Consider the following 144,179-nt stretch of genomic DNA (forward strand, 5'->3'; position numbering starts at 1 on the left):
GTGTGCCTCGACCAGGAGACGAACACTGGATCTCCTGCTAACATGGCAGACCCACAGAGCCACCGAAGGCACAGAGGATAGTGCGAATGCAAGGACTTATCCCTTGCACGCGTCCCGTGAGACCCACATTCCACACTGTCTACAAGTTACATTCGGAGTGTTCCTAATATATATTTCTCCATTCACTCATTACCCGCGCCTGACGAGTCCCTTAGGAGTTCGGGCAAAGCGTGCGCATTCGCAGAAAAGAAGACCAATGGTCGGGTAGCCTTTAATTATATGAAGATGGTATCTCTTCATGTTATAATACTATAACGAATCTATTTCACTCGTACATCAATCGTCTTTTCTCATAACCTGTTGATATTTTACTTCACTAAGTTACCGATGTTTCTTCAGTAGTGGCACCCAAGATGGGGCGATCACATTGGTAATTCACATACTATGTGGTAGCACCGAGTTTTCGAAGGACTCTCTACGTTTTGACGCCCAGCATAGGGCAACATAATCACTAATCCGCAATTCATTTTATTCAAGGGATCAAAGAATTCTCAATTCTCTATATTTGTGGCTCCCAGCGTTAGGCGATCTCATTAAAATCTGCGTAGCGTTTTACGCAAAGGATCAAACAACTTTCAGTTCACAACATTGTCCATTTTTAAAACTAGCAGTGGTTCAAATGTGAGTTCAATTTGCACGAATAAATTTTTTTCATCATTTGGCCAATAACTGTCGGAGAGACAAGAAAGCTAGTTTTAAATCTAACTTAAAATCATTTTTTCTGGACAGCACCTTCTTTTCCGCGGACGAATGTTTATTAAACAACTAGTAGCCTGTAAAATAACTTGGTTGTTAAGTGTAGTTGTATGAATGAGGTAAAAGAATAGGCTTTTCATTAATATCAGCACCTATCACATACACATTATTTGTAAGCTGACTCGTCTCCCATCTAGTCGATAAATGGACCGTTCAGATTGTTTATAGAACACAAGAAACTAACCGATATCATGGGCCCGGTAGCTGGATAAGGCTAGAACAACTTAAGTATATAAAACGGTAGTAACTCTTTAGGGCAATGATATTTCTTTAATAATATCGGTCAGAGGCTTCATTTTTATGTCTACGGCTTCTACTGTGCAAATACTTTATGAACATTGACACTGTAAAACAACCAGAGCAATTCGTTTTTCTTTTTCTTCACGGTACTCGTTTTCTTTTATTGAACAAAAACATCGCAAGTGGTGCACTTTTCTCGTAAGTTTGATGCTTCCAGTGAGGTTCTGACATTTGTGCACCCGTTTCACAGGAATTTCCTCTGTGGAACCGGTCCAATATATATAAAAATAATACAGGAAGACAGACTGTGCGTGATGGACAGATAAGATAACATAGTTGACAATGAAGTCTTATTGTGTGGCAACACGATATTAATGGCCAGTAATACAGACACTGAGCCCAGGTGGCATTCCGAGAAGTGAAATGATATTCTGTTTCTTCAACATTCTCCTTACTCTTTGCAGGCATTCTTCTGAGTTGCTCACTATACAAAAAGTAAACCACGAGAAACTGAACTTCTTCAGTGTACTGTCTGCATGTTGACACTATGAAAACATCTTATCCAGATGACTCACAACGAATTTGAAAAGTTGTATATTATCGACTGTTTCACCATTGCTGTCTGCTTCAGGTTGTATTAGACCACTTCCAACTGTGGTTTCAAATCTTTCACATCGGCTGCCACTATGACCCATTCCTTTCTGTTGTTATGCCAGGAACAGAAAACACGCAAGATGGATGCCGTTAATGCAACAAAATATAAGTATTCGATTTGAGTTCTGCTGTCTATACAAACAAAGGCTCTGTAGAAGGATCGTGATATAAATGATTTGAGATGGTACTATCATATTCGAGTAACGAGCATTTTTACTTCTTTGTAGGGGCCGGCTGGAGTGGCCGAGCGGTTCTAGGCGCTACAGTCTGTAACCGCGCGACCGTTGCGGACGCAGGTTCGATTCCTGACTCGGACATGGATGTGTGTGATGTCCTTACGTTAGTTAGGGTTAAGTAGTTCTAAGTTCTAGGGGACTGATGACCTCAGAAGTTAAGTCCCATGGTGCTCAGAGCCATTTGAACCATTTTTTTCTTTGTAGGCTAAATTAATTTGGAAATATGACGCAGAATTAGTTTATTTGAGAAAACCGTTTCACTGTGGAAGGTCCGCTGTAGTGCCCTCCTTAAATAGTAGCACGAGTGACAAAATGGCTGCCATCTAAATTTGTTACCATGGAATCCAAAAGCAACTGAAATCGTTCAAAGAAGGGAACGTCACAGAACTTAACAACATACCAGTACGATTGTACACAGAGAATGCCAAAGAAACTGCCACTCTTTTAGGAACAGCTTACCGTAGGTACCTGGAAGAGGGAAGTGTTCTTGATGATAGCAAAAATGCGCAGGTCAGTCCCGTCTTGAGGAGGAGTCACTGAACAGACGAAAAAAGCGATAGGCCTACAACATGACGTTAGTCTGTTGGAGAATTTTCGAACGTGTTTTATGCTGGCATGTTATAACATTTCTGGAGGACGAAATTCTCTGGTGTAAGAATCAACATGAGTTCTGAAGACTAAGAAACCCAGCTCATTCCGCACGTCCACGAGGTACAGAAGGCTGTAGATACTGGACTTTAGCTGCCGTCTTGATTGAATTTCGGAAGGGGTTCGATACATTTCTACACTGCCTCCTTGCGAACAAAATACGTTTATGTGAATATCAGGCCAGCTGTGTGAATGGACGGAACTGTTTCTAGCAACCAGAACACAGTACGTCGTTTCCAGCGAAGAGAGGTCTTCAGACGTATAATTAACTGCGGCCGTATTTCAAGGGAGTGTCATAAGTCCTTTGCTTTACATAATACATAATAATTACACAGTAGACAACGTCGGGAATTCAGTGGAGTTTTTCGCAAATGATGCTGTTGTATACAAAGAAGTTACAACGTTACCAAATTGAAGCGTAATTCAGGAAGAGCTGGAGAGTATCGATGCTTTTCGCAGAGAGTGGAAGTTGACCCTAATTACAGACAAGTGCAACTTACTTCGAATACATTGGTAGAAAGGCCATTGTCAAGGAATATTTGTACGGAGACATTTAAAGTGGAAAAAATCCATAAAATTAATCACTAGTAAGCCAGATGCCAGACTGAGATTCGGTGGAAGAATCCCTAGGATAGCAACCCCTCAAAGAAGAATGTAATTTAGAAATCCCTCGTTCGAACAATACTTGAATATTGCTCGTTAGTGTGGGATCCGTACCAGACAGAATTTTAGAAAGATGAGAGAAGATCGGAACAAGAGCAGCCCATTTTGCTACATTTTTATTTAGTAAGCAGGAAAACGTTACGTGGATGATCAACCAGCTCCGGTGGAAGACGCTCCAAAAGAGGTGTTGTGCATTGCCGTGTAGTTTATTGTTGAGGTTCCAAGAGTATGCTTTTCTAGAAAAGTGAATCAGTATATTGCTTCCTTCTACATATATCTCACGAGAGGAGAAAATTAGGGACATTCGAGCCACACCAAGGCTTAACGGTGTCGTTCTTCCCACGAACCATTCGTGACTGGAAGAAGAAATAGGTGAAGTTTCAGTAGTACACCAAGTAACCCCCGCCACCCATCGCAAGGTGACTTGCAGAGAGCAGTTTCTGCATTTACATTTATACTCTACAAGTCACGTGGTGATTTGTACCGCTGCACTGTCACTTAATACACATCCACCCATCCTGTTGCGGTCGCGAATGATGGATAGGAAAAACCATTGTTGGTAAGATTCCGTGTGAGCTTCTGATCTCTAAAACACTACTTTCATGGTCTTTTCGATAGATACACGCGTATGGAACAAATATGTCGGTTAATTCCCCTAGGAACGTAACCTCTCGGACTTTTAAGTGTAAACCACTGGGTGATGCGAAACGTATGTATTGTAGCCTCGATCATTGGAGCTGGCTGCGCATCTTCTTGACGGTTACTACACGAACCTATGACGAAACGCACTGCTCTTTGGATCTTCTATATTTGCTCAACCAATTGTATATATTAACGTTTCAAATAGATAAGTAATAAATATCGGTCTATCGATAGTTTCACAAGCCACATCCTTCGGTAGCAAATGCGTTTCGTTAGAATTATTCCATTGAATCTCACTCAGATATATCTACTACAATTAGTTGTACCTTGCCGCTCCATTTGAAATCATACCGTTGGTGTACACCCAGATATTTAATATATGTGACTGCTTACACTGCGATTGTACGCCAATCGTGTAATCGTATAACAATTAATGGTCTTTCTCTTCGCCTATCGGGAATACGTTACACTCACACTCACACACACACACGCACACACACACACACACACACACACACACACACACACACACACACGCACACTTCCCTTGTTACGTGTCACCTGCCAATCCCTAAACGGAGTGTCGCTCACCTGCATGTATTCCTGAATTTCGCTATAATTCTTTTACCGCGCGCCGCGGAATTTGAATCCGCGCCAGACGGAATGGAAGTCGAAGACCCCTAGAGCTCTCAGCACCACCGCGCCGTAAGTCGTGGCGACGCACGCCTCCTGACCCACATTTAGTGTGAGGGCGCCACAGTGGAACACCTGGTCCCGGAGGCCAATAGCGGCGCCCCCGATGATGTAATTAAGCGCCTGCCTCTCACTCAGCCAGCTTCTGTTTTAACTTACCGCATTTTTCCGCCATTTTACACTTTACGTCACCGTTTCATCGCCTGTTTTTCTTGTTTCTTTTCTTCTTCTGTTTTTAAAATAAAAGTCTGTAGGCTGTAGGGCAGCGTAGTAGGCTGCTGCTAGCGCGCCCCCTTCGGGGCGAATTGAAAATCAATAAAGGAAAAAAAAAAACCTCAGCCAGCCAGTCTAATCTTGCGTGCGTCTCTGGACATATCGCCTTCCCTCAGACAGCGTATTTACTTTCCTGTTCGGTATACGAGTGGACGTGGTTTTCTTGTGATTCTGTTGCTACGGTCTTCTTGTTGTTCGTCAGGCCCTTCGTTGGTCGTGTCCGTCCTTTTCCGTTTATATTTTTGTTCGCTGGCCGCTCCGTGGCTCCTGACGCACTTTCCGTCACGTCAACCCCGCGACCGTTCCGGTACAGTTACGACAGTAATCATTTAGCGTTGCGACTTCTCTATATACAACAGCATCATATATAATCAACTTCATGGAATTTCCAATCCTCTACACAAATTCTGCTGCCTTGTTTGTTTCACATAAGACTTTTTACATAAAAAATACCTCGATAATCAAGACATCCCTAACAGCCTTACGTGTCCCGGTAGAGAGTGTGAAATGGGTGACGTCACAAAATTCGAGTACGAGCTATGTAAGTCTCGAATTTATAGTTTTCGCTGTTAGAGGAACAATCACGAGTACCTGTAACAACAGAAATGTGATTGCCAGTAGGAAGCGTAGACATGGAATTTGTAACTTAGAAGCGTTGGGAGAAGTTTCTACTAAACTTGGTATACATATGTCAACACTTCATAAAAGAAGGTGAAAAGCCCAGAAGACATGGACGGATGTCAAGGTAACTTCATCCAAGTACTAAAAAATTCTAATGGCCAACGTGTGAATGATTAGAGTTGCAATTCCCGTGACAAGTAGAACGGTCACAAGAGTGCTGTATCGTTGTTCGTTTTTAGTGTTGTTAACAGGCCTGATAGGGTATATAAGGGGCGTGAATAGTGTCAAATATTGACTGATCACCGTGAGTAATATGGAGATCTCGTGGACTCGCGTGATCCAGTATTATCCTTATCTAACGGAGTGACTCTCCAAAAGTCCGTGGGAGGAACCTCTCACGACTCGTTTTTGTGGAGTTACAGAATACACATTGCTATTCTATACCTGTAAAAATACTAGTTATGGGTATTGAATTTGTGTGCATCAGTGGAAATGTATGTTAACTTTTAAAATGAAGGCTATGGTTCAACAACGGACGATGTAGTCCGAAACTTGTCACTACAAATAAAAAATATTTGAACCCAACTGTCATGGAAATGAAAAAAAATACGTACACTTTTATCACAGTGTGTTCAGTCTGTTCTGTCAGGGTACAGTACAGCACAAATGCATACCTGTTTAACTGCTGTTAGCGTTAAAAGTTTCGACCACCATTATCACGACGGTCAGTAAAACGATGCAGCATCGACTGTCCTACGTTTTCTCTTATTCCAGGAGTTCGGAGTACTACTTCCACAGCTGCGACAGTCCAAGCAACCAGATCCCTGCTAGTATCTATCAGGGTCTCATATACTAGGCAGTGCATCTGCCCCCAAAACAAAAAATCCATTGGTGTCATCTTTGGTGACGGAGATAGCCGTGGAACAACATCCCCGCGACCAGTCGGTTGTCGTCCGCACCGTGCCTCAGTGTGGATCCCTAACATCGAATGTGCGGGGGTCCCAATCGTGTTGAAACATCATAAGATAACTAATTATCGGCAACACATCTTTTAGAACGTATGGGAGCACATCTTGAAATACTTTTGTGCACGACTCCGAACAGTGTAACAGGAAGAAGTAAAGGTCCAGTCACAAACTCGTTGACATAATCAGTCTATTCATTCGCAGAAGTTCTGTTGATAGGCTCCACACACCAGTGTGTGTGGATTTTAGTCATCCCATTCATGGTTATTCCAACAATTGTGCCTGCTCCTCTTGTGCATCATCTATATCTCTGTCTACATGGATACTCTGAAAATCCAATTTAAGTGCCTAGTAAGAGGGTTCATCGAACCACCTTCACAATAATTCTCCATTATTCCAAACTCGTACCTTTCCGTGCGAGCTCTGATTTCCCTTATTAGATTATGACGATCGTTTCTTCCTATGTAGGTCGGCGTCAACAAAATATTTTTCCATTCGGAGGACAGGATTAGTGACTGAAATTTCGTGAGAAGATTCTGCTGCAACGAAAAACGCATTTCTTTTAATGATGTCCAACCCAAATATTGTATCATATCAGTGACATTCCCGCCCCTATTTCGCTATAATACTAAACGTGCTGCCCTTCTTTGAACTATTTCTATCTAATCCGTCAGTCCTATTTGGTAAGGATCCCACACCGCGCAGCAGTATTCTGAAAGAGGACGGACAAGCGTAGTGTAGGCAGGCTCTTTAGTAGAATTGTTACATTTTCTAAGTGTCCTGTCAATAAAACGCAGTCTTTGGTTAGCCTTACCCACAACATTTACTATGTGTTCCTTCTAGTTTAAGTTGTTCATGATTGTAATTCCTAGATATTTAGTAGATTTACGGCCTTTAGATTTGACTGATTTATTGTGTAACCAAAGTTTAACGGATTGGTTTTGGCACTCATACGGATGACCCCAGACTTTTATTTATTTATTGTCAACTACCAATTTTTCCACTATATAGATATCATATCTGAGTCGTTCTGTAATTTGTTTTGATCTTATGTTGGCTTTAATAGTCGATAAACGACAGCATCATCAGCAAATATCGTAAGACAGCTGCTAAGATTACATTTTATAGATAAGGAACAGCGAAGGGCCTATAACATCACCTTGGCGAACGCCAGAAATAAAATCCGTTTTACTCGATGACTTTCCATCAGTTACTACAGACTGTGACCTCTCTGGCAGGAAATCACGAATCCAGTCACATAACTGAGACGATATTCCATAAGCACGCCATTTTACTACAAACCGCTTGTGTGGTACAGTGTCAAAAGCCTTCTGGATATCTAGAAATGCTGAATCAATTTGAAATCCTTTGTCAATAGCTCTCGACACCTCATGTGAGTAAGGAGCTAGTTGTGTATCGCAAGAACGATGTTTTCTAAATCCGTGTTGACTGTGCGTCAATAGACAGTTCTCTTCGAGGTAATTCATAATGTTCGAACATTTGTACATCTACATCTACATCTACATCTACATCTACATCTACATTGATACTCCGCAAGCCACCCAACGGTGTGTGGTGGAGGGCACTTTACGTGCCACTGTCATTACCTTCCTTTCCTGTTCCAGTCGCGTATGGTTCGCGGGAAGAACGACTGTCTGAAAGCCTCCGTGCGCGCTCTAATCTCTCTAATTTTACATTCGTGATCTCCTCGAGAGGTATAAGTAGGGGGAAGCAATATATTCGATACCTCATCCAGAAACGCACCCTCTCGAAACCTGGCGAGCAAGCTACACCGCGATGCAGAGCGCCTCTCTTGCAGAGTCTGCCACTTGAGTTTATTAAACATCTCCGTAACGCTATCACGGTTACCAAATAACCCTGTGACGAAACGCGCCGCTCTTCTTTGGATCTTCTCTATCTCCTCCGTCAGACCGATCTGGCACGGATCCCACACTGATGAGCAATACTCAAGTATAGGTCGAACGAGTGTTTTGTAAGCCACCTCCTTTGTTGATGGACTACATTTTCTAAGCACTCTCGCAATGAATCTCAACCTGGTACCCGCCTTACCAACAATTAATTTTATATGATCATTCCACTTCAAGTCGTTCCGCACGCATACTCCCAGATATATTACAGAAGTAACTGCTACCAGTGTTTGTTCCGCTATCATATAATCATACAATAAAGGATCCTTCTTTCTATGTATTCGCAATACATTACATTTGTCGATGTTAAGGGTCAGTTGCCACTCCCTGCACCAAGTGCCTATCCGCTGCAGATCTTCCTGCATTTCGATACAATTTTCTAAAGCTGCAACTTCTCTGTATACTACAGCATCATCCGCGAAAAGCCGCATGGAACTTCCGACACTATCTACTAAGTCATTTATATATATTGTGAAAAGCAATGGTCCCATAACACTCCCCTGTGGCACGCCAGAGGTTACTTTAACGTCTGTAGACGTCTCTCCATTGATAACAACATGCTGTGTTCTGTTTGCTAAAAACTCTTCAATCCAGCCACACAGCTGGTCTGATATTCCGTAGGCTCTTACTTTGTTTATCAGGCGACAGTGCGGAACTGTATCGAACGCCTTCCGGAAGTCAAGAAAAATAGCATCTACCTTGGAGCCTGTATCTAATATTTTCTGGGTCTCATGAACAAATAAGGCGAGTTGGGTCTCACACGATCGCTGTTTCCGGAATCCATGTTGATTCCTACATAGTAGATTCTGGGTTTCCAGAAATGACATGATACGCGAGCAAAAAACATGTTCTAAAATTCTACAAGAGATCGACGTAAGAGATATAGGTCTATAGTTTTGCGCATCTGCTCGACGACCCTTCTTGAAGACTGGGACTATCTGTGCTCTTTTCCAATCATTTGGAACCCTCCGTTCCTCTAGAGACTTGCGGTACACGGCTGTTACAAGTGGGGCAAGTTCTTTCGCGTACTCTGTGTAGAATCGAATTGGTATCCCGTCAGGTCCAGTGGACTTTCCTCTATGGAGTACCCCACAAGCCACCGTAATCTACACCTAATAGGCATGAGAAACGAAGCGAGAACGAGTATATCATTCGGGGTGCATGCTTGACAAACGAAGGCACCGCTGTTACATTGTTACATCTGTGCTCCCCCCCCCCCCCCCCCCCCCGCTTCCTTCGTAACTAGTCCTTTCTTACCATTGATACCGAAGATGAGTACACGATCTTGCTGTTGTAAAGTGGCACTGACCAGGTTCAATGACCTATTGCCGGGATCAAATGGCTTTTAACGAGGCTGTGTTTTGTGAGATTGTAGACGGTGTGAGACGAAAATCAATTGATGCAAAACACACAATTGAAAATGTGTTCCATTAGAGGAGGAGTGATATCTCGAATAAGTTTCACGATCCAGTTCACACTTCAGACAAATAAGAAATTGCGTCCAGTATAAATAAAATGGTTGCATTCTTGTCTGTTCCTGTTCCTCCTCCACCATGGGCAGACGTATGTGCTGCCTCAAACGAGACCTGGGCACAGAGCAAAGTCTCTGTCGTATCCCTGTGACGAAAACGCGCAATATTTCTGTACTCATTTGGTTATGTCAGCTTGCGTTTATGAGCTAACAGCGAGTTGTGTAACCTATTATTCGTTCCTATAATTCATTTTAATAGTTAATCACCATTTAGAGATGTATTTCATCCTCATGTCAAGTTGTCTGTCGTTGCAGACTCGGTAACGCCTCGGGAATGTCTGTATGTCAACGTAGTTCTTAGACATTCACTAAACAGATATTAAGCATTAAAATAAATTTAAAGCTGTCTTCGAAACAGATTGAGCTATATAAATGTATGTGTAAACATAACAATATTCACTGCTAACCTATCAATCGGTGAATTGGTACACAACCTGCTTCTTTCGTTTAGGCAAGCCGGACGTTTTGTGACTTGCACTTGAGGACGGTTATAAAGCCGAAATCTTGACTATGTGAAACAAATTATAGTAGTTTACACGTTAATGGCTCACATTTCTTCCAGAGTGTATGTAGCGGGAATGCCGCTGAACGAATGGAGACCAAGTGTACCCACCGACAGACTTCGGTGGCGAGTGGGTTGCGGTGAAGACTCACGAGAAGAGTAGTCTACGGACACACGGAAGCGGCGAGTTCTCAGATAACACCACAAGTCTCACTAGCGAGTTTAAAGTGAGTAGAAGAAGTTCGTTTCTGATCCCTACATTTGTATCGTAAAATAAAAGATGAAGAGACAGAGAAAGCGTATGAGGCTATTGAAAGGGTAATACGATATGTGAAGGGCGATGAAAATCTAATAGTCCTGGGAGACTGGAATGCAATTGTAGGGGAAGGAGTGGAAGAAAAGGTTACAGGAGAATATGGGCTTGGGACAAGGAGTGAGAAAGGAGAAAGACTGAGTTCTGTACCTAGTTTCAGCTAGTAATAGCGAATACTCTGTCCCAGGCTGACAAGAGGTGGAGGTATACTTGGAAAAGGCCGGGTGAATACGGGAAAATTTCAGTTAGATTACATCGTGGTCAGAGATTCCGGATTCACATACTAGATTGTAAGGCGTACCCAGGAGCAGATATAGACTCAGATGACAATATAGTAGTGATGAAGAGCAGACTGAAGTTTAATACATTAATCAGGAAGAATCAATACGCAAAGACATGGAGTAAGGAAGTACTATGGAATGTCAAGATGCGGTTGAAGTTCTGTAAGGTTAGCGATACAGCAATAACGAATAGCTCAGTAGGCAGTACAGTTGAAGAGAAATGGGCATCTTTGAAAAGGGCCATCACAGAAGTTGGGAAAGAAAACATAGGTACAAAGAGGGTAACTGCAAAGAAACCATGGGTAACAGAAGACATACTTCAATTGATTGATGACAGAAGGAAGTAGAGAAATGTTTCGGGAAACTGAGGAATACAGAAATACAAGTCACTCAGGAATGAAATAAATTGGAAGTGTGGGGAAGCTAAGACGAAATGGCTGCAGGAAAAGTATGAAGACATCGAAAAGGAATGATTGTCTGAAGGACATACTCAGCATACAGGAAAGTCAAAACAACCTTCGGTGATATTAAAAGTACTGTGCGATTGTCAAACGACGAGATGTTTGTACGATTCTCTTATGTGAAGGATATCTTAAATGAGGGATTTATAACTTTTGCGTTCGTATTGATGTCTTTAACTGCCACACCAGACTCGCCGATGGAGGCCTCAGACCTGCTTAGTGATTTTTCATAGGACCAGAATTTTCTCAGGTTCTTGGCCAGACGGTGGTAGTGGTTGTATGCTTCGCGCATACATATGTTCACAGACGAGCGAATATCTACTATCATTTCCTGTCGTCATTCGCAATTTCTCTTTTGGACCGGAAGTGCGACAGCTTTGATTCCTGAGCACATTCCGAATTTCGTTGCTAAACCACCGTGGGTCCTTTCCGTTCTTAAACCACTTACTAGGCACGAAACTGTCAGGAGCACGATTAGCTTTGTTCATAACTCCTCTTTTTTTTATCATACTGGAACTAGGTGACTACAATTCATTGTCTAAGTGAGACGCTAACAGCTACGTATCAGCTCTTTGCAACAGATATACTCTCCAAGCCTTTATGACTGATTTAATAAATTCCGTAACGATAATCGCTATGGTGACCTCATGATCATTGATCCCGGTTTTTATACTGACATCAGCGGTAAGGTCCGGACATTGTAGCTACAATATCTGAGATATTCCCATTGTGTGTGGGCTGCTGAACTAGCTGCTCAAAACAGTTTTCGGAAAACGTGTTCAAAAATATTTCGCAAGACACACCTGCAGTGAATCAGCAGACGTCCTAGTCTATACTCGGTAGTTTAAAAGTCGTCTCCAACCAGCACAGTGTGATGTGGCTATTTACGCGCTACTTACTGTGGACTTTCTTTGAATAACTTTAGAACTGTCACAGCGGAGTCTGGTGACCGCTAAAGACATACAACTGATTTTGTTTCACCTATACCTGTTATACGCGACCAGATAACCTCATTGTCACTCTCAGTATCAGTCTAAATAGATACATTATTTTTGTCAACTGTAATGAATACTTCTCCCCCTATGGCGTCTAATCTGTCCTTCCGCTAAAGGTTCGATGACTCGCTCAATATCTGTGACTTTTCCGTTTCGGGTTTTAGACACCTCTCGGTCCCAAGAATGATATGATCGTGAGAAATTTCCTGGAGGGCAGTATAATGGGGAACTTAGTTACGAACAAGTCAACAATTTACTGATAACATTTTTACAGTCGAATTAACTTTACTCTGAACGCGATCTGACTTCCCTTTCTGCAGTCGCTCGTGGCAACCTATTTGTACGTTCACTATGCTCTGTTCGTCCTATTTGGTACGTTTCCCCCACACTTGAGCGATTTGGCAGGCTGTGTTGCATGAGTGGTTTGTAACTCTCTCATCTGCATTCTGACTGGTTTATCCTGATGTCCTGTCTACGAGCTGCTATCTCCCCCATACGATACGATATTTCTTCGGTGCTTCTAGTGCAGAATTTACATTATTGAACATTTAAGGAAGTTGCCAATCTTAACGCCACTTCTGAATCTTCTCAATGCCTGACTGAAGATTGGCGCAGATTGTTTCAGTCTCTTATTCATTACAGATAAAGTCTGGCGTAACAATTGATGTTGTCTACCAGGTCATTAATCGCCCCCCCCCCCCCCCCCCACACACACACACACATCAAAATATTCACTTATAAGCTAGAGGCGAAAAGCATGGTGGAAGACGACTGTTTTTGCTGACATGGTCAATTCGTGAGGCTTACGGGGTGATTCGCTTAAGACGCAATACACCTTTACTCTCCAGAAGAGTCCATAACCCCTAAATCAGATTTCAGACAGTTACAGAACCAGAACGTCCTGTTATCGTGATGCACTCTCGTATCACCCAAGATATTGAAGCAATTATCGTATTCTAAAATTTAACGGAGTTATTTTGAATGGAATCCGGAAGCTCATGAAATGATGCGTACAGTGATTGAACGCTTGTTAAAGGATGCTTCGAAACTTTTTGAAAAAGCGTAAAAATTGGGAGATCTGAAGGGCGAAGCTCTCTACTGCAGTGCGAACACCGCTAAGCGGATGTCGCAGGTAACCGTCTATCGTACTACAGCGGAATTTTGAAACGTGAGTCCTCTACAAGATTGTTGACCGTAGTAACGTAAACTGACATAACAAGTCCTTCTGGGTAATAACCACCCCTTTTGATTTCCGTGAGTTCACCTGCTGTGGAATGTAAACGTATAGTCTTGCATACCAAAAAATTTCAGAATTAGAGCGTGCTCCATCTTCATCTCGAAAAAGCGTAATTACGAAGTTCCAAGAAGCGACATTGCCTCCCACGTTGAAACACAAAACACTGAATAAAAAATTTCTCTGACGATTCGATAGCACGTAGTGCTCCAGTAGAATGTATTGCTGGGTGTCCGCCCGCTTTGACTCCTTTTCCGCTAACATTCGCTGTGTTTGGAACACTTAAAGACAAACGCACCACACAATACATACCAGCTGTAACGAAACGTGCCCTGCTATGTTTCACACAATCTCATTTTTTCATCTATCTCTGCTGTATGAAGTCGTGTTCAGAGCAAAACGCCATATTCTAGTAATCTCGACTTTTTCTCGTGATTCCCCTTCTTAGCAGTTTCTGAAATTCAATTAAGAATTCTAGCAGTCTTATCTCTTAATTTTAGCCCACTTCGTAGATACTTTTGATGGAAGCTGCAGTGCCAAGTTCCAAACAATCGCCGTATTACTGCACTAGACTTAATATGAGCTTTCGAATTCTGTCAAAAAAGACTATTAAATGAAATACTTCCTGTAGCATACCAGCTGATACAAGAGATAAGAATATTTGCTTTTAACGTAGACGTAGTTCTTAATATTTTCGGTTGGCAGTGAGTTCAGTGATTAATCGCTGTTGGTGTAATGAAACGTAATTAGTGTTTCACCAGCATCTGCTCTTTCTGTGTATTGCTATTTCCTTTGTGTTGCGCTGGAGATAGAGTCACTGTGCATGAAAAGATTCATGGATTTACCTATATTTTATATAGTAGCCGAGGCCCCAGTGTTGCCGTGGTATTTATATATTTCAACCTTGTATCTTCTATTAGTCCATCTCCTCCTTCCTCTCTCTCTAGCCACCTCTCCCTCTCCCCTGTCTTTCTCTCTCTCTCTCTCTCTCTCTCTCTCTCTCTCTCTCTCTATTGCTCTCCGCTGTTTCTATCTCTCTTCTCCTCCCTTCCCTCTCATTATCCATATCCTCATCCTTCCTTCTTGTCCATTAGCTCCTCATAATTCCTCTGTCCATCACTCCATCATTCGTATCCCTATTCTAGGAGGCTAGTGGTTCATACTAAACTCCATCCGAACGGGTCTCGGAAGGCCCAACGGTACCGACCGGCCGCCGTGTCATCCTCAGCCCATAGGCGTCTCTGAATGCTGACATGGAGGAGCATGAGGTCAGCACATCGCTCTTCCGACCTATCAGTTTACGAGACCGGGGCCGCCACTACTCAATCAAATAGCTCCTCAGTTTGCCTCACAAGGGCTGAGTGCAACCCTCTTGCCAACAGCGTTCGACAGACTGGATGGTCTCCCATCCAAGTGGTAGCCCAGCCTGACAGCGCTTAACTTCGGTGATCTGACGGGAACCGGTGTTACCAGTGCGGCAAGACCGTTGGCGGTTCATACGACCACTGTATTTCTCTCCAGACTGTAAGCAATATGTATACCAAGTTTGCTTGGAATCGATCCAGAGGGAGATGTGAAACACTCATACAGACACACACACACACACACATTTTATATATATATATATATATAGCGTGTGTGGGTGGGTGTGGGTGTATGTGACGCATGCCTCTCAAATTAGGAACGGATCTGTACAAATAATATAATTGTAAGAATGTGAGGAATAGTAGTCAGTCAGTTCTCCATAAAACGTCTCAAAAGTCAAAAAGAACATTTGTTTCAAGCGTTAAACAAAATATCAAGCTACATAAGAAGTAGGGCCAAGAGTTGGGCAGGTGTTTTAGCTTTTGCAGCAATGAATTATCTAGATTATTAATAAGTAAAACGAGTTCTTGTAACCAAATAACAAACGAGTAGCATGCATGTCTGTTGAAATTACGTTTTTAAATATTAAGTTTGATTCTTCTGGGCGAAAAGAAGTCTAGTATCTCTCCAAAAAACAAAATATTCAGATATAGGTTTTAATATATTATGATATTATCATTTGCATTTAGGAAGATACAGGTCTTACTTTGGCTTTTATTTACACTTACTATAATCTAAACTACAAAAAACATTTTCCAAATAATTACACACACAAAAAAGAAACAGGATTTTAATTACACATATCATTTACTGAATATTAAAGTCACTTATATTTATAAGGTAACGTCTTTGGTTTTCTCCTGTGCGAAACTTTAGCAGTATTTGAGCGACCAGTTCTTCACTGGATGAATTTCTTTTGTGTACATTTTCGTTTATGTAATTGTATAAAAACTCTATTACCTCTATTTCAGTAGTGGTTTCTTAGTGATCTTAATCTTCTTTGCGTTTTATTTCAGTTATTAACGAATGATTGTGACATAATTTTTTCTGTACTTACTGCGGTTGTTCAAACATTATGAAATGCGAACCGAATAACTCTCAGTTGCTTTAGGTAAGAAGTTGCTGGCGAAGGTCAGAAATGTAAATGAAACGTTGCATTGCTTGAAAGAGTACAGAAACATTGCTGAAGCCTAGCATTATGCTGTATTTTCTTAAGTTCATAGTCACGGTGCTTAGTGAACTAAATACATTATGAGAGAGTTTTGAGGGTATCATAGAACAGCAATAACTGGGAAGTATGTATGCGGAACATCCAGGTCAATCAGGAAAGTCTCTCCCGTGTCAAGAGACTTGACTTGTTTAATCAAACGTTATCTTTTAAGTGCTTCTTTTATGAAAATTTGCATAATGCATTTTATCCATAAAAATTTAGGTATATATTTGATCAAAGAAACACACAAAAATCTGTATTTTTACATGCTTCAGATGTACATTTTTGATTGGAGAGCTAGGAACATTTTTATGGTTACGCTCAAAACTTGGTGATTGTAATAGAAATAAATGCCACATTAGATCAGTCAAGCCATTCATCTGTCGACTTACAAAAGTAATTATACTCTGTGTCATGAACAAAAAATTACAAGTACGCAACAACATTTTCTTACAAAAAACAACTGTGTTATTTGTAACAACTGCAAAGAAGTAACATTCATGTTGAAGACATTTGTACAAAAACACAAAGGAAACATTTTATTGAAGTCTTTCACTGCTACAATTATTAAATATACATGGACGCAGGGCATTTAAAACTTGGGTGACTTTGGGTATGGCGCTCATTTACAAGTGCAAACCTTTAACGAAACCCGCATCCCGACTTCTCTTCTCTCAACAGTCTGCAAATCGTACGTTCTCTTTCGTAGAAAATATATTCTGTTTACAGTCAAAATTTTATTTACACTTACAAAACATTCAATACATTTCATTATAAATGTACTGGCAAACACAGTTTGTACAAAAGGTACCTTTATTGCACTGTGCTACACGCATTATAAAATAAGGACTGTCATGTATGGGATCCTGACTTCGTACCACTATGTAAAAAAAGATTTCCCTTTCCTCGTTAGTGTCAGAAAATTGTACCCTGTGTGACACTGCTACGTCCTTTTTTGCAAATTTATTTCGAGAACAAAACGGTCTGTTCCGATGAGAGTCAAAGTTGCTCATCGTTGTCCCACAGTGCAGATCCTTGCTTATTTTAACACTTTTCCTATGTTTACATTCACATCAAGTCTGTTATCGTTTATGTCAGATTCAACACTTCAAAGACTCTAGTACATTTAGCTTGTTCTACACATGAACAAGCATCTTACCAAAGATTCGTGTTAATGTCAATATTTACAGGGTAAAAAACACAGTTCAGTATTTAGATGTTAATACGTACACAGGCTATCACAGATGTGATTAACACCTAGGTACCATTTCTATATTAGACACTCATTTACACACAGGTGAGAGTAACGATTTCCTTCGTATTTTACATTTGTGATTAATAGAAAAGTCTACAGTGACAGAAAAGTTCGTCCTATATAGGGGAATGACATAATCTTACGCACAACACTATTTTCATAGCAAGAAATTTATCTTTGGCGTCAGTGTATGACATGAGTTGAAAGCATAGTAGCTTAAATGTTTGCCATTGAGAAGAAAAAATCAGTCACCGTCATCTTGAGACTGGTTACTCGCAATAAATTTTCAAAAACTCAAGTAAGACAAATAATACAATCTCCAGTTATAGAACAGATATTATTTCTCCATTGCTATCGCTGGTTGACGACTGCTGATAAAAACTTTTTCCTGGACACCGCGTTCACTAAAAACGCTATCTCCAAAATCTCGATGCTTGTTGCATACGTAAAATTGTACCCCACACTATATTAAAGCAGTTACACACTGTGCCAAGTTTTGTTGGTGATGAATGAAAGTAAGAGCAAAATAAGTCGACGGGGTTGTCATGTGATTGAACAAACAAAATTATGGAAAGATGATTCCAGTGTTAGCTCCTAATATTAGACTGCATTTAACGAAGATACAGGGAACGCAGACGTTTCATTACACATCTCACTACAGAGAACTGGGCACTAGTTTGTCTTAAGAAGCGAGTGGAATGCTACATTTGCACTTTAACGGGTTAGTAATAGCAAAATTATTTCAGCAAAACAAAAACAAAACTATAATATTGCCTATTAATTTAGTTGGTAGCGGTCTGGAGTAACGACTGAAAACTATGGAAACTGATGCTATAGCTATAACGAAAACGCAAGTTCTTAACAACCTTCCACATGTAATAATTTTCCTGAAATTAGGTGAGGAAAAATAACCTTCTTCGTAATGTTAATTGGTAAGTGTTTCATCCAAATAACGAACGCGAAAGAATTAATGTGGTATTGCGGTGCGACGCAACCAGTTTCTTATAAGCAATTCCTGACAAATACGCCATTTACACAGCAAAAGGAGACAGCATTGGTGGAGACTCTACATCATTAATCCGCCGCATATGTGGTGAGATAATGTTGTGGAATGAGTTGGTGCGAATGAATGCTATTTACAGCTATTGCCCTCTCATTCAAATAGAAAATAAAATTTCAATGCTGCACTTAAGACCCTCTCAAACGAAAGAATGATAGTTAAGCAATATTTCGGATATGTCATGTAGATACTAATGAGGTTCTTGGTAACAGTCAGCGATAATGAATCAGGGTTTTACCAACGACTGTAGGAATCCGAAAAGTTGTCTTGACATGGTAGTTGTCCAGCGATGGAAATAATGAAGCTAATATTATTTGGCAATACTTACATATTTCACAGCTCCATTTCAGACAGAACAAAAGAGCAATCTCCAGTTCACATCCACACCTTCCTGTTGTCTGTTACTGAAATCAGCAACCACGTGTCAGCACAGAGATGGAACAATGTTACGTATTTTACCACTACTGAGTAACAGATGAAACTCATGAACACAGTCAACAAAAACACTTTAAGTTTCAAAGAGTTTCTTCTCTGTTTTTTTTCAGATTTTTCTTATTATTGCCTCTCCGAGGATCGTAATGTTTCCTGTTGATTGAAAACTGTTTCAGATTGGAATCTATTACTGACGTTATAGAGATGAGGAGGTTTATGTTCGCAGGTAGGTGAAGGGTAGTGCAACAATGACAGTCACAATGGAACGAATAGAAGCCGGTGGTTCTCATTATTTTTGCAACGAAATATAGGTGTTAGGGCCTCTTTCTAGATTTATCCATTACAGAAAAGTACATAAAAAGCAACATTTTCGATATTCATAAATGTGAGTGGAACAACAGCATACTGTGAGAATAACAGGAGATATAATAAACTGTATCAAATTATCTGATCCACAATATATAAATGGTGAGGAAAGTATGCTCTTCATGTGCGCATTACTGCTGACAAATTTAAGTAGAACAGAAATGAGGTGGAATATCGGATAATTCGTGAGATAACTTGATGACGTGGTTCTCAGGATACGAAGAATGTTTGATATTATGACAGTGTAGACCCCACTGGAAGAGTCAGCGGAAGAAATTACTAGCCCTGAATTTAGTAAGAAATGTTAAGTTCAAGTTATCTGTTGTGCTTCGAATGTACCACATGTCAGTAGCAAGTAATCTCAAATGTACGGCTAGAGAGTACTGTACAATACATAAACTCTTTTGCCATATTGCAATTTGAATTTAACGTATAATATCATAAAATACGCTCTTGCTGGTCGTCAGTCTTTTCCACCGACCGCCTCAGATTTCTCATCACTCTCACTAATACAGCGTATTCGAAGGGAGAGGAAACGTAACACCATGCCTAGATATAAGACGACTGTGCAACGACAATCGACCAGTCGAAGGCGGTGCATAAAAGGAAGCGAGATGTATCATCAGGACACGACTCTTGCGGCTGTTGATGGTGAATTTCGATAACTGAATTATGTGGAACGACCTCCGTGGTGATAACCGAGGGCAAATAAAAGTTAACGCCATGGCAGCCATTCGGGCGTACTGAACGACTAGGGAGGAGAAAGACGCTTGAGAGACACTGTGTGATTACTTTATGTCGCCTCCAGCTGCTCCCCTGTCAGTGTCAGAGACGGTCATCAGGGCTATGTTGCGTCGGAGGGGATGCCTCTGCGGTAAGTGATCACAGGGCGACGTTGTCCCCCTTGCAGAAGTCGACGGCGTCGTCGAAGCGCCAGCGTAATTCGCCGGCCACGGGCACGCTGGAGCGACGCCTCGCCGCCGCTGCCGCCGCCGACGCCGCCCTCGGCTGCTGACGTCACATGTCGGACCCGTCAGCGCCGTCGCCCACGTAGCCCTCGTCAGGGGACTCTGTGAGACAGTGGGCGGCGGTCACTGCCCTCTGCATGGGCGGCTTGGCCCCGGCGCCGCCCCCGGTGTTGTTGGAAGCGTCGCCCACGGCGGCGGACGACGAAGTAGCCGCGTCGGGGACGGAAGGAGACACCGTCGGAGACAGAGTCGCGCCGTTGGGCAGCTCGCCGTTTGTCTGCGAGCCGACGCAGTGCGTCGTTTCGCCTTTGTAGGGCGCCGGCGGCGAGGGCAGGTACGGAGCATCCTGGTACGATCTGCGAGCACCAGGAACAAGTGTGTTACATGACTGCGCCGAACAATAAAAAACTATGCTACAGTGCAGTTATGGTGGCCAAGCTTCTTCCGTAGCATGCTGCTATTGACAATTCGCGTACCTAGCCGGACATAAGATCAACATCAACAAAAGCAAAACGAGGATAATGGAATGTAGTCGAATTAAGTCGGGTGATGCTCAGGGATTTTATATTAGGAAATGAGACACTTAAAGTAGTAAAGGAGTTTTGCTATTTGGGGAGCAAAGTAACTGATGATAATCGAAGTAGAGAGGATATAAAATGTAGACTGGCAATGGCAAGGAAAGCGTATCTGAAGAAGAGAAATTTGTTAACTTGGAGTATAGATTTAAGTGTCAGGAAGTTGTTTCTGAACGTTGTTGTATGGAGTGTAGCCATGTATGGAAGTGAAACAAGGACGATAAATAGGTTGGACAAGATGAGAATAGAAGCTTTCGAAATGTTTTGTTACAGAAGAATGCTGAAGATTAGATGGATAGATCACATAACTAATGAGGAGGTACTGCATAGGATTGGGGAGAAGAGAAGTTTGTGGCACAACTTGACTAGAAGAAGGGATCGGTTGGTAGGACATGTTCTGAGGCATCAAGGGATCACCAATTTAGTATTGGAGGGCAGCGTGGAGGATAATAATCGTAGAGGGAGACTACAAGATGAATACACTAAGCAGATTCTGAAGGATGTAGGTTGCAGTAGGTACTGGGAGATGAAGCTTGTACAGGATAGAATAGCATGGAGAGCTGCATCAAACCAGTCTCAGGACTGAAGACCACAGCAACAACCAGTACATTCAGAACCTCGGCTTTAAAGTCTAGTGTGTCAAGTGTCCTTTCCTTCCCCCCTCTCTTTCCCTCCATCACCTCCTCCTCCCATCTCCTTAATTTTAAATAGGTTCCTTAAGACGTATCTATTCCGGGGGCCCTTAATTTGGTTGGTACGCTTTATACTACGCAAGGCATAAGAAATTTAAGTGATGTGTTTTGGCTCGATGCTCACTATGCTATAAGAAATTAGTTATTCAACATTTGACGCCATACTTTCACACCCACAACGCCGGTTCTTAATGGTGAAGCACTATTTTAAAGTTTTGCCTGAAATGTACTGTTACATTATTATCTTAATATTTAATACTGAAATTTCCTTTAAATTAATTTTTTGAGAAGTAAAACAATCGAGTCCCACAATGTGATAAAAACCGTATGTGTATGTACGATAATGTACAAACGGTGTCAATGTATGGTCTCTCTGTGAATATGGAGCTTTGTTACCAATTATTCAAAAACAGATGTACTTCTAATATGTATTCTTTACCTCTAATTTATGTCCGATTACGTATAATGGTTATATACCTGACTGTGTCCTTTATCTGATTTTCATATACGTGTTTTAAACCTGCCTGTGTGATTTTGTTCATGATGAACTTTCGTGTCTTGCATATTGTATTTTGTTTTCTTTTATTTGCGACTTTATGTTATGGTTTACACATGACTATTTAGTTTACTACTATTTAGTGTCTGACTTCATGTAATTGTTTCAAACCTGTATGTCTGGTTTTAATAAAGTTGAAGTTAATCATCTATCTCTTTGGCTCAAATGGCACTATGGGACTTAACATCTGTGGTCATCAGTCCCCTAGAACTTAGAACTACTTAAACCTAACCAACCTAAGGACATCATACACATCCATGCCCGAGGCAGGATTCGAACCTGCGACCGTAGCAGTCGCGCGGTTCCGGACTGAGCGCCTAGAACCGATAGACCACCGCGGCCGGCATCTATCTCTTTAATAATGTATTAAGTTGTTTGTAAAAATATTTATCCATGGATCTATTTGTTGGTGTTTCGAAACTTTTTTATGTATTAATAGCGTCGTAGAGGCGTTCAAGGTTTATTTCATGATTTGGTAATGAGCTTAGGCTCAAAACAAGTCATGAATAAATCTTCGATGGTTTTTTGCAATTTGTTGTATAATTTGGAAAATTCGTTACCATAGGTCGTAGCCAATCGGATTATATGCGCTAGCCATTGACAATCGCTCAATTATATAATCTTGGTTGTCGCAGATATTTGGTGTTCTTACGAACATGTCGTTATTTCCGTGGTGGTGGTTAGGGTGGGACCTTAGATCACAACTAGCTACAAAAGAGTTTACGGTCACTTTTAACACAAACTTTCACAATTTTTCCGTAATATATCACGATTTCCGAGATGGAGGTTTGGTTGGAACCTAACCGCTTCGGTTGTACAAAATGTGATTTATCTTCATTTACAAAGCATAGGAAACTACGAATGAGGGAAGTGATTGGGCATCCACATCCGAATCACGATTCCGCGTGTTCACCTCCTATCATTCATCATGCAAACCGTTACTAACGCAATGGAAGAGTCACAGACGCCGCAAGTGGACATTTAACGAAAAGTCATATTTGTCGCAAACAGCTACAAAGCACTACTTTCTTCATTTGTTACTTTAACTTTGTTCATCATCAGAACGCTGCATTATATTTAAAGTTCGAACGTGAATCAGCAGTTGAATGCTGGGAATACCATAATGCTCAGCGGTGAAAACATTAAAACTGAAGAGTTTATTAAAGGAAATCAAAATCGAGCATAAATTCAAATTGCAGCTGTGTAATAAAGTTACTTCCTTATGTACTTTTGCACATATGTACTATATTCTTACAGTAAATGTGATTAAGCTGCTTTGAAGGCTTCCGTTACATTTATGTGTAGCATGAAGTACTGAATATACACACCTGTCCCACTATTTTGGATGGTTTTTAACCATAGTCGCAGCTGCACAGAGTTAAAAGTGAATCACCATTTGCACTAACGAACTGAACAGCCAGACTTCACGCTAATGCCACATGTTCCACCTGCACTAAAGGCAATCAAACAAGCTGAAAGACGTGTTGTTTGCATTTTCTATCAGAGATGAGTTGAAGAGGGAGAAAATCATATCGATATGTTACCGGAAATAAGAAATGTGTGATGCAATGAACGGGCGAAATTTGTTAATATTTAAGTATAGCGTAATACTGACAGCATTTTAATCCATACCTGTTACATATCAGCAAGAAGTCACTTTGTATCTTCATACTATAAGTGCGAAATTTATGTCTCTTTTGGTGTTTTTGTCTTGTATTTGGTAATACATATTGTTAAAAATAGTGAGTATTTAAAAATAAGGTAGAGCAGTAAGATGTTACTAGGGTTCCGCTATTGTATGACAGGGTATGTCATAAGTCCCATTGCATTATTAAATACCCACATATTTAAGTACTTACACGGTAGTGTGCCATGCCATTCGAGGAATTCAAAAGCTAATAAACGATAGGTACTGTAAATACTATTCAGATGTGTGACGATGAACAATACGTTAGAAACCTGTAACGGACAGGAACGGAAAATCTATGAAAGACAAATGTCATGAAGTTACTTGTAGGTACTGACTCTGTAACGTATAATACAACCATGAAATCCTGATAATCTCATCTACCTCCAAGACTGATAACATAGCTAGTAATATGCACTGTTACGTATCTTTCGCGTGCGTGTGAGTGAGTGTGAGTGTGTGAGTGTGCGTGTGAGTGTGCGTGGGCGCGCGCGCCCGCGCGTTTGTTGTGGTCTAAACTATGTGTGCACCTGTGCTTGCAAAGTCCTAAAAAGTTAAAATACTGTCTGGCGAAATACGCAATTTTTCAAAAGCAGCGTACAGTGCAAAAATATATTTCAGATGTAAGTAACACAAAACTAATTCAATTCTTATCTTAGGAAATTGTTTACGGTATTGCAAATCCATGTTTGGCATATTTACAAAAAAAAAAAAACAGTAATTTTTCTTACATCGTTTTCTGTTATAGAACTTTCGCCACAGCCTGTGAACAACTATATGCGAATTTACCTGTTGGCTGGAACTAGTAGTGGCACTGTTCATCGACGATAGATAGCATTTTAATAGTATCTGGTCGATGTCTAACCTTTATTGTGAGAATCAACGAGCATTTTCAAACAGCCACGGTTTCACCATGTTAATCATGGACAACTTGCAAAAGTATGATTTGAAGAGCCAAACAAGCGATAAACTGGAAAACCATAATGCTGAATTTCTTGCGCTGCACTACACACTGAAGTGACAAAAGTCATGGGATACGTCTTAAAATAGTGTCGGAACTCGTTTGGCCAGCCGTTGTGCAGCAACTCGATGTAGCAAAGACTCAGGTTGTTAGAAGTCCCTTGCAGAAATACTGAGCAATGCTGCGTTTATAGCCGTTCATAATCGCGGAAGTCTTGCCAGTGTAGGATTTTGAGCACGAACTTAACGCTCGATTGTGTCCCATAAAGGTTCAATAGCATTCATGTCAGACGTCTGGGTGGTCAAATTATTCGCCCGAACTGTTCAGTTGCGAACAACTATGGCCTGGTGAGATGTTTGGAAACATGAAGTCCATAAATTGCTTCAAAGGTCTCCAACTAGCAGAACATAACCATTTTCATTCGGTTCAGTTGAACCAGAGGAACCAGTCCATCCTATGTAAGCACAGCCCACACCGTTATGGAGCCATCACCAGCTTGCCGAGTGCCTTATTGACTACATGGGGCCATGACTTTGTGGGGTCTGAGCTACACTCAAACAATACCATCAGCTCTTACCATTAGACCAGGGCACCGTTTTCCAGTCGTCTAGGGGGCAACCGATATGGTCACAAGCCCAGGGAGACGCTGCAGGCGATGTCGTGCTGTTAGCTAAGGCACTCACGTCGGCCGTCAGCTGCCACAATCGATTGACGCCAATATTCACGGCACTGTCCAAACGGATGCGTTCCGCGGTTATTTCAAATCCTGTTGCTTGTCTTTCGCACTGACAACTCTACGAAGACGCATCTGTTCTTGGACGTTAAGTGAAGGCCGTCGGCCAGTGTGCTGTGCACGGTAAGAGGTAATGCCTAAAATTCGTGTATGGCAGAAGTATTGCCACTGCAGGATTTTGTGCGATAACTGACCTCTCGATTATTTCCCCTAGCTGTTCGATGGGATCCATAACAGGCGGTCTGGGTGGTCAAATTATTCGCTCCGCTCTGGCGGAGTTCCCAAACGATTCTCGAATGGCGTATCCCAAGCGTCTACCTTCAGTTACCACTCCGCGTACAAAGTCTGTTAATTCCTAAAGCTTTGAACATGGCTGCGTGATCAGTCACCATTTACTAAGCAAAAGTAAAGCAAGTAGCAGCCCTCGGTCGCAAAAAAGGAGTCTTTTGACCTAGGTTTTGGCAGTGCTATAAGTGCCTTCATCAGAAGTATAACAAACTCGCATGTCAAGTATAAAACTACATATCAAGCGATAAAGTTTTAGTCACAAAACTTTTAAAGCAGAATACACGCAAGGAAAGCGACTATGGGCTGCTCATACGCGTCGAGCTACGGTAGTGTCAGACACTGATGGCAGTTTGAGTGTTTTGCTTCTGATGAAGGCACTGATAGCGGTGCCGAAACTTAGATCAAAAGACCCTTTTTTTGCAACCGAGGGCTGCTATTACTTTAATTTTATTCTCTTAATTCCCATTATGCGGCCATAATCACATCAGATACTTTTCGCAAGCATAACCTCCGTACAAATGACAGTTCCGCCAGTGCATTGTCCGTTTACACACTACTGGCCATTAAAATTGCTACACCAAAAAGAAATGCAGATGATAAACGGGTATTCATTGTATAAATATATTATACTAGAACTGTCATGATATTACATTTTCACACAATTTGGGTGCATAGATCCTGAGAAATTAGTACCCAGAAAAACCACTTCCCGCCGTAATAACGGCCTTGATACGCCTGGGCATTGAGTCAAACACAGCTTGGATGGCGTGTACAGGTACAGCTGCCCATGCAGCTGCAACACGATACCAGAGTTCATCAAGAGTAGTGGCTGGCGTATTGTGACGAGCCAGTTGCTCGGCCACTATTGACCAGATGTTTTCAGTTGGTGAGAGATCTGGAGAATGTGCTGGCCAGGGCAGCAGTCGAACATTTTCTGCATCCAGAGAGGCCCGTACAGGGCCTCCAACATGCGGTCGTGCTTTATCCCGCTGAAATGTAGGGTTTCGCAGGGATCGAATGAAGGGTAGAGCCATGGGTCGTAAGACATCTGAAATGTAACGTCCACTGTTCAAAGTGCCGTCAATGTGAACAAGAGGTGACCGAGACGTGTAACCAATGACACCCCATACAATCACGCCGGGTGATACGCCAGTATGGCGATGACGAATACACACTTCCAATGTCCGTTCACCGCGATGTCGCCAAACAAGGATGCGACCATCATCATGCTGTAAACACAACCTGGATTCATCTGAAAAAATGACGTTTTTCCATTCGTGCACCCAGGTTCGTCGTTGAGTACACCATCGTGGGCGCTCCTGTCTGTGATGCAGCGGCAAGGGTATCTGTCGACTCAGGGATCGAGACGTGGCTGCACGATCCGTAACAGCCATGCGGATAAGATGCCGGTCACCTCGACTACTAGTGATACGAGGCCGCTGGGATCCAGCACGGCGTTCCGTATTACCCTCCTGAACCCACCGATTCCATATTCTGCCAACAGTCATTGGATATCGACCAACGCAAGCATCAATGTCGCGAGACGATAAACCGCAATCGCGATAGGCTACAATCCGTCCTTCATCAAAGTCGGAATCGAGATGGTACGCATTTCTCCTCCTTACACAAGGTATCACAACAACGTTTCACCAGGCTAAGTCGGTCAACTGGTGTTTGTGTATGAGAAATCGGTTGGAAACTTTCTTCATGTCAGCGCGTTGTAGGTGTAGCCACCGGTGCGAAGCTTGTGTGAATGCTCTTAAAAGCTAACCATTTGCATAACACAGCATCTTCTTCCTGTAGGTTCAATTTCGCGTCTGTAGCACGTCATCTTCGTGGTGCAGCAATTTTAATGGCCTGTAGTGTACCTTATGCACGCCAAACTACCGCCATCTGAATATGTGCATATTGTTAATCCATGACTTTAGTCACCTCGCTGTAATGAGCACGGTTATCTGTGCGGGTTGTAAGAGGATTAAACTATTGATTCGGAACCTGTAGCGGTGCTAATTATCCCTCATAAGTAGCACTATAAACAGTGGCAGATTGGTATTTCCACTTTGTTTTAAGAAATAATCGGCATTTTCTCACAGCCACGGTCTCACCATGTTCATTTCCGACAAAGTTGTTGTTGTGGTCTTCAGTCCTGAAATTGGTTTGATGCAGCTCTCCATGCTACTCTATCCTGTGAAAGCTTCTTCATCTCCCAGTACCTACTGCAACCTACATGCTTCTGAAACTGCTTGGTGTATTCATCTCTTGGTCTCCCTCTACAATTTTTATCCTCCACGCTGCCCTCCAATACTAAATTGGTGATCCCTTGATGCCTCATAACATGTCCTACCAACCGATCCGACAAAGTATCACTTGTAAAAGTATTGATCCAAGAACCAAACAATCAGAAAAGAGGGGAACTCTTGGGTTGAAGTTGCAGCACTGGACTGCAGGTGGCAGGCAGAGGAGCGGCTGTGAGTGTGTGGTGAGCAGTAATCAGACCTACCCTGCGGAGTCCTGCGCGGGGCCTGGGAAGGGCGGCAATGCGGGTGCCGGCGCCGGGTACCCCTCCAGCGTGTAGCGCACGTCGGGCGGGCTGTAGTGCAGGTCGTAGGCGGTGCGCGCCAGGAACTCCGCCTCGCGAGAGAAGCGCGCCGACGGCGTCGCAGCCCCCACCGACCTGTGCACACAGAGGAAAAACGCCGACACTGGTCAAGCACTGTCTACCTCAAGCTGCTCCACAGGCCTTGGTTCATGCACGGTGGAGTGTGACCAACTCCTCGATAAATTTCGTTGTTGGAAAGCTGAATGGCGTATGCTGAGTTTGTGTTATATTGAGGTACTGGTAATGCCTTAAACAAGCTTATTCATAGTAGTGAATGAAACTACGTAACTGTGATGGTTGTGTGTGTTTCGTGTCACCGAGTGAGAGCTGAGGTGACCAGCGTTTTATACACTATCTTATCAAAAGTATGCGGACACCTGTAGGTGAAACAAGCGCTGTGTCGCTTGCGAGATACAGAGGCGAGCGAGCGTTCCGGGACTTCCCCCGTTCACTGCTAGTAGCGCCGCGTAACCTTAACGCGTCTGCGCATAGCGCACAAGTATTGCACCGTAATTAAGTAGAAAATTAATGTAATAACGTTTTAATGCCATGTCTTAAAGTAATTAAATCTATAGTTTCCACAATAACGCCGTTTCAATAAAATGACGCAAATTAATTAAATCAATAGTTCTCATAATAACACCGTTTTAGGAAAATATCGCTAAATCATAAAGCTAGAAAGCCAGAATTTGGTCATAATGAGAAAATGCATATCAAAAACAGATGGTGCAAGTTTCAACAAGATAGAATAAAAATTATAGTCGAAATCGACGTTTTTAAGAAAAATTGAAGGAGCTAAATATTAGACTTAGAAATGTAAAAGTTTGTATGATGCTTCAGTTCAACCTAAAAATAATAACCTATAGACCTCCTAAAGCTGCCTGTAGCAGTTTTCGAGTAATTTAATGTAAACCAAATTTTTAACTAAAACATACAAATTCCTAGTAGATTAAGTAACTGTAATTTTAATGCTAGAAAATTTTGGCTACAGCACACGAGAAAACTTATTAACAAATGAAGCTATAACAAACTTCAGGACAGATATATTTATAATAACCAACACATGTTCTTCTGAAGTTATAGTTCAGAGGTAACAGCCTACCATTAGTTCCACTCTAAAAATTCTAGAAGGCAAAGTTTTTATGCAAGAGAAGTGAAACTTATTCTGTAATTTCAACCAACTTACCATAAACCATCTACAAATTAAGAAAAATTTAAATTAATTCTATAACTTTGTTATTAAAGATTATGTGTCCGAGAAAGCGGCCGTTTAGGGGCTGCTGCCGTGTGCATAAGGCAGATGACAGCTTGTGTTCTCTTGGAAGTCCGCGAAAAAGGTTCACTTCACATTCAGCCCCTTTACGTTCCACGTCTGTTAAACGCAGGATTGCGCTCTGCCTCGGATGACGTCAGAGACGGACTACGAAAAAAAGCGTATTTTCTGTATTAACTGATACAGAACTCGCTAGGACAGTACACTGTCCTGGATCGCTTAGATTTTCGATAATGTAACTGTTAGTGTGCCGTCCGTGATATTTACAAATTCGCGTTGCAAGTGGTGACTATTATTTTCACTTTTGGTGGCCGATCGTTTAATTTCGAACATTTATTTGTGTATAAGTAGTCACGGCGAAACACAATTTGGTAGGAACGTGCCGTAGAGCTGACCACAAAAATAGTTGACAGGCTCGTTTGAGAAAGACGGCGAACTACCTAAACAACTAACAACAAATAAAGAACAAAAATATATATTAACCCGCCGCCCCACAACCTGATAATGGGCATTACTATAGGGGTGTGTCCATCCTTCACCATTATGACGGCTTCGAACTCCACAGGGGATACTTTCAGTGAGGTGTCTGAATGTCCGTGGAGCAATGGCAGTCCAGTCTTCCTCAAGAGCCGACACCAGATATGGTAGTGATATTGGACAATGGCGTCTTGAGTGAAGTCAACGTCCTAACTCGTTCCAGAGGTGTTTCATTGGTTTCAGAGCGAGATCCTACGCAGGAACGACCATTCTAGAAATGTTAATGCGCACAAAACAGTAGCTGAGAGATGATGCTTCATGACTTGTTGCATTCTCATGCTGACACATTTATTTATTTATTTATTTCATTAACAGTACAGAGTAACCCACCGACTTGAAGTGTAAGATGGGTCGAATGCTTCTGAATCTAATAGCAAAGACTTCTCATTGTTACAATCTTATTGGTATACAGTTGCAACGAAATGGGAACGCACAATCAAGTGCTCTAAGCCTCGCCACCGTCAAACAGTTAAATATCAGCATGTGAATGCGCTAGAATGCAGCAGAACAAGTGGGCTACGGAAAAAGAATTTGACGTAAAGTGAAACTGCGGTTCGTACAGGGCACGCTGCTACGACAGTGATGCGCTTGTGGAACCGGTGCATAAAAGAGGGTCGTACACAGTGACGACAAAGTGACCACACAATGTGACCACACAGCGAGATGTTGTTCACTTGGCAGTAAGAGACACTACAGCTTCACCTACAGCCTTAGATCGATATTGGAGCATTGCAACGGGTGTGAAAACGATTGCGTCGACGATATAACGCCTTCTCCTGAGGGCTGGAGTGGTGCGACGTATGCCATTGCGTCGGCTTCAGCTGGCCAGAGATAATCAACACTTCAAACTACCGTGGCACTGACATGTCGACTGGCAAAATGTAGTCTGTATTCGGACGAGCCCCGCTTCACCTTGTTTTTCACTGTGCGCCGCCTACGCGTTAGACGCTACCGTAGTGAATTCAATATGGCACATTGTATTATTGAGCTGGTTAGCGCGAAAACCTCACGTATGATGATTTCGGATGATGATGATGGTCATAGGTCAGAGCGATCAACATCACGATCATCAGCGCCCTGACGAAAAGGCAGCATGCCAATCTCATGGATGGGAATGATGGCTGCCTCCACATGAGGAGCAGTTTAATATGCATTAAGGTCTGCCTCCCTTCACCACCTATTTAGGGATGAAGCCTGATAGCTTACTAAATGTCGCAACTTTTGCAGCACTAGAATCAGTTCGGCGAGGATGGTGGCCAGATATCCATCGGAAGTGAGGGCTGCTCTGATATCAGTATACAAGACACGCGTTGCCAAAATATGCTGGACTGATAGTGGCATACCAAAAGCCTCACAGAGTTGTCGATCCTCCCGACAGAGGAGGAAGCCTCGTGTTAAAGTGATATCAGATGCGCAGCCTGGTAAGCAGAACCTCCTTCCAGCGGTGAAGCTGACATTAAGTCCGCCATGGCTGTGTGGTTGATTTGGACAACCGCAGTTTGTTTTCTGTCATCTTCAACCATTCAGTCTCCCATGCGTGATGCTCCTGTCAGAAAATAAGATGACGGTGTTCAACGGGCTGGGACAATGACGGCAACACCATCCCTACATCCTTCCTTGTCCGCTTTGTGCCCATGTCGTTTTCCTGTATCCCGCTGTGGCCAGGTAGATAGCAAAAGCTCACATCCTTGCCATGGAGTTGGAGCAGCTGTAGGGAGTAATGGGTGAGCTGAATCAGCTTGTCTACTGGATACATTTGGTGAAGTGCCTATAGTACACTGAGCGAGTATGAACAGACAAGAAAACTCGTATTGTGATGTCTGTGAATCATCTCCATTGCCATCATAATGCCATAGAGTTCTGCATCATAATTTAAAAACGGTGGCTGAAGACGTACTTTGAAAACCCTAGCAGGGAAAACGGTGGAACAACTGATGACATTCTCTTGCTGGGATCCATCTGCAGAAACAACGATAAAACTGTGGTAAGTACTTAAAATGGAATAAAATAAAGTTGTAGAAACGTAATCTGGAGTATATGTTTTCCTGTACCGCGTCAAGCTTAAAATCACTTTGCACTTCTGAATACAACAAAGTGTCAACGCCTTGCATCCATGGCTGTGTGTTCAGACGTCTGATAAAATCCAGCTGATGTGGGACATCTCTGCCTATAATATGCTACTCGTATCTTGCCAGCTCTGTACTGAGAGCAATGTGAATAGCAATCGCTATCAGTGAGGTTTTGGAACCGAGACATCGTCTCCTGCGCAGGCAGCTCTACATGCCATATTTCAGCAAGTGATGAAAAATGTGTAAAACTTCTTCGATGAACGACACGTACCACTTCTTCCCTGGCCTGCACGTTCGCATGATATGTCGGCCACCGAACGTGCCTGAGACATGTAGTATGTAATAAGGCCAGGACAATCAGTTACGCTGCTGCTGTCGCACACGCAACTGCATTGAACGCTGCCAAGATGCCGTATAGAAGGCGGTGGAGGCGTCGCGCAAGACAGACAGTAAATAAGACCATAGAAGACGTCGAAATGTCAACAGCCGCCGCTGACAAGAAGAAAAATGCAATCAAATCTGTAGCCGCACACGCATTGCTAGATGGACCATCTGTGTTTTGTGGTTGCAGACTGAATTTCAGCATTGATTTGAATGACACATTTTCACATGGGAATGGCTGGTTAACAGTAGCAATTGTACGTGGTGGTACAGGTGTGTCAAACGTGTCTGGACTGGAAAGCTTTGTCGACAGAGACATCATAGCCTACAAAACATATCATCTTACTGAAAATGCTAATAAAGACTTCGGCAAATCAGCTTATATGTCCCCATCTTAGATAATTTCTTGTTCAAATCGTACAAAATTGTGTCGGAAAATAAACGAGTATTAAGAAATCATTTCAGCGGTAACTGACGTCTTCATTATATTTTCCTGAACTACTGTATATGTTTGACGTATTCCAATAATGAGCAATATGCTACCTATTTCAGAGTGTTATCGCTCCATCTTCACACATCCATTTAGTTATCTAGTCAATTAGCTACGGAATTCAGGTAGCAAAAAAGGAACTTTCTCAGAGAATGTATACCGTGCAACCTCACAACAGATGTACTAACTGGAAAGAATAATACTGACTGGAAAGAACGTCATTTATGTCTAGGTAGAGACAGTTTATTTCCGATAATAGTTTAATTAGGCGTGACAATCATATTTATATCTAACAGATTTCGTCGGAAACAAATGTGTTTGTATTTAACAATAACACTGTATTCATATATATTGCCGATCACCTGTCTTATAAAATGTCTGTTGACTTACATGCCTCTCAACACCGTTTGTTTGTCGGACATTCATAACTATCCTGACATCAGTGTATCTGTTGTCGTCTAGCACAATATAACTTCCTTGTGTATGGTGTATGATTTGATCGCTGAATTCCATAGCTAATTGAATGGATTGTAAAACCTATATCTGAAGATGGAGCTATGACACTCGGAAGTCTGTGACACTGCAGACGTAAACAGCAAACATGAAGCCAGCTGACTGGAAGACGTCATCCACATTTTATTAGTAAACTGAGATGGAGGCCCTAGATCTACACCTGGACGACAATGGATTACTTAAAATTACTAATCAGTTGGAAGTTACAGCGACACTGAAGTATTCATGCGAGTTTCGTCCGAAACAGAGTTTTCTACTTACTAGCTATCGTCTCTTTTACTGTGATCACAGTATCCGCTAGAGACTACCTTGTGATCTACAATAATAATCGAGGCTTCGCACCGAATATTACATGTAGTTCACTAGTAACCAAAGTAGCGAATTATTTTTCATAGTGTGGCAACAAAACATCACCTTGGCTGTGGTTGGCTAGCCATTTCCGTGACTATTAAGTATCGCATGTTCCAACGTTCAGTACATCGCAACATGCAGTTTGATATAGTCTACGGTGGGTTATCGTAACTATGCTTTCGGGAGCGGCAGAGTAACATTCGATTTAGTGACGTTGTAGTAGCAGCCTTTGGGCGCAATTTTCCATACCACACAGATCATACACGAATCTGCCACTACCCATACTCTTTTCGTGTAACTGCCGCAACGCTCTGTCTCGATTTCAGTAGAACTCCACTGAATCCTAGGGTTAAAGCGAAATAAAATAAATGGTTACAGCAAAGGGGAAACCTGACTTATTACACTAGGAGTCAATGCGGGACCCATTGTGCTCTATCTTGAGGTGTGTAATAAATTGCAAAAGAATGGAAACCGCCCAAAAAATGATTTAAAACAATGCCAGTTCCCTGTTAATTATAACTTGTAAGATGATCCTTTCATTTCAATAGTTTTTGAAACTACAGGATAAGGTGACAACTGAAATTGTTAGTAACACTCCAATGCGGACAGCAGCGTTCAGTTATAAGAAACAAACATTTATTATGGAAAGTGTTCCTCAGTAAACTGCGAAGGGAGGACTTCGGAAACATCTGACTCTCTGTAGTCAATTGCGCCTTGTAAAGCGAAGCTTTTGGACACTGGCAAAGACCACGCACCATGTTCAGTACTCGCTATTGCAGTCTCGGTCATCCTGTTAACGTGAGAAAGTTTTATGTAACCGCAGCAGCAAGTACATTTTCCAAATTGTGTGGTTCCTAGGCGCTGTATCCAACTTCTGTCATCTCTAACAAACTGTGGTGCTTGGCACTGACCCTTGACATTTCATCCGGACTACAGTGAACGTCAAACACTTTAAAACAGATCTGTTATGTTAGAGAGGCATTCAGAGAGGAATAGCGTTATGAAGTTACCGGTGGATGAGCTCGAAAAATTACACATGCGTACTTCAAAACGTGTGCATCAAACATAATATAAGAGGCAGCTTATTCGCACGTAATCAGCCTTTCAGTAACTGACAATAGTCATAATCTTTCTCTTTTTTCTGTATCTAAAGCTAATTTTTCTACTGTGTTGTCTACAGACGCATGATACGATTCTAATCCCAGTCGACAAGTAAATGCATGATGTGTTTTTTTATTAAAAGTGTTGTAAAAAATTTAAGGAAAGAATTATTTTCAACAAGGACATAGACCTACAATTTGTTTCATAAAGAAAGACCTGATTTCGACAATTTATATTTATTGATGGACACATGTTACAAAAGAATCCACATTACAAAAGATCACAAATTAATGTAAAAAAAATCATACATTGTTATTTTCTATGTCAGTGACATTACCCGTACGAGTACAACCAATACCCATAGCTAAATCTTTCTGAACCTGTATATGGGATTGCTTCATGGACAGAAATCTGTTTTTGAGCTAATGGAGGGACGAAAGAACATTCCTTCATGCATTCTTACATAGAAAAGATGTATTGGTTCTTGTCTGTAAATACTGAATGTCGAGGATCTAGGGATGTCTCAGGATTATACGTACCCTACGAAGTGCTGAGGCAGTACATAGTAGCGATATTATCGTGACTTACTTGAGATTGACTAACTGAATACTTAATACTTTTTTAATACATTTAACAAGCACTTAGGGAAACGTTTGTAATATCGCTTCTTTTCTTCAGTTGGGGTGCTACATATATTGTAGTGTTTGCGCAAAGGATGGTTAAAAATCACGTAAATACCATACCCGTCAAGTTGTACCAGATCGGTGGTTGTTAATCAGTCACATGGATGATATTTGTGTCACCCAACTGCTTGTCTCGCAAACTACAGTACTGTGCGTTAAGCTATACCAACATTAGGCCTATTGCAGGTACGTCTACTGGACATACATTGCCTCTAAATTTAAATCGTTGCTTACCTAGAAAATTGGTGGGTTGTTTCTCCTTCGCCGGCAAAGTTAGATTATAAACTACACTCCTCGAAATTGAAATAAGAACACCGTGAATTCATTGTCCCAGGAAGGGGAAACTTTATTGACACATTCCTGGGGTCAGATACATCACATGATCACACTGACAGAACCACAGGCACATAGACACAGGCAACAGAGCATGCACAATGTCGGCACTAGTACAGTGTATATCCACCTTTCGCAGCAATGCAGGCTGCTATTCTCCCATGGAGACGATCGTAGAGATGCTGGATGTAGTCCTGTGGAACGGCTTGCCATACCATTTCCACCTGGCGCCTCAGTTGGACCAGCGTTCGTGCTGGACGTGCAGACCGCGTGAGACGACGCTTCATCCAGTCCCAAACATGCTCAATGGGGGACAGATCCGGAGATCTTGCTGGCCAGGGTAGTTGACTTACACCTTCTAGAGCACGTTGGGTGGCACGGAATACATGCGGACGTGCATTGTCCTGTTGGAACAGCAAGTTCCCTTGCCGGTCTAGGAATGGTAGAACGATGGGTTCGATGACGGTTAGGATGTACCGTGCACTATTCAGTGTCCCCTCGACGATGACCAGTGGTGTACGGCCAGTGTAGGAGATCGCTCCCCACACCATGATGCCGGGTGTTGGCCCTGTGTGCCTCGGTCGTATGCAGTCCTGATTGTGGCGCTCACCTGCACGGCGCCAAACACGCATACGACCATCATTGGCACCAAGGCAGAAGCGACTCTCATCGCTGAAGACGACACGTCTCCATTCGTCCCTCCATTCACGCCTGTCGCGACACCACTGGAGGCGGGCTGCACGATGTTGGGGCGTGAGCGGAAGACGGCCTAACGGTGTGCGGGACCGTAGCCCAGCTTCATGGAGACGGTTGCGAATGGTCCTCGCCGATACCCCAGGAGCAACAGTGTCCCTAATTTGCTGGGAAGTGGCGGTGCGGTCCCCTACGGCACTGCGTAGGATCCTACGGTCTTGGCGTGCATCCGTGCGTCGCTGCGGTCCGGTCCCAGGTCGACGGGCACGTGCACATTCCGCCGACCACTGGCGACAACATCGATGTACTGTGGAGACCTCACGCCCCACGTGTTGAGCAATTCGGCGGTACGTCCACCCGGCCTCCCGCATGCCCACTATACGCCCTCGCTCAAAGTCCGTCAACTGCACATACGGTTCACGTCCACGCTGTCGTGGCATGCTACCAGTGTTAAAGACTGCGATGGAGCTCCGTATGCCACGGCAAACTGGCTGACACTGACGGCGGCGGAGCACAAATGCTGCGCAGCTAGCGCCATTCGACGGCCAACACCGCGGTTCCTGGTGTGTCCGCTGTGCCGTGCGTGTGATCATTGCTTGTACAGCCCTCTCGCAGTGTCCGGAGCAAGTATGGTGGGTCTGACACACCGGTGTCAATGTGTTCTTTTTTCCATTTCCAGGAGTGTATTTCTTCCCACTGACTTTTTTCCACCTACTGATTTGAATTTAAATCGAACAGACAGCCTCTCAAGGTATCAGTTTCGATGTTCTGTATCAAAAGTCACGTTCTGAAAGCAACTCACAAACTCAGTTCTGAATGTACACTCCTGGAAATTGAAATAAGAACACCGTGAATTCATTGTCCCAGGAAGGGGAAACTTTATTGACACATTCCTGGGGTCAGATACATCACATGATCACACTGAAAGAACCACAGGCACATAGACACAGGCAACAGAGCATGCACAATGTCGGCATTAGTACAGTGTATATCCACCTTTCGCAGCAATGCAGGCTGCTATTCTCCCATGGAGACGATCGTAGAGATGCTGGATGTAGTCCTGTGGAACGGTTTGCCATGCCATTTCCACCTGGCGCCTCAGTTGGACCAGCGTTCGTGCTGGACGTGCAGACCGCGTGAGACGACGCTTCATCCAGTCCCAAACATACCCAGTGGGGGACAGATCCGGAGATCTTGCTGGCCAGGGTAGTTGACTTACACCTTCTAGAGCACGTTGGGTGGCAAGGGATACATGCGGACGTGCATTGTCCTGTTGGAACAGCAAGTTCCCTTGGCGGTCTAGGAATGGTAGAACGATGGGTTCGATGACGGTTTGGATGTACCGTGCACTATTCAGTGTCCCCTCGACGATCACCAGTGGTGTACGGCCAGTGTAGGAGATCGCTCCCCACACCATGATGCCGGGTGTTGGCCCTGTGTGCCTCGGTCGTATGCAGTCCTGAATGTGGCGCTCACCTGCACGGCGCCAAACACGCATACGACCATCAGTGGCACCAAGGCAGAAGCGACTCTCATCGCTGAAGACGACACGTCTCCATTCGTCCCTCCATTCACGCCTGTCGCGACACCACTGGAGGCGGGCTGCACGATGCTGGGGCGTGAGCGGAAGACGGCCTAACGGTGTGCGGGACCGTAGCCCAGCTTCATGGAGACGGTTGCGAATGGTCCTTGCCGATACCCCAGGAGCAACAGTGTCCCTAATTTGCTGGGAAGTGGCGGTGGTACGGTCCCCTACGGCACTGCGTAGGATCCTACGGTCTTGGCGTGTATCCGTGCGTCGCTGCGGTCCGGTCCCAGGTCGACGGGCACGTGCACCTTCCGCCGACCACTGGCGACAACATCGATGTACTGTGGAGACCTCACGCCCCACGTGTTGAGCAATTCGGCGGTACGTCCACCCGGCCTCCCGCATGCCCACTATACGCCCTCGCTCAAAGTCCGTCAACTGCACATACGGTTCAAGTCCACGCTGTCGCGGCATGCTACCAGTGTTAAAGACTGCGATGGAGCTCCGTATGCCACGGCAAACTGGCTGACACTGACGGCGGCGGTGTACAAATGCTGCGCAGCTAGCGCCATTCGACGGCCAACACCGCGGTTCCTGGTGTGTCCGCTGTGCCGTGCGTGTGATCATTGCTTGCACAGCCCTCTCGCAGTGTCCGGAGCAAGTATGGTGGGTCTGACACACCGGTGTCAATGTGTTCTTTTTTCCATTTCCAGGAGTGTAGTTGCTAATGTGAGAGTGCAATCATGACTTGCACCAAACCATCCGACTGGTTCCCTCTTTGTTGTTCAGTTGTTCACCGAGGCTGCACCTCTTGCATTTCGGTTCTTGAAAACTCGCTTGTGGCAACTAGATGTGTAACCAGCCATACTACACAAACTTTAATGTTTCCTGAATGAGATTGGAGACGAGATACTGGCAGAAGTAAAGCTGTGAGTACCGGGCGTGAGTCGTGCTTCGGTAGCTCAGATGGTAGAGCGCTTCCCCGCGAAAGGCAAAGGTCCCGAGTTCGAGTCTCGGTCGGGCACACAGTTTTAATCTGCCAGGAAGTTTAATGTTTCCTGGTTGTTGTCGACTAAATTATTACTATCCCGTTGACAGCGCATGAGAGACCTTGCTATTGGTTCGAATACTTCAATACCATGTGTTGTGTCGTCCGAACAAGACACAGCCAGGTAAAAAGAGCCACAGGCGCAATCATGCGAGCTGGTGCCAATTTCTCGAGTTCCACCAGCACCAAGGGCGTTGAGGATGAAGAATCGACTTCGCTTCGGGCAGTTGCTGGCGAGTACAATCCGCCAATGACCGGACGACAACGGACAGAAGCCTACTCGGAAGATAGGAGAGCAGCTCTCGCCCACTTGGTTATACATCAACGTCCAGGGCTGACATACAAGGGAATGGTCCATTAAGACATGTCGAAACCTACCTTGAAATTTTTACACAGAAATAAGACAACGAAAGAAATACACTGTTAGGAGTTTAGCTACTAAGACGCACTGCAAATATTGAAAAGAAATCTGAAAATTGCCAAATTCGTTGCGAGCCTGGCGGCGGTAGAAATGTAGATGTAAAGGACGTTTCAGCTTACTGTTCGCTGATAGTTTCTCTGGCACTACAGAACACAGTTACTATTCTCTTGAATTAACCACTCAAGTAACATCTATCACACACTATCAGTTGCTTTTTGCAGTATTACTAAGTACTGACAATACCGATAAAGCTGAATTAATATTTATTGTGCTTTCGTAAGGCATGCCTGCTAATTATACCTTTTTCTTCTTTAAGTTTCACAGTACTGTAGAATCCAATTAACGTTCTCAATTTAGCAGTGATGCAATGTGAAGAACGTGGTTTCCAGCCGAAATCACCTACTTCTCCTGAGGACGAGCATATGTGTCATTTGTTAGTTGATTTCCTTGACATTCATTCGAATGGTATCGCCATTTCTTTTGAAATCGGGGATATGATAGAAGAAACAGAAAATAACTGTGACGATTCCATGAACTAAGGTTTGGACGACGTCAGTTGTGCCAGTAAAAGTTCTGAAGAAGAATACCTTCCAAGCCTAAGAAAGCACTTACTACAACAGCTTTCAGTGACAAAGAAAAGTCGGTGAAATATTGGTTAAACGAGGGAGGGAAGATACGCTTGAAGCTACGCAGTGTGTAAACGCGTTTTTGCTTCCTAAAATCGTAGCGTGAACAGTACAAGTGAAGGAATAAATTACATGTATTAAGAAATATGCGCAAGAAGGAAACACGAGACCATCAGAATGAAAAACTGTTCTAAAGATTTAGAACTTCTCGGGGCATCTGGCATGAATATTGCTAATTTCCAGGCTTCGTCGACCTAGCTACGCAGGTTCAAGAAATGGTACAGAATAGGAAGTCTAAAAATTACCAAGCTTACGTCACGTAAACATGTACAGCGGCTGCCAGTGATTGACAATGCTGTAGAGAAATTCATAGATGACTAAAGACGAAACTTGCTGTTATCCCCGCAACTGCTGTTTACAACGATTTCATGAGAGAACTGCGTGCTCACAGCACCACAGCACTTTACCATTTTCGGCTGGAAAAATGATGGAGTCGGTTGGCCAATCAATGAAAGAAATGACACATTCATATACGATAAAGCCAGTGATACGTATGAGTGGTTTACCGTTAACGCAGCTGCATATCTGTCTTCAAGAACGGCAAGGCAAATTAGAACAAAAAAATTGCCTATCTAGTTGTAAAAATCTTGTAATCAAGTATCAAAATCTGGAAAAATGCAAAAGAATAATTTTCAACATTTCGTTCGAAACGTATTCCTACCTTCAGCAGAAATTAATTCATTGCTTTTGTTGAATTCACGGTCTGGACATAACAGCGCCTCTGTTTTTGTGGAGTACGACGAAAAATCTATAGATTTAATGTGGATTCCACCTGGAACTGCTAGTGCGATTCAACCTCTCGATAAAAAATTTTTTTGACAGTGGAAAGAATGTTTCAGGAAAACATCAGACAACATAATTTCCCATACCACTCTCTCATTTCAGGTTCATCAGCCTTACGAATTTGATCAGGTATACCTGGTATGCAGCGCAGTATGCAGAACAACGTCCGGGACCATTTCTGACTCCACCCCAGTTCTGCGTAAATAAAATGCCTGAGTGCATCAGGTTTTCCTTCGTACAGTACGCCTGGTTCAAGAACAAATGTTTGTTTTTGTCACCCAATAGACACTTCACATTTTTGTTACGACTACAGGGAATAAACAAGGAATTGTTTCACTGGTAGTCAAATGTACAACGTTCAAACATTATTATAAGGAATGGTCTAGAGGAATTGCTGTAAAATTTAGTACAACAAAGCACATTTCATTTCAACAAATTACAATTCCTCAATGGTGGAAGTCGTCTGTGACATCAAACTCTGCCATGATTTAATTTTCTCTGCTAGCGACATTCGTCACAATTACATGTGCAAAAATTGCCAGAATTACATGTGCAAGAATTGAACTGCGGATATGAAGTTATTCAAAAAATGTTTGTATAGTTTAATCTAGAAAACAAGCTAACGAGCTGGAGCAAAAGGGAATTCTTTCTGGTGTAGCCGGTAGGCCTCTTGCGGGTCTTTCAATTGGACTCCTATGCAGCTACCTTCCCCAGTTACCTAACCGGAAATTGTAAACCTGCAGCTTAACGTGGAATCCGAACCACATGTCTTTAGTGGCCACTCCAACATCTGTGAGAAGTGAATGCGGTTAAAAATCATAGTGAAAAAGTTGTGGTCGGGACGGGATTTGATCGCACGCTCTCTGGATCACGAAGCTTGCCCTTTGCCGCTGGACAATTTTTGTTTTAGAGCAAACAAAAACTAAAAAGAGGATGACCATTAGACCTTACACACCCAGTGGAAACGCTAGCTGTGTGACATCTTGATATGATTCCCGACGTCAGTAATTAGTGTTCTGTTTATACATTTCCCCTCAATGGTAATGAGAAGCCAAGGAAAAATGGCAGCCGACATACTAGGTACATTTTGGACCAGTGCTAAGGAGAGATAGCGTTGCAATTCCGTGTAGAGTGATTCGCCGAGTCGCACGCTACGCGGGTAGGGCTGTACAAAACGTTATTATAAGCTGCCCTTAGCGTGGCAAAAATGTGTAACTTCAATATTTCTTACAAAATACTTGCTATGCCTCTTAGCAGCTAAGATTTTGGCAGCATATTTCTTTCGTTGTTTTTTCACGTAAAGAATTTCAGGTTAGGTTTGGCCATGTCTTGTAGGCCCATTCCCTTGTTAGACAGTGATCTCTTAAAATGAACACACAGTCGTTATAAATTGCATTTGCTATGTAATGTGAAGTTTACCTATAATTATCTGCACTAAGCAATTGAGGTCCTCTTTGTGTTATATTACTAGCAGTGTTCTAGACTTTATATTTCAACTAAGTAAGTAGATCTTTCAATTCATTTGTATGACGTTGTTACTAATTTGATGGAGTGTTGTAAAAGCTTCGTTCTCCTATCCTGTTACATGATCTGGGGATATAGCTGTGTAATAGAGGTAGGGAGAAATTCTCTTAGCGATGGACTGCTCCGAAAGCCGTTTCAGGAGCTCACAAACTCGATCTCCACAGAAGCAGCAACGAGGCCTTTACAAAACTGGCGACGAGGGTTTACCAAACCATGTACGTGATCGTTGACGCTGACTTGACGGACGTCACGTGGCTTCACTGGACGTTCGCACTCTTGAGGTGGAAATAAAGGCAACTGAGTGGTTGGCAGCACGATACCCTCTTTGCTCTAGATGTGTGGCAAATATGGGAACATTGTCCTGGTTGAGAATTTAAATAACTTGGTGAGACGAAACTTCCTGGCAGATTAAAACTGTGTGTCGGACCGAGACTCGAACTCGGGACTTTTGCCTTTCGCGGGCAAGTGCTCTACCAACTGAGCTACCCAAGCACGACTCACGTCCCGTCCTCACAGTTTACTTCTGCCAGTACCTCGTCTCCTACCTTCCAAACTTTACAGTAGCTCTCCTGCAAACCTTGCAGAACTAGCACTCCTGAAAGAAAGGATATTTCGGAGACATTGCTTAACCACAGCCTGGGAGATGTTTCTAGAACGAAATTTTCACTCTACAGCGGAGTGTGCGCTGATATGAAAGTTTCATATCAGCGCACACTCCGCTGTAGAGTGAAAATTTCATTCTATAAACTCAGTGAGATGAATATTTTAAGATTTCGAGCATACTTCTACTCATATTTGTAGGCAGGATAGTCAATGTAGAAGTTAGAAAATTAATGAAGACTTTCAGAACTACAAAAAATTGAAACTACTGAGCTGCTGTGCTGCTAGAGACTTTCCAGAAGGAATAACTGCTTTAGTAGTTCAGGACCGTCGCGTTACAGTGTGTGTGTCATGTGTAATATACATTTTTTTAGATTTTTATCTCCATTTTTACAGTCACCCCCTTCTGTACGCTCTTTTCCATAATGTTCCCCTTTTTATATAGATGTTCAGCTATATTGTCCACTTCATGTTATTTGAAATGTCTTCCTGTTATGTACTTACTGTCTCTCGGCTGAAGAGCAGAGCCTATGCTGTTGCCAGCCCTTCCAAGAGGGTAATTCAAATTCAGTAATGCGAAAAAACCAGCAACACGTCAGTAAGCACCTGAAGATGACAAGTGGTCTTGTTGAAATATTTTGCAGCTTTCGCAACTTTATCCGACGCGACGACCGTGAACCAACGAAGCTCATGAACTGTTGAAACTTTCAGCGTACCAACTTGTTGGCCGCAATTCAGAAGTCCACAATATGACCGACGTTGTGCCACAGTGTAAAAATATGTATGTATTTGATGCTCTCGCTAAAAAGTCAGTCAGCCCTATTTAACTGAGCAAGACTGGCACACCTTAAGGCAATCTGTCTCTTCATAGATATTCTGTCTTTTCAGACTGGTGCTACCAGTGCGAATGTGTTGCGCCATCTGGGGGAATAATCCATAGATACAGACAAGTAGCACATTTGATGGCAATCAACCTCTTTCTCCTTTTTTTCTTTCTTTTTTTTTCAAATACGCAACACACAGTTCCTTTTGCGGAGCGGGTGTTATCGTACTTTATACTGTAGATATAGAAACGATAAATGCACAGACTGGCATCTAAGGGCGTTTCTCTAACACTGAAGGCTACGGTCGATCTATCGACACATTCTTCCTTCCCTGAGTGCTCTTTATTTCGTAATTTATAATGATCTAGGGACAGGTCACAGAGCACTTGTAATTACATAATAAAACATGGACAAATAGCACGCTAGAAAACGTTTAAGTTTTATAAAGATTTTTCAGTTTGCTTCCATTTTTACCATGTATCCACTTATGGTTAAAATGACGTCATTCCTCGTGAAATACTTCTTCTTCATCTTGGACAGTTTCCAGCCACTGGCTGGGTCTGTCGGGAACACATGCCTCTCCATCGTGTTCTGTCTTTCCACCATTCCCCCTCTTCCACCTTCGTCCAGTTCTCTCCTCTTCTCGTCACACATTCCTTCACTCCCTTCACCCATCTATCTCTTGGTCTTCCTCTGGGCCTCTTCCCCTCCAGTTGCAGATCAAACATCCTCTTTGGAACTCTTCCCTCATCCATATTCTTCATGTGTCCATACCACTGCAGTCTTGATTTTTCTATCCTGTCCTGTACTGGTTCCTCCTTTAGTCTTTCCCTCACATACACATTTCGCAATCTGTCTCGTCTTGTTACACCCAACCTGCTCCTCTGGAACTTCATTTCACTAGCCTGTATTCTACTTTTGTCGCTTTTGTGCATTACCCATGTCTCACTTCCGTATGCCAATATGGGGACAAAGTAGGTTCGGTATATAATTCCCTTGGGTTTCTGTGGCACCTCCTTGCTCCAAATAAGCCCCCTAATGCATTTGTAGAACTGCCCTGCTTTTCTGCACCTTTCATTTATTTCCAATGCGTTTCCCCCCTTACTTTCAATCACGCTTCCCAGGTACTTGAAGTTCTCTACCACTTGTAGTTTTTCCCCTCCACAAGTTATATCCACATTTGGCCTATTCGTCTTCCTTGTTGTGACAATTATTTCACTTTTCTCTGCAGAGAAATGCATTCCATATTGTGCTGCCGTTGCCTCCCATGCATCTAACTGCTCTTGCACCTCCTTCTCGCAATTTCCCCATAACATCAGGTCATCGGCAAAAAGCACTGCTTTCATTTTATGATCTCCAATTGCATCTGACACTTGCTGTAGGATTTCATCCATAACAATAATAAACAATAAAGGCGAAAGTGCACTTCCCTGTCGCAGCCCATTTTCCAGCTTGAACCATGCAGTACGTTCCCTCCCCACTTTCACACAACTCTCACTTCCCTCATACATTTTTCTGACTTTTCGTGTTATCTCTTCATCTATCCCTTTTGCGTTCAGCACATCCCAGAGCTTGTCCCTACAGATACTGTCATATGCCTTCTCAATATCTAAAAAGGCCATGATTAAGTCCTTCCCGTACTCATAGTGCCTTTCCTGCAGTTGCCTTACCGCAAATATTAGGTCCGTTGTTGATCTTCCCGGTCTGAAACCGTACTGCTCCTCTTGCAGTCTACTTTCAATACTGCTTCTTATTCTCTTCTCCAGGATCTTTTCATAGATTTTTCCACAGTGGCATAGCAGGGTGATTCCTCTGTAGTTCTCACATCTCCTTTTATCCCCTTTCTTGAAGATCGGGACTATAATTCCTTTCTTCCAATCCTCAGGAATTCTGTTCTCCTTCCACACCACCCTCAGCACTCTGTATAGCCACTGGGTTCCTACTTCTTCTGCTGCTCGTATCATATCCACTGTTACTTCGTCCCAACCTGGTGCCTTGCCCCCTTTCATCCTCTTTATGGCTTCTTCCACTTCATTCCAAGTTAGATCATCAATTTCCCCACTATTATCATCGTCTGCTGCCTTAGGCTCTCCATCGCTGTTAGTTACCTGCTTGGCGGCATTCAACAGATCTTCAAAGTACTCCTTCCAAATCTTTTTGAGCTCATGCATTTCCTCCACAACTCTTCCATTATTATCCATGATCCTCAGGCACTCGCTTCTGCCGTTCCTCTTATTTCTTACCATGGTGTAAAGTACTTTTTTGTTCCCTTCACTGTCCTCTTCTAACATTCTTGTCCATTTTTCCATCCACTTCTTCTTCTCCGCCCTTACTATGGTCTGTGCCGCTTTCTTGCTTTCCTTGTATTTTACCCTAGCTTCCTCTGTTCGGGTCTGGAACCATTCTCTGAAGGCTTTGTTCTTTCGAAGTACTGCCTCTTTACATATGTTGTTCCACCATGGGGTTTCCTTACTTCTCCTCTTTGTGCTAGTTCTTCCGCACACAATCTCAGCTGCCTCAACTAGGGCCCTCTTAAAATCTCCCCATTCTTCTTCCACTGTTCTCTGATCTTCCTTTGGCAGCTTCTTCCTGATCAGTGTCTGGTACTGGGTCCTCCGTTCATCCTCTTTCAGCATCCATGTCTTCAACCTTTTCTCCTGTATATCTGTTGCCCTCCTATCTTTTTTCTCTCTCAGGGTGGCTACCAACAGCCGATGGTCACCGTCTAAGGCCTCAGATGGAATGACCTTAACATCTGTGAGGCTGCTCATCATCTGCCTATCCACTAGTACATAGTCTACTACTGAAGTTTGGGACCAGTCCCCACTGTACCAAGTTATTTTGTGACTACTTATCTTCTTGTACCAGGAATTTGCGATCGTCAGCCCATTCCTCTTGCAGAATTCCAGCAACAATTTTCCTTCTCTATTTCGGTTCCCCCAGCCCTCTGGTCCCATTATCTCCTCGAATCCTTTCCTGTCTGTGCCAACATGTGCATTGAGGTCCCCTATTATAATCTGATTACCTCCATTTAGCTGCTTTTGCATGTCATCTTCAAATTCCTCCTCCTTTTTTGTACACCCCACCTGTGGGGCATATGCTTGGATGATTTCAATGCTTTTTCCTTTCACTCGTACTCTGGCTTTTATCATTCGATCATTGATACCTTCCACCTCCTCCTGCAGACCCTCTTTGACCACTATTGCCACTCCATTTCTTCCCCTCTCATTCCCTATCCAGTACAGTTTACATCCTTTACTTAGTGGTTTTTCACCAACTCCTCTCCACCTAGTCTCAGCAAGTCCCAAGATGTCCAATTTCCTCCTTTCCATCATTTTTACAATTTCTTCTAACTTCCCAGTTAGAGTCCTTACGTTTAAGGTGCCCAGTCGTAAACCATCTCGTAATCCTTTTCCATTGCTTGGTCGGTTTCCTTTAAATCCGTTCCGTGATCCAAGGCATGTTCCCTTTTTAAAAGCAGTTGATTTATCCACTACTGGCTTGCTAGGCCTATCGCAGCTTCACCAGAGCCCCGTTAGCCGTCACGTTTCAGGATTCCCATAGAGCCTTCTCAGCTACCGTAGCGGTCCTGGGGCACACGAAGTCCCCGCTGTACATCGCCCCTATAGGCAGTCCCCTACTTTGTGCCGTTGCCCATCTCCCACGACTTGGACGAGGGGTTGGACTTATGGGAGACCCTCGTGAAATACATAGTCTTAAAATTTGGTGTACATCCTGTCACACAAGGAATGTTACTAATGTCAGGCCAAGCAAATGTAGATTGGAAATGGGAAAAGCTGACACTGCGAAAATGTGAAAATGTAAGAAAACAGAAGCATACAATGAAGGATTCAAATTGCAAACAGCGTTATTCGAAGGAATGCAATTTATGACAGCTTTACATCATTTGTAACGTCTGACAGAAGACGCATTGCAAAATTTATAACAAGTTTGCATGTAAAAAGTAATAACATAAAAATTTATTTAAAGATGTAACTCCCATGCTTCACTTCCAAAGAATCACTGAATTTGTGGGCCATCACCTCACATATTTCTGAACACTACCAAGGAATACAGCGTTAACATCACTGGCACAACAAGAAATAAAATTGGCTCTGTTTAAATCAGCTGCCGTCCTTTTCTTCAGCTTTTAATTTGTTGGTCGGTGGAAGTCGAGGAATATTCCCTGGAATGTGAAGACCATGCTGTTCGGAACCCAAAATTAAACGATTTTTTTATTATTTCACTGTGGTGCACAACATCTAATTAAATTCAGAGTTCAACTTAGCCCTTAGCCTACATTGTGTTGTGGCGGCTGCTTTTGAGCAAAGCATTTCCTTTCCAGAATGAGATATTCACTCGGCAGCGGAGTGTGTGCTGATATGAAACTTCCTCCAGTCAGATTAAAACTGTATGCTGGACCGAGACTTCAACTCGGGACGTTTGCCTTTCGGGGGCAAGTGCTCTAACATCTCAGTTTTTTTTTTTTTTTTTTTTTTTTTTTTTTTTTTTTTTTTTTTTTTTTTTTTTTTTTTTTTTACAGTGGGCAGCTAACCCTCTGACCGAACACGCTGAGCTACCGTGGCGGCACGTATTGATGTTGATGTTATTAGTCGGTTAATATCATCTTAATATTTGAGCGTTTTGTCACCCAGGGTGGTCCACGTTGCACCGATGGAGACAACACGCTCAAGTCCATCTGAGCTACCCAAGCACGACTCACGCCCCGTCCCCACAGCTTCACTTCTGCCAATAACTCGTCTCCTACCTCCCAAATATTACAGAAACTCTCCTGCGAACCTTGCAGAACTAGCACTCCTGAAAGAAAGGATGTTGCGGAGACATGGCTTAGCCACAGCCTGGGGGATGTTTCCAGAATGAGATTTTCACTCTGCAGCGGAGTGTGCGCTGATATGAAACTTCCTGGCAGATTAAAACTGTGTGCCGGACCGAGACTCGAAATCGTGACCTTTGCCTTTCGCGGGCGGGTGCTCTATCACTTGCCCGCGAAAAGCAAAGGTCCCGAATTCCAGTCTCGGTCCAGCACACAGTTTTAATCTGCCAGGAAGTTTCAGCATTTCCTTTGTTTCTTATATATGGCTTTCTTTGACTTGTAGCTCATCAATCTTCTTTATGTTTCTAATCACGCCTGTCCTTTGCATCAAAACACTGAACACAAAAGTATCACGTCGGTGGTAACGAAAATGACGTAAACTTGAGAAAAACTGTTTATTACATGTTTGCACTGCAGTTACAACCGTGCGGCGATTCAACATTGGTTGTGTCATGAACAAAGCAATTTACCTGTGCCAAAGGTAGTGGAGATGTTTCATAGTACAAGCAGGCTCATCTGGTACGTCCAACGTACCTCAAATTATTAGCCATGGCAAGTAGAGCCGAAGTTGCACGTTGCAGTACAGGCTTAAAACGAGGTATCAACAGTTACAAGACAGCAACAATACTGGCAACTGCGATGCGTTTGCACCGTGTGGCGCACTGACCTGCTGTGCGGCAGCGTGCGGTACATGAAGGGGTGGTGCGGGGGCGGCACGGCGGCGGCGTGCGGGGGCGGTGGAGGCACGCGCGGCAGCCCGAAGTCCAGCGGGTAGCCGTCCGGGTCGTGGTAGGGGTCGAGCGCGCCTGGTGACGGGTGCACGTCCGCGGTGTGGTGCTGGTGGGGGTGGCCGTGGCCGTGCGGCAGCTGGTGGTGGCGCAGCGGGTGCAGCGGCACCACGTTCTCCATCGCCTCCTGGTAGCTGCCGCTCTCGCCTGCACACGTCCCTGTCCACGTTAGGGGTTACCTTCACGGATAGCGTCTAAAGCTAAAGTCAAAACTACTGTTCTTGCATTGCCAGTGTGTGACTAAACACTTGGTATTTTTGACAGTGAAATGGGGAATTCGTGGTAACTATTGTTTATGGGACAGGTGACTGACTAACAATGCAAGTAACTCCAGAAAATAACGGTAGCCATCACAGCTGGTGAAGTAAAATCCCGGCTGAAAGACGTAGGTATTAAGTATTAAGCAGGGCTGACAAAAACATATCCCCCCCCCCCCCCCAGTAGACCTCAAACTAACATCGCTTCTAGCCTCAATGATGAAGTCAGTTTGGCGAGGGAGAGTCTGCAATATCATGGTATATTGATAATTTTTACTTATGGACCGTCTGACAGCAACTGAATAAAACACAATTTTAGTGCCATACTTGTTTCGCCTTTATTTTCTGCAAGGCATCATCAGTGGCAGGTTGCGTGGACAATTTCTTACATATTATGCTCCTGTTGCATTTTTGTGTTGTTCTTCTTATGAATGCCAATTTGCGGTTTTTTCCACATTCCACAGCACTATGAACAGAACTCTTGTTTCAATGCAATGTCCATAAGTAAAAATTATCAATATACCGTGATATTACACGCAACTGAGGAAGACAGGACTACAGAAGTTGGAGAGTCTGCAAGTTTATCCAAGTAGGCCACATCTAAGTTAAGGCGCTCATAGCAGATTTGGTCTTGTCCAGGTACCAACGTTAGGTGTTGTTGATTGCTGCTTTTGATCTATTGTTATACGAGGGCTATTCGGAAAGTAAGGAACGATAGGTCGCGAAATGGAAACCACAGTGAAAATCAAAACTGTTTTACTTACAACGGTTAGCTACACCTTCCAGTTACTTCTCTACAAAGTCGCCACTCAGACATCTGTCATAGCGGTTTGCCAACTTTTAAATTTCCTCGTTATATAAGACAGCCGCCTGTGCTTTTCGACAGTTTTCTACTCTAGAGTGCAGCCAGCGGTGCATCTGAGCAGAGATGAACCACAGGGGTAGCCAATTACGGGCTGTATTGTGGCTGATCAAACACTTCCCATAAAAAACGCTGCATGAGCACCTTCATTCAGGAGAAATCTTCCGCCAGGCCCTCATGCTTGGCGGGAGGCTCTAATTTCTAGACATCTTTACGTTCTCTCTGTGATCTTAGAACTGAAAAGAGCGACATGATGCGATCGACGGGAGCGCCTAACGCATCTGTGCAAAGCTACATCAGATTTTCACTGTATTTTTCAATTCGCAACCGATAGTTCCTTACTTTCCGAATAAACCTCGTAAGTAGTCAGACATTTCTATGGGATTAACATCAGGTTATTTGGTGAGCCACTGAAGATGCGATAACTTACCAAAGATTTGGGTTAAATCAGTAACGTACACTTTGCAGACCCGTCGAAATCTTGGAAGTCAAAAGTGTTCGCAGAACACATCGTGAAGACACAGAACAGAGAGTAACTGATGGTCACTGATAATGTCGAAATAAACATGGGTGAGCTCGTATCGAGGTACAAAAAACACCTCCAAAAAGTGACAGAAACACCTGTGGACTGAACAGTAACCTTTCACAACATGTTGGTTGAAGGACCGCATGGGCTACCATTGCTGTCGATGCCTTGCATCGATTGAAGAGACACGAAATCGTGACTCGTCGGACACATCTACAGGCGTTCAGTCAGTTGTGTGCAGTTTTTGTTTTGGCCTTTTGAATGAGAATGTACTCCTTAAAACGCCATTGTCAGCAATGTTCTTTGGCGAGACAGTAGAATCGAGACGTTTATCTCGAAATGTTCAGAATTTTTCTCGGAAACTAAATGATATAACCGACAACACGAGTTCCTGTCTCGTGCGAAACGGACCGTCAATGACAAGGCATAACACTTTTCTCCGGTCCCTGTCGGTTAGGATACTTTTACGACCACTGTTCTTATGCTGCGTTACATCGCTACGACTGGTACACAATTCTCTGTAGACTCGTTTGATAGTCTTCACTGGTACACCAACAAATTGAGCTAATTCAGTCACAATGTGATCATCGGCACGTCCAAATACAATAACTCTTTTCTACAATGTTTTCACGTCTTCATGCGCTTGTTCCATAAAACTGACTGGCACACGCTTATCACCTCTCTGCTACGACTTACATGGGCAGTGAAATACCATCTACAGTGCTAGAATGTAAAAAACGAGTTCTTTTAGGAGGGAACTAACAGTTATTCCGGTGGGTTCATGAAGGCTAAAGCTTAAGTTCTGCGTAACCCTCGCCGCTACGTACAGTAATGGAGGAATTCATCCGCTTAAACTTGTTTGAGATACCAGTTTTTCAGAAGGGTGGACGGGAGATTAATTACGGCATCTCGATGTCGAAGCACTCATTACAGAAGGATGGCAAGCTTCGTTTCGACGTTCGAGGGAGCTAAACCGACCGGTTTCTTTCCCATAGATTCATAAACATAAGACTGCCTTCAGAGAATGTTGGAAGGAACGTTCGTGGTGACACCTGAAGTATCATTATACAAACAGGATCTCGCACAGAAGAGGTTTCTGTTAGGCAAGATTCTAGTGAATCTCGATGACCGGATGACTTTCCGGTACAAGTTACTACACAAAGAATCTAACTAATACTTCAACAGAAATACGACTTCTTAGTCGAAATATAGGCTAATGAAAAACCTTGTCTAAAGGACTGCTTAAGATTTGTTGTTTTACAGTTAGGGTGAAGCCTAACATATCTCCCAGCGTACCTTATCAAATGCACTGTGACAAGGTGATACTATCTCTGCCAAATGAATCCACGCCAGCCAGTTAATTTGTCCTGAGGCCATCATAGCTTAAAGAAAAATTCAGAGAACTTGAATGCTGAGTTCATATGTTATCAATACATCTGCTTCAGCTCTTAGAGATTGTATGACGCTCTATCCACGCTGTATTTCTCGCTCCTGAATGGTTTTCATAAGACCACCGCAAAGCTGTTGTCATACCTAACGGAACCGTTTGGAGGTATATAACTAACACTACATTCTTAATGGATTGTATCCAGCAAATAAGTTATCCGCTATAGCATGACACTTATCTACTAAATCGGTGATAAAATTTTCAACAAATTTGTAATCAACTCTGAGGGATCTTCTTTACACAGCAACTAAGTTTGCGGCTACGGATTTTAATATAATTTATACAAATTCAGAAGAAAAGCTATTGGGAACAGCGGGTATAAGTAACGACACATAGTCCTGCGCTTTGAAATCGAAGGATTAAAGCTTAAGAATTGGTAGCGGTGAGCTGCAGGAAGACGTATGGACGTCGGGCATAACCTGGTCCGCAAGTTCCCGGCATAATCTGCAAGGTTAAAATTTACTGCACCTCGACGATAGCCTGTACGGATTGGAGGCAATAACACCCTGGCTGGAATTCTGTAAGTCACACCACCTTCACACCTGAGTGAAGTTCAGTGTTGTTTACTTATTTTGGGTTCTTGACATCCTAAGGCCAATCCTGTGTTACATAGTATTTGACGTGCTATAGTAACTTGCCTATGAGTGGTTGAGTACATGATCATCGGTTAGTGTATGGCTCCAGGCCATATGTCGTTCAAGTGTACGACCATTCCCTGTTATAAGTTTCATGGACGGAGTTAAATTATAGCATAGTTTGTGTGGGATGCCAAGCAACCTTTGTAGATGAGTATGCTTGAGTTATTGCATCAGATAGCGCCGATAATTTCGCTTCTAAGTTATAGTAACTTCAAGGAGTGTTAAACTTAGAACTTGTATCGGTAGTCCCCACTCATTGTGAAACTTGGCCGCTCGTTCCCTGTTCGCTGGGACAGCCCCTTGCTGTAGCTCTCAGCTTACATTGAATTTTGGGCAATTGTATTTTTATTAAGGGTCATTGTCAGCTTTCCTGCTGGTCTGTACCGGTTGGGACTTACATTTAAATCGCATGTACTCTCAACTGAACTTGTATTTTGAAGAACTGTAATTTTATTTATGGGTCATTTTCAATGTTCTGTTGAAGTGTCTCGTTTGGGATTTATATTTAAATTTTATACTTTTCCAGTTTGTCTGTTTTGGGGGACTGCGTATTTTATTGATTAAGGAATTTTCTGATTAAAGTTTATACATTGTTAAGCAGCCTTCCAACAGTCACAATCAGTGGCGTGACTTGCCATTCTCATATTTATTTGTGAGGTCCCACAGTGGTAATCACAGTTTGTTCGCGGATTTTCTTTCTTAGGAGAAGAACGGGTTCTACTTACTTTCCTTTGAATGGGATGTACATAGTCACAAAAGAAAAAAGTAATCTGTCAAGGCTAACTCTACATTTTGCAGATCAACAATTTATAGCATCTAATTCTTAATTTATCATCAAAATATAACACATCCGACTAAGGACCCACTCCACTATTGGTCAAAGGAAGCGACGAGATAGTATAAAAATTCTTAACAAACGGTAAACACCATATAGCAAATCAAAAATTTGGCATGTATGTTAAGCCACTTTGTGGAGCTAGATGCAAAGCGTGAAACAGAAACTTGATATGATGAACTGTTAAATAAAATGAGCGCAATAAAGATAAGAAAAGAAACTGTGTTAAAATTTTAAAAAACAATTTCCTTACCATATTTTATGCAAAGAAATGTGACATGGACATTAACAAAATTTAACACTTCAATACAAGAAATTTCGAAATGCATTTCTTGAGGCATCTTGTAGGATATAATCAGCATGATAAGGAAAGATATGATACAATGGGCACATTATTAACAATGTTCGTAATAGCAGAGGGAACAACCCGTCTTTAGAGTAACGAGAGGGAAGAGGTTTATCACGATTAGCCATGATAGATTACCAAAGTAATTTCACAATTGTAACTCACAGAGAAGAAGGAATTTAATACAACTGAAGACTAGATACAAAGATTTATCAAGGTCTTTACATAAAGGAGTCGTCCTGGAAGAAAAAGAAAAGTTCGATTAGGCAGGGGAATTTAGAGGAGTTAGTATTTGCATCGGTTCCACTTCATCGGTACACACGCAGATCGAACACGTTTAACAGGTTTTCGCATAATAACGACTGCCAGCACCCTCTGCGAACATAGACGAAATAAAAAAAAACTTTCTAGTATTCAGTTCAGTGCCACCCTTCAGGAGGGGAAAACATTTAACTGTAAGAAAGGGCTGATAGCAAAAACGGCGTGGGTCTACAGATGCCACGCTGATTAGTATGACACAGAAAATATGATAATTACAAAACCTAGTCAAACCAAGCTACGTCTATACATAAAAAATCGATTTGTCTTGCATTCTGGTAAAATAGATAACGTAATTCTAACATTTCCTGGACGATGAATATTCTGTACTGATCGCATTCATCACTTACCGGTGTCACCCTTACTATTCCATTCGCCATCACTAACTAGGGCGTTGTCGACGGGACGTTATACTGTAATTCAGTCCTTCCTTCCTTACGACATTCGATTGTTGCCTGTCTAAGATGAAAACTGAAGTTTGCCGAAAAAAGACCTGTTTATATTTGAGTTGCTCGCTCACAGTATCGATAATGTTAATCTCAAAGAAAAACGTATCACTGTGCACCAGAAGGAGGGGAAGTTTATTGGTCCAATTGATGGGGTTTTCTACATTTAAACTAAATTATTCAAATTTATTGTGATTCTAAATCAATAAATCGTTATCATAAGCTATGTCTGAGATCTCCATTTTCTTGTGAGGTTTTTTCATGATTGATCTCAATACATTACCACAGGAACCCACGGAACAACCGGACACATCGACTCTATGCAAAATCAAGTCAGGATTATCAAATTTTCGTATAATAGATGAAGTATTTAATCGAAATCTTTGTTCACGCTTGCGTTACGATAATACTTTAACCTACACAAATCTAGAATAGCTTCAACAGAATAATTGGCAGAGTTAAAATCACAAAGTAATAAGTCGGTATCCACCGAAATGATTAGCCATCTCCACAGTCAAATGACAGTCGGACGCACATGATATAAACGCCAGGAAGTTAGTTGTTCTGATAACGAAAAGATAACTTCCAAAAACGAGCATTGGCCTGTGATTACGTCTTTCTATGAGAGACCCGTTCTCCAAGTAGGGCTGGACTAGTAACTTTCGCAGGAGAGCTGGTATGAATGACGGAAAGAGGGATGACGTACGGGCATAGCTGAAGTTGTGAAATTAGTTTGTGTGACTTGCCAAGGTAGCTCAAGTGGTACCCGTTTTCCCTATTAAATACATCAGTCTAAGTTCAATTGTGAGCTGCACTACAACCTCTCAGGAGGTTTAATGATTGACATTCAATAAATTTTACTTTGAAATGTTATGAGTTAATTGAGCATTTCTGGATCAGTAAAATACTTTAGTATAGTCTTCTCATACTTTACTTTGCGATGCTCTTGCTATGCAAAAGCTTCAAATAGGTAGTATCTTCGACAGGCAGTCACCACCCTCTACAAACCATTCATTTCTACATAAAGAAACAATTAACAACCTGTTTCAGTTTTGAAATGGACGTTCAACAACTTTTGTCGCAGCAAAGAATTAAGGAAACAATGAATGCATGATTAATCGTACCAGCAAACGACAGCGATGAGTATTAAGAAAAAATACTGAGAAATTAACCATCGTTAACAGTTGCAAATATATTCAAAATCACTACATGTATGTTAGAGCACAAGTATATTACTTTCTCCAGTCTTATTTGTTATGTTGATGTAATGCCCCTCCAACTCAGCAAATTCAGATGAATGCCATGAATTATCAAAGTCCTTAACTACATTTTATAAGATTTATAACGACCGCAACTTGGCTTCCAGCATAGTTGAATAGTGGTCGAATCATGTGAATTGTTAACCACTACTAAACGTCGATGTTCCTCGCGATACCTGGTGCTGACTGATCTGAATCAGACATGGAACAGGAGAACGACCGTCACTCTGTGCACCTAGGGATGGTGAGACTTTCCAACCTGCAACTGCTTCCGGGTGCAACAGATGGTGCCACAAATTGTTTTAAGCTAGTTTAATACTACCCCTTACGTGCTTTCCCAAGATCTTTGGAAGAGATACAGCAAGGTGGCTATAAAGCAACTGAGTAGATGGAAAACATGAACCATATCTTCGATTACTGTTTCTTTATAATGTAATTGATTGTAATTGCTAATGTAGAGTCACACAGAATAAGGTTGCCGCTACGTGCACAGCCGGCATGGCAAGCATTGTGGGGGCAGTAGTGGTGGGCGTTACAGGCAGACGGTGTTCGGGAGGTGATGGCTAGCTGGAAGGGAAATGCCATTGTAAACTAAAGCCTACACTGACATTTTTTGTAAATGTTGATTGGAGCCGTTCTGCGTCCACACTTTCATGGTGACCATTTAAAAAGATCTGTCGAATCTGCTTTTGTTAATCTGTGTAAAATGTATTCCCCTGAAAAAGGCAGAGATTTATTCATGCCTGGCTCCTTAACTAAATGTAATTTTCAGAGAAGTGCCATGAGTAGTGAATTTTGAGTAAAACTTAGATATTATTTTTGCCACATTAAAACCTGCTTCTTTTGGCAAATCACAGCGGAGTTTACATTGCGTTGTCTCACTAATATAATGAGCAGACGCAATTTCGGGGAAGTTCTAAAACAGTGGTTTATTAAGATTACTGTGCGAGACACTGAGGAACAGTATGCTCAGTGGTTGTGATAAAACAGATCTCTGGAACAAAAATAAACGTGTGATGTCTTCACTTATGTTGCTCAAGAACACATAGCACTTCTCGTTTCACCAGCTATCAATGGCGCTTAAAACTCCCAGTCTTTCATTGAAAAAAAAATCTGTACTTATTGCAATAACGAAGTTTTGCACGATAACCGTCTGGCAAACTTTACTACTGGCCATTAAATTTGCTACACCAGGAAAGAATGCAGACGATAAATGCGTATACATTGGAGAAATATATTACACTAGAACTGACATGTGATTACATTTTCACGCAATTTGGGTGCATAGATCCTGAGAAATCAGTACCCAGAACAACTACATCTGGCCATAATAAAGGCCTTGATACGCCTGGGCATTGAGTCAAACAGAGCTTGGATGGCGTGTACAGGTACAGCTGCCCATGCAGCTTCAAAACGATACCACAGTTCATCCAGAGTAGTGACTGGCACATTGTGACGAGCCAGTTGCTTGGCAACCATTGACCAGACGCTTTCAATTGGTGAGAGATCTGGAGTATGTGTCGGCCAGGGCAGCAGTCTAACATTTTCTGTATCCAGAAATGCCCGTACAGGACCTGCAACATGCGATCGTGCATTATCCTGCTGAAATGTAGTGTTTCGCGGGGATCGAATGAAGGGTAGAGCCACGGGTCGTAACACCTCTGAAATGTAACGTCCACTGTTCGAAGTGCCATCAATGCGAACAAGAGGCGACCGAGACGTGTAACCAATGGCACCCCATACCATCACGCCTGGGGATACGCCAGTATGGCGATGACGAATACACGCTTCCAATGTGCGTTCACCGCGATGTCGCCAAACATGTATGTGACCATCAAGATGCTGTAAACAGACCTGGATTCATTCGAAAAAATGACGTTTTGCCATTCGTGCACCCAGGTTCGTCGTTGAGTACACCATCGCAGGCTGTCCTGTCTGTGATTCAGCGTCAAGGATAACCGCAGCCATGGTCTCCGAGCTCATAGTCCATGCTGCTGCAAACTTCGTCGAACTGTTCGTGGAGATGGTTGTTGTCTTGCAAACGTCACCATCTGTTGACTCAGGGATCGAGACGTGGCTGCACAATCTGTTACAGCCATGCAGATAAGATGCCTGTCACCTCGACTGCTAGTGATACGAGGCCGTTAGGATCCAGCACGGCGTTCCGTTTTACCCTCCTGAACCCACCGATACCATATTCTGCTAACAGTCATTGGATCTCGACCAACGCGAGCAGCAATGTCGCGATGCAATAAACCGTAATCGCGATAGGATACAATCCGACCTTTATCAAAGTCGGAAACGTGATGGTACGCGTTTCTTCTTCTCACACAAGGCATCACAACAGAGTTCCACCAGGTAACGCCGGTCAACTGCTGTTTGTGTATGAGAAATCGATCGGAAACTTTCCTCATGTCAGCACGTTGTAGGTGTCGCCACGGCGCCAACCTTGTGTGAATGCTCTGAAAAGCTAATCATTTGCGTATCACAGCATCTTCTTCCTGTCGGTTAAATTTCGCGTCTGTAGCACGCCATCTTCGTGTTGTAGCAATTTTCATGACCAGTAGTGTACTCTCTTCTCTGAGTGCTGTGCAAAACTCTCATTTCGATACTGCAACCCGTTTCAGAAATACCTGGAATGGTGTGGATATTTCACTCTGGCTTTATCGCTGGATCGTAAATATTTGCTACACTATATCAGTTTTCTCTAGATTGGTCGCAGAGAGAGGCCTCCACTCAAGTCTGATGAAAACGTCAATATGTTAGCTAAACTTCACATGCGCCACCATATTACGTAATATGCACCAAACACAAAATGATAGCGATCTCTATTTTTCATTGCAAACATTTTTGAGTTTCGCACAGTGTCTTACTTCAGCGCAAATCTCACAACAGCTATGACTCTTAACGAAGTGATGGACACATCATCATGAAGCTGACATATAAAGCTACAAGAGACTCAAAAATAAATTTTTTTACCGAATAACTTCTGTAAAATAGTTTGAAAAATGTTGCGTTACATGCTTCTCGATTCTGCCGTCACCGACCTGTCGAAAGGGGTTGGGCAATGTCGGCCTTCTCTTCCGAACAAACGAATGAACTCGCCCAGAACTTTGGACGACAATTGGTCACTGCGCATCAGGACTCTACTTGTGATTGCTTAAAAGTACCTAACGCTACACAAAATATCATTTTTTGTCATATAAATAAGAAGTAAATTCTGTCTTTTGAAACTGAATATTTTATTGGTGTGTACCAAACAAGTCTCATCTATTTGTGCTAGACAAATTCAGTAGTGTATATACAGGGTGGTCGGAAAATGTACGAAACGCTCGTAGGGGTGCTGCAAGGCATGTTGCACCGTGACATAAATGCTAAGAAAAAATTCGATACGTTGCACCATTTCCGAGTTATTAAGCACTGAATGTAGCCAATCGGGCGTCGCGCGCTCACACTCAAGCGGCCTGCCAGGGGCGGTGTTGCCCAACGAGTGCTTTGTCTCGTTAGCTGAAACTTGAATTCGCGCGCGCAACGACCTTATTGGCTAAATAACTCGGAAACGGCGCAACGTATCGCATTTTTTCCTTAACATTCATGTCTCAGTACAATCTGCCCTACAACATCACTACAAGCGTTTCAGACATTTTGTGACCAAAATTATTGAATTTTATACTGATAAGATATCTGCAGTGCTTCTGGCATTTCATTTAACTAATCGTTTCTATTTAAAATTATTTAACTGTGTGACACCTGAATTGGAAGAAACGAGTACTAAAGAAAGTTTCACTACACACACCTCGCATGCGCTGAAGTGTACGAAAAGGACATAAAAACAAATTAAATGTAAAAGAACCTCATAAAAATAGGGTTGTAAATGGTTACATATTTTAATGAGCCTTCGAGGACCGCTACAAATGTGGTATTGAAATAAGAATAATTAAATAATTTTCTTGTGTATTGTAGACCACTGAAGATGCCTCTCCCCAATAAGCGAAACGTGTTTGGTGCACACAAATAAAATATTTGTGTACAAAAACGGAATTTTATCTTATTTATATGAAGGTTGATAACCGAAATAGCAACTGATGCAAAATATTTCCAAATATTAACATTTATAATCAATGTTCAGAACTAATAGGTTCTTGACGTCTGTGTGAATAATTCGTGCACGTCCTTCATGAATTTATAAAAGGCGTTATTCCGCCTCCACTGGACGTTGGACAAAGATTTATAACGACATGTCACCTTTAAACTGTTCATAGTAAAAACATCTCAAAGACACATCTATCCTTTCAGAACTCTAAAGTAGACTGCAACAATCAGCTTGAGGGACTTTTATTTGCCTTACCTCCAGCCTCCTCCCCACCGTCTCCGTCCCCGCGATGCCTCTCCTTGCCGATGCTCTCGGTGTCGTTGATGAGGTCCGGGTTGGCCTCCAGCGCGTATGACCTCATGGAGTGGGGGCTGCCAGCGAGGCAGGGGTTGGCCGCTCCGCCGCTGCCGCCTCCGGCTGCCGCCAGTGACATCATGACGTCGTGTTGCAGCGGCGGCAGGGCGTGGGACCGTCCGTCCGCCCCCGCCCCCATCAGCAGCGCGCCGTTGGCCTTGGCCGGGGGCGGCACCACCCCCGCTGTTCCCTCTGGGGCGCGCGCGCCGCCCAGGCCCCCGGCGCCGCCCAGCCTCGTGATAGGGTTGAGAGGGGCGCCCTTACCTTGCTGCAGGGCCACCACCTTGCTGCGCTCCTTCTTCCGGCGGCGCATGCGCCTCCGTCGGCAACGTATCGCGCACGCCACCACGCCGATCAGCAAGAAGAGCACTATTACTGATATGGAGCACGCTATCGTTATTACGTACTCGTAAGGGAACGGCGGCGGCCCGACAATGGGTTCTTCCCTCACGATTATTCGTATAGTATAGTTGGAATGGCTCTTCCCAGCTGGATTCTCAGCCACACAGACAAAAGTGCCGTTGTCTTCTGTGTTGGTATTGAAGATGAACAGCTCACTCTTCTTTTCTTCTGAACCTTCCTCTACGAAGTAGTACAGGTGAACACCAGGAGCCACTAGTGAATCGTTCTGAAGTATCCTCCCTTGAAACCACCACGACACTCGAGCCTCTGGTATCGCAGACACCCTACACAAGAGTGAAACGTTCTTACCCTCAGCAATCTCAAGATACAGGGTCGTGGGGGAGACATCTGGGAGACAAGCGAGATCGTTCAAGTCCAGTGTCTTTATGAGCTCCCCTTTCAGCCGCCCAGGTGATGTACATTTGGGCTCTTCTGTATGTGGAACCTTATACGTCACCAGCCACGCCCTCAGGTCAGTTAGCCTGCAGTCACACTGCCAAGGATTCTGGTGCAGATAAATCTCGTGAAGGGTACTCGGGAGAGTGTCGGTGCCCCTGATGTTGTTGAGACGGTTCCCATCCAACTTGAGCCATTCCAGATTATCTAGACCAGAAAAAGCTCCAGGTTCCACAGTTTCAATTTCACAGTCAGACAATTCTAACGTCGTCAGAAACGGCAAGGATTTGAAAGCGCCCCCTTCCAAAGATCGGATGGGGTTCCCATTCATGATGAGCCTCATGAGCGAAGGATAGTCACTGAAGGTTGCTGTGGGCACGTAGCGCAGCTGGTTCTGAGACAGGTCCAGCTCCACCAGATTGGTCAGTCCTTTGAAGGCGCGGTCGTCTATCTGAACGATGCGGCAACGGGCCAGGTAGATGCGCTGCAGGTTGATAATGCCCATCCTCTGGAAGCGTTCCCTGGGAAGCGACTGCAGGTTGTTCCCTGAGAACTCCAGCACCTGCGTGCCTGGGTCTATTCCGTCTGGAATGGTGATGAGACCTTCGCCGATGCACTCCACCGTCTGCTTGCCACCCTTCCACATGCACTTGCACGCGGACGGGCAGGCGGCGGCCAAGTGGTGTTCCAGGGAGATCAACAGCACGAAAACGGCGAGCAGCAGCAGAGGCAGCGGGGGCGGCGGAGGCGGCGGCGGCGGCGGCGATGGCCGCAGCATGGCGGCTCCACGAGCCGGCTCACCTTTCCACGGACGGGCCTCTCATGGCCGCCGCATGCGGCGGAGTGTCAGTGGGATTCCTCAACTCACGGTGTCTTCAGAACTCAAAGGAGAGCCACTTCAGATGATCCACTGACGCCTATGGTGCTTTCAACTGCCATTTTCGTGAGCAGTCCACAGGGACCACATCACGACGAATGTTACATTCTTTCTAGTACCAGTGGATACAAAGCTTCCAAAACTACAGTCCGTCAATACATAAGAACCTGAGATACCGTGAGGGCACAGGAGGTGGAGGGACACTTATTCCTGCACAACATCGTCATAACTTCGAAAGGCTGCTGTCTCAGATGAATTCACAGGATGATGTCTTACAACAGTTCGCAGATAACGTTGTTGTGATGTCCTTTTCTTTTGCCACATTATTTCTACCTTCCTACACCAAGAACACAGCTCTCCACAACTAGTTCCGCTCACACACTGTCGTATCGAAATAAGCCACTCGACCCACCTTATAAATCCACTTTTCGGGGAAAAGATGGAAAAGCTTCAGAGATTACATTGCTCCAGGCACCTGCGAACAAAAAAAAAAAAATAAATGGTTGAAATAAGCAACTTCTCAGCAACACTACACAACACATAGTAAATATTATACACGTAATAGGACAATAGTTACTATGTAAACAGTTAAATTTATATTAAAACGGTATATAAGCAATTTTTTGATTCTTATTGGATCCGAGAAATATAAAATGAACTCAAAACCAGCTTGGATCTTACAAGAACTCTGAAACATTTTTCGCAAATGTTCGTCCATGCCAAGATGACAGGAAAATTTCGACACACAAATTCCCCCCATGTAATGTGCGGAGAGTCTAGACCCATCGGGGTGTCAAGCGATCTGCTCTCTTATGATTTCTCTACTTCATTGATGGATAGTGTACTTTCGGATGTTCAGCAATGTTCCCGACTCCTCTCATCTGTATAGCATTTCGACGACCGACCCATCCGCCTTCCCCACGTGATACGAGCTGTGTTATATTACGCGTACTGACTGCCTGGACTCTAGCCAGACTGTACTATTATTGGCGTAGCGCCATTATCTACGCCCGAGTTCGGTTTCTAGCGCCCGCTACGCTCTTAGTGGTGCTCATTTGTTTCTTGAGCCCTCGAAATGCATTTGATCCCATGCTTTCGTCAACATAGATTCTTTGATGTAATGTTAAATGCGCTCTAGATGTTCAAAAGCGAGGTATGAACCACCTGCGAATGTGGCATGCTTTTTGTGGCGTAGACTATCACAACAACCGAACAAAGGTAACTTGTAACTGCAGTGACACACTCGATTGAAACAAACAGCAAATCGGCAATCATCGAGCACTGCCTCAAACTTAACCATGAAACGAAACACGACGAGTCAAGGACCCTGGTGCAAAAGTAGAATTTGCTTGACAGCGTTATTAAGCATTCTATTGAAATGAAGAACTTTTAAAATCTCAAGTACCGGTATTCAGATTTTAATTTAAACAAGACTTTCGTCTGGTGCAGTGACTTAGCAGAGTTGTAAAACACTGTGTTAATGAAACTTTCATTAAATAACAGTGCGAGCTCCGAAAAACAAATGAGCGTAAAGGTTGTAGCGGTCGGCGAGAGTCGAGCGTATGCATAAAAAGCGTAACGACAACGACAGAATCTATATCGAACATTACTTACTGGATACTAGCTTCCGAAAGAAGACGTACGTGAGAAGAGAACTGCCAGAGGCTTTAGGATATGACAAAATACTGCTGTCTGCCACAGAGACGCATGAAATGCACAGGCCCTGATATGACAAACCGGAGCAAATTACATCAACAGAACAACGTGCATGTATGCTTTGTAGGAATAAAAGCCGTCCTGACGCCCGCTGTGGCCGAGCGATTCTAGGCGCTTCAGTCCGGAACCGCGCGACTGCTAGGTCTCAGGTTCGAATCCTGCCTCGGGCATGGATGTGTGTGTTGTCCTTAGGTTAGTTGGGTTTAAGTAGTTCTAAGTTATAGTGGACTAATGACCTTAGATGTTAAGTCCCATAGTGCTCAGAGCCATTTGACAAGCCGTCCTGCCAACTGGAGAGTGTGCTCAGAGTACCAAATGGCGTTATAACCTTACACCACCACCACAAAAGTTCGACGCGAGACTGCAACACCTAGCCACTTAATTCAACCCCGATGACCGACTATAACTGAAGACAGTCGAGGTCGACAATCAACACAAAGACAGTATGCACACACGCACATGCCACAGCCACACAATCGACAAACGAGTACGGAATTAATAATGAGACTTCCATTGGAGGCTCATTGAGACACAGGAAGACACTTATAGTCACAAGAATAAAACCTGACACGACTGGAAAGATCAAGAGTACAGCGGACAAAATTTGATCAGCCATGGACCCAATGAGCAAATTTATGGCCCTCTGCGACGAAATAATGTTTCTATTTGACAAGATACTTTACCAAATCCCGGGAAAGGAGCTATGTGACGAGCCACCGAACAATGTCGTCTGTGAATCTTTGGGGTCGATTCAGCCTGCCCTTCAAGATCAGTTAACAGATAAAAAACCTTTAAGATATATTTATTGCGACTCAATGCACGTAAGTCGGATGAACGATGGGCACGTCTGTGTAGCCACAGCAGGGAAAGTTTGCGACAGATATGAAAGAATGAAAATCGTGGTAGAGAAAAAAAGGAGTATGATTGAGGCACATCCTTAAATATAAAACATTACACACAAATAAAAATGTGCAACAAACAAGTGAAATCCACAGATTTCTAGAGACACAATGCACAAATTACAAAATTTGCAGATTCCACAATTAATGTAGAATAAGAATTAAGTAAAATAGTAAGATAAAAAGAGTATGAAGAGTTATTTATTCTGTCACAAACTAAACACAAAAAAATACACGTTCCAAGGTTTGCCGACGAATGTGAGACGCTTTTCATAATCTTTTACTGTAAAATAAATTTATTGAGCCATAAAATGTATATTATTATAATACGATACAGCTCTCTCTTCCTCTGTCACCCTCCCTATCTGTCTCCCTATCTGTCTCTCTCTCTCTCTCGCACATACACAGACACACACACACACACACACACACACACACAGAGAGAGAGAGAGAGAGAGAGACACGCGCGCACAATATATCACTTGGAATTATTCTTAATATCGATAGCATATCTGTTGAATTATTCCCAAAGAAATAGAACAATATGGTTCCAGAGACCTACTCAAGTCTCAACATCTTCATGATACACCATGCACGTGGAAGTGACGAATGTCACATCATAGATATTTCACACTTCAAGAGGTCTCTGGAACGATATAGTTTCATCAAAGTTGAGCCCCTATGTCTGAGTTTCAGGCAGCAATCCCCCACTTCCTTCGACTTTGAAGTGTTACTCCAATGTAGCTGAAGAGCCTCTCCGTTGCTATTCGATTTCAGGGGAAAACAGAGTGGGCTGAGGCGTTCATGGGAATCTGGATGGAGGGGCGAGGTGCGCTAGGCCAGACCGTGACGTTGTGCAGAGCTACTGCCCAGGGTGGCATAGTGGTTAGTGGCTAGCACACCAGCCAATGAGCAGGAGACGTTGATTCGAATCCCGACTTTGGTACAGATTTTCATTCGTCACTTCAGTCTGCATATATACATCACACTCCTTAATGTTTATGCAAAGGCTTACGAAATATGTTGCTGTGATCTACTGTTTGACTACCTAGACGACGCAGGCTTTCGTACACCGCTATATTGGCACCCAGAGCACGGTTATTCCAAGCAGTAAACAAAACAGCGTTCGTGCTGACCTCTATTCGCTTGCCACCCCAAGAACAAAGAACATGGCTTGTTACCGTGATAGAGAGTGCTTGCGTCAGTCGCCACCGATTTGCCTTCGGTGATACGTTTGCCGCTTTGCTGCTCTGCCAATTACGTCCTCCGATTTAACGAATTCTAATCGCTACCGCCGTTTCCAATTATCAGCGTCGCCTGGATTCGCAGGTGCCTTATTATTCGATATCCGAAATCCGATTACAGCAATATTCATTACAGAGGAACGGTCGCACTTAGCAGGGCCGCGACGGGCCGCTCTGATTTGAGGCAATGCACGGGCCAGCGGATATTCCTAACGACCACCTGGCACCGTTTTTACTGCAGAGTCGGTTCGAGCATACTTTCCTTTGCTACGATCGGCTACACCATTTGTGGATGGCGCTCCTGAGAATATTTTTGAATAAAATAGTCGATTGAAAATATTTACAGTTTACATTATTCCTTGTTAATATTCACTTACACTGAAATATTTCTTTAGGGAACCCTCGTACGCTCAGTATTTACTGCACAATGTATTGAAGGGTATTTTGTTGAAAATACTATCGCTCGCTCAATATACACTGACGGAAGAAATATCGAAAGAACAAGAAGATGTTGGGCGACATAAACGAAGGTTAGTAAGCGTGTTTCCAGTGAAAACGCAAATAAGGTTTGTTTTAAATACGCGCAGTAACGCTTGTCAGTTAGTAACCAAGAGTGGACGTGGTGACGCGATGTTAGCCAAGAATGCCTTTAAGGTGACAAAGATGCCGTGTTTCTTGTCTTGCGCAAGGCGTTCGATACAGTTCCCCACAGTTGTTTCATGATCAAAGTAAGAACATATGGACTATCAGGCCAATTGTGTGATTGGATTGAAGTGTTCCTAGATAACAGAACGCAGCATGCGATTCCCAATGGAGAGAAGCCTTCCAAAGTAACTGTGATTTCAGGTGTGCCGCAGGGGAGTGTCGTCGGATCGTTGCTATTCACAATATACATAAATCACCTTGTGGTTAACATCGGAAGTTCACTGAGGCTTTTTGCGGATGATGCTTCAGTATATCGAGAGGTTGTAACAATGGAAAATTGTACTGAAATGCAGGAGGATCTGCAACGAACTGACGCATGGTGCAGGGAATGGCAACTGAATCTCAATGTAGACAAGTGTGATGTGCTACGACTACATAGAAAGAAGGATCCTTTATCATTTACCTTCAATATATCAGGTCAGCAACGGGAAGCAGTTAATTCCATAAATTATCTGAGAGTAGGCATTAGGAGTGATTTAAAATGGAATGGTCATATAAAGTTGATCGTCGGTAAAGCAGATGCCAGACTGAGATTCATTGGAAGAATCCTAAGGAAATACAATCCGAAAACAAAGGAAGTATGTTACAAAAAAATGGTTCAAATGGCTCTGAGCACTGTGGGACTTAACATCTGAGGTCATCAGTCCCCTAGAACTTAAAGTACTTAAACCTAACTAACCTAAGGACATCACACACATCCATGCCCGAGGCAGGATTCGAACCTGCGACTGTAGCAGTCACGCGGTTCCGGACTACACCGCCTAGAACCGCATGGCCACCGCGGCCGGCTAAGTATGTTACAGTACACTTGTTCGCCCACTGCTTGAATATTGCTCACCAGTGTGGGATCCGTACCGGATAGGGTTGATAGAAGAGATAGAGAAGATCCAACGGATAGCAGTGCCCTTCGTTGCAGGATCATTTAGTAATCGCGAAAGCGTTACGGAGATGGCAGATAAACTCCAGTGGAAGACTCTGCAGGAGAGACGCTCAGTAGCTCGGTACGGGCTTTTCTTGAAGTTTTGAGAACATACCTTCACCGAGGAGTCAAGTAGTATGTTGCTCTCCTACGTATATCTCGCGAAGAGACCATGAGGATAAAATAAGAGAGATTAGAGCCCACACTGAGGCATACCGACAATCTTTCTTTCCACGAACAATACAAGACCGGAATAGAAGGGAGAACCGATAGAGGTACTCAAAGTACCCTCGCCACACACTGCCAGGTGGCTTGCGGAGTATGGATATAGATGCAGAAGTCGGCTTTATCAACACCCCACTGAGTATGAACGATGTCGTGTAATCCGAGGAGCTGGATGTTCCTTCTGGGATATTGCAGAAAATCTTGGTAGGAATGTAAACATCGTACAGGACTGCTGACAGCTGCGGTGACGAAAATCTACGGCCTCAAGAAGACGAGGCAAAGGACGGCCACGTGGCACTGCCCAGAGGGGAGACAATCGTGTTCGGCGTTTCGCTTCGGCGCATTGTACTGCATCTGCGGCAGTAATTTAGCAGTAGTTGGCACCACAGTGACACAAGGCACTGCTACAAATCGGTTACTTCGAGAACAGCTCCAAGCCAGAAGCCCCGTAGGGTGCACTGCACTGACTGCAAACCACCGGAATTTGTGAATTCAGTGGTGTCAAGTGAGAGCTAGTTGTAGGGCAAGGTGGAGGTATGCTGAGTTTTCTGATAAAAGCCATGTTGGTTAAAAGGAGGCCGATCGAGGAGGAGCTGCAACCAACCTGCGTGCTAGTCGCACTGGACCAAAACCCGGAGCTATACTCTGGACTGTGATTTCCTGTGACAGCAGGAGCGCTCTCGTGGTTATCCAAGCATCCTGACTACAAATTTGTACGTCAGTCTAGTGAGTCGACCTGCCGTGCTGCCATTCATGGACAACATTCCAAGGGCTGTTTTCTAAAAGGATAGTGCTCGATCCCAAATATTGTGGTTTTAACTCAACATGCTCTACAGTGTTTCGACATGTTGCCTTGGCCTGGACGATCCGAAGATCAGCCTCTAATCGAAAACATATGGGACATTCTAGGACGACGACTCCAGCGACATCCGCAAACAGCATTAACCGTCCGTGTATTCATCGACCTAGTGGAACAGCCACGGAACTCCATCTTACAAACTGACACCCTGCACCAGCACAACACCATGTATGCATGTTTGCACGCTTGCATTCAACTTCTGGTGGTTCCACGGGTCATTCATGTACCCGCATTTCACATGTCCAGTGGTATGTCTCGTGCTTAGATTAACCTGTGTTCTTGCAATGTTAATCAATTAAATATATTATCCAAACAAATATATTCGCGAAATTTCATCATTATTTATTCATTAATTATTTTTTGATGTTGCGATTTTGTGATTTTTCTCGTCAGTGTATTATATCGTGAGCGGGTAGTATTGCGCAATAAACGTCATTTCCTGCCATTATCGAGAGAAATTCAGTTTGTTCCGAACGATTTTCCGAAAAGAACCTAAAAAATATAAGTGTCACTAGTTCAGGAAGTACTGTAGAGGATTTATATTAAACGATCATCCATTACGTAAAGAAATGAAATTTCTGACTGTTTAGGAATAGCCAGATAGCTCGTTGTCCACGGGAAGTTAAAGATCGTGATGTCATGACAGCAAGCGTTTTTTTTTTTATTTTCTTCTAACAGTTCTATGAATTGATAAATAAAATCAGGTCATATGTTCAGTGTGCATACATGTTTTTATTTCCTTCTTACTACATTTGTTACACCACAGAAGTAAGGTCATTCAACCTATCAATCCACGATCCGTAAATTACCGTTTTTTTTTACTTTGGAACAGTTGTTACGGTAGAGAAATACACAGAACATAGCACATTTACACGTTAAATTGCACAGTTCGGTTAATTTGTAATTAATTGTTCTTGTGGCTTACGAATGTATATGCAGTAGTGAATGAGCCCCAGTCCGTATGAAATATTTATTGGAAGCTTTTCAGACTTATTTCCCACTTTTTGCTTTATCTGTGGTTCCGTTTTGTTGGGGAAAAAACCCCTCAATCGCGGAGCGTCGACGTGGTCGCCACAATGTTCTAACTGGTGCGTTCCGTGCATAAATACTGCGCAATAATATTGTGCCGTTGTTGGCCTCACATTTTTACGCAATATATTCACACAATATCATTGCGCAATAGATGATGAGAATCTCAGAGCCACTTTATTCGTAGATGTGGATATGTATTAATTTTTTTGTGTCTCCTGTGTTAGTGCCCAAGATTTGTTCACCCAAGAAGCTGTCTCCGTCCGTATAAACACATCTAACTTATAGAAAGTCTCTTTAAACACTCAGTTGTGTGATTTTTGGTCACTTCGTCATATTTCTAAGGTATGATTCGAAACTGAACTGCAACAGAAGTAAACTGATAAATAGAGTCTAGACATTCTTAACAGTTTTTTGTCATAGCTTTTTAAAATTTGAAGTGTTTACCTATGAGTGACAATCAGGAGCGACCTAGAAGTGGAATAACCACATAAAACAAATATTAGGAAAAGCATATGCCAGACTATTATTCACTTGAAGAACCTTAAGAAAATCTAATTCATCCGGGAAAGCAATGACCTATATGACCGATTCTTGAGTTTTGATAATGAATATGGGAGCCTTACCAGGTAGGATGAACACAAGAGACAAGTGATACCAAACAAAGAGCGACGAGTTTCATCATGTGCTAATTTAGCCGGCGCGAGAGAATACGGAGAAGCTCAACAAATTCCCGTGGCACACGCTACATGAGAGGCGTTGTGCAGCACGGAGAGGTTTACTATTGAAATTCCTGGAGACTACGTCCAAGGAAGAGTTCTTCCACATTCGTCTCGTGAAAAGACCAAAACGAGAATGTCCGAGAAATTAGCGCTAAAACGGATTTTACTCAATAACCTTTCTACCCACGCGCCATTTGTGAATGAAACAGGAAGGAGAGGATCAGACAGCGCTACAAGAAGTACCTTCTGACAAACACCCTAAGGTGTCTTCTGAAGTATAATTTCTGACGAAGAGTTATTTATGTCTTGTTATTTCCTCATATTATCAAGTCCCTTAATTTTTAAATATAAAGCATCAATTTATAAATCGTATAAAACAGCAAATTATGTGCTGTGCGTAAAACAGAATTACTTTTATAACAGAATTAAGTGTATTTTTGATCCCTAGTGTTTCAACAACTTCCTGACACGTTTCGGCCACTGTCAGTCTAAAAAAAATATGAAATAGAATTCGGGTTTTTAAACTCAGCGATACATAAAACACAATGTATTTATTTTCTGTTTACCCAGTCATGTTCCGACACCTATACGTAGTATTCTGAGGGTTTCGACTAATTTCTAAAACTGTATTTCTTGTGAAAATGGATTTCTAATCGTCAAGAAGATGGAGAGACACAATATCCATAACAACTTTATTGGATATGCCATTCGTTTACTTAAAGACACAGAAATTGTCATGAAAGTTGGTAACAGCAGCATCGAACCAAAGAAGACGATTACTGAATCACGTAAGGGTCAGTTCTCTCATCGATACTGTTTCAAATTTACACCTTCAATATGCACACTGTTTTTGACATCGACATTAAAGTAGAAAGGAACGGTGATGATTTGTGTATACCTACAATAAGCGACAGCTAAGGAGAAGGACAGCGTAAAATAGACGCACCCTACTGGCTGGAAGACAAAGGACTAACAATTTCACGGACTACGTCTGCTGTGAGCGTCTACACCAGACATCGGAGGCAAGACGTCCTGTCTATGACGCTAGGAGCAAATGCTCTTCTGGTGAAACCAGTCTAGAAATATCTTAGGCTGCACACCGACAGTAAACTGCGATGGGTAGCACATGTAAATCAAGTAGTAGCGAAATATGAGAAAAACATTAAGTATTAAGAGCATTGGCAGTCGTGCAATAGGGCGCGGACTATTAAACACACAATTGCGTATATTTTGACCTAGTGCGGTCGCGTCTGGACTACGGAAGCATATTCTGCGGATTGGCGAAGGTCGCGTTACTGCAAAAACTTAATACGATACAATAAATAAGTTTTGGTGCCGTGAAGTCAACCGCAACACATGCAGTACTTCCGCGAACTAACTAACCGCACCTGTAGTGAGGAGCAAGTATATGAGCATAAAATTCCTAACGAAGAGAGCTGATTTGCAGAGGACGGTTTGTTATCTTGCATCTTGTATAGGCATGCGTATTCAAATACAGAGATACGCATACAGACAGAATACGGCGCTGCGGTCGGCAACGCCTGAAAAAGACAAAAAGTGTCTAGCGCAGTTGTTAGATCGGTAACTGCTGTTACAAAGGCTGGTTATCAATTGTTAAGTGAGTTGGAACGTAGTGTTATAATCGGTGCACGAGCGATGGGATACAGCATCTCCGACTTAGCGATGAAGTGTCTATTTTCCAGTACGACCATATCACGAATGTACCGTGGATATCAGTAATCCGGTAAACCATCAAATCCCCGACATCGCTGCGGCCGGAAAAAGATCCTGCAAGAACGGGACCAACGACGACTGAAGAGAATCGTTCTACGTGACAGAAGTGCAACTCTTCCGCAAATTGTTGCAGATTTCTATGATGGGCCATCAACAAGAGTCAGCTTGCGAACCATTCAACGAATCATCATCGATATGTGCTTTCGGAGCCGAAAGCCCTCTTGTGTGTCCTTCATGACTGTACGGCACAAAGCTTTACGGCTAGTCTGGGCTCGTCAACACCGAAATAGGACTGTTAACGACTGGAAGCAAGTTGCCTGGTCGGATGAGTCTCGTTTCAAATTGTATAAAGCGGAATGACGTGTACGGGTATGGAAACAACCACATGAACCGTGGACCCTGCATGTCAGCAGGGAACTGTTCAGTCTGGTGAAGGCTCTGTAATGGTGTGGGTCATATGCAGTTGAAGTGATACTGGACCTCCGATACGTCTACATACGACTCCGACAGGTGACACGATTGTCCATTTTGCATTTCAACGGTCTTTGGCAATTCCAACAGGACAATGCATTATACCACACGTCCAGAATTGCTACAGAGTGGCCTCAGGTACGCTCTTCTGAGTTTAAGCGATACCGTTGGCCATCAGACTCCCCAAACATGAACGTTAATGAGCATATCTGGAATGTCTTGCGCCGGCCGAAGTGGCCGTGCGGTTAAAGGCGCTGCAGTCTGGAACCGCGAGACCGCTACGGTCGCAGGTTCGAATCCCGCCTCGGGCATGGATGTTTGTGATGTCCTTAGGTTAGTTAGGTTTAACTAGTTCTAAGTTCTAGGGGACTAATGACCTCAGCAGTTAAGTCCCATAGTGCTCAGAGCCATTTGAACCATTTTTTGGAATGTCTTGCAAAGTGATGTTCAGAAGAGATCTCCACCCCCTCGTACTCTTACCGATTTATGGACTGCCCTTCAGGATTCATGGTGTCACTTACCTCCAGCACTACCTCAGGCATTAGTCGAGTCCATGCCACGTCGTTGTGCAACAATTCTGAGAGCTCGCTGGGGCCCTACACGGTATTAGGCAGGTGTAGCAGTTTCTTTGGCTCTTCGGTGTACTGTATGTTACATGTTTATTTATTGATCCTGTGAGAATTTGCCTGCAATTTATGGAGACAGCACCAGACTTTCGAGTACCCATCTCCGTCCGGCGACTACTTGTTTTCGATCAATGTTACGTATGTATTGTCGTTGAAGTTGACGTGAGATTTAGTCTGCCATTTTCGTCAACTATTTCAAATCACGCTTTGTGCGAGCTGCGAGCCAAAAATTCCACAGACGAGGATAATCAACACAGACTCCTCAAATAACCAGGAGGAATACTTTAGGAATACTTAAGCGCGAGCAGGATTTAAGCAAAAGCACCCAAGGGAAAAAAAACTAAAATTACGGAAGAGCATATGGCCATCTGTGAAATCCTTAAGTACTGCTATATGATTTCGAAGGAAAACTTTGTTATCTTCTCGATCTCTAATCCAGCACTCACTCTCCTTAAGTATGTCTATCGTGGGCATAAAAGCTACCCGTTAGCCGGCGATATGACAGCACACGTAAATGAACTGCAAAATAATGGCCACAGAATCTCCATGTATTGGAGTAAAGAGTACAACAACGAACTGGGCACTGAGGCCATTGACACTCTTTCTAAGTAAGCAATGACCTCAAGAGACTATACATTCACTCTAGTTGAGGATCTGTTGTCGACTTACAGGAAGATGAATCTGACTGAGTGGTCCAAAGAATGACAAGCTTCCCAAGCAAATCAAGGGAAATACTATGACCAGGTAACACCAGTACAGCCTTGGCACTATCGACTTCAGCGTTCGCGAAAATTTACCACAACGTAGTTGAAGTTCAATCACTGTCGATCAGCACAGCACCTACACAGTATACGCACGGTATCATCCGCCATTACGACTGCGGCGAAGTGAAAGTTACAATGTATATATCATTTGCACGCGTCAGCCGGTAGGATCTCACATCAAAATTGCAAGAAAAAATATCGGTGCCAAATTACTGGAAACCACAGACATCGCAGTAGTCACTAACTATTCACACCAAGGACAACTCCGAAAGTATGATAGGAGCGGAAAAGTTAGCGGGACAAAAGTTTCATGGATCAACGGGGACCATAATATGACGTTGGTTATCTGTTGGTAGGTGGAGTCGCTTCAGAGATATGAAGGTCGACTTTGTTTTTTTTTTTTTTAATGGGATGCTGAAGTTTGGTACTTATTTTCTGATTGCGGCTATCGAGTCGAATCCAATGATGTGCAACAGTAAGGCCTTTGAAGGTCAAAGAACGTCAAAAAAGTGGCATGAACGTCCATTTACAGAAGGCTGCTTTCCTCTTATGGTGGACTGGGTGGTATTCCTTATCAGTCTCGCACTTATCGAAGCACATGCTCTGACAATCCGCTCTCGCATATCTTCTGGTGTAGCTGGAACATATTTATAAACAATGTCTTTTACGAATCAACACAAGAGAAAATCCAGAGGTGTCAAGTACGGCGAACGAGCCGGCTACGACACATCTCCTCAGCGTCCAATCCAACGATATGGGAATTGTCTCTGCAACTCATTTCCAGCCATCAGCGGAAAATGTGCCGGACACCCATCGTGTTGATACCACATTCTGTTTCTTGTTGCTAAAGGTACTTCTTCCAATAACAGACCTAATGTTTATTGCAGTAATGTGGTGTAATTCCTACCAATTAGGTTTCCTTCAATGAATTGGGGCCTATAATTGTGTCCTACAGAATCCCACACCATACATTCACCGACCTCGGTTTTTGGTGAGCAACTTGCCGCAGTGAACATGGATTGTTGCCCAATAATGCATGTTATGCAAATTAACATTTCCATGGTTCGTGAACACAGCCTCGTCAGTAAATAAAATCAAATTAATAAATGTGTCAATGTGTCATCCCTCTGAATCTGAAGTTGAGCCCATCGGCAGAATTCAGTACGACGCATACAATCCGTACCAGTTAATTCTTGGTGGAGACTGATATGGTAAGGATGATATTTATGGCGATGCAGAACACGAACAACACTACTCGGGCTCATGCCAGATTCCCTTGGGATGTGACGCGAACTAACACAAGGTACCAATTCCCGTTTCCTCGTTAGTAACTTTCTTTCGCCGGATATGTTTCCGATACGTTAAAGTTCCAGTTGTTCCCAGTTTATCATAAACATATTTAAATGAACGACGTGTAGGATGAGTACTTTGAGGATATCTTTCAGCGTTTAAGTCTCTACCTCCAATAAATTTCATTGGCATTCTCCGTAAATGAGAAGCACATCGACTTGTGCTTCGAATGAATATATCATTTACACTCGCTTGATTCGACGATACTAGTCTTGCCGTTCCTGTTAGTGTTGTACTGCCAAACTGTCGAATGGTGTTTACATGCTAATGGCACGTTAGATGGATACGCCGTATTCGGCAAATATTTACTGTTTGCACGATATACAAGAGAGAATTGTCAGAGCATTTGCTTCGATAAGTGCAGAAGTGATAAGGAATGCCACTCAATCCATGATAAAAGATTGCAGCACTGCATTTATGCCAATCGTCATCACTTCGAACACCTTATGTAAATGGGCGTTCATGCCACCTTTGTGGCCTTCGTTGACCATCAAAGGCCTTACTGTTACACATGATTGGATTCGTCTCGATAGCCGCTATCAGAAAATAAGTTCCAAACTATAGCATCCCATTTAAGAAAATAAAGTTGACCTTCATATCTCTGAAGCGATCCCACCTAGAAACAAAAAACCAACGTCTTGTTATGGCCCCTATTTTCCGATGCAACATTTGTCCCGCAAACTTTTCAGCTACTATCATACTTTCGGAGTGATTCTTGGTAGTAATAGTTAGCGATTCACCCTGTATAAAAAAACATGCTCCACTCTGTTGGAAGCTATTACAGAAATGTGTACTACCTCACGTGAACTAAATAGCTTTGTGCAATCTCAGTATGTTATTTCAAGTTTTGGTATCCATACGAGTTGTCATTATGACTCACTCGCGTGAATGCGGAAAACTCGAAGGTCAATAAAACAAAACATAATAAAATAAACGCTATGTAAGTTAGAGACTTTCTTTTTTTCGTTCATGACAACTTATATCTCTTATTCTTGTGGCCCTTTCTTCCCGTCCGATTCTTTCAAAAATTATTACTATTGGGCATGGTGGTGGTAGCAGTAGTAGTAATAGTAGTAGCAGTAGTAGTAGAGTTGCCAGTAGTAGTAGTGCAGCAATTAATACTAGTACCACTTTTTTCGGTTCACATCCTAGTTTATCTCATCTATGTATTTATTTTCCAATCACTGTACGTCTATATCTATATGCACATCCATACTCCGCAAGCCAACGGATGGTGCGTGGTGGAGGGTACTTTTGAGTATCTCTATCGGTTCTCCCTTCTGTTCGAGTCTCGTATTGTTCCTGGAACGAAAGATTGTCGGTATGCCTCTGTGTGGGCTCTAATCTCTCTTATTTTATCCTCATGGTCTCTTCGCGAGATATACGTAGGAGGGAGCAATATACTGCTTGACTCCTCGGTGAAGGTATGTTCTCGAAACTTCAACAAAAGCCCGTACCGAGCTACTGAGCGTCTCTCCTGCAGAGTCTTCCACTGGAGTTTATCTATCATCCCCGTAACGCTTTCGCGATTACTAAACGTTCCTGTAAAGAAGTGCGCTGCTCTCCGTTGGATCTTCTCTATCTCTTCTGTCAACCCTATCTGGTACGGATCCCACACCAGTGAGCAGTATTCAAGCAGTGGGCGAACAAGTGTACTGTAATCTCCTTCCTTTGACTTAGGACTGCATTTCCTTACGATTCTTCCAATGAATCTCAGTATGGCATCTGCTTTACCGACGATTAATTTTATATGGTCATTCCATTTTAAACCACTCCTAATGCCTACTCCCTGATTATTTATGGAATTAACTGCTTCCAGTTGCTGACCTGCTTTATTGTAGCTAAATGATAAAGAATATTTCTTTCTATGTATTCGCAGCACATTACACTTATCTACATTGTGATTCAATTGCCATTCCCTGCACCATGCGTCAATTCGTTGCAGATCCCCCTGCATTTCAGTACAATTTTCCATTGATATAACCTCTCGATATACAACACCATCATCCGCAAAAAGCATCAGTGAACTTCCGATGTTATCCACAAGGTCATTTATATATAATGTGTGTGGTGTCACCGCCAGACACCACACTTGCTAGGTGGTAGCCTTTAAATCGGCCGCGGTCCGTTAGTATACGTCGGACCCGCGTGTCGCCACTATCAGAGATTGCAGACCGAGCGCCGCCACCCGGCAGGTCTAGAGAGACTTCCTAGCACTCGCCCCAGTTGTACAGCCGACTTTGCTAGCGATAGCTAACTGACCAATTACGCTCTCATTTGCCGAGACGATAGTTAGCATAGCCTTCAGCTACGTCATTTGCTACGACCTGGCAAAGCGCCATTACCAGTTACTATTGATGCTGTAAAACATGTACCGTCAAGAGCGATGTTCACCATTTACTGATTAAAGTTAAGTATTCCAACACCTACGTCCTCTTTTGCTAAAGTCTAACTTCCTTGTCCTGTTCCAGACCTCACGCCAGCCTGGGTGAGCTAAAACACGTGCCTTTCGGCATCCTCTCATAGTGGGTTGGTTCTCTTGCCAATCCACAACAACGTGAATAGCAACGGTCCTACGACACTCCCCTGCGGCACACCTGAAATCACTCTTACTTCGGAAGTCTTCTCTCCATTGAGAATGACATGCTGCGTTCTGTTATCTAGGAACTCTTCAATCCAATCACACAATTGGTCTGATAGTCCATGTGCTCTTACTTTGTTCATTAAACGACTGTGGGGAACTGTATCAACGCCTTGAAGTCAAGAGACTATTGTTGTCAATATTCATTTAGCTGACATATATAAACCTTTGTCGTTTAATTTTTTAATTTGTTTTGACCATCTTGTTGGAAGAAGTGAAGAATCAGATCGAAGTTTCTCGGCATGACTTCCTTGTGTGGATAAAGAATAATATTAAATGAAACGGAAAAATTGTCCTGCATACGCAATTATGCCGTAGTTAGAGAAGCAGTAGAGATTTAAACGTGTGTGAAAAGCTCCAACAGGCACAGCGGCAACATAATCGTAGTGGCACGTACAAGCGAACTCTGGATGCTGAAAAGATGCAGAGAAATGTACTGAACTGTTTGCGTTCTCACAAAAGCGCTTGTACCACTGGGTTACAATAAGGGGAGGTCGCGCTACACATTTACGTTATATGTTGTTTTGAAGTGGGTGCCGCCATGTTAGGTGCCCCAAAACAATGCCAGACGATTGATTCTTCTTCGTAATTTCTGTAGCGTGCGAGCAACAGTTTTAAACAGAAAATGTTACAGTGCTTCCATGAATAATACAGTGTTAGGAAGGCATTTTCAGGTGTCTTTCCCCTTTTTTGCCTTAAGTGCTTATTTGATCCAGTAATACAAAGCATTTCGTGTCATTTATGTAACATGATTTCTTCATACGTTTCAAACACCAAAGGACTGAAGTACGTGATATGAAAAGACTTCTTTCGTAATACAGTAATTTTCTTAATACGGCCTGCCGAACCATGTCCGGTGCATTTTCTCTTTAGGAAATGATGAGAACATATAACGTGTGAGTAAAAAGATTGTGGGCGTTGCTGCAGCCTATTTGCTACGTCCGATGTGGTTATATAAGCACCGATATGTAAGCAAGGTACTGGTGTGGCATCCACGTCTTTACGACTTGCGTGTGGTGAATGTGGAAACGTGACTAATGGCGACATTGTGACGAAATGCGTCCAAACAGGATCAACGCTCTGTTATTCTTTTCTAGGATGCCGACGACAATCACCGGTAGACGTCCGTCGGAGAACGAAGAATTTGTGTGAGGCAACATGTCTGTCGGAAAGGGAATGGAATGGTTCGCCGAGTTTCGACACAGGAAACCGGTCGATGTCGAAGGCCAGCCTCATCCATTAAGGGCAACTGAAGCCGGTGACACTCGAGCGTCCGTCCTAAAATCCCGATCTCTTTCCACGCGATTATCATGTCTCTGCTCCCATATAGAAGGGCCTTAAGGGTCGATGATTTCTGTTGTACGAGTATGTAGAGCAGATAGTACGGGCTCCTTCACACAACAGGACACGATGTTTTACCACATGGGTACCTTCAACCTGGTGTGTCATTGGTATGATTGCCTCAGTGCTAATGACAACTGGCATACCGATTCCGGACTGTATGGCCTTCGAAGGGAAACTTCTTGCTGGCCCCTTACATTTTGCTATATTTAGTCGGTTTCCAGCCATTCCTTCTCGCAGTGTTTACCCAGAGAGATTTTCGAGTTGCGCTGATAGGAAACCTGAAGTCAAATGACGGAAACAATACCAGTATGGTAAAAGTAAATATCGCAATAAAAATTCATGCATATAAAAATAAACATCGCTTGAACGAAGCCACTTGTTAATGAAATGTCATTCCTGTATCTTTAAGTGTATACTATAATCAGAATGATTGCCACACAAGTAAATGACATAAGCTGGCATTTTTTATGTCAACACTTCCACCATTAGCCAATGGTTGGAATAAGCAACGTCGTGGATGTCGTCCTTAAATTTGTGACGTAATGACAGTCCCCCTTCTACTTCCACGGCTAGCACCATCAATGTCGATACGGTCACTACTTCTGGTAGTGTGAGACAACGCTAGATAGCTATCAATCATAAGTGATCTATCTACTACAAACGATTACCACTACAACAGCTATGACAGTTCGTCATTCCCGACGTAGATGATGGTGGGGATAGTCAACAACTCGAGATTTTAGCGAGATGTAAGCCGAGAAATTGTTATAAAAGAGTTGAAAATCCCAGATTTGTTGTTAAAAACGGTGCAATAGCCCCTACATGCCAAAGTAAAATGAAGGTCTGTTTCCCTGCTGCCCTTATCACATGAGCAACTTCAATGAAATATTACAACGTCTACCTTACCGTGGGAAATTAAAATGTACGTTATCGAAAATTTATACAGACGTGCGTCATGAAGGCTGCAGTTATTCTATCCACCGACTACTATATCCGAATCAGAATAACAACGTGATTGATGTCTAGCTGTTTACACGGCTACTACCATAGCAACAGCCAATGAGAAAACTCGCTTGGCCGCACTTCATATTCCGTTCACCGTAGTCAAATGTCTCTGCTACTGCAGGTAACGGCTAGAGTGTCCAGTTGTAGACAACACACGCGGCCTGTACCGTAAACAGTTGTGATCCGTTTCTCTGTGTGCTTACTTCCTCTGTGCGGCGAGCTTATTTTGAGCTACAGAATGCTTGAAGGCTGCAGCGGAAAAATGTGATTTCTTAACGGAAAATTCTGTGATTTGCTCACGTTTAGGGTGGCGAGACAAATGAGTATGAATGCGCCGTGCGGGTGTATTTTGAGAACGAGTGAGATACACTGTGAATCTATTCACTCTCACAAATGTAGTCGAAAGAACTGGAAAAGCGTTGAAGATGCATAAGGACACTGTCGACAAAGTTTGTAAGGAGATATACTGTGCAGAAGGGAAAGAACGTGGTTCATTCTAACTACGGACACTCGGGAAGAAAGAAGGACAGAACCACAAGTAAAAAAACTGGACCCTTTTCCTGTTGCTATTCGTCACCACAATTATGGATATTACAAGAGAAAAGAAGATCCATCTATAAAAATAAGTTGTGCGTTACTCTTCGCTATGCAGAGTTATTCAGTGGCAGCAAGACTCCTTTGTTAATGGTTGTCAGAGCCCTGATTTAGGTGCAAAAAATTAATACACGGGAAATTGTGATGAAGAGAGGTGACATCGTAGCGTGATATTGTTAGTTTTTAAAAGGTATCATTAATGTGCCGTTTGAAAACATTCTGTTGCTCAACGAGACCTGGATAAACACCGGTCATTCCATCACAAAGGACTGGAAATCATAGCACAAGTGGAAGTTCTGCTGTTCCTTTGGAAAAGGGCGTTTGAATTATTGTCTTGGATACTGTCTGGTTTAGTTCCTAAGTTCCTCCTTGTTCAGAAATCGAAGGCAACAAGCGACCACGAGGGGGAGATGAACCAGAACCACGACAGTTTTCTGATGCGGTTCAAGGAACAATTAATGGAAAATATAAATCGGCTGTCTATCATTGTAATGGATAATGAACCTGTGGTGTCACCGCCAGACACCACACTTGCTAGGTGGTAGCTTAAATCGGCCGCGGTCCATTTAGTACATGTCGGACCCGCGTGTCGCCACTGTGTAATCGCAGACCTAGCGCCACCACCAAGGCAGGTCTCGTGATACGAGAGAGCACTCGCCCCAGTTGTACGAGAACCTAGCTACCGACCAGATGTACGAAGCCTTTCTCTCTCATTAGCCGAGAGACAGAATAGCCATCAGCTAAGTTAATGGCTACGAACTAGCAAGGCGCCATTAGCCATACAGTGATTGAACTTAAAGTCTCCTGTGTATCGTCAAGATCGATGTACTACAATGATATTAAAGATAAGTATTAAACCTGCTCCGTACTTTTCTTCCCAACATTAATTACGTATCCTGTTCCAGTACTTCACGCCCGTCTGTGTTAGTCTAGCGTGCATTTTCAGCCATCTCAACTTCACGGTGTCGGCCCAGATACCGACACAACAGAACCATAGCATTCAGTTATCAAAGATAAAACTGTTACATGAAGCAATAGTACAAATAACGCCAGAGAACGCGAGTAACGTTATACACCACACAGAAACGGTCGTTAAAGAAGCACAGAAAAGTAAAGTAAGTGTAGAAAGTAATACTGATAATATAATTGTATACACTCACGCTCATAAATTAAGGATAATTGCAGAATGTGGTGCCACACAACGTGGCACTACACAAAAATGGCGCCAATGGCGTAGTCACATAGAGAACACTCACGACACTGATCTATAAGACCACGGTATTGGTGATTAAGTTGAGAAGACCGCCCCGAAACACATGTGCAACAAAACACCATGTATCCCGACATCAATATGGGATATGATCACCATACACACGTACAAAGGCCGCACAACGGGTTAGCGTACTGTGGATGAGGTGGTCGAGCAGCTGCTCCCATTCTTGCACCAGTGCCTGTCGGAGCTCCTGAAGTGTTGTAGGGGAATGAAGACTTGCAGCGATAAGTCGACCGAGAGCATCACAGACGTGTTCGATGGGGTTTAGGTCTGGAGAACAGGCAGGCCACTATTCACCTGGTATCTTCTGTTTCAAGGAACTCCACCACGATGGCAGCTCGGTGGAGCCGTGCGTTATCATCCATCAGGAGTAAGGTGGAACCCAATGCACCCCTGAAAAGGCGGACACACTGGTGCAAAACGACGTCCCAATACATGTGACCTGTTACATTTCCTCTGTCAAAGACATACAGGGGTGTAGTGCGCCAATCTTAATCCCACTCCACACCATCAAACCACGACCTCCAAACAGGTCCCTTGAAAGGACGTTAATGGGTTGGTATGTGGTTCCTGGTTCACGCCAGATGAAATCCCGGTGAGAATCACTGTTGAGACTATACCTGGACTCGTCCGAACATAACCTGGGACCACTGTTCCAATGTCCATGTACTGTGATCTTGACAGCAAGCTTTACGGGCTCTTCTGTGACTAGGGATCAGTGGAATGCACCTTGCAGGTCTCCAGGCGAATGAATCATGTCTGTTCAGTCGTCTGTAGACTGTGTGTCCGGAGACAATTGTTCCAGTGGCTGCGGTTAGGTCCCGAGCGAGGCTACCCGCAGTACTCCGTGGCCGTCTGCGGGCACTGATGGTGAGATATCGGTCTTCTTGTGGTGTTGTACAATGTGGACGTCCCGTACTGTGGCGCCTGGACACGTTTCCTGGCTGCTGGAATCGTTGCCATAATCTTGAGATCACACTTTTTGGCACACGGAGAGCCCGTGCTACGACCTGCTTTCTTTGTCCAGCCTCCATTCGTCCTAGTATTCTGCCCCTCATAACGCCATCAATATGTGTTCTTTGGGCCATTGTCAATACACAGTCTCCATTATCATGTCTGAAAACGTCTACACAGTTACTCGCTGCACCGTACTCTGACATGCACCAACACACCTCTGCATATGCGGACTGCTGCCAGCGCCACTGTGAGACGAACGCAGGTCAAATGCACCGCATAGTCATACCCCGAGGTGGTTTAAACCCGCAAACCGCCCACCAGAGCGTTGTTTCACCATGTATCATCAATATCCTAAATTTATGAGCATGAGCGTATGTGGACAATTCTAGTGACTCTCCCGCGGACCGAAGCCCATAATGGTAACATCGAGGATGACAGTGGTTTAGAACAGGCATGTACAATTTGCCATAATTCATCTTTATTTTTGTGTTTGTGTTTCATAATTTCGACTGAATGGAGTGAATTGCACTTGCACAATAACCCCCATCCAATCATTAAGGAATACTCCTCTGCATAAGTAAGACTCTCTAAATGCACATTACAGTGATTGGTAATTATTTAAGCAGTTATACGATTTTAATATTGTTTGACATTGTATTTACATGAACGATTCAGATATATTGTAGCATCCCTATCGTAACGAATACGACAACTGAACGTCATTAGTCCTTATTATTGTAAACGACAGTGCGCTAGTTGTTGCTTTTGTTGCGATATACAAATCCACTGAAGCGCCAAAGAAACTGGTATAGGCATGCGTATTCAAATACAGAGAGATGCAAACAGCCAGAAAACGGCGCTGTGGTCGGCGACGCCTGTATAAGACACCAAGAGCCTGGCGCAGTTGTTAGATGTGTTACTGATGCTACAATGGCAGGTTATCAAGATTTAAGTGAGTTTGAACGTGGTATAATAGTCGGCGCACGAGCGATGGGACACAGGATCACCGACCTAGCGATGAAGTGGGGATTTTCAAGTACGACTGTTTCACGAGTGTGCAATTAATGTCAGGGATCCGGTAAAACATCAAATCTGCGACATTGGTGCAGCTGGAAAAAGATCCTGCAAGAACGGGACCAATAACCACTGAAGGGAATCTTTCAATGTGACAGAAGTGCAACTCTTTCGCAAATTGCTGTTTTTTCCATGCTGGGCCATCAACAAGTGTCAGCGTGCGAACTATACGCAGAAACATCATCGATATAGGCTTTCCGACCGAAGACCCACTACTGTACCCTTGATGACTGCACGACACAAAGCTTTACGCCTCGCCTTGGACGGTCAACACCGAAATTGGACTGTTGATGACAGGAAACATTTTGCCTGGTCGGACGAGCCTCGTATCAAATTGTATCGAGTAGATGGACGCGTACGGGTATGGAGACAACCTCATGAATCCATGGAGCCTTGACCCTGCATGTCGGCAGGGGCTGTTCAAGATGATGGTGGCTCTGTAATTGTGTGGGGAACGTGCAGTAGAAGTGATATGGGACCCATGATACGTCTAGATACGACTCTGACAGCGAGACGTACGTAAGCATCCCGTCCGTTCACCATGCTTTCATTCATGTCCATTTCGCATTCCGGCAGACTTGGGCAATTCCAGCAGGACAATGCGACACCTCGCACGTCCAAAATTGCTACAGAGTGCCTCCAGGAACACTCTTCTGAGTTTAAACACTTCCGCTGGCCACCAAACTCGCCAGACATCAACACTATTGACCACATCTGGGAAGCCTTGCAACGTGCTGTTCAGAAGACATCTCCACCCCCTCGTACTCCTATGGATTTATGGACAGGCCTGTAGGATTCCTGGTGTCAATTCCCTCCAGCACCGCTTCAGACTTTAGTCGAGTCCATGCCACGTCGTGTTGCGGCATTTCTGCTTGCCCGCAGGGGCCCTACACGATATATGGCATGCGTACTAGTTTCCGCGGCTCTTCAGTACAATAGGAACACGGTATCATTTTATACACTGGATTGCTTTTGTTAAGCCACAAGGATATTACGATTCTGTACAGCGAACTCTGTACCGTACATGAAAAGGAGGCGTGAGAAGGTAGTCCAGCATCGAACCGCATAGCTGTTTTTGCTACAGCCCCACTGCGCTTGCGCGCACCGACAAACCAACAACATCGCCCCCTTCGAGGCTGGACTGCGCTTTCCTGAGTTTGTTATTGCAATGAAATGAACACCCTTAGCTCCTTACAGGCGTTGACATACGTCAACGGGGACAGATGAAGATGTGTGCTCCGACAGGGACCCGAACCCGGGATCTCCTGCTTACATGGTAGACGCTCTATCTATCTGAGCCACCGAGGACACAGAGGATAGCGTGACTGCAGGGATTTATCTCTGGCACGCCTCCCGCGAAACCCACATTCTCTTCATATTGTCCCGCACTACATTCGTAGTGCCCCCGCCCATTATACTCATTACTCGCGGCGCGTTGCCGATTCCCGTAAGAGTTCGGGCACTGTTTGTGCATTCGCACAGAAGAAGAAGATGATGATCAAGTGGCCGGTCGGGGCACACATTTTCGTCTGTCCCCGTTGACGTATGTCAACGCTTGTAAGCAGCTAACGGTGTTCATTTCATTGTAATTTCATTCTAACGAGCTGCTTGGTCACCGATGGTATCTGCTCTTTCGGACATGTCCGAAAGAACAGATACAATCTTAGTAAATATACACTTTGTTATTCTCATCCGTCTATGTTGTTCGGAGGCTATTGAAGTAGTTGAAGCGCGTTTGTGTAAACAACTTGCACTGACTTCGCCTGGAGAATTTGCAATCAACGCTTGTGGCTCCAAAATGGTCCTTCTGTTTTTAGTGACAAGATAAACATTGATGCTAACTATGTTATGAGAAGCTCCACAGCCCCTACCGTTTCCGACAACTACCTTAACAAAGTCTGTGAACTGTTCTGGGGAGATCAAGGTAGGACTGGTATTGTAATATGGAGATGCTATTAACTGAGGTGATGACGATTTAGAATCTAAGGTATTCTGATCCACTAGCAACGATTTCAAGATTTTAGTACAAAACACTTCACTAGAATTTGCCGAAATCGTGCACATAATGTCACGAAAAGCAGAACATCAAGTTGACGCTTTAACAATACCGTGTTCGAAACTACTTCTTACAATGTTGCTTCGCACATTGTTTCTAATTACTAACCTCTTAGAAAATCTGCTGAAGGGGTTCGCGGAAACACTATACGTCGGTACCACGTCCGTTTGCCCATGCGTCCGGCGACCGACTGCGTTCGAGTGGCGCCTGGCCTGTGTAAGTAAGTGCCGCGAATCGTGCATCCGCCGCAGCAGTGGTAGCCCTTACGTCACACTCCGCTAAAAGCACGCTGGAAGACGGCACGCACACAAAGCATGCGCCTCAGCGGCCGATATCCAGGGTCAGCGAGATGGCGACTCGTCCCGCTGTTTACTGTTTTTGCGCTATAAGTCTTCGTACAAGTGGATTGGGCGCGCGACCCGGCCGGCAAGCAGTCGTCACGGCGAGCGCGCAGTTAAATGCCCCGCCATTCCGGGAACCGCCAGCTGATGTCATCAGGCATGTGACCGAGATAGCAGCACTCAGCCTTCCAGTACCATTCCGTGTATGGCTGCCAGGTACCGAAATGGAAAATCCGGACTCAGCGTCACATTTAGCCCAATATTTTGCCGGACCACCTATCTCTCACTACCTAGAACGCAACGTCCTGACTGACTCACTGACTGACTAGACTCATCTTCGCAAAGCACATACCAATAAGGATCGAAATTTGAAATTTGAAGATGGTGTGGATCTTATACTCTAAGTGTCATTTATGAACAAATTTTTCGAAATTTCCACCTTAATGGTGTGAAATAGGGGATGAAGCTTTTCTTTAAAAAAATGTCGCTATTAAGGCTATTTTGAAGCTACACCTACGAAAATTGGTTTTGGTTTCTCGGAAAATTTAACCCTATGGTGGTGAAATAGTGGGTGAAAGCATATTATTAAAGAACTACTAAATTATTTTTAAAGTTACATCAATGAGCATTGTTATTTGACTTCTCGGTTACAAGTTACAAAAAAATAAAAATGAAAAACCTATTTCAGTGTTTTTGAAATTGAATCCTTAATGCGATGAAATAGGATGTGAAACGTTTTACGAAAATATTTCATTTCGAAAGCTTTCTTAAAGTTAAAGCCTTGAACATTTGCATTTGGCTTCTCGATTAGACATGAAAAAATAGGTGTTTCACTGTTTTTTGAAATTCTTCCCCTAAGGAAGTGAAACAGGGTCAGACTGATTCACTTACACATCCCAAAACCACCATGGAGAGGGTGCATAGACGTAGTTTAAGAAGGGACTGTGCAAAATTCCACTCCTAAGGGGAAGGTTCAGGGGATGAGAAGCTTTTTGAAAGTGTTTAGCTATTAAGGGAATTTTGAAGACATAAGTATGAAAACTGGTATTTGATGTCTCAATTATAAAAAAAAAATCTTCTTTTAGCATTTTTGGAAATTCTATTACTAGAGGGGTAAAATAGCGGTTGAAGGTTTTTTGGAAATAAATAATTATTTAAGAACTACTAAACGAGTTTTAAGACTACATCCACGACAGTTGGTATTTGACTTCTCGGTTAGAAATTTAAAAAATACGTGTTTCAGTGTTTCTGGAAATTCAACCCCTAAGGGAGTGCAATAGACTCAAATGGTGCAAATGGCTGTGAGCACTATGGCACTTAACATCTGAGGTCCTCAGTCCCCAAGAACTTAGAACTGCTTAAACCTAACTAACTTAAGGACATCACACACATCCGTGCCCGACACAGGTTTCGAACCTGCGACCGTAGCAGTCACGCGGTTCCGGACCGAAGCACTTACAACCGCTCGGCCACCGGCTGTGTAATACAGGATGAAATGTTTTAAGAAAATATTTCGCTGTACTAAAAACATTTTAAAGGTAAATCTGTGAAAATTGGCATTTTACTGCTCGGTTACATGCAAAGAAATATTTTTTAGGGAAAGAAAGTTGCTTTGGTAACATCTCCATAAGAATTCGAAATTCAAGATTAATAAAAACTTAGGACTCTAGCTACTAGAATCGCTGGGTGGTCAGAAGTACATTCGGGAAAGACCACTCTTAAATGGCCTTAAATAGTGTGAAAAACTTAGAAGATGTTGCAGATTGAGAACAAAATAAAAATTCAGTTAAATAAAAACAATTAAAAAGAATCTGTGCAGCCCACACAGTCTACGCGAGCGGGCGGGCCCTATGCTAGTATTAAATAAAAATCGACTAAACTGAGTATTTTCAGCCGTTTATTAATAATCAGTTACGGTCGGTTTTTTCCGTGATCAGTCTTAAATGTGTTTAAACTACAAAAAAGCAAGCAGTAAATAGCATTATAATGTCGCAACTATGATAATTACTAGACGCTCAGGCTACTTGATTTCTCCGTCCTCCTCCTAAGATAATATTACATTAAAGTAAGATAAGAATTCTTTTTTTTTAATATAAGAAACTATCTTTTTTTCTGAGACGTAAAACTTTGGTCATGTCAATTGTACAGCGTGATCCAGAACGAATTACCCTTTTCCACGGTTCAGAAAATCTTTATTAACACAGGTCCTCATGATTTAGAAATGCAGGCGTGTAAGTGGGTCTTTAGAGTCTCATGCTGTTTATAGAAGATCCTTTCACACAGATGAGCACCGTCTTTATCGGAAGACTGGTGTAGAGGAGACGTAAAGCTGTTCGCAAAGAGTTCTCCAGTACAGCAACAGTAATATCGGCGAATTCTCTACGGATGTTGTCCTCCAGCTCTTGGGTGATAGGGAGGCGATTATCTAACACTCTGGACTTAGTATTCCACCAGGAACAGAAGTCGGCAGCCGTCATATCGGGTTAACTGATGCCCATACGCGATCGCTGTTTTCCCTTGTACTCACATTTCATGGTCGTCCAGAAGACTTGACGTCACGCACAGACCCATCCTTGCGCCACTATCCAACTCTGTACAGTATAGCCATCTGGGACGTGTCTGCAATGGTTTGATCTTCGGAAAGTTCGTCGGCTCACTACTGTAGACTTTGTTTCAATGTACAGGTCTTCCACGCCAACGGCCTTGCCGTAGTGGTTACACCGGTTCCCGACAGATCACCGAAGTTAACAGTTGTCGGGCTGGGCTGGAAGTCGAATGGGTGTCCATCCGGACTGCCGAGCGCTGTAGACAAGCGAGGTTCTCTCAACCCTTGTGAAGCAAACAGAGGAGTTACTTAATTGAGAAGCAGCGGCTCCGCTCTCGTAAATTCGCATACGGCCGGCAGAGCGGTGTGTTGACCACATACCCCCCATATCCGCATCCAGTGACGCATGAGGTCTGAGGATGACATTGCGGCCGGTCGGTTCCGTCGGGCCTTCCAAGGCCTGTTCGGACGGAGTTTAGTAGCTAGTTTTTAAAGGTCTTCCACACTCCACGTCTCTATCATAGCTGAATTTCCCACTCACTTGCAATGCTGCTAGCTTGTCACTGACTACCTCACCGCGCAACCGCATTCACAATCGCCAAGTGAAACGAGGCATTCTTTGTGGTTCACCCTGCACTTAAACAGAGAGACCAATAATCTGTAGTTAAATACTAATATTTCTCATTTCAACCTACTCGGCCAAGAATGTCTTTTTGTTTCATTTAATTTAATTCTGAATTACACAACAACAACAACAACATCATCTTTGTGATTGGGTCGGACTGCAACTTATTGCATTCCTTTGTCAATTGGGTTTTTATGAAAGAGAACACAACTTAGATGTTGGTATTATGACCCGAAATTTCAAAGTAAGCCCCGTAAAGGCAGAGTCATCTTTTTCATTTTTATGTATTTCTCGACATTATGCCAACTGTACGTTCTTATTTTTTTCTTTTATGATGTAGTGTATTTCCTAATTCATTGACATAACATTCCAGTACTATTGAAGGCTTAGCACTGTCACACTCTACACGTCTGTATGGAACACTAAGTAACGTGTTCATTTAGAATAAAAATAGGAACTGGACGTACAGTATGTCTCACCTAGGCTGCTGACAAGATTCGCTGCCAGTATCCGTAAAACTACCTTCTCCAGCGACGTCACTATTATGCATGTTTCTGTCCCAATCCGTGCCGATAGATTTTTTGTGATTTTCAATTTCCTGGTCCGTCAAACTATCTCTCCATCAGCAGTCATTATACACTTAAAAGCCGTCCGCTGTGGCCGAGCTGTTCCAGGCCCTTCAGTGCGGAATCATGCTGCTGCTACGTTCGCAGGTTCGAATCCTGCCTCGGGCGTGTATGTGTGATATTTTTAGGTTAGTTAGGTTTAAGTAGTTCTGAGTCTAGGGAACTGATGACCTAAGATGTAAGTCCCATAGTGATTAGAACCATTTGAACCATTTACACTTAAAAAAATAAAAAAATAAGACTTTTCCAGTGGTTAACATATTTGGTTAGTAACGGAGAGGTCCTTAATTCGATTCCAGGTGAAAGCGACAAATTTTTCCTGTGGGAAATGTCTGCAAGAAGGTTTACTGCGCTTTTTTTTAACTCAACCGAAAAGGTGCTTCAATAAAACAGCAGCGAAATTTATGAGTGGGTCGTCGAAGTAGCGTTATGTCGTAAGACATTCACCGGGTTTGGTAACACACGTTTGATTATTAGCGGGAAAATCATCAGAGGCTATTTATTCAGATTAGGGGCAGAAATACTTGACACACCACAACTAAGGATCTTATTTTTGCAAGACTCCACAACAGATTTACAGGATTTAGTATTGGACTATTCCTGCGGCCGTTGAAACTAAGCCCTATTTTATAATGGTACGCATGCAGCAACTAACAGACAAACCCAAAAACATCAACGGATGTCAAGAGATTAATAAGACCGTAATTTTCCTTCTCAATAAGATATAAAAATTTTGACAGAGATAGTAATGATTTAGGCCCTGATAATTTTGTTTGACTCTGCTGAATTCGGCTGTGAGCTCAGCAAATTTAGCCGCCTACATCAGGGACAGAGGGGTCAAAGCATCTGGTAAACATCTGTCATTGTGTCTCATATTGCACGAAGCATTTCAATGTAAGTACAGTTACTGTTATTAATCAATCAACAGCTCACACAGACAGCAGAAGAACACTTCATCAAGCAATTACAGTGTCACAATCGCGGGAGCGCTGAGGATGGCAGCAGTCTGGAACAGATTACAGCCGGCACTAAGTATTCCGACTGGCGCCAGCTTTTAACGATCAGTACTTGCGAGACGGCGACTGACTTAGGTCTCATCTACTGAGGACTCGTAACATACAAATTTACAAGCTTACCAATATTAACGAAATCAGTCAGTTCTTGTCCTGCCCAAGGTGCTATCCCGCATCTCAGTACTCGCTCCTCAGTATAAAGGTTTCACGGCCGCTGGTCGAGACGGAACGGCAGCAGTTTGTTGGGAACCAAATTTTGTCACTGAGTCGTAGAGTGAAATTAAACAGGAAACAAAACTACCGTTCCATAAAACTTTCTACCGTGCGAGGTGGCGCAGTAATATGCACACTGCACTCACATTCGAGAGGACGACCGTTCAAAACCGCGTCCGGCCATCCCGATTTAGGTTTCCCATGATTTCCCTAAATCGCTTAAAGCAAATGTCGGAATGGCCGACTTCCTTCCCCCATCCTTCCCTAAACCGATGAGACCTATGACCTCGCTGCTTGGTCCCCTCCCTCAAACCAACCAACCAACCATAAAATTCCGGCCGTGCAGCCGCATAGATTTCACTTCTTTTGATATTTATGCTGTATACAGCCCAGCCATCATCAGAGTGAGCCAGTTGACTCAGTTAATAACCTGGCTCATAGTGATGATGGCTGGACGGTATACAGCCGAAATATCAGAAGAAGAAATGAAATTTATGCTGCTGCACGCCAGAAATTTCATGGAACAATCATTGTGCCGTGAAGATACGAATATTAACAAATAAACTATTGTTTGACTACATTCTTCGCACATCATAAGTTCGCAATATAGAATGTGTGAATCCCCGGTTCTTTAAAATAGATCACTGGCCGCTTTCATTTGGATGTTTCATTTTTTCGTGAAAATTTAATGTGGTATGGTCTCTTTACAAATCATTTCTTTCGTCCGCACATGATCATACGCTGTTTCAGGCACGTTTTAAAATCAAGTCACATAGATGGCACCATTTTACTCAATCAGTACAATTCTTCTGCGTTTTGAGGCTATTTTGTCAGGTAATATTCCAACGTTTCGGCGACTATTGTAAGGCACCTTCCTCAGGGTGTAATGGTAACTGCTGAACGAGCACTAGTTTGGTTACTTATATACTACAGAGCAGCGCTGTCATTAGATATGAGGGTGAGGAGGATGGGTATTAGGTGCTCTTTTATTGGACTTTTCACTGCGAGTTGTCATTGGCGCAAATAGGTGTTTTCCATTGGAGCTTCCTTTATTGCTTATCATTGGTGGATATCGGCGAATAGGAAACTGAGCGGCGGCTGCAGCGATAGCGTTGTTCACTATCTGACTAGTATCGACTAAGGCGCGTCAGCACGCTGTGTACACTACGCCGCTGTGGCCTACCGCACGGCTGTTACTTTGCGGGAGTTGTCCTTCCGCAAAATGTGTCACTGCTGGCAGCCAAGACTCTAGAAGTCGGTACCAGTCTTCTCTATTCATGTTGTCGGGTCGCTTGGCTGTTCCTAAAGCTTCTCTAATGTACGTCCTCAAACTATCGAAACAGCCGTTTAGTTTGAGGAGGAAGATATGTAACGCTGCAGTCCTTTGTAACCGTTGTCATTCAAGGCAAAACATTTCAGATTGTTAGATCGCGTCATGCTCAAATTAAACAGTCGACGTTTAGAGCCCTTTGTTGGTATCAATGTTCAGCTGACTGGGACTACCAGAATATTCTAGGAAGATAGCAGAAGATGGGACGTAACATCAAAGAACTGATCAGTAATTTGATGCTGCCTGACTAGGAGAGTTGACATTCTATTGTTTAAATATTGCTTCTCAACATTCGCTTGCACCTTCTGTCACCTTCTCTGTCGGCAATGTCACACTTTCTCGCTCTCGTTGTCAGTAAAATTAATGACTTTAACTGGGGGTTGTGGTAGTTACCTGAAATTTTTTTATCCACGACCACTTTCGGGCTTCCACAGCAAGTTTGCAACATGCGCTAATTTCATTTGCAAAGTGACTGTATTTATACATATGATGAAGATATTTCCCGTCACGACCGTATACCCGATTCGTATTTTTCAGCAATACATGAAAGAGAATTAGAGGCCAATGTTTAGTAACGTTTAATAACGAGGAGTCAGCGTCCCAGCAACATTGGTCTCACCACTAAATACCAACCAAACCTGGTAGAGCGGCCGGCAGCGCGTTACACTGTAGACCAAGTCGCAGAATTTGGCGTTCATGTACTCCGAAAGAAATGGTATCTTCTGCACAAATGAGTACCTAACCTCCGTGTCTCGTCTTCCTGATTTCTCGCCATCCTGATTTCTATCCAGAGCAAGCATCATTTCGAAAACCCATCTCGTCTAACAATTCAGTCGAGTTTTCATTCTCAAGATGAATTACCACTTCAGCACTACAGGGTAATGTGACAAACAAAATCTAAAATTTATACGTCGCCACCACTATTCCATGAAGTGCCTTCTCCATATTGGACACAGAGAAGCAATGCCAATTCACGTGAGGAGAATGAACTAAAAACACTTATTGTGTTGTACAGAAATGCGCATGAAGATGTGGAGTACATATAAATTAAGGCAGTAACCAGTTGTAAATAGTTGTCTTTTCTGAACCTGTCTTTTAAACCCACTTTACTTGGTGACGTTAGTATCTTTCCTAACCTGCAAGTAACATACATAACTGAATGAAAGGAAATTTTTTCTCTACAGGCCGAGTATATTGAGTTGTAGTGCCTGTACTGAGATCAGGAATAAATGAATTTCAGAGAGTTTCTGTATTTTTAATCTTTTTTTATCAATTTTATGATTCTTAGTATCATATTTGGTGTTCGATTTCCCAGTACGGCGGGTACTTCGTGTGCTCTACGAGTTTTTAAACTGAAATTGAAACTGATTATCTGTTCTCAGTTTTGTGCTATTATATCATTAAACATTCTGAAAACTGGTAACATTTTAAAACTTCTTTTATCATGTAAATATCAACTTTCGATTAGTAATTATTATGTCATTTTCTGTAGTAGATTTACTTTCTACGTTTAACAGATATTACCAACCGTAAATTTGAAGAGCATTTGAATATAAAAAAGAAGATGATTTTTCACGTTTTCTCTACTTTCCATTTTCCAGTTTTACTCTTTGTGGTCGTCACTTTTGGTCTCATTTGTGTACTTTCGATTTCCTGGTAACTTGTATTCCATCCGCAACTGGTGCAGTAGCTGAAACGTCCCCAGGCAGGGAATATTTTTCATTTAATAGTGCAAAGGCGTGAGTGGAGAAGACGTCAGCTGCGACATTATTGCTAGTATGTGTCTGTAAGGATTGCTTACGTTTCTTATTTTGTGAATAATGGCTTCCAGATTAATATCCTTCTCTCTGGCATTCACATTTTGGCAACAAACAGAGGTATCCTTATATTCAAGAACTAGGAGGTATATTAAAGTTGTGAAGATTCGGTTATTGTCCTTCACGTAAACCCGGTGATTGTATAAATGTTTCATTTACAATTATACATATGATGAATCACGACCTGAATGAGTTTCTCTAGTCTTAACGTCTTAGCACCAGCAGACAGAAGAACTGGGCTAGGCGTTTCCTACCAAGAAGGAAATTATGACCACGAGACAAGAGATAAAGCTTTAATCAGTTCCACCGAAGTCATAATTCCTAATTGCTCAGAGCAGGAATCCAGAGCCCGCAGCTACGACGTCCAATAGACGACGCGTGGCTCTAAAACGAGGTTCTGTGAAATGAGTGCAACCATATCTTTCTATGAATTCGCAACCATTTGAACTAACTCAGACAGTATTATGACATGTAAGGACAATACACGGGACTGCTTAGTTATGGCATATCAGCAACGAAAGATCCATACCGTTTAAAGTGTGACATGCGAGGGTGCCACCAAAGCTGATTTCGTCGAAATTAGTTGTATATACACGGCTTGGCCAGAAACGAAAGTGACAGAATGGGATCTCCAGATGGCCATGCGTTTAGAAAACACAGCGTTTTTGACCCCAGTCTGCCTGTGCGACAGCCATTTGTATTACGTCAGCGGTTGGTACTGCGGAAGGAATACTGAACAGTAATTGGAGGGTCTTGGGATGGAGACCATCAGCGGGAAGCATATTTTTTTTCAGTAGATTACCTATATGCACAGCAAATAACCAGAAATATTGCTCAATATATAGCATTTACTAATAGTTTCAAGAAATGCTATATAACGAAAGACAATGATATATTTGGAATTGGAAATAAATTTCAGAGAAGCGATTGTCAGGAAAACAGGAGAACTTTTGCAATTTTACAGTTGACTTACATATTCTGGGGTGATATGCACTGCAGAAACTGGGGAACGCGTAATTCTCTTAGCATCTTCCATACTTTATGAGCTCCGCATTTTTACAATTACTTAATTTTTTCGAAGTTTCTGTAGAAAAAAAAGGAAACTTGTTTTACGTTCTCATCGCACAGTTTGGCAGCAAACTACTTGTTACGCATAATTCCGCCAAATATTGAGGAGGACATCTGGTGATGTACAATGGAATGTGTTTTGATGCAGTCTTCTCGCGATGTAATTTGTTTGTCTCTTTCCATGGGTCGATTTTACCTGCACGGTGAACCTACTGCTCGCTTGTATCTGCTTACAGTTTCTCCAAGGTCAGAATGAAACTAAAGTTTTAACTACAGTCCCTTCTTGGAAACTGACTTCCAAAGTCCTCGTCGACCCTCTAAGAACAATACTTTCTTGGAAATTTACAATAGCAGATTTGCCTCTGGCTTTCCTTTTCATACATTTATACTAATATTATAAATACAGTACAATGAGGATTATATCGGTTATTTGTGGAGCAAGAAAAGTAAAAATTGAAGATAACAAAATGGATTCCTCAGACCGTTTCGACACGTCGACCCACCGCTGTGCCAAAATCTCCTTGGCGATTACATTAACATGAATGGAAAAGAAAAGTGAAGATCTATTAGACGACGATCATTTTGGCTTTAGGAAAGGTAAGGGCACCAGAGAGGCAGTTCTGACGTTGTGGCTGATAATGAAAGCAGGGCTGAAGAAAAATCAAGAGGAAGCCATAAGAATGGGAGACGAAGAACGATGTGCTCGGATTAGAAAGCGTGTAAGACACGGATAAAAGAAAGTTTCAAAAGTGGAATTAAAATTCAGGGTGATAGGATATCAATGATAAGATTCGCTGATGGCATTACTATCCCCAGTGAAGAAGAACGACAGGACCCCGTGAATTAAATGAACAAACTAATGACTACAGAATCTGGATTGAGAGTAAATCGAAGAAAACTGAAAGTAATGAGGAGTAGCAGAAATGAGAACAGCGAGAAACTTATGATCAGAAATGGCAATCACGATGTAAATGAAGCTAAGGATTTCTCCTCCTACCGAGGAACCAAAATAACCAATGGTTCACGGAGTAAAGAGGACATTAAAAGCAGACTAGCAGGGTCAAAAAGTGCATTCCTGGCCGAGAGAAATCTACTAATATCAAACATAAGCCTTAATTTGAGGAACGAATTTCTGAGACTGTACGTTTGGGGCACAGCATTGTATGGTAGTGAAATATGGACTGTGTGAATCCGGAATGGAAGAGAATCGTACCGTTTGAGTTGCATTGATACAGAAAAATGTTGAAAACCACATGTACTGATAATATATGGAATGAGCGGGTTCTCGAGAGGGTCGGAGGGTAAATGAATATGTATACTGACAAGAAGAAGGGGCAGGATGATAGGACATCTGTTAAGACATCGGGGAATAACTTCCTTGGTACTGGAGGGTGACAGACTGTGAAAACTGTAGGTGAAGGCAGAGATCGGAATACCTCCAGCAAATAACTGAGCACGTAGGTTGTAAGAGATTCTCTGATATGTTAAGATTGGCACAGGAGAAGAATTCATGGCGATCCGCATAAAACGAGTCAGATGACTAATGACTGAAATAAGAAGAGAAACAGATTAAAGATAACCTCGTATCTCGTCCGATCCGCATCAAAAATGCTATTATTTCTTAAACGCTTGACCATCTGTAGCTCCCACTTCTGTCACTTTCAATTGTGGCCAAGTCTTGCGTAAACAGTGGCGTCCAAAAGTAAAGCCACAAATGGTAATTTTGGAAGGTTGAGTTTATTTTGATACAAAACGGTAAAAACAGGAGATAATAAATAGAAACAATGTAAATAATACAGAACATAATCAACTGCAATATGCGTAACAGCAGATAAAAATGTTTTCAACTTAAAGGATTTTCACACACATTTTGACAACTTGTTAATGTGCTCAATATAGGCTGTGACCACCTCTGGCACCAACATAGGCTTGGCAATGAGGGGACATTCTGAGAATGACGTCATCAATCACATGTTGAGGCACTAACGCCCATTCTACCTGCAGAGCCGCTACCAAATCATGGAGAGTGGTTGGTGGATGATGACGTTATGCAACCCATCTTGCTAGCGCATTTCAGACATGCTTCTCAATAAACGAATTTTTAGATATGAAGTGGTAACTGTAAAAGCAAAGGAAAAGTATTAATTATTCTGTCTAAAGAAAACTTACGTTAAAGTGACACGTTCCACGTAATTACGAAATGTCGTATTCATGATATATAGAACAAGTATTAATGTACGTATGTATGATCTATGGGATTCAAATCGGGAGGGCGAGCAGGCCACGCCATGCGTGCAATATTGTCCGTTTCAATAAAAAAACATCAACCACCCGCTGTTAATTAGTATGAGTTCCGGGCACACAGCACTTCACAACAACGGTGCATGGGATGCCAAGATCTCCACACGGTATCTGACAGTAGTTAGATCTTGCTTATTCATACGCAGAAGAGTTGTTCGAGACGTCAAAATAATTGCAGCCCACACCATTAGGGATCCTCGTAGATATCGATATCTTTCCATAAATTTTGGGGCCCAAAATCGTGTTCCACGTGCCTTCCAAATGCGAATCCGTCGAGAGCCACTCATCTGTGAAAAGAACACAGTGCAAACGTCCAAGTGTGATGCCGACGGCTCCTGTCTAGACTTTCCCTACTATGAAGACACGCCAGAGGTAAACAGAGAGAAGGTCATCGACGCTAAAGGCCATTCTGCTGAAGTCTTCTGTGAACCGTTTGTCTCGATACAACACGTCCATGGGATGCTGCGAGGTCAGACACCAAATGCAGTGCAGTACTAAGGCGGTACGGTCGTGCCCTTTACAGTCAAATAACGGTCCACTCTGTGATGTCATACGTGGTCAGCCCTGTCCTGGTCTTCAGGATACAGTTTCGGTTTCTGTATACTGTCGCCTCAACCGAGGAACAACACAACGATTCACATTAAGCCATCGGGCTGCATTAGTTTGCAACTCTCCTGCCTCCATTCTTCCTACGGCTCTCCCCTGCAGACAGTCTGTTGGCGTCTTATCTTTGCCGTACTGTACTGTTTGTGATAGTGTACACAGCGATTGTGGATGTGGGACTACCCCGTAATCAACACCGCGCTTGATAGGTTCCCTGATGTCACTGCTGGCGTGGTTGTCGGTTGATCGGTATACCTTATTCTGTACAGAACATTATCTTAACGACGTCTGTTGACAGTTTGCATGAATATATCGTGAATTAGGCACAGGACAGCGAAATTGGTGATTACCAGTAGGCGCGGTCCTCTTGCTAGGCAATTAGTTACACTGGACTATACCTGTTGAGAATGGTGGAAAAGAGACGAATACTTGAAATATGTGGCATCTTGATTTGACTGGTGTTTTCATGAATTAGCTTTATTCAGTAACCTAGAGCTTAGACATGAGGTTCTCTTTGCACAAGCTTGTACACTTGATACACCTTCCAGAATAGCATATTTACATTCCACAGTGGTTTCTGTTGGCAGTAATGATAGTAAAATCCACAACATTAAATTCCTTGTAAGGATATCAAGGAGGGTTAGATGCTTGGAACAGTCTGTTTACGAGTTCGTTTCGAAGTGACAAAACTGACGATGTTATTGAAGATGGAATGCTTTGGTAGTGTACTTATAAGATGTGGACCAATTGTTCGCCAGCCACGTGCATTTCGCCTCCTTTCTAACTGACAGCAGTGGAACACAACAAGTCTTCTGGAGAGTGAGATTCTGCCCTTACATTTCGGAGGATGTTGGTTTACATCGCCGTCTGACAATCAAAATTTTAAGGTGTTTTCTTAAACTCGTTCCGGGACGTGAGGATATAGTTCCTGTGAAAAAAAAAGGCTGATTTCATTTCTCAAGTCTACCCCAGCTTACGCTCCAAGTGTAAAATTTTTATTGTCAATGGTCCGCTCAACTCTAACCTTCTTCTCTTTCCTGCTACTGTGATATCCATCACACATTTTATTACAAAGTGGCGTGTTCCTGCTGAAATTAATACACTACTGGTCGTTAAAATTGCTATACCAACAAGAAATGCAGATGATAAACGGGTATTCATTGGACAAATTTATTATACTAGAAATGACATGTGATTACATTTTCACGCAATTTCGGTGCATAGATCCTGAGAAATCAGTACCCATAACAACCACCTCTGGCTGTAATAACGGCCTTCATACGCCTGGGCATTGAGTCAAACAGAGCTTGGATGCCCATGCAGCTTCTACACGATACCACAGTCCATCACGAGTTCTGGTGTATTGTGACGAGCCAGTTGCTCGGCCACCATTGGCCACATGTTTTCAGTTGGTGAGAGATCTGCAGAATGTGCTGGCCGGGGGAGCAATCTAACATTTTCTGTATCCAGAAAGGCCCGTATAGGACCTGCAAGATGCGGTCGTGCATTATCCTACTGAGATGTAGGATTTCACAGGGATCGAATGAAGGGTAGAGCCATGGGTCGTAACACATCAGAAATGTAACGTCCACTGTTCAAAGTTCCGTCAATGCGAACAAGAGGTGACTGAGTCGTGTAACCAATGGCACCCAATACCATCACGCCGGTTAATACGCCAGTATGTCGATGACGAATACACGTGCGTTCACCGGGATGTCGCCAAACACGGATGCGACCATCATGATGCTGTAAACAGTACCTGGATTCATCCGAAAAAATGACGTTTTGTCATTCGTGCAACCAGGTTCGTCGTTGAGTACAACATTGCAGGCGCTCCTGTCTGTGACGTAGCGTCAAGGGTAACCGCAGCCATGGTTTCCGAGCTTATAGTCCGTGCTGCTGCAAACGTCGTCGAACTGTTCGTGCAGATGGCTGTTGTCTTGCAAACGTCCCCATCTGTTGACTCAGGGATCGAGACGTGGCTGCACGATCCGTTACAGCCATGCGGATAAGATTCCTGTAATCTTGACTGCTAGTGATACGAGGCCGTTGGTATCCAGCGCCGGCCGGAGTGACCGAGCGGTTAAAGGCGCTACAGTCTGGAACCGCACGACCACTACGGTCGCAGGTTCGAATCCTGCCTCGGGCAGTTGAGTCCCATAGTGCTCAGAGCCATTTGAACCATTTGGTATCCAGCACAGCGTTCCGTATTACCTTCCTGAACCCACCGATTCCATATTCTGCTAACCGTCATTGGATCTCGACCAACGCGAGCAGCAATGTCGCGATAGGATAAACCGCAGTCACGATAGGCTACAATCCGACCTTTATCAAAGTCGGAAACGTGATGTTACGTATTTCTCCTCCTTACACGAGGCATCACAACAACGTATCAGCAGGCAACGCCGATCAACTGCTGTTAGTATATAAGAAATCGCTTGGAAACTTTCCTCATGTCGGCACGTTGTAGGTGTCGCCACCGACGCCAACCTTGTGTGAATGCTCTGAAAAGCTAATATTTTGCGTATCACAGGATCTACTTCCTGTCGGTTAAATTTCGCGTCTGTAGCGCGTCATCTTCGTGGTGTAACATTTTTAATGGCGAGTACCTCACGGATGTCGTCCCGTAGAAGTTGTAAGGCACACTAGCTAGAAGATTCCGCGATGAAAGGCTGTAAATTTTTCCACATAACTCATACAGCAGCCTGTTTTATACGCTACGCTAGAAGAGTAAATGGGTGCGTCTGTAGCGAAGTCGCTAGCCATGTTGGTGATTCAAGTTCAATCCCACCTTTAAGTAAGTTTTAATTTTATTTTTAATTATTTTAAAAGTTGAAACAACCTTATTTTAAAGTTAATGACCTAAAATACTGTCAATTAAATTATAAAGAATTTTATTTTATTTATGCAATGACTGTAGCAGCTTGTTAACCTGAAATGTGAATTACAATAAATATTTTCTTTTTAAAAGTTGAATAATTTCGAATTCATTTTCAATGGAAGCAAATTAAAGCTGTAATTACTATTACCATTAAAAGACGATAATACAAGCTGTGGAGTGGTTGAAATCATTCATTGCAAATGCCGGCCAGAATGGTCGAGCGGTTCTAGGCGCTACAGTCTGGAACCGCGCGACCGCGACGGTCGCAGGTTCGCATCCTGCCTCGGGCATGGATGTGTGTGATGTCCTTAGGTTAGTTAGGTTTAAGTAGTTCTAAGTTCTAGGGGACTGATGACCTCAGAAGTTAAGCCCCATAGTGCTCAGGGCCATTTCATTGCAAATATTAGAAAACTGTATCTAAGAGGAAGATTAGAGTACACCGAGGTGGCAGATGTCATGGGATACCTCCTAATATCGTGTCGGTCCTCCTTTTGCTTGTTGTAGTGTAGCAAATCGACGTGGTATGGTGACATGGGGCACTGTCATCCAGAATAGTTCCATCGTTGTCTGGGAACATGACGTCAACAAATGGCTGCAAGTGGTCTTCAAGTAGCCAAACATTCCGGGTAAACACGGCCCACACCGTTATGAAGTCATAACCAGCTTACATAGTGCGTTGTTGACAGTTTGGGTCCATGGCTTCGTGGGGTCTGCATACACTGCCACCCCACCATCAGGCTCTTACCTGGGACTCATCTGACCAGGCCACGTTTTTCCAGTCGTCCAGGGTATAGACGATATGGCCCATGGAACTAATCGACCAATAGTCCTTACCTGCTACAGTACCACATATATGTTTGTACTCATTTTTATTCCTCTATAATCTTGAAGTGACATGCCAGTTTAGTCTTGACTTTCGCAAACAGTGGAGTTCTCTGTACTGTGACATACTGTCAGAATTTTTAAAATGTCTTTTAATTAAAAGTGTTTGTTAATGAAGACATTGCGAAAGTATCAGAAGTTGCTAATGAAATTAGTAAAGGGTCATTATACAGTTAAACGTCGAAGGAGTGGTTAAAGGATGTGTAAACGCCATGTTCAGCATTGCGACGTCTGTTTTTACAGGCAGGTGAAAAATGTAATAAGGCATATACAAAATAGCGCTTATCTGACTGAAAATAATAGAGAAAGAAATTCCCGTGGAGAATGTATGAAAACAGGATCAATAGTTCATCATCAACTTTCGTTGCTAATTTGTAATAAAATCATCCGGTATACCTGGTACATTTCCAGGCTCTCTGATGAAAGAGACGTTTCATAAACTTTAACGGAGTATTTTTTGCACCGTATTTTTTCTAAAGGTTGTTCCTGTATACAGTAGTCCTCCATCACTTGTGCAGGATGGTTCAAATGGCTCTGAGCACTATGGGACTTAACATCTTTGGTCATCAGTCCCCTAGAACTTTGAACTACTTAAACCTAAGTAACCTAAGAACGTAACACAACACCCAATCATCACGAGTCAGAGATAATCCCTGACCCCGCCGGGAATCGAACCCGGGAACCCGGGCGCGGGAACCTGTGCAGGATGTCAAAACCTTTTTTTTTTTAAATGTTTTTATGAAAGGTATCATTCTGGTGGTTGTATGTAAAATACGAGACTGAAAAATAGGCGAGATCGTAAAACTTTTTAGATAAATAAAACCCCGCCCAAAATTTTGTTACAGTGTTAATTAAAGATGTAATTTACCCCCATAAAAATGCACTTGGTATTATTCGACTTTTTGAAAATAAAAACATAATTGAAATTCATATTTTCTGTGATTAGCTCTAAAAGTCATCACATAAATTAAACAAAATGCTTTACGATTTAACTGAGACTATTTTGGGCCATTTACTGTATTTAAAAGATTTTATAATTTTTGAAATTATTAAATAAAACGAAGTAAAAAATTATCCACAGGTAGGATCGAACGTAAATCGTCTCGTTGGAAAGCGAGTACGCTGAATGCGCAGCCATTTCGCTGTGCTACCTAAGCACCTAAAATTAACCGGTATGTGAAGAAAGTCCAAAATTTTAGAGCCCGGAATTTCTTTGTGAGAACTAGCAGGCATAACGCATTACTAAGCGGAAATACAACACAGTGGAAGCCGAAAATTCCTGGCAGACATCTGTACGCTGATGGTGTGTGCACTCAAGCCAGCTAGTTGCCGAACGCCAACTAGTTTAAATCGGTCTACAGTGCGACAGTCACTACTGCGGAGTGCAGGGTCGTGGCGCGAACTTGCTTTCAGAGTTCCTGCTCCGTGAGTTGCCAGCGCAGTGGAAATTCCACATGTTTACTCAGCCTACCGCCAGAGTAGCAGGTGGCTACGCCGAGGGCGGCCGCGGCAAACAATGGCGCTAAGGACGCGTGCGCCCGTTGCCACGGCAACCGCACTAGAGCGGCGCGCCTCTCGTGCTGCCCCGCGGGCTGCCCGCGTAAATACGGGGGGCACCGCTCACCCGCTAATGAGGGCGGCAGCCCCCGGCGGCGCGCCTTCGCGGAAATGTCTCGCAGGACGCGCCGACCCTACGGACACCTCCCTGCAGTCGCAGTAACTCTTTGTGGTGCTGAATACGTTATCAAACTGGAAATAATTAGGACGCCTAGAGAAAGAAGACAATTCCTACAACATTAATTATACAGGAGACATTGATAAAGTCGTGTAACCTCCTCGAAAAAACAAGTTGCGACAATGCGTGTTCCTCTTCGTCCTCCCCCCCCCCCTCTCTCTCTCTCTCTCTCTCTCCCTCTCTGCCTCTCTCTCTCACTTTTCATCAGTTCTCAGCATGGTTTGATGCTGCCTGAGTGTTGGTTATTCGATATTATTCTCATGGCCACTTCGCCATTGGTAGTCCCTTCCTGGATATCCGAAGGAGGGACTAATTAGGAAACTTTGGTCAATGGAGAGATAATCTTGACTCATTTTCTACTATAGGCCACATCTTCTGTGGATGTACATCAAATGTAGTTAATTCACGCGTTTCCGTCTTGTAGGGGCAGTTTGCAACCAAGGGAAAGATAGTGTCTCGAACCTCCGTTTGCTCCTTCGCCCTCTTTGACAAGTTACTGAGCACCACCTGCCTCTTTTGTTGATGATTTTAACACATAGCTAGCTCATTACCTTTGGCTGCGGCTGTGTATGTGATGTACATTGCACACAACTCCTCCTCCTCCCTATCCTTCCCCCCTCACCTTTCTGTCCATCTCCCACTTCCTCTGTCTTCTCCTCCTCCTCTCTTCGCCCTTTGCCTACTCTCTGCTCCCAGTCCATTTCCTCCTTCTCTCTGTCCTCCTCCTTTGTGTCTATGACTATCTTCTCCTTCCCCTACTCTCCATCTGTCTATTACTCCACCCTCTGTCCATCTCTTGCTCTCCCCTCTCTGTGTTAATCTCCTCTTCCCCCTCACTCTTTTACTTACCCTTCATACCTCTCTCTGTCTACCGCCAGACAACCATCTCTTCTTTCCCAATCTCTGTCCATCTCCTCCTTCACTCTGTCTCTGTCCATCTTCTTCTTGAACTCAGTCTCTATATCTCCTCCTCTTAGTCTCCTCTTCCCCACTCTCTATCTCTCTCCCTGCACTCGCTCTGTCCATATCCTCCCTGTTCTCTATCCACCTTCTGACCCGTCCCTCTGTTCATCTCCTCCTCCATCATCTCTCTGTCTATCTCTTGCACTCCTCCTCTCTACTAATCTTCTCTTCCACCTTACTCTTTCTGTCCCCTACAACGCCATGTCTATGTCGTCCTCCCCTTCAACTCATCTCCTCCTCCCCTCTCCCTGTCTTTCTTCTGCTACCTCCTGTTAACCCTCTATTTGTCTACCTCCGCCTCCCCTTGTCTCTGTTCATGTCCACGACCTCTCTCTGTCCATATCTTCCTCCAGCCTTTCTATCTAATCCCCATCTTCTGTTCACACCATTTTCACCTCTGCCCTCAACCTAATTGTAGGCGATTCTTTTGCCCACAGCACTTTGCAGACAGCAAGTGGTATGAGAATCAAGTTTGGCTCTGTTGCCCATAGCACATTCCAGACAGTAAGTGGTATGTGAATCAAGTTTGACTGAAGTCGATTCAGTGGCTGAGGAAGACATGTGTGCTACAGAACGACAAAATGATACTGACGAACTTCGAGGGGCTGTTTTGAGTATTGTTAGGAACATATTGAGGATAGGAATCCACGTCCAGAAATGCCATCCAAAGAAGCTAAGGAACGTCTAGTTACAGGCGCTAGCGACTGCCACTAGATCAGCAGCAAACGTGACTTTGTAGGAAGACGAAACGTAGGCGAAAACTCTGGTGATATTGTTTATTATTTAATGATCGGCTGTGGAGAAGATGGAGCTAGGTGCTGCGTAGACAGAGTATGTGTCCTATGAACGCGATGCTCTGTTGTTTCGTTGCATGACGGTTTGCGACACGGGTTTCCATTCGCTTCTTATGTCTCTCCTGTATATCACAAAACACAGGAGACTTTAGAGGCTTCTGGGAAAAAAGTAAACTGCGGATAGAAACCTGTGTCCGAAACCGTCGTCCACTAAGGTAACTGAGCATCCCTTTCATAGGATATAAGGCCTGTCTACGCAGCAGTTAGCTCCATCTTCTCCAATGCCGATCGTGGGAATCCGTCTCAATCATTGTACAACTAACTACATTGTGAGGCGTTCCCCTTACAGGTCATTAGCGTACTAAGTCACATTTCCTGCGGAACGGGTGACCGAGCGGCAAGCACTGGAACCTGTGACATCGGCGTCCTCTGAAATATGATCCTAAGCCACTGAATCGATTTCACACAAACCTCGTTTTGTCTGGAAAGTACTGTGGGCGTGAGAACCACCTACTACTCGGGTGAGGATGGGGGTGAAAATGGTATCACGTAAGAGGACAGAGCAGGAAAAAGGAGGAGGTGGGGAGAGTGCAGGGACAAAAGCAACATGGTGGACGAGACGAACACAATGAGCGGGTGGGGGTGGACAGAGAGAGGGTGGAGGAGGAGAGAAAATATGTAAAATGTGTTTAAGCAGTGCGTTGGATCGACCCTGGCTCCCAGAACGTGGTGATTTTACCCAAAGACACTCAATTTAGACCAGGTTGACTTACACTTCTTTTCTACGTATTCATTCTTCAAAGTGGTACAATTTTCCACCAATGTATGTCTCGAAGGGAGCAGTGATAATACAGTCGGAATTTTTCCTGTTCGAGAAACGCTCCACATCAAAAACCGCCTTGGCCCCTTACATAAACGCCAGCCACGCAACAGTTCAATTGAGAAAAACTATGATGTCACTAGGAGCCGAGTGAGGAAAACGCAGGTGTTGAAGCAAACTTAGACAGAACAAAGATGCAGCGTGTGTTACTGTGACCTGAGATCAATGAGCGGAATGGATAGTTGTGCAGCAAAACATTGGTTTAGCGAGTTTCCCTTGGCGCTTCGTCTTGACAACCTCCTGGGACCTCGTCAGGAGGGTTCGGTACTTGAAACTGTAGCGACTTGCTCCTTATGAGCTTCATCTCGATGTCAGTTCCAGAAAGCATGCAGGCCACTTTATCCGATGATCGTTTGGTCCTTACCTTTTTTTGGGAGATGTTGAATCCACATTACTCTACCGTTTCCATTGTTCCTATGCCTCGGAGTAATAGTGATAAATATCGTACTCATTAATGGTGAGTAGACTACTACAAAAGTTGGTAGGACACGGCGGCGCCAACATCTGCACTGTTGCTCAGTTTCGTGTGATTTTAGAATGGGTGCGAGCAGCCGCTCGACCTAGGGTGTGGCGAATTTCCCCTAGTTCAAAATGTCGCGCAGGACATTGAAAACTGATCGATGACTGGTTTCTACGTTTCTTCAGTCACCTCGACTGCAATATGCTGGTTTTAAAGCACCGGAGCTTTATTTCTCTTACGACTTCTTGACAAAGAGACTGTGTTCCAGTTTGTTCTCTGTCATTTAGACCAGTGTGTCATATGACTTTGCATTATTTCTCTCCTTTTACACCAACATAGTATGGGTTGTTGCAGTGCTCCTCTGTCCAGTTACAGAAAACGTATCAACAACTCATCGTTTTTTCAATGACGATTTTGTTTTTGGTCCTATAGTGGCGTGCTGCAGCACTGCAGCTTGGTTCAAAATGGTTCAAATGGCTCTCAGCACTATGGGACTTAACTTCTAAGGTCATCAGTCCCCTAGAACTTAGAGCTACTTAAACCTAACTAACCTAAGGACATCACACACAACCATGCCCGAGGCAGGATTCGAACCTGCGACCGTAGCGGTCGCGCGGTTCCAGGCTGTAGCGCCTAGAAAAAAATGGCTCTGAGCACTATGCGACTAACTTCTGAGGTCATCAGTCGCCTAGAACTTAGAACTAATTAAACCTAACTAACCTAAGGACATCACACACATCCATAACCGAGGCAGGATTCGAACCTGCGACCGTGGCGGTCGTTCGGCTCCAGACTGTAGCGCCTAGAACCGTACGGCCACTCCGGCCGGCGTGTAGCGCCTAGAACCCCTCGGCCACCCCGGCCGGCAAAATTTCATTCTGCAGCTTGGAAATTTCGTTATCTCCAAGGACTGCTGATCAGTAACTGCAAACGAACAACAAAATAATTACACAACCTTAGTTTTTAGAAACGAGAATCAAAATCACATCACTACTCGTTGTATCAGGTAGTCGATTTAACTCTAGCATTTATAACAGCTCTTAATTTTCAAAAGGCAGCAAAAGAAAGACGTGGTTTATTGCCTAAAGTCTTTTCTATGCTCCTAAAACAAAAACAACGGTTATTAGCATCATTATTTTGTGTGTGAGTGAGTGAGTATGTGTGTGTGTGTGTGTGTGTGTGTGTGTGTGTGTGTGTGTGTGTGTGTCGGAATAACAGATATGAGATGAAGTTAGTGAGATAACTCTCTTACAGAGCTAACAAAAATTTTTGATATAAAACATCTGGTATGGGGATTTTGGCACCGCTGTTGCGCATGAGTGGTGTGCTCACTGGCAGTTCACTTCAGTCTCTGTCGAGAATGGCGCAAACATCATGCGTCCTCTGGGGCGGTGGCGCTAATGTTCATGAAATGTGACGCAAACTTCCGGAGAGCAAGCTGTTCAAAATGCCTCGTATTTTTACTGTAGACTATAAAAGTGACAGCATCGGTCGTAAGTGTTTTGAAGCCATTTATCACAGCTAATCGATTTCAGTCACTGTATGGCCATCTTCAGTACAAATAATAAAATCTTGAAGACTCATGTAATAAAAGCAGATGATATAATTTCAAAGAGGAGTGGTAGGGCACGTGGTGTCGTTTGCTGGTCTGCGGTCTTGTTTGTCTTTCACCGTTGGTGAGTGTTGATGGATGCACTTGTGTCGAGTGCCAGTGTGGCACTTCAGTATTTCAGTGGACACGTTGTAATTTCCACGACTATGTGTACTTTAACACTTTTACGGCATGTCAAGCAGCAGTAAACCGTAATTAGTTGCTACAGCTGATGCTTGTATCCATGAGTAACAGACCTGTTGCAAGTTCTTGGCATTGGTTATTCAGACTAGCTAATTTTAGTATACGTAGTGATTGATGGTGCGAAACTGCACTTTCGAACTTCAAATGTCAGCTGTTTATCTTCGTGAATTACTTCGAGGTTATAGTAACTTTGCCCACATGTGTTACTGTATTCGATGCTTTGCTCACACTACTATACAAATTAATTATTGTTTAATGTTTTTCTTCTTATTATTTTGGATCCGCAGTTCATGTTAGGCATAACGTCTTGGTACGTCGTGGTGCAAAAGCTTAAGCGCCTCTACACCCTAGTGCCTGCACATATTCTGCTATCTGCAGTTAGTTGTCTGAAATTTTATTACGAGCTCCAAGCTCGTTTAGTTGTTTCTCTCGTTCGATTCATTGAGTGTCAAAAGAAAGGCGGTCAGTTACAGTCATCCCGGGTAGCAGTTTATAAAGAATTAGCCGCATTTGCAGCTTGAAATGCCATACCTTATACGATTACACACTGGCAAGAATAAATCATTAAAAAACCAGATGTAAGTTTTGGAGCTGTACTAAAAGTGCCTCAGTTATTTGAGACAGCGCCAGCAGAACAAAGGGTGTTATATATCAAAGTATAAAGCTTTGTACTTAGACCGTCGTAGAACAATAAAGCAATGCCGTATAGTGTCACAATTAGTAAAGACTTAGGTAGTTCCAAAACCTTATGAACATCCGTAAATGCTGAGAGAGTACGTTGTCGATAACGTTCATCAGACACGGTTTCACGTACCATTCCTTAAAAAAAGTTGTGACAGACAAGATATTTGTATATTAGACGAGATACTCTATGGTGTGAATAGTGGAAATTGACTATGGATAATGAAAAATTTGAATTAATCCACATGAATACTCAAAAGGAATCCTTTAAATTTCGTTTACACGTAAGTTCTTGCAGTGTGAAGCCTGTAAATCCAACTAAATACTTAGCAAGGTCAGTGTTGATATGTTGTATAATTTTTATTAGCTGAGTCGCACATAATAAATTTGATAACGAGATTCGATCGTTATCGGGCTTTTTCATATCAAAATATTTACAGGAACAGCTAAGCTAAGGGGACACTTGGTCAATTGGCTGTTAACAACTCAAGGAAATGTCAGCTTCGCAGTGACACCTGTAACATGAGTAAATCGTAAGTGCATACCAGCACTGATTTCGTGTACTGTCGCTGTCACTAGACAGCATGGCTATTGTTCACGCCACTTTGAAAGTACTAGAAGAAAGTTGTCTGAACTTACGATTTATTCATGTTACAAGTGTGAGTGCAAAGCTGACATTCCCTTGCGTTTTTAACACCCGGCTGACGACGTTTCCTCTTATCTTAGACACTCCTGCATATATTTTAATCTGAAGACGACTGGTAACCGTCGAAACTAGCTATCAAATTTCTTATACGCCATCTTGGCTAGCAAATATTTTACAAAAATTAATATTCTTTGAAATATTGGAGCGAGTCTCTACACTTCCAGTATCAGGTAACTATACATTCTTAAGGATTACAGTGGTAAATAACTTAAACTAGAGCGATCACTTATTTAATGTCGAGGCGAAAGCGAATGAGAGACTGCGATTTATAGGCACAACACTTAGAATATGCAGCAGTACATTAAAAAGACTACCAGCAGTTCGCTTGTCCGCCTTCTTCTAGATACGGCTGTGCCGTATAGATGCCGCTTCAGATGGGACTGACAGACAACGTGGAAACAGTTTGAAGAAGGTAAGCAAATTTTTTTAAAGCTATGTAGTGGAGACAACGCCACAGATATGATACACGAGGAGAGATGGCAGTCATTAAAACAAAGACGATTCTCGCTGTGGCAGGATATTTTCACCAAATTTCAGTCGCCAGCTTCCTCCTCTGAATTTGAGAACGTTTTCTTGGCGCCAACCTACGTGGGGAGAAATGGTCGTTGTAACAAAATAGGAGGAATCAGAGCTCGCACTGAAATATTTAAGTGATCGTTTTGTCTTCGCGCTATTCGAGAGTGGATCGCTAGAGAGGTGGTTTATGAACACTCTGAGAGGTATTTCATTGTGAAGAGCACAATATGCTTCTAGATACATATCCCTATGGTAGCGACAACTTAGCGCTACATTTCTGACGTAGTGCTAGACTATTACAACTAGCAGAGACACAAATACTGCCCACATTGGAATGCAGCATTCCACGCTTGCAACAAGAGCGGACACAAGACCTCAGTTTGTGTGGGACATTGGGTGGCAACCGCAGAACATAAAGCGCCATACCACAGCTTCAGTTCGGAACTCACAACAGCTGCGGGAACTCCCAGAAAGTTATCAATAGAACTGGACATCATTGCTAGCAAAGGGGAGTTTCAGGTAGACTCGAACGAAACACGGGCACGTTTAACCACCCGCTCCCTCATTGTGCTAGTCAACACAGCGGCCATTGGAGCCATACAGTGAACTAACGACACCACAAAGAGGCCAAATCATGGAATAAGCTGAGCGGAAAAATGCATGTAGAGCACTACCTTTGTTAGCTTACCCTTTCTGGACTTGAAGCACTTTGTTTCCACATAGACGAGAATACACACACTATGTAATCAAAAGTACCCGGAAAATCCCAGAAACACATGTTTTTCATATTAGGTGCATTTTGCTGCCACGTACTGCCTCCTACTCCATATCAGCGACCTCATTAGTCATTAGATATCGTGAGAGAGCGGAATGGGGCGCTCCGCGGAACTCACAGACTTCGAACGTAGTCAGGCGATTGGCGGTCACTTGTGTCATACGTCTGTACGTGAGATTTCATCATTCCTAAACATTACTACGTCCACTGTTCCCGATGTGACAGTGAAGTGGAAACGTGAATGGACACGTATAGCATAAAACCGTACAGGCCGACCTCATCTGTTGACTGAGAGAGACAGCCGACAGTTGAAGAAGGTCGTAATGTGCAATAAGCAGTCATCTGTCCTGATCATCACACGGGAATTCAAAACTGCATCAGGATCCACTGCAAGTGCTATGACATTTAGGCGGGAGGTGAGAAAACTTTGATTTCATGGTCGAGCGGCTGCTCATAAACCACGCATCGCACCAGTAAATGCGAAACGACCCCTTGCTTGGTGTAAGGAGCGTAAACGTCGGACAATTGAACAGTGGGAAAACGTTTTGTGGAGTGTCAAATCACGTTACACAATGTGGCGATCCGATGGCAGGAGTTGGGTATGACGAATGCCCGGTGAACGTCATCTGCCAGTGTATATAGTGCCATCAGTAAAACTCGGCGCCGATGGTGTTATGGTGTGGTCGTGTTTTTCATGGAGGGGGCTTGGACCCCTTGTTCTTTTGCGTGACACTATCACAGCACAGGCCCACATCGATGTTTTAAGCACCTTCTTGCTTCCCAAAGTTGAAGAGCAATTCGAGGATGGAGATTGCATCTTTCAACACGATCGACCACCTGGTCATAATGCACGGTCTGTGGCGGAGTGGTTACACGACAATAACATCCCTGTAACGGACTGACGCGCACAGAGGCCTAACCTGACTCTTATAGAACACCTTTGGGATGTTTAGGAACGACGACTTCGTGCCAGGCCTCACCAAACGACATCGATACCTCTCCTCAGTGTAGCACTCTCTGAAGAATGGGTTGTCACTCTCAAGAAACCTTCCAGCACCAGATTGAACATATGCCTGCGAGAGTGGAAGCTGTCATCAAGGGAAAGCGTGGGCCAACAACATATTGAATTCCAGCATTGCCTATGGAAGGTGCCACGAACTTGTAAGTCATTTTCAGCCAGATGTCCGGATACTTTTGTCATATTGTGTACGTTATACCTTTTGCTTACTGCGGACTTGACAGCGTATCGCTATAAGGATCTTCACTATTGGTATTACGGCTACTACTACTACTACTACTAGTACTACTACTACCTACTAATGACACGTAGGTCGCTTTACTCTTTCCGGTCTCTGACACTGTTTCTATTGAGTTTTCTGATAACGAATAAGCAGTTTGAATTTCATACTTGTTGTCATATCACGTTTCCATTTTGAAATTTTACATACATATGATTAGGATGTAGAGTACCAAGTCTTCCATCTTATAGTTTAAATTTTTTCTTGTTATTTTAACCTTTTGATGGCATAATTACAACATATACTTTATGAATAGGTTATCCACTTTTGGACGCTTCTCATGTTTTATATCCACACTAGCCTAGCTTCCGCTGCTTCGCTTCCATAGATTGTATGGTTGGCACAGACAATTTTCTTCTTTTTCTTTGATAGACTTTGTATGTTGTTATGCCCACCGCTAATGTATAAGTGTACACACTGTATGCCTGTACATGACTGCCACCGCTGCATAATTAAACTGTCTGTGCAGGTTCAATTTAATTCCATATAGCGAGTTAAATAGAAGGAAGAGAGAAATCGGGAAGTGAGTCTGTAGTCATTAACGCCATGGTTACATCCGGTACTGAGTTCTCTCACCTACAATGGATATTCCTGTAAACAGAATCGCTTTTAAAAATGGTGCCTATTTTGTCATCAATTATCATTAGTTTGCGTAGTAGTTACAACAAAATTTCTTATAAACATGTATTAGGGCTAACGAAGAATTAATATTTTAAAAATGTGTTTCCTTTGTATGAAGGTTTGATAAAGCCTACTTCAAGCAGCAACTGTTAAATAGCTTTCTTGACGTGGTTAACAAATTGCAATGTGTTCCTAACTTTTCATGCTAATTAAGGCCACAGAGGCATGGTCTTTTTCGGATGTACTTCTGGCCAAAAAAAGGTTCTGCTTTCATAATGAAGTATTTTCATAAAGCTTTTCATCCTCTATTTCATCTCCTTAGGGACTGACTTTCCACAAACGCGGAACATAATTTTTTTATAAATTCTGACCGTACATCAAATATGAAGTTTCACAGGTGTAGCTTTAAAAGTGCTTTAGCAGATATTTAATAACAATTTATTTTTAAAGAAATATAGAATTTCCACCCACTATTTCACCCCCTCACGAGTTGAATTCCCAGAAGTGCTGAACGTTGAGTATATTTATGTCCGAGAAATGAAATACCACTTTTCGTAGTTCTAGCTTCCAAATTGCCTTAGTAGCGGCATATTTTCAAAAAACAAATCATCCCCTACTTCAGCCCTTTCGGAATGGAATCTCAAAAAATCAATTCTTAAACTATGCCTACTCTATAACATGACCACCCTTTTCTAATTTCAAGTTTCTGTTCTTAGTGGATTGTGCTGGGTGATAAGACAGTCAGTCAGGGAATTTCCTTTCATACATAGAGATAATAATCATAAGTTGTGGAACCTTTGTATCTGGTCGCTTCATACTTCAAACGTGTTCATATCTTATTGAACTGGCCAAAATATGATTTCATTTATCTACAGGTAGTATCCTTATTCACTGCAATTCGTGTTCTTAATTCTTAATACTGGTGTAAATTTGTTGTTTAAGGCCTGGTGACGACAGATTATGTCGCCGAAACCGGTAGCCTATAAACTGAAATGGACATGAACTTACAACCTAAGTCTTTTTTATATTTATTACATGCATATCGGCTGCTGTCCCGCCATTCCACATAGCAAGGAATCGATGCACCTAAGTTAAACTAAAAGTAGTAGTTGGGTTTAGTTGTTTGTGAAGGAAAACAACTGACGATGGCCGAAGTAGAAAGGATATAAAATACAGACTGGTTGTAAAAAGAAAAGCATTTCTCAAAATGAGGGAGCTATTGACATCTAATACTAATTAACCTATTAGGGAGTCTTTCGTCAGGTATTTGTCTGGAATGTCGCCTTGTGCGGAAGGAAAATATGGAATAATGAGCAGTTTGGACAAGAGGCACAATATAATCCTTTAAAATGTAGTTCTGTAGAAGAATGCTGAACATTAGATGGGTAGATCGAATGACTGAAGATCGATTCCCATACTGGTATTAAAATACGGATCAATCACGAAAAAAGAGACAATACTTTGTAATTTTCCCCGAGTGAGAACATGTTATCCTGCAGCAACCAAGTGTACCGTTCGTGTTCTTGGCAACGAATTCCGACGTTATGTGGCATCTGATCTACATAATATGCCTTGCCACATTGGCAGCATATGTGATAGATCTCGGGGTTCTGTAATCCGAGATCATCTTTGACAACATAAAGCGATGCACATTTTTTAACTGGTGGGCGACAGACGGTACCCATTTAGTGGTTCCAGAAGATTCATCTCATCTTTCGGGATAAATTAGCCACAAAATGGAATAAACGAATAGCTGCATCTTCCATAGGTTGCTACTCTGTTACCGCCGGGCCGGCCGCAATGGCCATGCGGTTCTAGGCGCTTCAGTCCGGAACCGCGTGACTGCTACGGTCGCAGGTTCGAATCCTGCCTCGGGCATGGGTGTGTGTGATGTCCTTAGATTAGTTAGGTTTAAGTAGTTCTAAGTTCTAGGGGACTGATGACCTCAGGTGTTAAGTCCCATAGTGCTCAGAGCCATTTGAATTTTTTTGTTACCGCCGGTTCCACAGTGGGTACAGGACGTAGGGCTCTCCGAATTTTCCCCACTGCTTGTAGCACTGCTTGCGGAAGACGCAGAGCAACAACGAAGATGCCACCAGCTACGCGTCCCAGGACACAAGCTGAGGATAAACCAATTGGTAGATGGGAGAAGGAGCGGAGAGGATGCAAAGAGCGCAAGCGGTGGTAAGAGCGGTTGGTCGGAGGGAGAAAGAGAAGAGATAAAAGTGGCACGCCAACTTCAAAGTAGTCGGTTTATCGGCGCAACTGGTGGTGACAACGTGACCGTTTGACGAAAAATTGTACCCATTTTTACTCTGAAACCGAGCGAGGTGGCGCAGTGGTAGCACACTGGACTCGCATTCGGGAGGACGACGGTTCAATCCAGTCTCCAGCCATCCTGATTTAAGTTTTCCGTGATTTCCCTAAATCGTTTCAGGCAAATGCCGGGATGGTTCCTTTGAAAGGGCACGGCCGATTTCCTTCCCAATCCTTCCCTAACCCGAGCTTGCGCTCCGTCTCTAATGACCACGTTGTCGACGGGACGTTAAACACTAACCCAACCTAACCTACTCTGAAATCTTCTCATAAATACTGAGAGCATATTTGGCAATGTTTAGTCAGTTTCTAATCTTCTCACAGAGACTATGAGATCAAAAGTATCCAGACACCTGACTGAAAATGACTCACCAGTCCCTGGCGCCCTCCATCGGTAAAACTGGTATTCAGTACGGTGTTAGCCCACCCTTAACCTTGATGTTAGCATTAACTCTCGCAGGCATACACTGAATCAGGTGCTGGAAGGTTTCTTGGTTAATGGCACGGAGTGCTCCACTGAGGAGAGATATCTATGTCGGTCGGTGAGGCCTGGCACGAAGTCGGCCTTCCAAAACATCCTAAAGATGTCCTATAGAATTCAGGTCAGGGCTCTGTGCACGCCAGTCCATTACAGGGGTGTTACTGTCCTGTAAACACTCCGCCACAGGCTGTGCACTATGAACAGGTGCTCGATCGCGTAGAAATATGCTATCGCCATACCCGAATTGCTCTTCAATTCTGGGAAGCAAGAAAGTACTTAAAACTTCAAAGAAGGCCTGTCCTGTGGTAGTGTCGCGGAAAGCAACAAGGGAAGCAAGCCTCCTTCGTGAAAAATACGACCATACCATAACATCATGGCCTCCGAATTTTACTGTTGCCACTACACACGCTGGCACATGACGTTCACCGGGCATTCGCCATACCCACACCCTGCCATCGGATAGCCACATTGTGTACCGTGATCCGTCACGTTTTTCCATTGTCCAATCGTCCAATGTTTACGCTCCTTAACCCAAGAGAGGCGATGCTTTGCATTTACTGGCGTGATGTGTGGCTTATGAGCAGCCGCTCGACCATGAAATACTAGTTTTCGTATCTCCTGCCTAACTGTCATAGTACTTGCAGTGGATCCTGATGCAGTCTGGAATTCCTGTGTGATGGTCTGGATAGATGTCTGCCTCTCACACATTAGGACTCTCTTCAACTGTCGGCGGTCTATAACAGTCAACAGACGATTTCGGCCCGTACTCTTTTGTGCTGTATGTGCCCCTTCACGTTTCCACTTTACTGTGACATCGGGAAGAGTGGACCTAGGGATGCTTAGGAATGTACAAATCACACGTATAGACGTATGAAACAAGCGACACCCAATCACCTGACAATGTTCGAAATCCGTGAGTTGTGCGGAGCGAGGCATTCTGCTCTCTCACGATTTCTAGTGGGTACTGAGGAATACAGATATACAAGTTGCTGAGGAATGAAATAAATTGGCAGTGCAGGGAAGCTAAGACGAGATGGCTGTAGGAAAAATGTGAAGACATCGAAGAAGATATGATTGTCGGAAAGACAGACTCAGCATTCAGGAAAGTCAAAACAACCTTTGGTGACATTAACAGCAACGGTGGTAACATTAAGAGTGCAACGGGAATTCCACTGTTAAATGCAGAGGAGAGAGCTGATAGGTGGAAAGAATACATTGAAAGCCTCTATGAAGGTGAAGATTTGTCTGATGTGACAGAAGAAGAAACAGGAGTCGATTTAGAAGAGATAGAGGATCCAGTATTAGAATCGGAATTTAAAAGAGCTTTGGAGGACTTACGGTCAAATAAGGCAGAAGGGATAGATAACATTCCATCAGAATTTCTAAAATCATTGGGGGAAGTGGCAACAAAACGACTATTCACGTTGGTGTGTAGAATACATGAGTCTGGTGATATACCATCTGACTTTCGGAAAAGCATCATCCACACAATTCCGAAGACGGCAAGAGCTGACAAGTGCGAGAATTATCGCACAATCAGCTTAACAGCTCATGTATCGAAGCTGCTTACAAGAATAATATACAGAAGAATGGAAAAGAAAATTGAGAATGCGCTAGGTGACGATCAGTTTGGCTTTAGGAAAAGTAAAGGGACGAGACAGCCAATTCTGACGTTACGGCTAATAATGGAAGCAAGGCTAAAGAAAAATCAAGACACTTTCATAGGATTTGTCGACCTGGAAAAAGCGTTCGACAATATAAAATGGTGCAAGCAGTTCGAGATTCTGAAAGAAGTAGGGGTAAGCTATAGGGATAGACGGGTCATATACAATATGTACAACAACCAAGAGGGAATAATAAGAGTGGACGATCAAGAACGAAGTGCTCGTATTAAGAAGGGTGTAAGACAAGAGTGTAGCCTTTCGCCCCTACTCTTCAATCTGTACATCGAGGAAGCAATGATGGAAATAAAAGAAAGGTTCAGGAGTGGAATTAAAATACAAGGTGAAAGGATAACAATGATACGATTCGCTGATGACATTGCTATCCTGAGTGAAAGTGAAGAAGAATTAAATGATCTGCTGAACGGAATGAACACTCTAATGAGAACACAGTATGGTTTGAGAGTAAATCGGAGAAAGACAAAGGTAATGAGAAGTAGTAGAAATGAGAACAGCGAGAAACTTATCAGGATTGATGGTCACGAAGTCAATGAAGTTAAGGAATTCTGCTACCTAGGCAGTAAAATAACCAATGACGGACGGAGCAAGGGGGACATCAAAAGCAGACTCGCTATGGCATAAAAGGCATTTCTGGCCAAGAGAAGTCTACTAATATCAAATACCGGCCTTAATTTGAGGAAGAAATTTCTGAGGATGTACGTCTGGAGTACAGCATTGTATGGTAGTGAAACATGGACTGTGGGAAAACCGGAACAGAAGAGAATCGAACCATTTGAGATGTGGTGCTATAGACGAATGTTGAAAATTAGGTGGACTGGTAAGGTAAGGAATGAGGAGGTTCCACGCAGAATCGGAGAGAAAAGGAATATGTGGAAAACACTGATAAGGAGAAGGGACAGGATGATAGGACATCTGCTGTGACATGAGGGAACGACTTCCATGGTACTAGAGGGACGTGTAGAGGGCAAAAACTGTAGAGGAAGACAGAGATTGGAATACGTCAAGCAAATAATTGAGGACGTAGGTTGCAAGTGCTACTCTGAGATGAAGAGGTTAGCACAGGAAAGGAATTCGTGGCGGGCCGCATCAAACCAGTCAGTAGACTGATGACAAAAAAAAAAAAAACTGAGGCCGCTGATATAGAGGGCCTGGCAGTAGGTGGTAGCACAATGCACCTTACATGAAAAATGTATGTTTTGGGGGGAGTTCGGATACTGTTGAGCACATAGTGTAGCTCACAGAAGAATATTTTCGATTTGGAGTGACAGTAAATCTAAAGTGAAATGATGGAAATAAAATCACTACAGTATCGCTTGAAAGAGTCCTACGAATGAAGTGTGATTCCTTTACAGTTCAGAATATATTCTGAATGTTAGCACACACGTCAAAGACGCAAACTTTTGATGAAAAAAAGAGCTTCCACCAGAAAATAATGTTTGGTGCTATTAACATGTTGAGGGTTTAAATGTTTTAGTGAGGCATTTAATTCTCTAGTGCTACCGGCCACAAAAACATAGCGTTTCATCCACATATCTAAACCAGTATTTTATTCCGTAAAGCTGTGATTCTTTCCGTAAGAAAGCTTGTAAGAAATTGTCCACGAAAATTCCAAATAGTACAAAACTATGTGGGGAACACGTAGCCAATCCATCAGACTGACCATAACACATTTTCTGAAACTGGAAATAAATTCTGTTTTTAGCTTCTTCCGCTTCCTCCTACTATGTACGGCCATCCCATCCCTCCCTTCCTCTGCATCCCCCACCCACCTACCAATCACCCTTGACTTATATGCACCCTGAATTCGAACTGCCACTAATAATACGTTGTGGGCCAAAAGAAACGGTTTTCAAAGGTTGTCTTTTTTCTACTTCTTATTCATTCCTCAGGTTCTGTGGGACAAAACACGGGCATTACTTCATGGAACGAGCCACTACATAATTTACAGAGCACTAAATAGACAATTTATAACCAAACTAGTAAAATAATTAATAAAATATGCAAAAAAACTATAACACTTTACAGGCACACGTTCTATTGTTCCATTTGACATTTTTATTTAAATTTGTAGTTTATTTGTTGAAAATCTTTGAGCTTCTGGGTGCAGATTATATGCCCAGGCTGTTCTGAGGACTTAGACTCTCACCTGACAATAGCTGAAGAATATGAAGAACATTTGTTGATCCACAAAACTTTTCATAGAACAGAGTGACGTCGAATCCTCCAAATGTAGAACGTTGTTCTTTTAAATTTAAAGACAAATGAATATTCAAAAAACTGTTTAGAGATTCATGAGAAGATCAGATTGGATAATCTGAAATATAAAATTTCTTTAGTTTACATTGTATATCTAAGAGGAAATGCGTGGAATGAGAGAAACGTTAACACACCCAACTGGCGGCTACGTAAAGTGGGTTAGCGGCTATTGGAACTTCAAATTTTTCTGCGAAGGGGAAACTGTGGAGGTTTAGTGCAAATTATTTTGAGAACCTTAGGAACGTAAAACTAAACGAGTCAGTGCCATGGTTCTCGTGGTGAACAAGAATGTTCACCGTCATTAATTAGCCAAAGAATAACAATCAAAATGAAATTCAGATACTTACGTAGCGGAATAAATGCCGATGAAGGGACTAGAAGAGAAGACGCCGAATAAACCGAGAAGACGCAGGTACCTGCACAGAGAAATGACATCTTCACTTTCACCATTCAGAACTAGATCTATAATATTTTCATTTGGAGCATTATACTGTACATGATTGTGGAACAGAACAAGTTAATAAACGGAGCGAATTCCCATTTCAATTAATGTTTTATAAGAATACGCTCAATGTTATATGAAATGCAATGTAGATAAATTAAAAAGTTCCAGGAAAAATTGTTCAGACGATAGGGCTGGAAAACTGCATCAAAGAAAGGAACGACAACTGAGGCAAATATACACATTGTGGAATAATACTTTACTACACACCTTGCTGCACTGTTTCATACACAGCTGTAAAAGAAGGCAACATTGCACTTGTATTTGTTGCGAAGCCTTAAATAGTACACGATATCCTAAAAAAGAAAACTGCAAGAGCTATCACGCTCAACACCTCATGCACTGGAATTAACCCAAAAAAACGTTTTTCTATTCCTTTCATACGACCCATTTCCTGTCAGATTCAGCGCATGCTTCGCAACAAATATAACCGCAATGTTGCCTTCTCTACTAATAATAATCTAAAGAGAAACTTCATTCATAATTTGAAATCCATTCGCTCCCCTACAGAAAGTTCTGGCGTTTATAAGATCATCTGCGATACCTGCTCCTCCTATTATATAGGGCAAACCGGACGTGCTTTCGCCGTCAGATATAAAGAACATCTTTTGAGAAAGAACGGCACCAGTCCCCTAAATTCATCCTTTGCGATCATCTCTTAATTACTAGACACGTGCCTAAAGCCATAGGCGATAACAATATTCTGCATACCGAAAAGAAGGGGCGTAGGTTAGATGTCTTAGAGGAATTGGAGATTTTCAAACGTCTCACTCGCCATGATGGTCTCAATCTCAACGAACAGCTGCAGCTGTAAAATAAAAACCTTTTTTGACTGTATAAAGTCATTGCTTGATCTTTGATTCAGATTTTCTCATGCAGTTTACCGAAATGTTGTTTTCCTGTCACATCTTTGCTGTTTTCTTGTATGTCATAACTAACGTTTTTACGTTACACAATGTATCTCTATTTAAAGCAGAAAAATATGTAACTTCATCCTGTTATTATTAATGTTTACGTTATGCCTGAATCAGCTGCATCACAATTTCATGTGTCTAATTTAAATGTAAAGTAGCCTAGTTGTCTCTGCGGCTACTATATGGCGCTCGTAGCAACACCATGTTTACTTGCCCACACTTTCTAAAGTGGGCACCTCAGTCTTGTTGCAACCCTTGTCCACAGTAAGAGCAGCCCTTAGCGGCTCGCCATCTGACGAGTGTTCATGACGTCGCCTTTCCGGCTGAGATCTTTTTTAATATGTGACTAGTAAGTACTGCATCTTTTCGAGTCTGTACAAACTTTAATTTTATTGATGTAGTATGTACCTAATGTTTTAGTACAGTTAGTCTAATTCTGAAGACGACGCTCATAGTAGTGTCGAAACCAGGTCAATATTTGACTTAATATTTGTGACCGAGGGCTTGTTTGTTACAATATTGTTCTAGTTGATATCACCTTGTGATTACACTAGTTGTTAGCTTGCAAACAAGCAACCTTTCTACATCAACTATTTTTCTGTGCTAGGGGCTTCGCTTCCTGTTATTCTTTGTATTGGTTGGCAGACTTGTTTCGGTGAATACAGCATAAAAGACACAGAATGTGATCACCTCCTTTCCTTCCAGAGGAAGAAAAGTAGTGTACAATCAAAGACATACTCTATCGCCAAGTACCCAAACACAGAAGAGAAATTGACTCTCCCTTGAGTTCATCAAGAACATCTCTCTCACTCCGTTGTTTTTGTAGATTTATTCTTGCATTTATTACTAAACTGCCTCTCATGGCAGAAAACACGTTTGGTCGGCGTTCGCATGCTATGGGAATGGTGACTTACCATTCGTCTGAACCCGAAACTTTCCGAAAATTAGCGAACTTCCTTTGCGTAACGAACGGGTCATTTTTGAGACGATAGTTTCCCTTGGCAGAGCTTGCGGTGTTCGTTTTGACTGTTTTACATACAGTTTCGTTAGCATCGCGGGGCAGAATCTGAGGACCGAAGTTCTTTAGACAAACGGAGCGGACTAAGCCTTCTACAGACGTACTTGAAACGCGGTGTTTTTCGGAGTCACTTGAGAAGGGGAAAAGCAGAGGGCAGAGGCTGTTGTGATGCAGGCCAGCACCTACAGCAACATCTTCTCACCACTGCTCCGTTTAACCTGTATAAGTTCACACAGCACTGAGAAGAATGAGTAATAATGGCTGATAGGTGCGATTCAGGTTACTTAATACTAATCGATCGCCTTCTACACTAGACCTCATGGCCGCGACTTTGTTGTTTTGTTTTCATGCATGCATACCCAGCTCACTTTCCAAGTCGATACAACTTATCATGACCAGAATGACCCTGCGTTTACGTTCAGGTAGATTCTGCGCGAAGTTCGTTACCCTAGCAATCTCAATACCTTTATGAGCTACACCGCTCATCGTAGTAGTTTAATGTGATTATTTCCGTGAAATCAGGTTCAGAAGTCATTTCTTATGAGAGAGAGAAATTGCCTGCTTGTTTCTGTTCAGTGACAATTGACGTTCGATTGACTTGTCGATAAATTATCATGGTTGTGAATTACTGCTTCATTCCAGCAGCAATCTGTCCCCCATATTACTTTCATGTTTATTAATTTAATAGACGTCCCACAGCTACCGTTTGTAAAAGTGTAACAGCTTGACCCAAGTGGTGTCTTGCATAATGACGACTCAAGTACAAAAACAGAACCTCCCAATAGGAGTGACGAGTCCATAGTGATTTCATGTAAAGTGAAATATTAGTAAACTTGGCGAAAGACACACTAACCAGCAGGAGTAGGTATACAGATTTGACTATGAGCTAAGATGAGATATAAGCTGACTCTCCAAACTCTCTAAAAGGATGCTCATGCATTGACTTGGTATCCTGGGCCGGAAGAAGCAACTACGCTTCCGATTTTGGACGCACTATTTCCCCATCGGGAAGACGGAGATCTAAAGCATTCCCTTTACAATAGTTGCCTGCACACATATTTACCCTCATAGGTGCCCGTCTAGCAGAATCCTATAGTGATTATGGTTGTTAGCTCCTATGCAGTGTCTGATTCTAACAACCCGCAGTATAGACCAGTACGCCGGCCGGTGTGGCCAAGCGGTTCTAGGCGCTTCAGTTTGGAACCGCGCGACCGCTACGGTCGCAGGTTCGAATCCTGCCTCGGGCATGGATGTATGTGATGTCCTTAGGTTAGTTAGGTTTAAGCAGTTCTAAGTTCTAGGGGACTGATGACCTTAGAAGTTAAGTTCCATAGTGCTCACAGCCATATAGACCAGTACACAAATATTTATTATTCAAGAAGAATGGATGTTCGCCATATCAGATTCAGTTAGCGAAGAATATGTGAACACCTATGGAACAAGAAAGATAAATGTAATTTTTTTGGTGAATTCTTCTTCTTAAAAATATGAATAATGAAGAACGGAGTGAGGACTATTTGGATAATCCATGTGGGATCCTTATTAATACTCGGAATACTGACACTAATCTTTTCTAACGAGGTTAAAACCGAATTACATAACATAGTCTTCGAGTACAGGTTCACGGATCTATAACAATTGACTAACCGATACTTCGGTAAACTTCTTGTACACCGACCCCATAATAACCTTAAAAGTTAGTACAAATCACATAATAAGTTGCAAGCGAAAGCAGCAGGAGACGAAAGCAAAGCCCGTCGCCAGAAAAATTCTGACACTCCAAAACCTGTGTAGATAATACTCCGAAGAGAAGGCAAATGGGTCAAAACAACTCTTACTATGGAGCAAAGAAGTCGGTTTCGTGGGCTGGAACAGCTATTTCGTCTTAAGGTACTAGAAGCTCCACTTGGGTATCATGTCTGTCTGTTCTCCTTCTGACAGTGCCATATACACTGCCAAAATACAAAAAATAAAAATAAATGCAACAGCTTGAAGGAAGACAACTTAGTGACACTTATTTAACCATTCTACAAGTATATGATACAAATTCAGACTAAATGAAACTCACGTAAAGGGGAACGAACATACTCATCAGTACATCAGTACACAGTGTACCACCCCTCTGGTGGCCACGCAAACGTATATTTTTTGGATGTATACGATCATAAAGGTGCCGAATGGGATCCTGCGATTGACTGTGCAATGCATCTTGCATCTTTTTTGCTGTAGTTTGGCACTGGGTCTGGAGAACAACTAAGTTTCGGCTTCATCTTGTCCCATACATGTTCAACTGACGAGAGATCTGGTGATCGTGCAGGCCAGGTAAGTTGCACACCACGAAGAGCAAGTAGCATTGGAGCAGACGCGTGTGGAGATACGTTGTCCTGCTGAAGAAGTGTATCAGCTTCCTGTCGAGAAACTGGCAGATCACGGAAATCGCTCCACGTGCATTGTGGCGGGCTCTGGCTATTTTATCCTGCAGAAGTACCGAGTGCGACCGCGAATTGTAGCTGATAGCCGCACACCACATGAAGCGTAACATGGTATATTCATGTCATGGACGAATGCGCTGTGGAATAGGCAGAATGCCAGAACTACGCCTACGTTTACGCTCATCATTCGCATGCAGACAGAAACTTCCCTCATCACTAAACACATCAGAACGCCTTCCCACTCTTCAGGAAACTCTTTCACAACAACAGAGCAGCCGCGACTGACGGTGTCGTGCTTTAAATGATAGCCTTGCCAGAGGTGCATGTGATCTTGGTCTTGCAAGCAGACGGCTCCCAATGGAACCAGGTGACACATCCGATGCAAAATGTTCCCGGATTTCGTCCCTAGATGATGTTCTGTCGGCAAGCACTGCTCGTAGTCAGCGTCGATCTCGACGCACATCTGTACTAAACCACAAGTGTGGGAATATTCCACAGACCATGACTGAAAGCAACGATACATCACGGATACATTATGCGTAATATGTGCAGCAATTCGTCGATACGTTGATTAAGCTTCCCATAGACCAACACTGCGACCTGAAACTGTTCAACAAGAGTACATACTTGTCGGTGGTGCTTGGTTGTATCCTAGAATGTATGTTGCAAACACTGTTCACCTCTGAACTCAGCACAGTTACTGCCTGCAGAATCGAAACGGAGTGTGCACACAAAGGCCTCCTGAGCACCATGTTATCGCAGATTACCATGACAAATGAATCGCTAACACTGCAGTCTCTCAGTATGCACATATTATAACCTGGTGTCATTGAAAATAGTCCTTGAGGTGTTGACTTTATTCGGCAGTATATGATTAGTTACACTACCGGACAGATCACAAAACGTCAATATACCGTGCCGTCTGCAAATATGTGTCAGCACGCAATATGCATGATCTTGGTTCCTGTTTAATGAGAATTTGAGGTTTCTTCACCCATCGGATTTAATGGACTTTTGCTCGAAGATGCTGTAGGTTGCTGGTTGCCCTAAGAATTTGTTAATGTGTGCGTTGAAGTTACAGCGGTCAGCGTTAGTGAGAGCTAGGAATATCTTTTATTGAGAAGAGTCTGCAGACATTTCAAGTGACTGTCCGTGCCTACTGACACCACCTCCGAAACAAACAGGATGGCTGAGAGTGTAACGGGACATCATGCAATCAGTTTTATTTTCCAGATTGCGTATGCAGTTCATAAGAAGACCGCAACCTTTGTTGAAAGCACTGGTTACGTGCGATCTATAAGTCAATCTCATTCCTAGAGTGAGACTTGATTATCTGACTAACTATTAAAAGGTCTGCGCCATCATTAAAAGGTCTGCGCCATCATCTGTGGGTTAACTTTTCCGGTGTTTGAGCTTACAAACAGAATTTTTAAGTGGGCTGCTTCTGTATGGCAGCGCTGTGTAGCGCTTTGCATTGGATCTCTGACTGCGCTTTCTTTGTAAGGGACTCTGTGGCTGGTTGGACTCATTGTTGGAAGTTAATCGCCAGTACTGTTGGGCAGTTGGAAGTTAGTCGCCAGCAGTGATGAAAGTACTGTTGGGCAGTTGGAGGGGAACAGCCAGCAGTGATGGATGTTAGATGTGAGATGTTAGCTTTGATGGAGGGTAGAGGTCAGGAGCGTTGGCGTAGGCTAACGATCTATACATGTTCGACTTGGAGATTGAATATTATTCATGATTATATACCTCTGTACTAGATGTCAATGATTTATATTCGTGTTTGAACTGGATGTCACATTATACATTGTTTGGTTTGCAACAAAATCTTTCCTTTGCTAACCAAATACCTATTAGTAGTTAGTGGCTTTAGTAGTTAGAATTTTATATATAGCTGGCAGTATTGACGCTCGCTGTATTGCAGTAGTTCGCGTAACGAAGATTTTTGTGAGGTAAGTGCTCAATGAAACGTATAGGTTATTGTTAAGAGTTCGTTTTAGTCAGGGCCATTCTTTTCAATTAATTATTTAAGGTCAGGCTGTAAATTTTTTGAGCAGTCATATTGCGTTGCGCGAGAGTATTGTGGGTCCGTGTTGATATGATAAGAAAAAGTAAAAAGAAAGTAGGCCCACTACGTTCAGTTTTACTCAGCTGTTTCAGAATCAAATAACGTAAAAATTTCATCTACTCAGTCATTCTGCAATTTGAGTACAGACACACTCATTTAAATAAGGAAGTTTTAAATTTCTTGTCCTCTGTTAGGATTTACTTTGAGCTTAAAGGCATTGCACGATTTGCTCCGACTGATGTCTGGCACTCTTAACAACATAATTTGGGTTACAACAGTGCTTAAATGCAACAATATCATGGTCGAAAAGCGCGATTGCTACTCATGCATCACTGGGTACGCCATTTGTGTATACAGAGTACGTCATGGTGACAGTATCCGAGCCCTGCAGCTCTCCAGTCGTTATCAGTCTTATTCCATTCCCGATGAAGGATCTCCTCTCCTTCCGGAAGATAACAGTCATTTTGGGGAGGTGTCCTGGTCATTCTATGGCATCTAAGCCATTTAAACAATCGTGCCAGCCAGACAAGGTGAAAAACCTATCGGTGTCCAGAAACACACGGTCAGTGCTGCCCTTTGTCTCTTTGCAGTCAACATATACTCTACAAAGCACAGGGACTGATGGCTTACGGAATGTACGGCTCGAAATCAGAACTGTTGTGGAGGGGACGATGCTGCGGTCTGTGAGGAATTCCTGAAGGCAGAGAAGCTTCCACGAAGCAGGATGCCCAGCCAAGCTGCCCACTGTGGTCATCGCTCTCGGCGATGAACGTACATTCGAGCACCGCATCCCGCTAACACGATGTCCCGCTTTAACGTTTTACCCAAACACGAAAGAAAAATATGTTTGTGTACAAACATTCTCGTTTCTTTGTCGCATCAAACCTGGGTGCAATATCGAGATCTCGACGAAATCCTCCGACATCATTTTCAGTGAAAACAAACTGTCATGGCTGCTGTTATGATGACCAGAGAGATTTTGTATGAAGATAGTAACTGTTCTCGAAAGAACAGAAACCATTGATGACCGTGCAGCTTAACTGGAATAAATGATAATTAATTGAAACCCTCAGCAGCCGACAAGTGTTGTGGATATGCCTCGATCGGGACCGCCGAAAATTTGTGCCCCGACGGGGACTGGAACCCGGGATCTCACGCTTACATGGCAGACGCTCAATCCATCAGACCCACCGATGACACAGATGAACAGTGCGACCGCAGGGACTTATCCCTTGCAGGCTTCCCGTGAGGCCCACATTTCCAACTGTCCACAATCTGCATACGTAATGTTCCTGATAGATATCTGTCAATCCACGCATTACTCGCGCCCACTAAGGTGACGAATCCCGTAAGAGTTCGGGCAACCTGTGTGCATTCGCACAGACGAAGGTCAATGACGGGGTAGCCTTTAACTATATATGAAGGTAGTAACTGTTCTCGAAAGAACAGAAACCATTGATGACCGTGCAGCTTCTCTGGAATAAAAGATAATTATTTGAAACCCTCAGCTGGCGACAGGTGTTGTTGATATACCTCGATGGGCACAGCCGTAAATGTTTGGACCGACGACGACTCGAACCCGGAATCTCCTGCTTACATGGCGGACGCTCTATCCATCTGAGCCACGGCTGACACAGATAAACAGCGCGACCGCAGGGACTTATCCCTTGCACGGTTCCCGTAACGGCACTTGAGGGCGGATGTAATCATTACGTTATGTTGCTAAAGATGGTGCCTGTGTTTGCGCTGGTGGTGCCAACGCTCTCGTAGGAACGCAAACTATTCAGCGCGTATCTCTGTGTCTTCTCACTGCTGAGTTATCGCTTCCACGTATTACTGAAATTATAGCCTCGGTACCAGTTAATGCTTTTCTCGCACACTGTAATTTGTACTGAACTTCTACAGAATCCCATCACAGGTAGGGGGAAGTCGAATGGAAATGAGATGGATGGCAAAGGGTAATTAAACTGTTATTTATTTCAAAAATGGCTCTGAGCACTATGGGACTTAACATCTGTGGTCATCAGTCCCCTAGAACTTAGAACTACTTAAACCTAACTAACCTAAGGACATCACACACATCCATGCCCGAGGCAGGATTCGAACCTGCGACCGTAGCGGTCGTGCGGTTCCAGACTGTATCGCCTTTAACCGCTCGGCCACTCCGGCCGGCTATTTATTTCAAACGTAACCGTCATAATTGTAAAGACATTTATCCCACTTTGACGAAAGACAGTCAATGCCTTCAAGCCTTTCTTCAAGGTTGTGTGTGGGGGATGTCCAAAAGCTTCCAAGCAAAATTTCTACAGTGTAGTCGAAACAACCTTGGCAATGTGTACGCCCTCCCGCATCCCTCATACAATCCCGATCTCTCCACACATGTTTTCCACATTTTTAGGGCCCTAATGAAAGACATTCTTGGCCGTCGACTTGCTTCGACGAAACGGCGTATACCTGGATACGATCATGGTTTTTTAGGCAGCTGAAAACCTTCTCCATGAGGGCTTTGACCGTCTTGTCTCACAGTGGGGTAGATGTATTAACAATTATACCGAGTATTTTTGTAATAATAAACTGTGTAATTAATTTTCTTCCCTCTGCTCCTCATATAAGTGTGGTATAAGATTTCACTGTTGTCGTACATTATTCCACGTTTACTTGTGAGTCTGTGAGTCAGTAACTAACGACTTCTAAGTTTTCCTATTTTTAATGTGGCCTTAGTGAAACGCGGCCTGAAGCTTGGTTGCCTTGGAGATGGAAGGACTGAGCAAATACAGCTTGAAAACCATTCGTGATACAGCTGAACATTAAATACACTTTATTACAATCACGAAGTTCCTTGACAATGTAAAAATTAGCAGACCGATAAAGATAGGTGAACCTTAAATGCGAACATTTTAGATTAGCCTTTACCGTGATTGTTATTGACATTAAATGAAACAGCAAGTTTACTGTTACCAGTCACCGTTTTATTCAAAGATAGGTCAGCTGAAGTTCGAAACAATATGTTTCTACTGTGACATCAACAGTTGATTGGGAGGCTTCACATGTTAGACTGATCAGAGAACTCAGACACCAACTTTTTCTAAAACACTGAAGTAAAACAGCCTTGAAGCGCATACAACAAAAAAAGATAAAATTAACGCTTTAAAAACTATAACTAATCAGATATATCTTTGTTTAAAGACAAGCCAAGTTACCCTTGATCGCATTCAACTCCAAGAAAATTTTTATTGTAACTCACGAGCATTCAAACGGTGAGTAAATTACATGCCGTTACCAGTTATCAATTTGTTCCGAAGCCAAGTTAAATGTGCACTATGATTAATGGCAACTGCGTCAACTGTTATGACAAAATGCTTTAAATGAAATAAAGATCAAGTTCTTTAAAAAGGTGAGATATACCCAAACACCTTGCATGGCAAGGCAGTAAACAAGTGTAGAGGAATGTTGGACTAGGATGGAAACTGCCAGGATGCGCTGTATTACAACTAGTCCGAGTTTCCCAAGTGATTTATTATTTCCAGCTACAGTGCCCCCGTTCCTCTCATTCTGTGCCACCACGTCCAGCAATGCTGAGGACACCACTTCGCTGTCTGCGAAAAGGCTTCGCATGGAATGCCTGCCTCAGCGACCCATGCAACACCCTGCTGTGTGCCGGTCTTGCATGGCCGCGGAGTTGTGATGAAGCCAGGATGTGCCGGCAGTCGACTCAGTGGTCTCCATCCCTGCCACCTCAGCGCCACACGCTGGGTGCTGCAAGGTGGCCTGCAGCATGCTTCCTCGCCAGCGTGGCTAAGATCGCAGCGACAACAAGTGCCTGCAATCCAGCGTCTGAATCTGCGGCCGTCGCTTCAGCATTCCTCTGGTGTGTGTTGGGAGCCAACAAGACTGCCCGCAGTAGCGAGCTGTGGCATGGCCCGCCGTAGGCTGGCTGCGGACCCCGTGTTGGCCCCAGAGGGTCGAACCAGCGACCCGCCGTGGACTGGAACGTTGGCGCCCTATATACTGCTGCCTGTAGCCAGTGGTGTGACACGCCCCGCCATCCAGGAGAGCTGTCACACTTGAATGCCTTGTTAGTGATCCGGCGCCCATTTGTACACAGCTATGCGCCTCTGTTTTGCTAACGCACCGCTCTGAGTCATGTACTCATAACACCTGGGATGGGTCAGTAGGCCCCTTCTGCCTGTAACTTGCGCCATAAAAACAGCTGTGCTTACACTTTTCAGTGGGTCTACAGCCCTGTCACCTACTTCGCAACAGCTGGTAGTGTAACTTACAGTCAACAGGCCCAAGCCTGGCTGTAAGTTGTGTGCTGAGAAATAATGCACCAAAGCAAACCTTTTCCCATCTTAAATGTGGTGCCGCTACACAAGAAACAGGACATGCCCATTAGCTATGTCGAATTAAGAATAGCTCCTTGAGTTACAGAGCCTAGGAAGGATGATAGCTCCAGCCAACGCACACAGAATTGGAGTACAATCATTCATCCTATTTCACAAGTAATCCAGATTAAGTAGTGCAAATAGATGAAGCGCCAGCAGGGAGTGCATTACAAATTCCTTTATAAACCACAAAATTGAAAATGGAATTGCTTAATAACCATGATAATTACAGAAACCAGAAATACACTCAAAGGGAGGCTGAGTTGCACTGAATGCAAATTTTACAATTTAAATATGCTTGTCGGGCTCCAGAAAACCAAGTTTATACCAGTCTGTAGACGAGGAGCAGAATACGTAGCAATGTGGGTTAAGGCCACGGGAAAAGATTGAAAGGATTGCCCTCACAGCAAAGTGTATTGCCCCAAGGCGACAACATGCGACAGAACTAAATTAACCACAGGGAAAGTTTCCAAACGTGCTCACCCTCAAAAGCACACGTTCATGTTAGTATGAGAGCCACTTTTTCACAATGCTAGAACTCCTTCGCTGCTAACAGTGGCCCACAAGAACACTGTTAAAGAGAATGGACACCAGGCAGCTTACTCCGCGTAGCCAGCCCCACTCTCGTTGATGTGGGGGCCACGGCCACCAAGCTGCCCCCCCCCCCCCCCCCGGCCCACACTGTCCCGCTCCTACCACCCTGCCCTCCACCTCCCCCCCTCCCCGTGCAACAGAAGGAATGCGACTTCGAAGCACAGACTCAGAACACGATGCCACTTGAGTTAAGACGGCTGACCTTCAAAGAGAGCGATCCTCCTGCCAGCGTAGCGCATCAAGTCACCAGTCACGCCATCTATACGAATACACTTGAGAGTGTGACGACACCCGTCAGTTCGCGGCATGTCTCATTTGGTGTTTTTCAATGCAGTCAATAACACTGCGGATACACTGACCAGTGACGCTGCTTCCTTGGTTAGGTAGAAACTTGTAAATCACACGGACCCTGAGGCCGAGACTGTCCATAAGCGAGTGCAGTATCTCCTCTACCTTCTTGAGTGATCGCAAAACAGATCTTATTTTTCTTCCCAGGGCTATATGTCGTTTGGGACTTAAATTGAATGCTCTCCAAGTAAATAAACTGACAAAGTATTAAACAATCAACTGACGATCTATCTGCTTTACTTCTACTTTTTCAGAGTGGGGCATTTAGCAGAATAGATGCGATAGTGGGAGGAATAGGCGACTGCCGATTTTCCGACTGCCAAAGACGGTTAAGGAGATAATATACCCAGTTAAGAACACACTGATGGCCCCTGGTATTTATACGATGCCATCTGAGTGAGAAACGAGTACGTCTGTCTGTCTACAACTACTGTGACTAAACGACGTACAGAACACCAGAGACACATTAAAAATCGAAAACCTGTGATATCCGCAGCTGCTGAGAGCAATTTCACAAGTAAACAGGGATAATGTTTGATGAAATTAAAATCTGGTCCCACGCTTCTATGCTCTGGAATTCTGTTGTTGGAGAAGCAGTTCAATCTGAAATGTGGCAGGACGACTTCTGTCGGCACAGCAGGTATAATCCAGCAGAGAGTGAAAGAGAGCTCTCAATGCTGTGGAGACGTGGGGAAATTTCCTGAACTGTTAACGTTCCTACGAAAGTGGTGGCACCAACAATGCGGACATGGACACAATCTCTGGAAGTATGAGGTAATGATTACGCCGACCAATCAGAAACGACTATGAGCTATGAATGGCTACCTCAACTGCAGCTACGACAGGCAGTGAAGGCAATGGAGGATTTCATCGGAAGATAGAAATTGTATGCAGATTTGAAGCTACAAGTAATTCGAGAATATTTCATCCAATGACAGCGTCACGAGAAACACCTGGCTCAAACAGACTTACTTTTTATCAAGACATATGCAGCTTCAACATCGCAGCGCGTCAGCAATCGTCGGTTAATATATTAAAAAACTAAAAACCCGCCGCGATTGCGAAAACAGCACCTAGTGTTAAGTGTTAACCCAGGTTTCGGCGTAGATAACTACACCTTCTTCAGAACAACAATAAAACCCACAAGTGCCTAAGAACACCTTTGTCAGTGATTAAAAGATCACCATAGCTACACATTTATTAACAGAAAAGGAAAGGAAAATACAAACAGTACATATGTACAAAGACATAACCACTACTTAACTTAATGGTGTACGCTCCACCTCACACCGGCCTATGTTCGATGGGCCACGACCCGCCATAAACTTCAGCTACAAACGGTCGCTCACTTACAACCATCGAACATAGGCCGGTGTGAGTTGGAGCGTACACCATTAAGTTAAGTAGTGGTTTTGATTTTGTACATATGTACTGTTTGTGTTTTCCTTTTATTTTTCGTTTATAAATATATAGCTATGGTGTTCTTTTAATAATTGACAAAGGTCTTCTTAGGCATTGTTGCGTTTTATTGTTGTTCTGAAGAAGGTGTAGTTATCTACACCGAAACCATGGTTAACACTTAACACTAGGTGCTTTTTTCGCAGTCGAGGCGGGTTTTTAGTTTTTTAATACAAGATATATGCCTTTGAAATTTATGCAGTTGAAGTCAGGATACGTCTAAATCTATGCTACAAAAAGGTTCTTTTATACTTGTGTTGGTACCTCAGATATATCGTTTTGGACGCATGAAATAGATACCAGGTAATGAAAATGTCTGTACACGCATACTTGTTTGAAATAAGGTGACAAAAAGAAGTCGATAGGTGATAAATCAACTGAATGCACGCAGACACTTATTCCACGTCTTCTTTTGCAAAATATAAAGTTGTTAGCTCGTGGTCGTGCGGCCAGTCGGCTCGCAGTCGTGCTAGCGTGCGGAGCTGTTCCGCGCGCCGTGTGACGCTCCGCTCTTGGCGGTGTTTACTTCCGCGTCGCGGTGTTTGTGTCTATCGAGTCCAGTATTAACGTACAACATGGCGCACTCGTACCGCCGTGCAACGATCAAAGTAACGTTTCAGGCCGAACATCCACGACCCAGAGCTTTCCAAGTCGAACAGTTCATACGTGAGGATCTACGTTTGAACCCCCAGGACGTAATCGGCATACATTTTTCCATCACTGGAAGTGTTGTCTACATCAAGATGTCGACGGAGGAAATTTGCAATGACATAATTCACCGTCATGCCACCGGACTGAAATTTAAACACTCTGATGGACATATGGGTGCTGTGACAGTCGCCCATGCTGGATTCGGTCTCCGGACATTGCGGGTGTTTGAACTCCCGTTCGAGGTGCCTCAGGATGTGGTCATTGCCGCTTTCCAACCATATGGCACCGTCTTGGGTCACGTCGCGGAGAAGTGGCAAACATTTACGACCTACCCCGTATTAAATGGCGTCAGGCAAATAAAAATTGAGCTGACGAAACATGTCCCATCGTACCTGCTGATTACCGGTGTGAGGGCCATCGTCATGTATGATGGACAGCCACGAACGTGCGCAGGATGTGGCCAGGACGGACATGTACGTTCCGAATGCTTACACCGCCGTTTAATACAGACGCCGTTACGTGAAGAGACCCAGGCTTCGACGGTCACGTCCTTACCCATCACCTACGCCAAGGTTGCACAGGACCCCGTCGTACCAATCTCGATCGCGCCAGCAGCATCGTCAACGCCACCCGCCGCAGCACAACGCGCCGAGGACACAAGCAACGCCTTCCGATGACGCCCTTTCTCAGACGGCCCCACGAGATGTCGACCTGATGTCTGACGGTGATCTCCCACATTGCGTCCAGTCACGCGATGTGGCAGCAACAGGAGCCCCTCCTGTGACGCCTACTCTCCCAGCCAGGGACGTGTCCTCGCCGTTGTCAACGAATGATGACGGCGGTCCCCCTGCCACTCATGTTGCGGAATCCACAACACCCGTTCCGGAAGTACGTGACCGTCACATGTCCACGTCGTCAGCTTCCTGGGCCAATGACGTTGAAGAAGAAGCGGAACAGACTGCCAGCGTGTCTGCACAGGAGTCCACCTCGGCGACACTGGGGCTGGCGCCCCGCCAGTAATTATCACCACTGCGGGACCACCGGCGGGTCTCCACCTGCCGGCAACTTCTACCGAACGTTCTGCAAATACTGAGGATGGCCGCACACAGCAATATCGTATCGCCACGATGAATCTTGCCACCATTCGTGCCCCCCATAAACTGGCCACGTTCAGAGACACTATTTACTCTGCGGATGTGGATATAGCACTCTTACAAGAGGTGTTTGTGGCTGACTTCCTAGTTCCCACCGGATACAACGCCCATGTTTCCCCCGCATCCGATACCGGTAGCGGCGTCGCCATCCTGCTACGCGACGGACTCCCTGCAGAGGACGTCATCTACCTCCCCACTGCGCGAGGTATGGCCCTCACACTGTTCGGCGTGCGTATTATTAATATCTACGCTCCTTCCGGCACTGGCCGCCGTCATGACCGACAAACTTTTTTTGCCGAAAGCGTCACACCCCTCTTCACCGGTCCGCAGGACGATTTGGTACTCGGTGGGGATTTTAACTCGACACAACAGCCCGCGGACCAACTCCCGCGACATTCCCCTTGTGCATCTCTCTCAGTGGTCATTGACCGTCTCCGACTTGTTGACACATGGAAGAAGCTCCACGGAATTCAACCGAGCTATACATTCTACACCTCTCACTCGTCAAGCCGCATAGATCGCATCTACGTTACCCGTTCCCTTGCTGGTGGCACACGTCATGCGGAAGTCTGGCCCTTGGCCTTTTCAGGCCCTGATGCATACCTCTGTGACGTCACTCTCGCCCGACAGCAAGTGTGGCATAGTCGTGGACTGTGGAAACTCAATGTCGCTCACCTGACCTCCTCAGACTCTCGCCGTATGGTCGAAGAAGCGTGGGCACGGTGCCACCATCGTCGAGAAGCCTATGACTCCACCTTATCATGGTGGCTCTCCTGTGCAAAGCCGACCCTCAGGAAGACTCTGATGAGTTTTGGGAAGGAATTAAAGGCGTGGCAAACTAATACCCTGCACTTCTACTACACCATTCTACGTGACTGTGCGACGATGCCTTTCTCGCCAGCCTGGCAGTCGATGGTCCATCGCACGAAGGCGCAGATCTCCTTGATCATGCGGCGTAACTTGGAAGGCACTGTAGTCCGTTCTCGAGCTTCTAATCGAATCCCTCAAGAACGTCCGTCGATGTACCACCTCCTTCAGGAACGACAACGACGAGCTCTGATCCAAGTGGAAGGGCGCCGGCACGACACCCAACAAAGCATCGGTCGTGCTCTCCATGCTCATTTTGCCGGGCTATACGCAGCCGTACCGCATTCTGCAGCACTGATCACAGAAGTCGCTCAGCTCACTACGAACACTCTTCCGGAGGATGCAGTGCATGACCTCCAAGACGACGTAACCACAGATGAAGTGGTAGATGCTATCAAGGCGGGTTCCGATAACAGGTCTCCTGGACCTGACGGTATATCCATCGAATTTTATAAAAGTTTTCAGTATTTGTTGGCTTCCACGTGGACGGCAATCGCACAAGAGCTGATGTCACCGAGGACAGTGGTCCCGAGCGCGTTTCAAGAAGGAATTATTATCCCCGTACATAAACCGCGCGGGTTATCGAGGGTCCAGGACTATCGACCAATTACTTTGCTCAACAGCGACATGAAAATATTCACACGGCTACTGGCATCGCGACTCAAGAAGGTCGCACGTTACGTCACATCCTGCGACCAGACTTCCCTAGGAGGCGACAACAACATCCTTACGGCCCTTTGCCGTTACAGAGACATGATAGCATTAGCGCATCATCAGCGTCTCCCTGGCGCCTTGGCTTCACTGGACTTTAGCCAGGCTTTCGACCGTGTTGACCTCTTCTATTTACGGACAGTTCTTCAGCATATGGGTTTTCCTGGCGGTATTGTAACAGTGGTTATGCGCCTGTTGAGTAGTGCAACCTCTAAAATCATGTACAATGGTCGTCTTACACCTCCCTGGTCATCGCACGATCTGTACGGCAAGGATGCCCTCTTTCCACGATTTTGTATCCTTTCGCCTTGGAACCCCTGCTCCAGGGCATGCGCCAACGTTTGGAAGGCATGGCTGTGCAAGGCCACCGTTTTTGTTGTACAGCCTACGCAGACGACATAGTACTATATCTGCGCAGTGAAGATGAAGTACGAGCAGCACTGACATGGGTTGCGACTTACGGCGAAGCGTCGGGGAGCTGCCTCAACGTGTCAAAATCCAAGGTCCTGCTCATTGGTGAGGGCTTGCCGGAGAGATGCGCTGCCCCCCTTAGTGTCGCCGCCACCATACGGTGTCTTGGACTTGATTTCACAGCAGACCTGCGCCGCTCAGCGGCTATCAATGGTAGACGCTTGCTACAGACAATCAGAGCAAATCTCGCAGATCACCGGCTACGAGCTCTCGACGTTATCCAACGCGCGCAATACGTGAACATGTATCATGCTTCCCGTATACCACATGTGGCTCAAGTACTACCAGTCCCAAATCTCCTGACGCGACGAATGTTGATGGCTTTCGGCTCCTTCGTCAGCTCGGGGATGTTATTCAAGGTGCAGTATGAATCCCTTGCACTGCCACGGGATCGTGGTGGGGTGGGACTCATCCACGTGCCGACTCGTGTCAAGGCACTATACGTCAGCTCCCAACTCAAACTTTGGCATCGTTGCCCGCAGAGCCTTACTAGCCTCCTGCTTCACAACTTTTCACCGGCTTCCTTGTCCGCCCCAGTACTGATATCGACCATTCCAACCCCCTTTTATTACATCCATCGATTTTTCCTGGAGTTCAGTTATATCTACCGGTCCTTACCACATACACGTTTGTACCTCACGAAAACAGTCTCCGAATTGTTACAACAGTGCCGCCCGTCCAATCCCATCGAACGTAAGTATCCACAGTACGTGTGGCGACACATATGGAAGGAGATCCATGCGCGTTTTCTCGAATCAGACGTTCAATCAGCGTGGTACATCACCGTGAATGGCAAACAAGTTAACCGAGATCGTCTGCACCGCATCCATCTCGCCGATTCATCCCTCTGCACCCACTGTGGCGTGGATGACACGGATGTCCACCGGTTCCACTGTGGCACAGCGCTAGACGTCTGGACACTTGCGCGGCGAATTTTTTCGTTTCTTACTCGCCAGACACCGGCTCAGATCGACGTCCACATGCTTTTGTACCCCGATATGACTTTCTACCCCTCCGCCAAAACTAACTCTGTGGATTGGATCTGTGGCCACACGATCCCCTATCTTTTCACTACCGGCGACAAGTCTACGCTAGGATATTGGACTTATCTCAACGAACGACACTGCGTCCTGATACGCAACCCACGCTATAAACAATATTTTTCTAATTTCTTACGGAGCACTTTCGATGACCCACCTAGTAGCTGGAACGTCCAAGCCCTGAGAAGCTGAAAACTGTATAAAACGAACCGAACTGAATAGAACTGCTACCCAAAACTCACGCCTACGCCACGAGAAGACACGTTTGGACGAGCTGGCATGCTGTAGGCGGATACACTTCAGGAGCTCCTGTAAGAACTGGACTTTAACTACAAGTCGCATGACGACTTAAAAAGCTTTTCCTTATTTCTTCCTCATAGTTTGTTCTTAAAGGAAAAAGAAATTTGATTTTGATTTTGAGAAACTTTTTTTTTGTTCCAAAGGATTGCTTCTTCGCCAACAAGACGAAGGAGACTCATTTTTGTTTACTGGAAGGAGAAACCAGTATAATCGGAGTCTTTGTTTTCTCTCAAAAAAAAACTTTTCCTTATTTATTCCTCACAATTTGTTCTTAAAGGAAAAAGAAATTTGAGTTTGGCTTTGAAAAAAAATAATTAAAAAAAGATGTTTGGGTCTCAGAGTCTTATGGCAGAGGTCTCGGGTTCGCTTCCGCCTCTGGAACTTTTTTTATTTTCTTTTGTTATTCCACCGATTATTCAGAAAGTTTTCCAAACCTACAAAAAAAAAAAAAAAAAAAATGCGGTAGCGTTCTCGCTTCCCACGCCCGGGTTCCCGGGTTCGATTCCCGGCGGGGTCAGGGATTTCAGGGATTTTCTCTGCCTCGTGATGACTGGGTGTTATGTGCTGTCCTTAGGTTAGCTAGGTTTAAGTAGTTCTAAGTTCTAGGGGGCTGATGACCATAGCTGTTAAGTCCCATAGTGCTCAGAGCAATTTTATAAAATTGTTCGTCGTGCTGCGTCACAGCTGCCATTGTAAAGGTGCATAATGACGCTAAGTTTTCGGTTATTTCTCCTGCTTTCATAGACGACGTATGGCAAACCGACTGTTGCTTCCAACAAATGCAGGCGTCGCCTGCAGCGGACATACAGAGGCTGTTGTAATCAACATAAATATAGGCTGTTCTTCCTAAGGGTCGTCGGAAGCACACACCCTCTGATGTCTCGACAGATATCTGCAATTCCTGTTTTGCTATGTGCAGATGCAGTCGCCCCAGATAAACACAACTCATCATGTATTTTATGCGACGCCTAGCGTCGACGGCAAACGTCGCTTTGTTTTTGGTGGGAAACAAAATGAATTTTGAAGCGGAGTGTCACCTGCCCATTTCACTGAGCGATATCTGTTAACAGAGACAGTAAAACATGAAGAACAAATAGTATTGCGGCGGTCAGCGCGTTACACGGTCGTTCTCTCTGTACTATAGTATTTGTTATTCTTCATGTTTCACTGTCGCTGTCAGCACATATCGGTAAAACAAATATCGCATTGGACTAGTGTGGGACCAGTCTATCGAATGAACATCTAAAACCACAGATTAAAATCATTTTATTTGTAACCGGAAACAATCGACGTTTTCCGTCGGCATTGGGATCCGCATCAAATATGTGAAAAACTGTGTTTTTGCTGACAGCAGCTGTACATTGCTAAAAATAAATTGGAAATATCTGCCGAAACATCAGAGAAAAGGCGCATGACGACTCTTAGGAGGGACGTTGGGTATAAATCGCCACAGGACGCGAATCTAATGAATGCGTGACACGAAATTTCCGTTTTTTCACGACACTGTTTCCTAAAAACCTGACAGTCAACAAACTACTCGTCAGTTTCTACGTTTTAGTTATTTCAACAGTAACAAATGATATGTTTTAATCAATCATAATGTCATATTTATTTAGTGCAATGAGACTTAGCTTCAAATGCGACGTACACATAGTTTTAGGACGCGGATCTGGCGAAATGCGTGACATGAAATATCTGTTTCTTCACGGCACTGTTTTTTTAAAATCTCGCTGTCAACAAACTAGCCGCGTAGTTTTTGAGTTTTAGTTATTTCAGCAGTGACACACGGAACATTTTAAAACAATGATAATGTCATATTTCTTTAGCGCAAGAAAAATTCGCTTCTAATAATTTCACATGCCACGTTCGTACAGTTTTATTCTCCTAGGCGCCAGTCTCAATGACGATCGACGGAAATAATAATGAGAAGCGCCAGCTTGAAGCATCTGTGCAGCCGCCTGGTGCTTCTTTGTTCTGGACTTCTGTTTCATTTCATTATCGTTACGTGTATTGTCAGTCACACGTTTGTATTTCACAGTACATCATCCATTTCGTTCAGAAGACACTGTCAGTTGGCAGTTCGGTAAATAATTAGAGCTGCAATTCTGTACGACAGATAGAACAGCCACCAGAGAGATTGGTATTGTTCGTGTTATCACCGATTAAGGAATGTAAACAGCGTCACATGTTAAGTGATCACTATGAAGGACACGGAGATCCTTTGTAATCGTGCGCGACAGCATTATCGGCTCCGGACAGAGTGAAAGGGGCTTCATTTTGGGTCTCCATTTGGGTGGCTTGTCGGTTCGTGAATACTACAGATCTCAGGAGCATTTGTATATGAGAGTGGTCCCATTTTTGGACTGCGTGGATATGTGAGCGCAGACAGACTCGTCGCCAAGCTTTCGGTAGACTACCACAGGGGTGGATCGTTGTATCGTGCACCAAACACGTCGCAACCTCTTCACATCCTCGCCTGCCATCCGTGGACAAGTAGAGGAAACTCTGCAACATTCTGCGTCATCTCACGTCATTGGCCGGAGACTACCAGCAGCCGGAATATAGAATTATCACACACTGCGTCGGCTGCCATTAACACTATAACTCAAATGGCTGAACTGGTGATAAATGGCGATGCCTTGTGTTCGGTGATCAACTGCGGGTCTGCACTAACGCGGACGACAAACGTCGGATAGTACGCCTGAGACATGGAGAGAGACGCCTTAATGAATGTTCTGCAGTGTCATAGAGGCGTCACTCCTGGCGTTATGACTTCAGTAACTTCAAACCATGGCAGTTGTGATTGAGGAAATACTGAAGGCGCAGTGACATAAAGATTCTGTGTCATGCTGAGGTACTCCTGAGCCAGAAGCATCCCCGTATTTGTCCCAAAAGAATGTGTGTGGGACCAACTCGGAAATCTACGCCGTACCAGGGTGCCAAGGACTTGTACACACGGACCTAATTTCAACCAGTGCAGGCGCTAAGGATAGGCACAGATAAATTAAACTGACTTGTAACATTAATAAAAAAGCTGCCATAGTAATGGAAATAGAATATCAGATAACTTACTAACAAAATATTAACATCCTTGTCACAAAGCAGTTCTGCAATAAATGTAACGATGACATGCTGTAAGTCCGAGGTTAGTGTTGATCAGAATGAGGGAAACATAATGACTATTAAAGTTCTGAATGTGACAACAGAACCACAAGAAGCAGAGAACTAGCGAATGTAACGGTTACAGATTGGAATAAATCAAACGGAAAGCTGGAAGTGTACACTGTAGTTATTAACAGAGTGACCCAAAAGTCCCTTAACCTTTGAAAATTAAAAACTTCACGAAGTGATGAAGGGATAGATGGCGCTTCATGTGATAGAAAACAATAATAACTGTAACAATTGACTTTCAGCAAAGACGATGCTGTTTACAACAAACGCTCAACATGTCGGACGTCGTTCATCAACAATACCTGTAGTACAAGGACAGTGTTGTGAACAGCACAGTACAGCATATCAGTTGGTATGGTGAGAGATACTGCTGTCGCACGTTGTCTTTCAGCACCTCTAATTAGGTCGGGCGACTGCGTAGACTTGGAACTTTAGGTAGACCTACAACCAATAATCACACAGACTGAGGTCCAGGGACGTGGGAAGCCAATCAAGACGGACGTGGTGGCTCAGCACGCAATTTTCACCAAACGATGCGCGCAAGAGTCCCTTCACACGGATAGCAGTATGGGGTGGAGTGCCATCCTGCACAAATGTCGTACTTTCCAGCAGGCGTTTACCAACCAAGCGAGGGATGATCCGACTACCCTGTATCTACAGCTAATGTTACACATGATTCTCCTGCCGCGTCCCTGACGTGTTGCTATCCAGCTCCATCTGTCGGTCAG

General features: G+C 43.5%; 1 protein-coding gene across 1 annotated transcript; it reads right to left on the reverse strand.

Annotated features, from left to right (window-relative positions):
• Nucleotides 1-20,401: 20,401 nt before the first annotated feature.
• LOC124803218 (leucine-rich repeat-containing protein 24-like) lies at nt 20,402-87,367 on the reverse strand. Its single transcript, XM_047264398.1, has 5 exons — nt 87,275-87,367; nt 61,186-63,434; nt 49,867-50,050; nt 28,345-28,518; nt 20,402-20,708 (listed from the first exon to the last, which is right to left on the reverse strand). Exons 2-5 carry the CDS (start codon nt 62,858-62,860, stop codon nt 20,402-20,404), a joined length of 2,340 nt encoding a protein of 779 aa, XP_047120354.1. The 5' UTR covers nt 62,861-63,434; nt 87,275-87,367.
• Nucleotides 87,368-144,179: the final 56,812 nt, after the last annotated feature.

Source organism: Schistocerca piceifrons, chromosome 6 (assembly GCF_021461385.2).
Source record: "Schistocerca piceifrons isolate TAMUIC-IGC-003096 chromosome 6, iqSchPice1.1, whole genome shotgun sequence".
NCBI lineage: Eukaryota > Metazoa > Arthropoda > Insecta > Orthoptera > Acrididae > Schistocerca > Schistocerca piceifrons.

Coding starts and splice junctions, on each gene's coding strand:
- LOC124803218 (XM_047264398.1), bottom strand. CDS start 62,860: ATGCTGCGGCCATCGCCGCCGCCGCCGCCGCCTCCGCCGCCCCCGCTG. Junction 28,519..49,866: donor CCGCTGGACTTCGGGCTGCC/GCGCGTGCCTCC, acceptor CTGTGTGCACAG/GTCGGTGGGGGCTGCGACGC. Junction 20,709..28,344: donor CCCGCGCAGGACTCCGCAGG/GTAGGTCTGATT, acceptor TGGTGCTCGCAG/ATCGTACCAGGATGCTCCGT.